Below are 144179 nucleotides of genomic sequence, written 5' to 3'. Positions count from 1 at the left end.
TCAGGAATGGGATGAAGGCGAACAGCATGAGAGCCCCGGGGGGGAGGCTCTCCCCAGCCAGTAGCTTGGAGTCATTAGGTGATGACACACAAGCTGTCATTGACATGAGACAGCGACGTTCAGAGCAACGAAAGGAGCAGTTAAAGAGATATTTTCACCATTGAAGTAGAAACAGCTGGGTTTGGGTGTGGTACTCATCAGCAGGGTTTAAAAGGCAGGCAAGCCCTTTAAGCCATGTGGAGTGTTATCAGCTTGGCGTGGCGTTATCCTGTCTTGTTTCTCGGCGTCTCTGTTCCTGGCTTGTGGCCCAGCAGCTTTGGAAGATCCGTGGGAGGTATAGGTCTGCTATCTACAGCCTTGGCTTGGCAGCAAGAATTCTGTATTGCTGCATGGACTTTTGGCCTTTGTGAATATATCTGAAGTTACAGCATTTTCCTGTTTGTAAGGACATTTTCTGTTACCTGTGTTTTTCTTGAATTCTATAAACTGCCTTTGATTTTTACCAGTGTGTCTGGATTCTCTTTTTGGGTTGCTATTGGCTTCTGGAGTGACCCAGACAGAACACTGCCCAGGTGGAGTAGCATAATTGCGCTGGACTCCGCTAGCACTCAGAGCCACAGAGGTGAGCACACATCACCGTTCCACCTTAGCAGCCCACCTCTGACTGCAAGCAATATGCAGTCTTCCTGTTGCAATTTTCAAAATATGGTAGAAAAAGTTTACCTGTTCAACACTGATCCCTGCATACATGAAGTATATAAAATGGGAACAAACAACATTCCTAAAAGAAGAGTGTAACAGAAAAGGGCAAAGGACCTCTGGCATTATATTACAATACAAGCAGTGCAAAATAAATTAACAGACATGAAAAAATAAATTTTTCACACTCCAGGGCTTCAGGAATCTTCCCTAAAGGCTCCGGAGTATGAAAAACAGCACAACTGGCAAACCAGAAGTCCATTTTTCCAAACTTCTGGTTTGCCTATTTGTTTTTTTCACCCTCCCAGGCTTCAGTGAGGCTTGTGCACATGCGTGGAGATGGGGGGGAATTGTGTGTATGTGCAGGGACAGTCTGGGGGGTGTTCATGCATGGGGGAGGGAATGGGTGTGGGCACATGCTAGCACATGCACACCCTTTTGGCATGTGAACCAATTTTTTTTTGCCATCACTGGAATAGGGGTTTCCTACCTAAGCAGGGGGTTAGTCTAGGAGACCTTCAAGGTTTCTTTTAACTCTGTTATTATATTCTATTACATGCATTGAGTAAGGAAAAGAAAGTCATCTTGCTTTAAGGATTAATTGGTTGTTGCTGAGATCATGAAGAAAGATTGCCAACTCAGATATCTCTTCCAGCATATTGGATCAAGATGCCAATATCTGAATTTCTGTTTAAAAATTGCTTGTCAGCCTGATGATAAAAGCCCATTTTCTCTACATTGACTTTGACTTCCTCTAATGGCAGACACAAATAGGACATTGGTGCAGACTTTCTAGTTTCTTTTTCCATGTCAAATTAAACTTAGAATAACAGAGAAAAAAATGTCAACCATGCCACCAAAAAGACACATTTTAATTTTAATTATCTAATAAAAATGCAGTGGTATCTCTTCTTACGAATGCCTCTATTAACGAATTTTTTGAGATACGAACCCAGTCTTTAAGGGTTTTTTGCCTCTTCTTCCAAAATATTTTCACTTATGAACCTGAGCCACCGCTGCTGGGATGCCCCGCCTCCGAACTTCCGTTGCCAGCCAAATCACTGGGATTCCCCTGAGCCTCCCCTCGCTGGGAAACCCCACCTCCAGACTTCCATTGCCAGCCAAAGTGCCTGTTCTTGCATTGCTGGGATTCCTCTGAGGCTCCCCTTGCTGGGATTCCCTTTATTTTTGCCATCGCTGCTTTGAATCCCCACGAGGGGAGGCTTAGGAAAATCCCAGCAATGCAAGAATGGGCACTTCGGCTGGCAACGGAAGTCCGGAGGTGGGGTTTCCCAGCGAGGGAAGGCCCAGGGGAATCCCAGCAATGCAAGAATGGGCGCTTCAGCTGGTAATGGAAGTCTGGAGGCAGGGATTCTCAGCGGTGCAAGGCAAAAGGGGTGACTTTTGGGATGGGGTTGTACGCATTATTTGCTTTTACATTGATTCCTATGGGGAAAATTGCTTCTTCTTATGAACTTTTCTACTTACAAACCTGGTCATGGAATGAATTAAGTTCGTAAGAAGAGGTACCACTATATAGGGACAATAATTTTAAACATATAATACTAAAGAAGTTCCAGGGCACAAAATGGAGAAATGGATTCCCATAAGCAATGGATCCTCATAACTACTTGTTTGTTGGCCACCTTTGCTATCCAAGAAATGTGCAGGAATCCTTTCTAGAACCAGTCAACTTTCTTCCTGTTTCGCTACACTTTTCACAACCGTAAACAGCTACATGGAATATAATAGAGCAGACTGACCTACATTTTGTTGCCAGCTGATGTCTTTACTTTTCCATATTTGGCTCATGTTCATAATTGCTGTGCAATCCAATATTTTATTTCTGGGCTGCATTCACCTTTTATTTAGGCTAGTTTTGGACAATGGCTTAATACTGTCCAAGACTGCAAATTAGTCCAATTCATAAGTTATAGGCAAACTTGACGGCTTGTAAAGTGGATTTCAGCCGCTTGATTTCACATTTCTGCAACCAGGTGACTTTAAAGATTATGCAGCTTTCGGACCAGACCAGAGGTGGTGGTTTCAGCAGGTTCTAACCAGTTCTGGAGAACCAGTAGCAGAAATTTTGATTACTTTGAAGAACCAGTAGCTGAAATTTTGAGTAGTTTGGAGAACCAGTAAATACCATCACTGACTGGCCCCAACACCATCTTTTCTCTGCCTCCTGAGTCCCAGCTGATCAAAGTGTTGGTCATGACCTATAAAGCCCTTCATGGCACTGGGCCAGGTTATCTCCGGGACCGCCTTCTGCTGCACGAATCCAAGCGACCAATTAGGTCCCACAGAGTTGGCCTTCTCTGGGTCCCATCAACTAAACAATGTCGTTTGGCGGGACACAGGGGAAGAGACTTCTCTGTGGCAGCCCCGGCCCTCTGGAACCAACTCCCCCCAGAGATCAGAGTAGCCCCCACCCTTCTTGCCTTTCGTAAGCTTCTTAAAACCCACCTCTGTCGTCAGGCATGGGGGAACTAAGATATTCTTTCCCCCTAGGCTTCTACAATTTATGTATGGTATGTTTGTATGTATGATTGGTTTTAAAATAAGGGTTTTTAGCTGTCTTAGTATTGGATTGTCGCATGTTGTTTTTACCACTGTTGTTAGCCGCCCCGAGTCTACGGAGAGGGGCGGCATACAAATCCAATAAATAAATAAATCAGGAAGAAATGGGGATCTTGTAGTAACCTTCCCCTGAGGTAGGGAGGGAACTGAGATTTTGCAGTATCCTTCCCTTGGAGTAGGGTGGGAATGGAGATTTTATGTATCCTTCTCCTGTCATGCCCAACAAGCCACACTACGCCACCAAGCCACCTCCACAGAACCGGTAGTAAAAAAAAAAAATGAAACCCAGCACTGGGCCAGATGATACATGGATCATGAGCTTTAGATGGCAGGCTATGCTTTATTTGGGCTTGAGCCTTCTGTAGCAATGTTATCAGATTCTATATTCTGAATTCTCCATAGACATTTGTCAGAGTCTAAATTTGAATTCTGGTACATAACAGTAATGAGTAATTGTGGTCTTAGGTAGCCCAGAGCTGGGAAACTGTCCTTATTAGTTCCAGATGGAATAGCATTTATCCAGAGAAAATTAATGTGTAACATGGGAATTGTCTTGGACTCAACTCCTATTCAAAGACCATATACAGTAATAAATGGGGCAAAGAGTGTCTTTGTATAATTTCACCTTATGCACTAATTGTGCCATTCATGGATCAGGAGATCCTGCTAAATGTCACCTTCTCTTTGGAATATAGCACTGTTTTCTACAGAAGGCTGTTCTTGAAGTTTGCTTTTCAGCATCTAATGCAGCGGTCCCCAAACTACGGCCCGCGGGCCACATGCGACCCACTGAGGCCATTTATCCGGCCTGGCAGTGAGTGACAAGAGCACAGGGAAAATAGTGAGAAAAAGAAAGAAAAGGGAAAGAGAGGGAGGGGAGGAGAAGTGGAGAGGAATGAAGGAGGGAAGGAAGGAAGGGGAAAGGGAGGGAACAAGGAAGAAAAGAAGGAAGGAAGGATGAAATGAATGGAGGGACAGAGGAAGGAAGGACTGTTTTGGGGGGGGGGGTAATTGTTTTAAATTTTTCTCTCAACATACATTCAAACAACACAGTGTACCATCTAATTTTCTATGAATAAAATGCAGTATTTTGCTAGTAACTAATATCAATCATCAAAAAAGTTGCAAGGGTTTTTTTCTAATTTTGTCATATAGTTGCATACATTTTCTTTTAATTTAATTTAATTTAATTTCCTCCTTTTCCTTCAAAAAGTGCAACACCAATTATATTTCTAACTTATTAACCAATATGCCAAAGTGCTTCCTTCTTTCTTTATATATTTTTCATAAGCCAAGAAAAACTTGTATAGCCAATCAGATGTCAACAAAAGAAAATTAAAAACAAAACATAAACATGTATGAATTTCAGACTTTCTCCCCCGTCTAAATAGTACATTCCCATTTTGTTTTTTACTTTAAAACAAGGTATATGCAGTGTGCATAGGAATTTGGTCATAGGGTTTTTTTATAGTCCGGCCCTCCAACAGTCCAATGGACAGTGAACTGACTCCCTGTGTAAAAAGTTTGGGGACCCCTGATCTAATGGCATGGATACCTATGACTTCATCACAATTCATCCATGTACCATCTTTGTTTTATGACCTCTAGTAGCTCCAGTAGACTTTTAGGTGCAATTTGAATTATTGTTTATGATCTATTAAACCAGGACAGTCAAAATCAAGGCTTTGGGACGGATCTGACCTGTGGGGTGCTTAGATCTGGTCCACAGGGCTGCCCCGGAAAGAGCAAAGGACCAGCCCTCAGTGTGTCTGCCAGTGAAAAGGGAGATTGGGATGGCATGGCCTTCCTGGGCTGTGCTTTCAGCTAGGAGAGTCTCCTGCAGCCCCTTGCCAGTGAAAATGGAGCCCAAGAGGGCCGCACGCAATCCTCTTAAGCTTTGCTTTTGCGGGCAGGGGCACTGCAGGCCAGTCCATAACTGTTTCCAATGTGGAGTCCACTTTTGCTGACAGGGGGCAGAGGACAACAGGACGCCATTGCAACCAAAAGTGGAGCCAGAGGGGCACTCATGGCCCTTCCAGGCTTCATTTTCACTGGCAGAAGGCTGCAGGACATTGAGCTGGCCACACCTACCCTGGCCACATCCAATAACTCTCCCAAAGTCTAACGTAACTTTGACCCTCAATGAAATTGAGTTTTACACTCCTGTATTAAACTCTTCATAAAATTGGAGTGAGTTACTTTCAGAACCAATTGCCTCAAATCATTTCTGTCCATCCCACAAACACCCAACACTTCTGTGAAATAATTCAATTTTTATTTTGGTTTATTTTTGGTCATTTTCTATAACCTAATCAGTGAAGGGCTCCAATGGGTACAGTCAGGTATGCAGAACCAGTAGAAAAATTTTGGCCAAGTATCCAGAACTGTTAGAAAAATTTTGAATTTTTTTTCTTTTTTCCCCCTTTTCGGTTCTGGGTATGTTTTTCCTGTTGCAGTAAATAAGGTTGAATGTGTATAATTTTAGAAGAGCTGTGTACATACACATACAGTTTATATAGTAGATAATGTATATAGATACGTATGCATATGGCATATGTGTGTGTGTGTGTGTAATTAAATAGTATATTTTGGATATTCAGTAATAGTAAATAGATAGGGAAATTGTATCTCTTTGAGGCGAAGAGTGAACAGGCAGCCTAACCCAAACCCAAACCCTTGATGTGAGTGACGTCAAGTTGATCACCTTTAAGCCAGTCACATGACCTTTAATCCACCCCCTGGTCATATGGCCTACAAGCTACACACACAAAATAAATCACACTCACTGTGTGGTAGTAAAATGTTTTGCAGCCTAATGTTATCCACCCAGAGTTACAACTGCAGCATATATGGCTGCAGCGGTGGGCTACAAGTAGGAACGCTAAATTGTGCTCGCCACCATGGCTCATAAGTTCTTGTGGGACCAGCACAATTTGCTACTGCACCTGCGGAGGTAGAAAAATTGCACGTGGAGCCGCAGGTATAACCTTGCCAAAACACGGGCGCAATTTTGCTACCTCCACAGGTGCAGCAGCAAAATCACGCTGGTCCCGCAAGAACTTAGGAGCCGTGGCGGCGAGTGCAATTTAGTGTTCCATCTTGTAGCCTATCGCTGTATGGCTGTATAGAGCAAAAAGGGATGGAGGGAGGGAGGGGGAGAGAGAGAGATAGAGAGAGAGCAAGCAGGAATTCATATAATTTATGAACTGAACGTAAGTACTGGCTGCAAATTGCCTATAGTACAAATTGCTCCTGTGACTATTTTAACAATTAAATGTCATGTTCTAGACCAATATTTACTCCTTTGCTGTCTGTGTATATAGACTTAAGAAAATAATGGAAACCCACCCTTTTTAAAGTGCAAGGTCAAACAATTATTTTAATTCACATTCATTTTGTAGTTTCTGAACAACCCAATTTTTCTGATTTCATCTTATTTCTTACTAAGATTTATATGCCCTGTCTCAAGTGATAGTGACATTTCCACTCTCGTATTCTATTAATGTTACTTAATTTTTCTTTATATTGAATTCATTCAGAATGCTGCATGATTTTTCTCCAGCAGTGGGCTATGAGTTCTTGTGGGACCAGAGCAATTTTGCTTCTGCACCTGTAGAGGTAGCAAAATTGAGTATGGAGCCACAGGTAAAAGCTCACCGAAACATGGGTGCAACTTTGATACCTCCACAGGTGCAGCAGCAAAATCACGCTGGTTCCGTGAACCGCTGCGGCGAGAGCCATTTAGTGTTCCGGCTCATTTTTCTCCCAAATCCATGGTTTTATTTTTCATTAATATTCACTAGAATATAAGTTATCAATAGCCTATGGATTTCTACTTTCACACAGACTGCAATTTGGGATTATTGTCTATTTGTGTTCTTTCTCAACCTATATGATGTTTATCCATTCTCAATCTTTTCCGCACAAAGGGAGGTTTTTATGTTCCTGCTGCTATCAAGCTTTTTAAGGCCAAGTTGCTAGCTCAGCTTCTTTACGGGTCCTTCCTTGGACCGCCAGCTTCAGCTTTACACTTTACACCACTAGAATTAGTTCAATCTAAATTTATTAGGGCAATTCTCCAGATGCCATGCTGCGTCTCAATCACACTTCTGCGCCTGGAGACTGGACTGATAAAAGTCGAATCAAGAATCTGTATAGCATCTCTAAATATGTGGTTAAAGCTTAATTTTTTCCCACAAGGTCTTGCTCCATTAATCCTTCACGTTGAATTTTCCTCCTCATGGATTAAGGCCATCAAGTTCAATCTTCACAAATTAGGCTTCTCCCCAGATTTAATACTCGAGATGACCTATGATCTAGCAGGACAGACCTTGTGACAAAGGGTGGAGGACATCGAGAGGCAGGAGGACTTTGGTAGAGCTTCGCTGTTTCTGGACCCAGATGCCACTAGATATGTTGTGGCTCCTGCAAGATACTTGGGACAGCTAGACTCAACAAGCCATTGAAAGGCATTTGCTCTTGTACGGTACCATGCGCTTCCATCCGCCGTTTTGTACGGCAAGTACAAGGGAACTCCAGCCACAGAAATATTTTGCCCTTGTGGCTCAGGAGAGGTGGAGACTGAGGGCCACATGCTCCTGAGATGCTCCTTTTACACTGACATTAGGAGAAAGCATAGTCTACCACTTATTGAGGGATATCCTGGCCACTCAGATGTTGCCCATCTCCTGTGGTTGCTTGGGGATGAGCAGGCCAGGATTACGGCACAGGTGGCCAGATTCTGTGCGTCGCAAATGTGTGCCTTCATAGCGAAATATGTACATCTCTTGTATAGTTACAATGGGTCAATCTTGGTTGCTCAGCCAAAAGTCCTGTTTCCTGTTCTTTTTCCTTTTAATTATTAATATTATATTGATGGTCTTTGACCGTAAATAAAATTTACTTCTACTACTTCAACCTATATGATGTCAACTCTCAAAACAGCCAGTGCAACAGCAATCTGTTTCCAGTCTATAAAATATTGATTTATTTTAACAGAGGACAACAATTCTCAACCCAAGACTTCATTTATCAGTGAATCATATCAGAACCAATATTTTCTCATATCTTACTTCATAATGCTGAAGGAATCCCAGCTACCTATTTATAACTATCATGGTATCACTTTGGCATTCTTTTTATTCCATTTGATATCATTAAAGTTAATCCCTTCTGCCTGAAGTTTTCACTGCCTGACATAAAGCAGACTATAGTAAGAAAAGTATGCTTGGGTTGGAATTGCTTTGGGGTTTTGCAGTTATGGCTTGAGAAAATAATTCAGAGTATTTTTAACCACTATTTCAGGAAAATAGCATCCATCTAGATAATATTATAGTTTCAGCTGAAAAAATCCACAGCATTTTCTATGGTTCATTAAATCTGTTCCACCCCCCTGAATATTTGAGATACACTTTATTGCACAGACTGCGGTAATCAGCAAGCACATTTATTTCAACCAGCAGTATTCAAGAAGACTGTGATCAGTTACTTGGATGTCATTCAAAAAACCTGCCTAAAGTGTAATTTCAGATTTCCCAGTTTGTATGTCTAAATTATCTGCCAATTAATTATCAAAATCATTGCTGGAACATTAAGATCTTAGCTCTTGGCTTCAGTGTTCTAAATCTTCCTAAACAACTTCTGCATGTGTCCCTAGACTTTTATAAAGTTCATGATATTAGCATCAATTGGCGGGAGATAATAGCATATGGTTTTGTTTGCACAATCATGTGCCTGGGTTAATTTTGGTTTCAGAAAACATTATTTCAAGAATTTTAAAACTTTATATATGTTCATGCTAGCTGGTTGCATTGCTCAAAACAACATGATTAACTCTGGTTAATTTTAATTATGGTTTGTTTAAAAATGTCTTAGAGCTTTTCAGTTGACTTATTTTAACAAATGATGTAGTCAAAATTTAGGGTCTGGATAAAATGCCACGCAGCAGTTAACTGAATAATCATTAATTTTTCTCATTTTTACTTTATAAACTGGTAGAGTGGGGAGAAGAGTAGACCTGAGACTGATCAAAGTTAACTTCCACCACAATGAAGAATAATTTATTCTTCTATCTATATGTAGCCAATAAATTAAAATATTGCTGAAGAATGTTTCATAAGAGAGTCAGAATACTGTAATCTCACCTAGTTGACAGATTGCAATCAGAAGTAATTTAGCTTTCAAGTTAATCTTTAGGTTAGACATTTTAGCTTGCAAAAACACTCGGGGTATGCAAGGGTGCTTGAGTTAATAGTAGGCTTTGAGTATGCTTAGGTGTACCAAATTTATCCCTATTGTGTTATTACCATTAGCATGAACTGTTGTATGTGACATGAGTCAGCAGCATTCTAATGTCCTCTATGTTAATAAAATAAATAATGTGAAACCTTGGATAAGCAAAGCTCTCAAGTTATTATTCATGAGGTTTTCTGCTTGGAGTGGGGGGCAGGGATTGGATTAGGAGACCTTTAAAGTCCTTTCCAACTGTGTTAATCTGTTAGTATCAGTTAGTATGCACTTATTATTTATATTTATACTATATTTTGTTTATTTTATTTATTTATTTATTTATGTTAATGATATACATACCATATTTTTTAGAATATAAGACACACCTTAATTTTGGGGGAGGAAAACAGGGAAAATAATCTGTTTACCAGGTATTCATCTGGCTAGCATCCTTAGTCTGGCCAGCTTCAGCACATTATTTTATCCCCTGGTTAAGGGCTTTAAAAAAATTTATTCTGAAAATTTTGGGACTTCCGGTTATGACGTTGCGCTGGTGCGGGGCGATTCTCAGTTCCTCCTCCAAGATTGTTTCAGCTTTTTGAGTGATTTTGGCTGCCTTTATGGGCGATTGCGGACCCATAGAGCTCATGATCTGAAAGAGAAAGCTTCAGCACCTCTGGGGATGGCCGGTGGGCCCCTCAGACAGAGGGGAAGTCCCCTTTGTTGGCACTCAAAGAGATCGGTCTTTTGACAGATCTGGAAGGGTGATGTTCCTGACTCTATCATGGAAGCCACGGCAATTACTTGTTCTTGGGCAGATCATAACCCTCTATTGTTAATACTTAGAGACCCAAATAACAAAAAATTACAAAGATGGTCTATGAACAATTTAAGAATATTATATAACATGACCTATCTATTTTTTTTAAATCAATTGTAATGGTAGTGCATCCCTACAAACTGTTTGGGATACTGCAAAAGCTTACACCCGAGGAATTTATATAGCTTACATGGTTAAAACTAGAAAACAAAACAAGAGAAATTATACAAACTAAATACCATGTTACAAAATGCAGAAAAAAACCTTCAAAGGAAACCCAATAACACTGCACCTCTAGCTGAAATAAATTCCATTAAACATGAAATAAATGTAATAACCCAACAATAAGTCTCCCATAAATTGAAAATGGCAAAACAAACATACTTTGAATCTGCAAATAAGCCTAGAGGATGGTTGGCATTTAAATTATCACATCAAAAATCTGATAAAAACATTGAGGCCCTATATGTCAATTTTTGACTCTTAAAATCAAATACTAAAGACAAGAAACAGATAATTCAACAATTTTATCAGGAACTATATGATACTGAAATAATAAGTGAGGAACTGATCTTAAAATACCTAAATCAAAACGAAACATCACTAATAACTGAGGAAGACAGACATACTTTAAATAATACAATTACCATAACAGAGCTAAAAACCGTAATTGCAAAACAAAAAAATAACAAAACCCCAGGTCCAGATGGAATCCCTGCTGAATTTTATAAATACCACTAGGATTTACTGGAACCCATAATGCTAGACATTTACAATGAAGCTCTCCTGCAAAGTAAACTTCCCAACTCTCTGATAGAAGCCTACATAACACTAATCCCCAAAGAAAATAAAGATAGAAAATACCTCGAAAATTACAGACCTATCTCACTACTCAACACTGACTATAAAATTTTCACCTCAATAATTGCAGAACGCCTAAAAAAACCCTTAAATACTATAATCCATCTGGACCAAAATGGATTTTGACCCTTAAATACTATAACCCATCTGGACCAAAATGGATTTTGACCCTTAAATACTATAATCCATCTGGACCAAAATGGATTTTGACCCTCAAGAAATATTGGCACTAATACAAGAATAATACTTAATACCCTTGAATATTATGACAAAAATAGTGATAAACTGGTGGCCTTAAATATTTATCAACTTACAGAAAGCCTTTGACAGTCTACACTGGCAATATTTTACAAGTCAAATTGTTCACATGAAATTCGGAGACAACTTTGTCAATCTAATCAAAGTGATATATTCCCAACAATCTTCCAAAATACTCTTCAACAATGACATCACCGAGAAAGTAAGAATAACAAAAGGTGTGTGCCAAGGTTGTCTCTTAGCCCCTCTTATTTTCATCCTTGACATAGAAACCTTACTGAGTAACATAAGAAATAACATACACATCCAAGGAGTGAAAATAAAAAAAGGAGCAGTTCAAGGTACAAGCCTTTGGAGATGACATAGTCTTTATCCTACAGGACCCCTGTAGAATCAGAAAGAAATCTATAAATTTGGAGAAATAACAGGACTAAAAATTAACAATGAAAAAACCAAAAAATGACACAAAAACAGAATATGTACCTTACTAGAAGAAACCCTTAATTTAAAAATAGCAAAAAAATTAAATACTTAGGTCTTTGGATCACCTCAAATTATAGCACCATAAAGAAGACAATATTGGTAAATTATTGCACGACATACAAAAAGATTTAACAAGATGATCAAATCTAAACCTTTCCTTAATGGGGAAGATATCTGCGATAAAATCCAGAACCCTCCCACAATTTTATACTTATTTCAAGTGGCCCCACTAAATTAAACTAAAACTTTAAAAAAATAATTTACATAAGAAAATTCGCAAATTTATCTGGACCAAAAGAAGGCAAGAATCAAATTAAAAAACTTGCAAGATTACAGAAGAAAATGAAGCTTTCAATTATACTACCAAGCCTCAATCTTAACTATGATAAAAGACTGGGTAATGTTGAAAAACACAAGAGTATTACCTCTTGAGGGTTTCGATCTGCAATCTGGATGGCACTCCTTTTTAATGTCAGACATTCACAAAATCCCAAACTATTTCAAAAACCACTTTTTAAGGAAAGCTTTAATAACTACATGGCAACACATTAAAAAAAAATATCATTCTACTCCAAAATGGATATCACCAAATGAATTAATTACTTACCCTAATCTTTTTTCTCCTTTGAAAATTTTAACCTATGAACAACTATTAGACGAAAATGACAACATACTAACGAAACAACAACTACAGGAAAAAGGGATAACACTTGATTGGCTAACATATCTATAAATTAACTACAAATATAAAGAACATAAAAACAAATTTGGCTTTCAAAATAAGAACCCAGTAGACTCAATTTGTTTTGGCCCAAACGCAAAAATGATCTCCAAATTTTATAATTGCTTATTAATTCAGGATATCATAGATGAACAAGTCAAAGGATCTATGATTGCTTGAGCGCAGAATTTCGGTTACACAATTAACTTGACTGAATGGGAAAAACATTTGGACAATAAATTATAAAATGACATTAGCAACATCATGCAAAGAAAACCAATTTAAAATGTTTTACAGATAGCACTTACCCCCGTCAGACTGTCTAAAATGTATCCTAACTTGTCCCCTACCTGTTGGAAGTGTAAAAACCACCCTGGAACTTACTACCATTTATGGTGGACTTGTTTAAAAGGTAAAAATTTTGGGCAAGAAATCAAAAACCTTTTGGATCAGGTCATATCAAAGAATATAATGCCCAAACCAGAACTATTCCTCTTAGGTATTTTCAGACAAAAAAATCCCACAAGAAGATAGATATCTTATTATACAAATATTAACAGCAGCCAGAATTACATATGCCCAGTTTTGGAAACAAGAACAAATCCCAACTACATTAAACATCATCATAAAAATTATGAAATGTGCTGAGATGTCTAAAATTACAATGGAACTTCAAAACAAAAAGGATCAGGTTTCTACAAGGTATGGGAGAAATGGTACCATGGTTAACAAAAGAAATATATTTAACAATCCTCTCAAAAAATAAGAAACTATGCTCGCCTTCTCACGCTCCAATTGAAAACAAACAACAATAGAATACGACCAAATACCAATCACAAACAACCTGGATGTAAATACAGATTCTTGCAATATAACTCCTCAAAGTATTTTGAAATACTAAGACATCCACAGCTTGACAGAAATATCAATATCAAAACTTACTACCACAATTCTATATTTGATCTACTACTTTATACCATATACACCCACCACTCCTTTAGACCATAAAGTCTTACACTTCTAAAATGTCTGCCATTTCAAAGACATCCCTCTCCCCCTTCCTTTTCCTATCTTTCCCAATTTCCTTACACTTTTTCCCCCTTTTTTTCCTTTCATCATTTTACTCACTTACTTTATACTTTGTGTTGTGCTTAGCTCTGGCCCTGCTCCTGCCCCAAGGACTGTGGATATGGGGGAGACCTCCACATGCTGCAGGCCTGTTTTGCCCCCGGTGGAATCTGATGATGAAGGCTCCTCTGACCAAGAAGACATGAATGACAGGGAGGAGGAGAGTGGGGCAGACAGCTCAGAAGGAGATCAATTATCTAGCTCCTCCTTGGATTCAGAACAAGAGTTAATGATACAGCCATGCATGCGGAGAGTGATGCATAGGCAACAACAACTGAGAGATTATTATCAAAGAAAATGAGGCCACCTGTGGTTGGGTGGGGCTGTGGTAATTAGTGAGGCTGCTATAAAGAGCAGGCTGTGGGTTTGGCCATTGTGGAGGATTATCTGATCGTTGTGTTTCATGACTGCTTTACTGACTGACTTGTTGTGTGTGCTGATTTTTCCCTGCTTTGAAACTAAACCAGAGCAAAGTGTGTTTCACTTTGTGAAAGAAGGACTTTGAATTGCCTCACAGCTGCAAGCTAAGTATCACAGGACTGATAAGGGACTTGTATAAATTACCAGTTTGTTTGGAGACTATACCAAAAGAGGGCTTAGTTTAAGTGAATTTTCATTATAAAGAACATTGTTTTGAATTTTCAAACGTGTGTGTGTCTGAAATTTGTACCTGTGAATTTTTGGAAGGATTCTACCAGAGAGCCCGACAGAACAACTTTGTATACTTACTTTTTATTTCCTGTAATGTACAAAACATACAGTATAATTGCTGTTATAATGATGTATACCACATAATATAAGATTTCCCCTTATTGCCTATCCTTCCCCCTTTTCCCTTCCTCCCATTTTCCCTTCCTTTTCCTTTTTAACTATTTATATTTAATAAACTATTTTTTAAAAAAATATTCTGAGAGAGTAACAAATAACAAGCAACAAGTTTGCAAGCCAGTAAGAGCTGGGAACATCATTAGCAACTGGAAAGAAACAGTCTGAGCAAGTAGAGCAATGGAAAAAACCTTGCAAAGACTTAGGGATTGTAAAACATTCTTCTTTGCGGAGAGTAACAATGAAAGAGCTTGCAACCTGGTAAGAGCTGGGAACATTGTTAGCACCTGCTTAGGGCTGGAAAGAAACAGTCTGAGCAAGTAGAGCAATGAAAAAACCCTGCAAAGACTTAGGGCTTGGAAAACATTCTTTGCAGAGAGAAACAATGAAAAAGCATGCAAGATAAGAGCTGGGAAGATTCTTGGCAGCTAGTTAGGGTTGGGGGAAAAAAGCTACATTCAGAGTATAAAACACACCCAAATCATCAGCCTCTTTTAGGGAGGAAAAAGGTATGTCTTACACACCAAAAAATATGGTAAGTGAAATGAATCCAGACGCTGGTAATCTTAGAACGGCACTTTATTTCAGCTCAGAGAAAGAGAAGTGACAGCTCAGCAAGGCAAGTGACTTTAGCGAGTACCGATCTGCTTTGCCTGGGAGAAACCGCTTCTTTTATACTTTTGCGGTTCCCGCCAAAGCAAGGAGCAGCCGCGTCTGAGCCAATCAGGAGCGACTTCCTGACTTCGGCTCAGACAGCGCTTTTAACAGGAAGAAACTATTTACAGTTGAAACAAGGTAGCCATTACGGACACAACACCCCTCCCTCCTTAGTTTGGATGCATCCATTAGGAAAGCCATGTGACAAAATCGTCCAATCTGCTTGGTCTTCGCGAGGATCGCTCGGACCTGCGCAGTTCAGTTATGTCCTCAGTCTCGACGGTGGAAGTTGGCTCGCTGCTGCTCTCCCGGTGCGGCTGTGGCCTTGCTTGTGCGTCGGCCTGCTGGTTGCTGATTTCGGAGGAGGACGATGGCTCGGCGTCGCTGGAGGCCTCCCCTAGTCCCGATAAGTCCAATTGTGTGTCAATTAGTTCGGGTAGCGTGTTGTCGTCTGTAGAGTTGGGAGAGGCCGTGTTAGCGGTTTGCTGTAGAGCATTTTCCGCACGTTTACGTATGTGGTCAATGTGCCGCTTCCACATTCGACCATCCTCCATTTTTACAACATATGTCTTTGGAGCAGTTTGCTTAACAATAATTCCTTTTTCCCAGTTTACCCCCCCATCAAAATTCTTAACAAATACATTTTGTCCCAAATACATTTCTCTTTCAGGTTTTACAGACATTTGGTTATTTTCACAGAACCTTGGGTGTAATCTATCTAGTGGTAACCTTAATTTCCTACCCATTAGCAACTCAGCAGGGCTTATGTGCGTGTGCGAGTTTGGGGTGATGTGTTGGGTTAACAGAAATTGGTCCAGATTTTGTTGTACATCCCCAGGGCCTGACCTACGTAAGGCTTCCTTAGCTACCCGAACGTAACGTTCTGCCAATCCATTAGCCCAGGGTGAGTAAACTGAGATGAGTGCATGTCTGACTCCTAGGTTGTCTAAAAACAATTCAAACTGTCTGGCTGTTAGTTGTGGCCCATTGTCAGATACTAGGATATCTGGGCAACCATGGGTAGCAAACAGTCTGCTCAATACCTTGATGGTGGCACACGTGGTTATGTTGCTCATTGCAATGATTTCTACCCATTTAGAAAATGCATCGACTACTATTAAGAAGTATTGTGACCCCACTGGCCCTGCAAAATCGATATGAATTCTGGACCATGGTCCTGCAGGTTGCTCCCACTCTGCTGGGGTTGTCTTGGGGGGGTTAGGCCGTGACTCTTGGCACGGGTCACATTTGGCTACCCAGTTCTCAATGTCTGCATCTAAACCTGGCCACCATAAATGTCCCCTGGCTAGGCCTTTCATCCTGACAATCCCAGGATGGCCTACATGTAACATTTTGAGTACCTTTACCCTTAGGGTTTTAGGGATGATTACTCTATCCCACCACAACAAACAACCCTTTACATATGACAATTCTAAACGTTTAGTCTTAAAATCACACAATTCAGGTTTCAACGAGTCATTTTGTCAACCTTTAAGTACACAATTTACTACTTGTTTTAGGAGGGGGTCTTGCTGTGTGTGTGTAGCCACCTCCTTTGCCGTGACTAGCGGTTTGTCATCTAGTTCTATCATTAATACATCTGCAGATGGGGCAGGGTCTACTACTAATTCTGCCATAGGGCACCTACTGAGACCATCTGCGTGGTTGATGGTTTTACCCCCTTTATGGATGAGTTCGTATTGGTATCCTGAGAGGAAAAGGGCCCATCTTATTAGTCTTGGGGACATAAATGGGGGAGTAGGCTTGTCGGGGGCTAAAAGTCCCAGTAAGGGCTTGTGGTCTGTAACCAATTCAAAACTCCTCCCAAAAAGGTAGTTATGAAATTTCTTCACCCCTGCCACTAAAGCTAGAGCCTCCTTATCTAGCTGGCTATAGTTCCTTTCGGTATCTGTCATTGTTTTGGAGAAGAAAGCAATTGGAGCCTCTGTATTATTTGGCAAGATGTGAGCCAACACTCCTCCCACGCCATATGGGGAGGCGTCGCACGTAAGCCTGATGGGTAATGAGGTGCTATACTGGACTACAACACTCTTAGAAGTCAACAGCTGTTTTATTTGAATAAAGGCTTCGTGTTCAGTTTTCCCCCATGTCCAAAGGGCTTCTTTCTGGAGCAAACGGTGTAGAGGCTCTGCTACTGTTGCCTTCTGTTTTAAGAAAACGGAATAGAAGTTAAGAAGGCCTAGGAAAGCTTGCAATTCTGTCTTATTTTGTGGCTCTGGGGCTTCTCTGATGGCTCTCAGTTTCTCGGTTGTGGGGTGGATACCTTCTCCATCAATTTTATACCCTAAGAATTCAACACTGTTTGTCCCCCACACACATTTGTCTGGTTTAATTCTTAGTCCTTTGTCCTGCAACCTCTTAAGTACTTCCCTTATTCTTTTGTTTAGCTGTTCCTGGTTTTCCCCTGCAATTAAGATATCATCAAAATAGGGAATGGCCCCTTTTATGCCTGCTAATAGGCGTTCCATTATACTTTGAAATATGCCTGTGGCTATGCTCACTCCAAACTGCAGTCTGGTACATTTAAAGGCACCCCTGTGGGTTACAATTGTTTGCGCTTTTGCTGTTTGTTCATCGACTGTTAGCTGCTGGTAAGCCTGGGCGAGGTCAATCTTTGCAAACCTTTTCCCTTCCCCCAGGGAGTGCAGGAGTTGTTGTACAACTGGAATGGGGTAAGGGTGATGTTGGAGAGCCTTATTTAAGGTCGATTTGTAGTCAGCGCAGACTCTTAAGGAGCCATCTTGTTTTAAAGGCGTGACTATGGGTGTCTCCCAGGGACCCTGCTCCACTGGAACCAAAATGCCCTGGCTTATGAGCTTGTCTAGCTGCATATCCAGTTTGGGAAGGAGCGGAAGGGGTACCCTACGGGGTTTGAGTCGAATAGGCGGAATCTTTGGGTCAATAGAGAACGAGATGGGGGGCCCTTTGTAAGTTCCTAGAGTGGGGCTAAACACTTCGGGGAACTCTTGTAGGAAATCAGGCATGCTATTCGAGCTAATAGTACAAACTCCAGAAATTTCAATTCCTAAAGGTTCCATCCATGCTAAACCCAGGAGAGAATGCTTAGCCCCTGTAACCACAATCATAGGGAGGGTACATTTAACATCCTTAAACACAATAGGTACATTCAATTTGCCCAACACAGAGATTACCCCCCCTTGAAAATCTCTAATCACCAATGAGGTTTGCAATAAGTCATCTTTAGATAGATTAGGCATGTATAATTTGAGCTTCTCCCATGGCATGATGGTGTATTTAGACCCCGTGTCCAGTTCCATGGAGCATGGTTTGTTGTTAAGCAGTAATGAAATTACAATTTTGCCCCCATTTTTCGTTGCCGTGTTATTCACGGAAAATCTAGTGTTACCTTTTGAGTAGTCGTGGTTAGCGGCTGAGTAGTTCCTTCGGTTTGAAAAGCAGGGAGGTCGGTTTTCTCGTGGTTGGGGCGCCTGGTGTTGGCCTCGTTGATTGCGCGGTGTGGAGAAGGTTTCTTCTGGCGCCGATGCTCTGCAGGCTTCGGCGATGTGGCCTCGTCGGTTGCAGCGGCGGCAAATGGCATCCCGGAAGGGGCATCGTTGGCGCTGGTGGTTTCCCCGGCAGCCGGCGCAAGGGGCTGTGTGGTGAGGAGCTCTGTGCTGTCTCGGCTGGTCTTGCAGCAGGAGGCAGTTGTCCTCGTTCTGGGCTGACGGGCTGAGGTCGTCTGATCCCTCGACGCGGTGAAAAGCGGAGTCGATCTTGGCAATGACTTCTCGCCGTTCGTTTTCCTTCAGCTCTTTGGCCGCGGCGTCGGCGACCTCTGCGGTTTGAGCTAATTTGATCACGGTTTGTAGCGTTGGTTCGTCTTCGGTGAGGAGTTTGTTCCTCACTGAGGCGTTTTTCATGCCAAAAACTAGGGCATCGGTGAGGCGAGCTTCCGGGTTGTCAAACTTGCATTTGGCAAGCACCGTTCGAAGCTGCGTTGCGAACTGGTTGATCGATTCCGTCTCTGTCTGGGCCATCCTTGAGAATTGGTGCCGGAAAACCATAGCTGGCTTCGTGGGCTTGAAATGGCCCGCAAGCTTGGTTTGTAGGGTGTCCCAAGCGACGGTTCTTGCTGGCTGTGGTTCGGTGAGCGTCTGGGCGAGGTTTCGGATCTCTGGGCCGCAGTAGTTTAGGAAAATGGCCCTTCTTCGGTCGGCGTCGGCGTCCTCTATGCCCGCAGCTTCGAGGAAGATCTCGAAGCTGGCCATGTAGTCGTCCCATGAAGTCTTTTCGGGATCGAAGAATTCGGGAGCCCGGCCGATTTGTATGTTGCTCATGGTGCAAGCGTGGTTTCTTTCTTCCGTCGTCGCCAGTGAAATGAATCCAGACGCTGGTAATCTTAGAACGGCACTTTATTTCAGCTCAGAGAAAGAGAAGTGACAGCTCAGCAAGGCAAGTGACTTTAGCGAGTACCGATCTGCTTTGCCTGGGAGAAACCGCTTCTTTTATACTTTTGCGGTTCCCGCCAAAGCAAGGAGCAGCCGCGTCTGAGCCAATCAGGAGCGACTTCCTGACTTCGGCTCAGACAGCGCTTTAAACAGGAAGAAACTATTTACAGTTGAAACAAGGTAGCCATTACGGACACAACAGTAAGTATAGCATTATTTGAATACATAAGATGGATACATATAAAAGGAACATTTGGACAAGGATGGTAGGTATGCTGGTGCACTTATGCATGCCCCTTACTGACCTCTTAGGAATGGGATGAAGTCAATAGTAGACAGTCTAAGGGTAAAATTTTGGAGATTTGGAGATGAAACCACAGAGTCCGGTAGTGAGTTCCAGGCATTAACCACTCTGTTGCTGAAGTCGTATTTTCTGCAATCGTGTTTGGAGCAGTGCACCTTTGTATCTGTTGTGTGCTCATGTATTGCTGTGGTTGAAGCTGAAGTAGTTGTTTACAGGTAAAACATTGTAACAGATTACAAAAATTACAAAACATTGTAATTTTATGAACTACACTTAAGTCATGCTGAAAGTGACATAAATCCAAGTTTTCTAAGCCCAGAATTTCAAGGAATGGAGGTCTCTTCTCATAAAATATCACTGGACACGCTCTATTGTATTAATGTCCGATATACAGTGTGGATTCCAGACAGATGAGTTGTAATTGAAGGTTGGTCTTGCAAATGTTTTCTATGCTCTGGTTAATAGTGTAATATTACCAGAAAAATGCTACATTATATTAGGTTTACAACTCTTAAAGCACTTTTGGCGATGTTGTTTGGCACTTAGATCATTAGATATGAGAACTCCAAGGTCTTTGACAGATTAGGGTTGTCTGCAAGGTCTTGTCTATTCAGTTAGTATTTAGTGTTCTGATTCTTTTTATCAATGTGTAGGATAGAACATTTGTTAGTTGAGATTTGGAGTTGCCAGTTGCTTGACCATTTTGACAATATATGAAATATATTGACAATATATGAATAATTACAACTTGAAATATATGAGGAATGAATAGAAAGGGGTATGAAATAATAACATGATACAATATAAAAACTAAGAAAAGAAAAGGATGCATTAGATGTGCATTAAGACTATATACCACATGTAATACTGCTGATTAAAAGCCCATGGAAGTGAAAGTCTAGCTTTTATTTTGAATTAGAAGATAATTAAGCCAAATCAAATAATATTATTACAGATCAATTTAGATTAAACTACCAGCAGAATGAATGGATAATGGATATCAAGAAATAGATAGAAGCTGCTTGGAACAAAGTAAAAATAATTTCATTAGAAAGTGCCACAAAAGTGTGATTATGCTAATGCAAAGTATCAAGAATGATGTCTGATGAATAGTGAAATGAAAATGACTATGGAGATGGAAATAAATATGCATAAAACACTGAGCACCCCAACCCAAATAAACAAGTAGTATTGGGTGATATTTATTTGCATTGAGAATGACCTACTTCTTTAAAAGGTATTTACAGTCTTTTAAAATATAATTTGCTATTGGCACTGGCTTAGCTTGTGGTCAATAGGTGGGTTATTTCTTTGGGTGAAATTATGCAACATAATAAGATTATTGGAGTTAAATGGCACAAGATACTTTATAAAGCATGGTAGCATACTGCAGAGTCAATAATATTGCATAGCATTTTACCAAGGCAAAATAATATGGGTAAGAATAAAATAGATTGTTTACATTTTTAAAAAACCTGATTAATTAAAATAAAACTAAAAATAAGTAGTCACATATAGGTTTTCTCTACTCATTATTGCAAAGTCTATGCTTTAATTTTGAATTTTATTTTTAACCATAATCATAATAAAATAATTTGAACTGAACTATGTGCTCCTAGACAAAAGATGCCCACAGAACCCAAGATTAGTAGAGATGAGCAGCAAGTAAACTTAATTAATTAATAAGTAGTTCTTTCAGAGAAAAAATAAAACAATGTATTTTAAAACACTGGTTTAGAAGTGATTTAGAAGTTGTGGACACATTTTGAAACACTGCTTTTGAGTTGACAAGCTCTGGCAACAGGGACTAACAGAATTGCAACACATTTATCAAGTCCTTAGTTTTTCCACTAAGGATGCAGGAAGAAAAAATAAAAACAAATTCTCTCTACAGTATATTAGGGTGGTGGTGGTGGTGGTGGTGGTGGTGGTAATCTCTGGAACTTTCTCCAGAACATTATCTTTTTCAAAAGATGCAGTTGAGAAATCTAAATACTAGATTGATATAATGCATTTCTACCAAGAAAAATATTTTTATTATTATTATTATTATTATTATTATTATTATTATTATTATTATTATTATTTTGAATAATGCATGTGCTATATATCAGAAGCTGATTTCTAGGAGTACAAAACAGATATATGTATATATAAGCATTATGAAACAAGACCTTTCAAATATTTATTAATACTGTTGTTTGGAAAAATGGCCCCTGAGCAGAACTATTAGCAAGATAGCAAATATAGTCAGTTTTTATAAAACAGGTTTCAACTAGAAGATCATGGTTTTTTGCCCCTTAGAAATTCTGCCAGAATAAATGATCAGGTTGTCATAATCCTTTTTCCTACTTTCATTATCTCATTATCTCAATAACATTTTCCAAACACCACATAATATTCATTCCTGGCCTTTTTTTTTATGAGCATTGATGCATTTGCTGAGAAGAATAATTTCATCAAAAATAAGTAGAGGTTCTCTTATCACACCAGTGCATGGCAATTTTATTTTAAATATATTGCTTCATATTTACCCTATTATGATAGCACAAGTCTATGTGACCTCTTCACTTCTCCCTCATTTTTCTGATATGATGGCACTTCTGGAAACAGTTATTTTGATAAAAGTATATAAATGTTTTACCGATAATGAATGTGTGGTTTAGACTGTAATATTATTTAATTTACAATGTCATGATCTCTGAAAATGCCTCCGTTTTTTAATGCTGCACATACCATTCATCTAAACCCAGAGAAAGATAACTGGTATTTAAATGACAAATCCAATCCATAATCTTTCACAAGAAAAGTCTTAATTGGAATACTTTTATGTGATAGGTCAAGATATCTGAATGGCAAAAAAGAAAAAAGAAAAAAAGAAAGCTTTGAAGAAATTTTATCATTGAAAGCACGAGGATGCTTTCCCCCAAAAAAGTTAAAGTAAGTAACCAGTTTTTAATAGAAAGTATATATTTCCCTTTTTTCCTTATAGAAAAAAAAATGCAATTTCCAGTATAACTACGAAATTATTTTGTAAAATTGATGTTGCGATAAAGACTGTGAAAGGACACAATCTTCCAAAATAAAGAAAGTAGGTTTCACAATACTGTACAGTGGAACCCCGACATAAGAGCTGCTCTACTTACGAGCAACTCGAGATAAGAGCTGGGAGGGAAGAGATATTTTTGTTCTACTTACAAGCCCAAATTCGAGATACGAGCGCCAAGGAGCTGTCTCCTGAAGCCGAACGCTAACTTCCGCGTTCGGCTTCAGGAGACAGCTGCGAAGCGGCGTGCGTGTTTTAAAAGGTTGCAGCCGGCCTGGGGGGCTCGGGGGGTGCTTGCAGCCGGCCTGGGGGGCTTGCCAGCACCCCCCCGAGCCCCCCAGGCCGGCTGCAACCTTTTAAAACACGCGCGCGGCTTCGCAGCTGTCTCCTGAAGCTGAACGCGGAAGTTAGCTCTTTTTCTTTCTCTCTTTTACCTTCCCTTCCTCTATTTCTTCTTTTCTTTCTCCTTCCCACCTTCTTCCCTCCCTCCCTCCCTTCACTCATTCCTCTCTTACTCTCCCCTTTCATAAGTTTCCTTGCTTCCTTCCTCTGTTCCTGTCCCTTCCCTCTTTCCTTCCTTCCTTCCCACCCTCCGTCCATTCATTTATTCCATTCCTCTCTTGATCGCTTAAAGCCGGTCCCTGGTGCAAAAAGGGTTGGGGACCTCTGTCCTACAGGATTGGGTGGCAGAGAAGTTGAACATATGTAAATTTAAAAGTTTAAGAAAGTTTACAAGTTAAGTGAAAGAAACTTCATTATTCATTTATATGTACATGTACATTTCTTCATTAAAAACTTGTCTTTCTGCATAATTTAGACTAACTTTGTGAGTTTTTTGAGGGCTGGAACCAATTAAAATTATTTACATTAATTCCTATGGGGAAAAGTCGTTCGAGATAAGAGCTGCTCGACTTAAGAGCCCAGGTCCGGAATGAATTAAACTCGTATCTCGAGGTACCACTGTACTGGTAAAAAGGGATTTAAAACATTTCCAGTGTACTACTGAGGGATATTACCACAGTAGTGCTGGCCTTATGGATTTTACACTCTTGGATGAATAACCAAGAGTGTAAAATAAAAATAAACAATTAGATCTGATAGAGAATATTTTTTTTTTAATTTTATTATTTATTTATTTTGTCAAGCATATATAAGACTGCAGAAAAAGTATGAACATGATTGGGAATATATAAAATGTATAAACATGACTATGAATACATGAGATGAATACAAATACATGGGGGCATTAGGACTGGGTTTGTAGGCACGTTGGTGAGTTTATGCACACCCCATACAGCCCTCTTAGGAATGAGGTGAGGTCAACTGTAGGTAGCCTAAGGTTAAAGTTTTTAGAGTTTGGGGAAGAAAGCACAGTGTCAGTTAGTGCATTCCAGGCATTGTTCACTCCATTGCTGAAGTCATAATTTCTGCAATTGAGTTTGGAGCATTGGTTTACATTGAGTTTGAATCTATTGTGTGCTTATGTATTGTTGCAGTTATAGGTGAAATATTCATTAAGAAGTAGGATATTGTGGTAGATGATTTTATGAACTACATTTAGATCATAATGAATGCGACATAGCTCTAAGCTAACTAAGCCCAACATTTCAGGTCTGGTGGCATAAGGTATTATGTTCTGAACAGAGCAGTGGAGGACTCTTCTCATGAAATATCTCTGGACATTCTCAATTGTATTAATATCAGATATGTTGTGCAGGTTCCAGACAAATGAGCTGTATTTGAAAATTGGTCTAGCAAATGTTTTATATGCTCTAGTTTAAAGTGACCAGATGTCCCACTTTTGGCCGGACAGTCCCTATTTTAAATCATTTGTCCAGTGTCCTGTGTGGTTTTTTAAAAGTCCCAAATTTCATTTTTCTGGACTGCCCAGATAAATGAAGCATTTCCTTTTTCTAGGTGCTGGGAGAGGGAATAAACTTCTTCCAGCGCCCAGAGAAAGGAAACACTTCATTCACTCTGGGCAGTAGAGAGCGAATGAAGCATTTCCTTTCTCTGGGCACTGGGAGAGGAAATAAACTTCTCCCAGCACCCAGAGAAAGGAAATACTTTATTTGCTCTGGATGGCTCAGAGCAAATAAAGCACTGGGTGCTGGGAGGAGGAAGCTTCTCCCACAACTGAGAGAAAGGAAGCACATCCGGTTATGGGCTGGCCTGCCAATCTTGGGATGGAGCATGGCCCTGCTTCTTCCCAGTTAGAAAAGGGGAGGAAGGGTGAAAGCAGTGAGGGCTCCAGGGATGGATGTGGCTCCCAGGGAGACTAGACCAAATTTTTAATCAGGGACCTCTCCTCCCGTCAATGGTGTCTTGGTTTACCAATGTTCAAATCTGGTCACCTTACTCTAGTTAAAAATAAAATATTATCAGATAAGATGCTATTCAAGATTAGGTTAACCCTCTTAATGCCTTTTGGGCGATGTTGTTACAATGGGTTCTGGCACTTAGATTATTAGAGATGAGTGTTCCAAGGTTCTTAAAAAAGTGAGGATTGTCTACAAGGCTGTGATCATCTAGCTTATATTTTATGTTCTGATTTTTTTTTTGCCAATATGTAAAACTGAGCATTTGTTTATTGAGATTTGAAGTTGCCACTTATTTGACCATTCTGACAATCTGATGTGTACTACAGAGATGAAATGTGGGTTTCTTAGTGCTGTCTAGGCTTGGTTGTAGCACTGATAATGTTCCCTAGTTTGGTAATGAAATATATGGGCAAGGATATAACCAAGCTCAAACAGAGGACCCAGGACTCTGCACAAACAAATCCAACTTGTCAACTTGGCACCTGACTCTACTTTTGAAGAGGAAAAGAAACAAACTAAAATGTATCAGGCTGGGAATTTAATGCAGCTACACTGTTTTAAAAGAATTATTGAAAAACGTTCACTTCTGTCACTATGCAAACCAGTGGAGAAGGTAAGTAGAACCCACCACCTGACAGAAGTAGGAAACCTAACATCAGGGGAGAAAATGTTCCACAAAGAGGGCACCATGGTATAGAAGGCAGAGAAGTTATATTTGCTCTAGCTGTTGCAGAAATATATATAAAAATGAAACAAAACAAAATAACCAACTAGGTATTCATTCTTATTTATTATTATTATTATTATTTATTCTTTGTCCAATATACAATACATATGAAAGAGAATAGACATTAAGTAATATATGTAAAGATAGGAAGTAAAAAAGAAGAGAAGGAGATGGGAAGGAGAGAATATATATGATATAAGGGATAAGGAAAGACAATTGGACAGGGGACGATCCACATTATGCATGTCTCATAGTGTAATCCAGACAAATAATGCAGAGTTTGTGAGTTAAGGAAAACTGTTTATACACATCTCAAAAGGATAGTAGGTCCTAAAATAAAGTGACCAGTTTTTTAAAAAATTATTTATTTATTCATTCATTCATTCATTCATTCATTTATTTATTTATTTATTTATTTGCTTGTTTGTTTATATGTTTATTTATTTATTTATTTTATTAGACTTGTATGCCACCCCTCTCCAAGGACCTGGAGCGGGGACCCGCTAAAGCGGGACACCATTGATGGGGGGTGGGGGAAGCCAGCAATCCAGAAACAACAGATCACTTAAGAGAAGACAATCCAGATACAACAGATCACTTAAGAGAAGATGAACTCACCACCGCTGAGTTAGTGCTTATTTGCTGCTGCTTATACAACACACAAACACACAGATGGTGAAAAATACCAACCTAAATTTCTCCACGCTCTTTCCTTCCATCTGGAGCTATTCAGAGCCTGCCCACATGGCTGAGGGCTCTTTCCCAGATGTTTATGGCAAAGCCTGCAGGGTTGAGGGTGTCAGCTGCCTGTTGTTAACCCTTTTCTGCCCTTTTCATGGCACGGTGAGGGGAAAACAAGAGAGACTATCAGCCCCACCCTTAGGGAGCCCCTTCAAAGCCTGCCTTCTTTCTCACCAGTCCTACACTTGGGTTCAACCCAGGAAAAAAAGGGGAAGGGGCGGGGAGAGGCCAGGGAAGGGAGCCATCTTCTTCTCTCTTCCTGTGGTAGTGTTTTATGTGTGGGGCTGCCTCCCAGGCTCCCAAATTACAAAAGTGGGGAATCAAAGCAAGCAGCAGTCAGGACCTTTTGGATGGAGGGGTGGGGAGTTGCACACAGACTTTGCCAAAGCATCTCCAAAAAGGAAGGATGGGCTCCTTCTGAGTTTGCTCTGCGCCGGGATTCACTTGCTCTCACTCTGCCCCCTTGCTTTCCCAGTTACATGGGTTTCATTTCCAGCCACATCATCTCCCTCCTCATGGAGCAGCAATCCCACAATGCCGTTCTCCTTCTGCTCCCTAGCTTGTAAAAATTGGGACATTTTTAAAGCATCGTGGGACACGGGACAAATTACTAAAAATTGGGACTCTCCCACCAAAAGCAGGACGTCTGGTCACCTTACCCTAAAAGTTTTAGATAGAAAGACTACAAAGTGTATCAGAACTATTTGTAATTTTGCTGAGCTGTTACTGTGAAATGTGATTTTGCAAAGTATGTAGTTTTGAGATATATTTGGAATTAGAACGTTGAAACTGTGAGAAACAGGGAACTGAAACTAGACCAAGGCGAAGGTTTGAGATGTATATGGGTATATTTATTATTTGGATTTCTAGGCCACTCTTCTCCTTAGACTCAGGAGAATGTGGATACTGTCTGTCACTAAGATAGAACAAAGAAGTAAGTTGTGAAATATGTGCAGAAAAGTATAAAAATAATGTCTTGGGATAAGTTTAGGGCTTCTGGCCGTAGCTCATCCTTGCTGGATTTAGCTATGATAGCGGACCTCATTGCAATGGATTGTTGAAGTAAATTGTGTTTATTTTTTTATGGCTTTTCTCATGAAAATAAACATCTGAATCCCAAAGTAATATTTATTGTTTGTGGTTTGTCTATGTTGCAATTTTTTTTTGTTGGAACATTTTTATCACAAGTTGTTTTAATTACTTAGCAATACAGTGTAATTGGATAAAATATATTTCTGATTTCTATATTTTTATGTTTCAGATATTGAGATTAAATTTATAATGTTTAAAATCCTATCTTTTCTGAAGCCATGTTATTAAACCAACAAGAGCTATGCATTTATGCTGTGTTACCATTGATAATTACTTACTGATGTCAAAATTAACAGTTTCTAAGGAATAACTTCTGCACCCGTATTATTAGTTCAATAATTGCATACCTAGTTTGGATTTTGTATGGCACTTTATAATATATTCCACCTTCTTTGCAACACCCTTCAGCATAGCTAAGTGCTTGCAAAGCTATAGAGAGGTTTTGTTATTTTTAATGAGGTCAAGGGTATTTAAGAAAGAACTTTAATGTAATGCACAATGTACAATAACTTTGAATTATAAAGCCATAACTAAAAGGTCTATAAATGTGGCCTCTGTTATCAAGCCAATTAATAAAATCTGGTAATATTACACAACAATTCAGCAGTCACAAGCTGTAATCAAAAAAGGAAATAATATAAAAAACATACAAAAGATAATTACCTTTTATTTTTAGAGGATTTCATTTCTGTAAGATAAATGGAAAATATTAAAAATCTCTATTATAGTTGGTTGTGTTAGATTCACGCATAGAATAATGGGTGAATCACAGAAAGAGTTCAGCACCTTTATTGTCAATTAGCTAGAATTAATATGGACTGCTGGCAGGCTGCAGGAAAGTCGCATTTAAGGGCTTCCCTGAAGCCTGTTAGCCACTGACAGCAGTTTATTTGTGCCACCGGTAGATTAGCCAATCAGTGGCAGTTAAGCAAATCACTACTATGTCTGTCCATATGTAACACCCCTCCCCTCTTAGCCCAAACAGAAGTTTTCAATTTTCTCATCCACAATAATCATAATAATCATAATTGTTTTCAAATTTCTCATTCATAACCATTTCAATTTTCTCTTCTTATTTAATCCTTCCATTTTAACATATTTATCTCTTATTTATTTATTTGTTTGTTTGTTTGTTTTCAGTAATAAACCCCAATAAAATTAAATCATTAATAATTCCAATTCATTAGTTACATAGTCATTTCTTTTTATAATTTATAACTTTGTAGGTAAAACTAAATCCTCTACCTCTTCTTTGTAGTGCTGTTGCGTTCTGCTATCTTCTGGATTTTCTTAAAATAACTCAAACCTCTTTTCAAATTGTATTATCCAATGTGTTTTCAGTCAGTTTAGTTAGTTCAGACAGTTCAATCAGTTCAGTCAGTTTCATCTTGAATATTTTCTTCCTTCCACGCCATAGCTGATATTCTCCTTTCTCATAGAAAGCCTGTGTGAAGGCCAAACAGATAAGATATACTTGCAACAATGTCAACATCCTTGCACAAACAAGCTGTTATATTTCCTCTGACCACACGATGGCGCTAGATGACAAATTGTTCAGATCTTCCGGTATTTAGTATTCCTCTTTGTTTAATGCGTATAAATGGAAACAAAACATAGCCTCCATGACAAGAATTTAAGGTTCCCGATTTAAAAGGACTAATTTAAAAACAATTAGGTATCTTAAAAATTCAATCTTGGGCAGTTTGCTACTTTCTGAAGCTTTCGCCATTCACTCCATCACAAAATAGCTGCTTCCAGTTTCTATTTCTAGCTGTTTTAGCTTCATTGAAAATCAAATTTTAAAAAAAATCCAAAATCCCTTTCAGCCACTCTCAACTCACCAGCACCAGATTCAAATCCCTTCTTCTCTCTGTAAGTACTCCAGCTCTTTCCAGATGTTACCGGTAAGCTTTCTGTCCTGGCATTGTGTTGTCCCCACGGCTGTGTCAGCTCAGGCATGGCTGCCTGGCTGGCTTCACACCACTACCGGTGCAAGACTGAGCCAGTTCGTCTGATAGGGCATGCCATCCCCTACCAGACCCCCAATAGCATCCCCTGCATCTTCTTTCCTTCAGGAAGGATCCAGTCTGGTCCAAAAGGACCAGAATCCCTGCACAGTGGGGATTCAGAGCCCTTCCAAAAGAGAGGAAAGGCTCCTTGATGCAGCGACCATCAAACCCCACCCCTCTAGCTGTTGATGTGTAATTGTGGGCATGAGCTGCTTCAAGGTTCTCCAAGCCATTATAGTAAATGCAGACCCAGTTCAGTTCCATGTTGCATGGAAGTCCCTGTATTGTTGAAGTTATATGGAACATTTCCCCTTGATAGGTGACAGTGTGGTATAGTCCCCTAGAGTTGGGGTGATTAAAATTCTCTCTTTACCTGTCCCATTGTCCCCCTGGATGGTTTTGGCTTTGTCTCCCAGGTCCTGTAGATGATCTGTGTGTGAATGGAACAGGCTGGTAGAGGGAGGGTTGAGTAGCTCTGTAAGCCTCAGCAATGTGGCTCCGCTTTTGGCAACTTATATCTTTAATTTTGCAGGCTGTCCTAGTATGGCCTCCTAGGCACCTGGAAAAAATGGGCTGTCTTTGGTCAAAATTTCTGTGGCTCACTCCCCTTTCTTGTTATATGTAGTGCACATGGTCATCATCATCATATTCTTTCTCTTCCTCCAGAACATCGGTCATCCAATAAATCTGTGGATGGGTGTGAGGGATTCCAGTACTGGTTTTACAGATACCGGCTGCAGAGTTTTCCAATGATTCTGTGGTTCTTGCTTCTTCAACTACATCTTTAAAGGTTGCTTCCCTTCTGATTAACAATTTCATCTACAAATTGAGGTCCTCATGCCTAGGATAATCCTATCCTTTATAATATCCTACAGGTTTATGGATTCACAATTTAATGCAATTTCCTGGAATTTAGCCACAAAGTCATTGATAGATTCACCTTCATGTTGACATCAGTGGTAAAACTCATTCCTGCTAACCATTGGAATGTCTCAGAGTTCGTAGTGTTCTGCTAGCTTGGTCTGTATGGGTTGACCAGGAGATGGACTCGATGTCCATTGGTGCCATCAGGGCCTGGGTCATTTTGTATGTTTGTGGCCCACAGTAGGTGAGGAAGAGAGCCCTTTTCCTGTTGTCTGGTAGATCCTAGAAATTGTTGGCCTCCAGAAACATGCAGTGGTAAGACCTGTAAGTTTGCCATTCTTCTATCTTTGGATTGAATAAGACTGGAGCTGGAGATGTTTGTGTAGTCATCCTCTAGGTTGGCTGAAGCAGGTCAATGCTTGCTTTTTAAGATGGCCATGGATGCCATCTTAAGCCGTCCCTTTGTTCTGTAGTCTTCTTCAACCACCTTCATTGCCAGTGTTAGATTCATGCGTATAAGAAAGGGAAAATCACAGGAACAGTTCAGCAGTTCTTTATTGTCTATTAGGTAGAAGTAATACAGACTGCTAGCAGGCTACAGGGAAGCCACTTTTAAGAGCTTCCCTGAAGCCTGCTAACCACTGACAGCAGTTTATTTCTCTTGCCACTAGATTAGCCAATAAACAGTGGTTATGCAAATCGCTAATATGTATGTCCATATATAACAAGTTTAATGTTTGTTGATTAACAAAACTAAATTTAATATTTATTATCAAGGTTGGTTTACAGTCTCAAAATATCACATTTAGGAAAAAAAAAAAAGATCTGTTCTTCCTTTTTCCCCTCTCTACTTTTTGGTATCCTTCTATGATTTCTATCCCAGAATTTATAGATAACCCCCAAATATGTTTTATTAAAGATTATTGCAAAAAAAAAAATCTGCAACTATTTAGCATCATTACTTAAAGTCTAGGTTAGTTTGTATAAAGTAATTTTCTTATTGCTAATGCACATGGATATAGCAAAGTGGAAATCTACAAGGTATTCTGTTGTAAATCACCCAAGAAATATATGTATATAAGATTAAATAATTTATATAAATTTACAGAGTCTACTTCTTGTATTGGACAGAGTGGATACAAATCCTGGAAGCTACTGGCTAAATATGCTTCATATTTTGTTTTTCTACAATATAGTCCACATTTAAATTCTTTATATCGATGTCCTTAAATAAGAATTACAGAATTAAATACCAACCAATTTCTATATTTTTTAATCCTCAACCTAGCAAAAAAGGCTAATTTAAATAGAAATCTCATGTTTCAGTTCTTTATTTATAGAAAACTCATGTAAAAAGGTAAAAGTTAATAGGAAATGTAGAACAATATTTAAAGTTACCATAACAATAACATTGATTGTAAATTACTTATATATCTATAGAAAGGAATATATGCAGCTCAGGGTTAAATTACAGAGGTTTTGGTCCTTTTTGTGTTTGTTTGCAGATCTTTGTTACCAGATTAGGTAGCATCTTTAGTACTAGAAGTGAGTGGATTTCTTCTCTATTTATATACAATAGCTAGCCTTGTCAGTGTTGATGGGAAGGTTGTTTTCTCCTTCATAGTTCCTTGATTAGGCTGCCATTTACTGCCTGATTGTTTCTCTCAATTGGTAGCTCCTTGATTAAGGAATTATTTACTGCTTGGTTGTTTGGCTGGTGTTAATCCTGGTGTTAATCCCTGTTCATCTAGTTTATGATTGCTGATAAGCAAGTGTTCTCATCTTTTTGTTCCCTTTTAGCTTTCATATTTATTTTTTAAAATCATGTACAAATATTGTATATATCTGTGTTTCTGTTGGTGCTTGATTTATCTAAATACCTAACTTCTAGTAACTCCCTCAAGTTTTGGAATTTAGCTTGGTCTGGGATGCTGACAGTTTCCCAGTCAAAACTATGGTTTAATCCAGCAATCTTCAATCTTTTGGGCACCAAGGACCAGTTTTGTAGAGAATGGAGAATTTCATTTACTGTCTTCATCCCACATTTCATACCATTCATTTCATTTACTGCTTTCATCCCACAGATAGGATTTTGCTTGTTTGCACAGACTGGTTTTGTTTGGGGCTGCAGGTTTAATCTGCCCACGTTTGTGATATTAAGAATTTTCATTGTATAGTCTGACCACTGTTAGATATGCTTTGCTAATCTTCTACTTGTTTCCCCTACATAGTGGCTGTTAGGTAAATGCTACTTTATATAAACAAGCATCAAATCTGATTCACTTGTAACACTGAAGATGTTATCTAGTTGGGTATTATAATATCTGCAAGCAAACAGCCAAGATCATAAAGCACCAAGAACTGGAATCTGCTGCCTTTTCCTTATCCCTGCTATTTCTGCGTTAAAAGAGAAAATGTTTCAGAAACTTACTTAAATAAAATCCTTGTTTCTATCTGGCTGAAAACGTGGCTCCTAAGGGAGCCACCTTCTTGATTTTTCAACAGCTTTTGTTTACTTTTATAAACCCATTATAGCCTATGATCTAACCTTGGATTAAGTCACATCTAGAATTTGTTGGGATTATTTGCTTTTTGTTTGTTTGTTTGTTTGTTTTATTTGTTTTGTATGATGGGATTGTTGTTTTTTTGTTTTTGAAACTTGAACCTCCAAATCAAATGGAATTTTACTGCTTGTAATTTAAAATGTCAAATTTTCTCTTGATATTTTCATATCCCTTTAGTGCCACAGAAAGAAACAAGTTTTGGACAAATGTCATACATTTCTAATAAGTGAAATAATCATTCTGTAATTCAGCTAGGTCTTTTAAATGTTCTGCATTCCAAAATCACTATTTATTACTACATTAGTGCAATATTAGGTTTAAAAATGAAGAATCTAAACCTAGTTTTCAAGGTGGTATTATCCCAAGATGTATTCCTGTAGAAGAAACGAATATTATTATCTCTATTTTTTAATAGGTTTAAGGATAAAAATAATGATTTTTGTAGAACTTCATGAATATTCATGGTGAATTTAGGCTTCAAAGCTAGAACATCCTGGGTATTTTGCTCAAATTCTCAACCATTGTGCTTCATCACTGATTCAATAAGAAATGAAAAGGCTGATATGTAAATATGCCTCATTACAGAACCCTAAGCAGTGTTACAATGTTGTTTAATCATGTATAGCTTTGATTAAAATTATCATAGACATATAGATAATCCATTCGTTTCTATTGAGAAGCTGATAACAGAACTCTACTCTAAATTGAGCATTGCATACAATTTACCTAATACTTTATTAGGATTACATTCTTAAACACATTTACTATGATGTTTCATCATGGTGGTAGCGTATAGCAGAAGCTATTATTAGCTAGCAAGGTTTAATTATACTGGGATAAAATACTGTCGAGGAATATCAATATTATAATCAAGATCAAAGTCTTCACAGTGCTTCCTACAACACCATGGATGAATAAATTGACTGGAAGTAAATAATTGTGTGTGTGTGTGTGTGTGTGTGTGTGTTAGAGAGGTGGGTTCCAGTTTTCTTTGCTGCCAATTTTCTTTGCTGCCAGTTTTCTCAAAGGCGTGACACACGGGCGGATTGTGCAAATGCATGTGCATTTCCACTGCTAGAAACACAGGTTCTGCAAACCATCAAAAGCAAAAACCAAGATGATGCCACCTATGCAACACCAAGAGAGTCGGAGGTGTGGCAGGCCTAGGTCACTGCTATTTCTAGCGACCCAGGCCACCAAGTTACTACCTGTTCCATAGAATGAATCCGAACTGGGAGGAACTCACCTCTGGTGTGTGTGTGTATAGTGTATTTATTAATATTTTTAGAAATAATAAATAAATTATATTTATTTGCTGAAAACCTATTTTTCCTAAATGTATAGTCTAGAAATGAAATAAATATTAATATAACTGCATATTAATTTAAATATTATTCTAACTTATGTAGTTCTGCTTATTATTCAGTGGCAACCTTCAAGAATTTAAGAAACATATACTAAAATACTAAATACTAAACCACTCTATTTTGAATTTTGAAACTAATAATCATATAACATTCCATGCCAAAAAGAGTTTATGAGATCATAAGTAGAGAATTCAAAGAACCAGAGAATGAAGGTACATTGCCTCTTTTTAAAAAAAATATTGTTACTGATTTTTAACAATTTTTATATCACACAACATAAAATTGTGCCCACCACCCCGATACACACACATTCCCCACCACCAAATTGGGGGTGTTTCTTGTATAGTTCACTTAACCCAAGAGCAATATATCTGTTTACATATTATAGAGTGATTCCAATTTATTTCTTGTAGCTTGGTCTTGGATTCTGCTCGTCATATATCGTCTTGCCTGAAGGTACATTGCCTCTATATGGAAAAAGTTTATAGAACAACCTTCAGTTTTGGGATTTTAGTTTTCATAAACTGCAGCAGGAAAATTTTTGACTGTACACTTTGGAGCTATGGGAGTCAAAGTTTAACGCATTTAAAAGGAGATCAGGCATAGAGAATATGCTAATAAAATATATGAAGATATAAATATGGACTTTCTCAAAATAACCTGCCATAAATGTTTGTGTGTGTCACATATTTTTGATGAATTTGAAAATTAAGAGAGACTAAGATAGATCTAGTATATATATATTTATACAGATATACAGATATACAGATATACAGATATACAGATAGACAGATAGACAGAAAGACAGATAGACTGATAGACAGATAGACAGATAGACAGATAGACAGATAGACAGATAGACAGATAGATAGATAGATAGATAGCCAAACTTATAAAAGTCATGTTTCATGTGTTTTAGAGAATTTAAATAAATATGACTTATAACAAATTATGACATTAGGCATGCCATTTTTAACCTGTAAAAATAAATAGCATAATCTTATGGTGTTGGGGTTTTAATTCCAAAATGTACCTTAAGCAACAGGAAAGGAAATATTAACCTTTTTGTAGAGGATTCTGAATAATATTGTCTGCCTCTATATTCAAAATGTTGTTTGAGCAACATGATCCATGTAGATGTCATGATGTGCAATTTGGCATTCTAACATCAAATCATGTTTTACAAAATGTTGCTGAATTTGTTTGCCAAGAATTTTGAGCACCATACTTTGTTTTATCACAAATGCATTCTGATATAATTTATTTATGCCTCATGATTTTTTGTTCTGATTCAAAACAAGACTTTTGCCATGTAGACATGGCAAACTACAAAAGCAAAAATTTAAGAGGCACTTTAAAGGAATAGGTACTTTGGTCCTAAATTTAAAACACAGGAAAATGTTTTTTTTCTTATAACCTTTCCCTGGTTATATCTTTGTGAGCTTGGGTGTTATGTAAAATTGTGCCGTGTGAAATATAAACTGGTGTCTGTTTAGTTTAATATTTTTCTGGGATGTCTTGTTGAATTTTCAAGGAGGGCAATATAATATCCAACTCTTGTCTGATTCTCCTACAGCCATTAAATACAAAACTTTGTTTATTGTCATCCCTTGTTTAGCCATCAATCTTTTTCATAATTCTACATCAGTTATTGCTAGTCAACCTATTCTCCAAAGCACCTGAGGATTGGACAAGAAGCAACGGGTGGAAGCTGAACAAGGACAGAAGAAACTTAGAACTAAGGAGAAATTTCCTGACAGTTGGAACAATTAATCAGTGGAACAGCTTGCCTCTAGAAGTTGTGAATGTTCTAACAGTGGAAGTTTTAAAGAAGATGTTGGATAACCATCTGTCTGAAGTAGTGTAGGGTTTCCTGCCCAAGCAGGGGGTTGGACTAGAAGACCTCCAGAGTCCCTTCCAACTCTATTGTTGTTGTTGTTGTTGTTGTTGTTGTTGTTGATTCCAGGTCCCCAGCGGTCAGGGGGATCGCGAGTGCTGAGACCTTACTCCGGCCAATGTTATGAGTAGCTAGATTAGATGAATGTGGATGATTGTGTTAGGATTAATATGGGGGTTTAGAATTTTTTAGGGTTTTTTGTAGTATTTTAATATTAAATGTCTACACACTTGTACTGTATTTATTATGTTGTATACCGCTCTGAGTTGGTTGAGAAGGGTGCCATAGAAGTCAAACAAACAAACAAACAAACAAACAAATATGTTTAACCTTGAGTGGAAATTATTGCCTTGGGGGAGCAACTTTATTTAAGAAATAATACAAATACTACTTATGTTCAAAACAAAGGACATTAACAATTAAGCTTTTTTTCCCTATTGAAGCAGGGTAGAATATAAGTAATTCTTGAGAAGAATGGAATGCTCTGTAAACTGAAAGACTCTCCATCACAAGAGGCATTAAAGGAAAGCTTGATAACTATGTATCAAGATTACTGTAGCAGTAGGCATCCTATATTACCAAAAGGTTAGACTAGAATTTTTGTTACCTTTTCCATACACTAAGATAACCACCCAGTTTATTTGACTATGCAGAATTGCAAGTGATCTAAGTAAATATAATCTAAAAATGGTAAGTTTTCATTTTTCTATTAGACCTTTTGTCATGTACCTTTTGTCAGTTTAAGATTTGTAGATTTCAACTTCAAGAATTGCCCAGTCAGCAGTTGAAGTCCACAAGTCTTAAAGTTGCCAAAATTGGAGACTCGTGTTGATTGATAAGTAGGTTTTGAAGAGAAAATGATATATGACCACATAAATAAAAAGACACGTTTTCCATGAAGTGTCTTATTGCATTAGAAAAATGTTCCATTTTACATAATTACGTTTAGTTCTGTTTCATTGACTACTGTTAACAAACATATTGCATGTGTTATACACATATGAACATCAGACAAATGAACAATTTACAAAGTAAATGTCTTTGTTGGAACAAAATCTGAATTACTTGCCAAGCTGTAGTTTAAAATCCTCATGGAAATATCCTCTAAGGCTTCCAGTTCTACAATCTGGATTCTGAAGCCAACCCAGAGATTTCATTTTCAAGATCCCTTCCTATTAAGACCCAAAGGACAGTTAGATGAAAGATTGCTTGAAATAATGCCTTGAGAGAGAATAATCCATAAGTTGCAAGATACTAGGGAAAGTGTTTGAAACAAACATTCTGTTACCCAGAAGTTCAGCTTTCTTCTGTTTTCCCTTAAAAGAATAAAATGAAGAATCAGTTTGTTTCATATATTTGGCTGCCTGCCTATATACAATATATGACTGAAAAATTGACTAACTAGATATTATGTACTGTTCCAATTCAACAGCTTATTTCAACATTTTTTACATATATGGGACATTGATGCTTATTTGATAGCCTCTTCTCATAGGATGCACTTATAATCCAGAATGGGTTGACCTCATCCAATCAGCTAAGGACTGTGTCTGTTGATTTGAATTTAGGGGCACTGTCTTGCCTGGAATCCCCAGTTATGATGAAACTGAAGAACACAGACTTGACATGGCCAGCATCATAGTTCAAAGGTACAAGCACAATGACAAAACTATGTACAGATGGAGCGCAGTGAACTTGAGTGAACTAAGCTGGATAATATCTCCACCCTATGGGAAAAGGCATATCAGGTAATCAAGAATGCCATTTCTCCATAATTGGTGGAGTTATCAACCAGAATGGGTTCTGGTTGATAACTCCAAACGGTCTGTCTATGAGAGAGAGAAAAACTGGGCTCAAGCATTCCTACCTTCCAGCACCTGTTAGAAAACATGCCACCCAAAAGAAGCATTGGCAGAAGCATATGAATCAGTTTTATAATGATGAACAAACTGGGATAGGGTCACTCAAGTTACACACCTCCTCAAGTGATGATTGAATTGCCCATGCTTCCAAAATTTGCATCGAATGGGCCATAATAAGGGCTGGCTGAGGTATCACCAAGGCGTCATATACTGTAGCAATTGTCTCCCAAATCCACTGGTCTCTAGTCTGTGAGAAGACCTTCTGACCCAGGGATATCAGAAAAAAGGCTATGAAAAGGGATTCTGTTCTGTGAAAACCTGCAGTCCTCATAATGTAAATCTGGAGAGCCCTCCAGACACCCAATTTATACCACCTGTGCTCCAATGAATGGGATAGATCAGGACAAAAGTTCAGCAGAATCAGTTGGGCACAAAGGATAGATAGATAGATAGATAGATAGATAGATAGATAGATAGATAGATGGATGGATGGATGGATGGATGGATGGATGGATGGATGGATGGATAGATAGATAGATAGATAGATAGATAGATAGATAGATAGATAGATATAGATAGATAGATAGATAGATAGATAGATAGATAGATAGATAGATTCAATTCATTAGATTTGTATGCCGCCCCTCTCCGAAGACTATCCATTATTGTTGTTAGCTGCCCCGAGTCTACGGAGAGGGGCGGCATACAAATCTGATAAATAAATAAATAAATAAATAAATAAGTGAGTGAGTGAGTGAGTGAGTGAGTGAATGAATGAATGAATGAATGAATGAAAAAATAAATAAATAAATAAATAGAATTTTCCAGTTGTCTCAGTAAGCAACATTTACATCTTTTACAAAATCGATTACAAAAATGTAACTAATGGAAAGTCCACAGTTTTCAAGTAGAAATTAAATTTGTTGTTGTTGTTGTTATTGTTATTATTATTATTATTATTATTATTTTATTTATTTAAAAAATATAGACAAGGAAAAGGGCTTTTTGAAAATTGTTGATTGTATTTATAATATTTTATAATACTTTATAATAGTTTTTTATTTTAGTAGTTATTTTTTGATTCATTTATGAATTTTGATAAAATTTATAAGTAAATGAAGTAAATAAGTAAATGGAATATATTAAGGTGACTTAAGTAGGTTTAAATGGGGTTTACAGATTTGAAAATCAAAGTATTTGTTTTTATTGGTTAATTTTAATTTATCAAGAGGGGTTTGATGAAATATAATAATGGCATAATAATAAGTAATGAATTTAAATGTTTGTATTTGTTTGTTTTTTAGATTGATAAAGTATAATTATATAATTTTTATATTGATAAAATTAGATATAAGGGTTTTTAGTCTGTTTTTTCGCTAAGAGGGAAGAAGCCACTACAGCTTTTATATTGAGATTATAAGATGTGAAAGATATTGATTTTACCAATAGTTTAAGGAATATTAATGATGGACTTAATTAGACATTAGTGGAGATTTATCTGGATGACAAAATTAGAGAGAAAGGAATAAGGGGTGTGTGATGATAACTGAAATTAAATAGATGGGATTTAAGAATGTATAATTTGATTATATAAGATTTCTTAATCCAAAACTATTTTATTGTAACAAAAGAGAAGATATATTGCTTTTTGTATTTTATGATATGGAGGAAAAAATAAAAAAAATATTCTGAAAAAAACCCAGTTGCTGTATAGGATGTGATTGTATTCACATTAAATATGTACTACTTATAATCTAAACTGGTTCTAACTGTCATTTTGTCCCCTCTTTCTAACTATTTGTGAGCAAAGGTAAATCCATCCTAAAGCCATAATAAAAGAAAGCAAAGACTAAGAGCAGAAAATAAGAATAATTTTAGAAAATGAGCTCTTATGGTGAAAATGAGATCTCAGTTTAATGTACTCACCTGCAACATTGAAATGTCTTTACTTCTTTGTTCATTCCTCATTGTTGCTTATCCATCTTGTCATTTTCAACCTTGTCAAAGAATATTGGCATTTAATTTTAAAAGAAATGTGAGAGACTTCTGTGCAACACACATAACACTGCCTTGTCTAAAGTGTTTTTAAAATGAATCACTAAGGACCTGGAGGTCACTTGCTGCAGTGAAGTGGACATAACTAAGATGTATTTTAGCATCTCTGTCTTTGCAAATGGATTGCCTGTGGGTGACAGTTCACTTTGATACAGATTTTTCACTAAATGTATTATTTTGACAGCTGAAAATAGAATGGGGATTTTCAAATTATTTATACTTAATACTTAACTTATGTACTGATCTAAGTACTTAATATCTAGACATAATGTCATCAATTTTCTTCAAACTATATAGTATAATATTTTATATACTTTTTTATACCATTTCAAAAACATAGTCTGCAGAAGTATATCTTCAAAATATTTGTTTTGATATGTCTTTGTAATTTCAATGATACAATCTGAAATCTCAGTTTATCACAGTTTCAGTAATCTAACCCCATTTATTGTTATCACTGGTTCTCATGTCAGGTTGCAAAGTGGTAAATGGATCGGCATCTTTGAAAGCTTTGAATTGTGAGCCACCCAGAGTTGTTTGTAGATATGGGCGGTTTATAGAAATCAATCAATCAATCAATCAATCAATCAATCAAATAAATAAATAAATGTAGTTAAAAATACTGACACTAATTGTGCCCCAAATGATAGTGAATTTTTAAAAATACTTTGTGATTTCTTAATATCCCCTGTAAGTCTTGAAATCAGACATGTCAAGTCAGTTCCCAGGCAGCAATAAATTATGCATAATCTCTTTTAATTTTTGTCATGAATATGCATAGTGAAGAGTTCAATTAGAGGTCCCTCCACAGTAGGTGATTCAATGACAGTTTCCTATTAGTATAAAACTGCTTAAAGAGTTTATTCTTTTTTACAAATATATAGTAACACAAACATTGTACACATTTTAATATGCTTGAAGTTTTGGATATACAGTACCTCTGAGAAGCATGAATTTGCAATTTTTTCCTGATAGCTAGATTTACTTACTTACTTACTTACTTACTTACTTACTTACTTACTTACTTACTTACTTACTTACTTACTTACTTACTTACTTATGGTACTTACTTACTTACTTACTTACTTACTTACTTACTTACTTACTTACTTACTTACTTACTTACTTACTTACTTTCTTACTTAGTATATTTGTATGCCGCCCACTCCAATAGGACTGATATAGTGATCATGGGCTTATCAGCACTGCAAGGTTGCTCCACCAGTATATCAACAACTGTTTTTGGATATCAAGAATGGACATTGCTCATTGTTAACCTCTCATCTATCATAAAAAAAAAACCCTTAGGCACATTTTCTGGAGATTCTTTCAATGTATTGTTTTTCTGCTACCATTACCTTAAACATTACTGTTTGTTATGCCTAGGACATTATTTCTTTTTCCTTTAATTGGCTACTTTACAGAGATAGAAATTCCTCTCCATAGATTTAAACTCATGTTTTAACCACTACACTAAAATGGCTCAATGTTCTTCTAGACCAGTGATGGCGAACCTATGGCACACGTGCCACAGGTGAAGCACAGAGCCATATCTGGAGTCACACGAGGCATTGCCCTATGAAATCTTCAGCATGCATGCATGCTATGGGCAATTGAATTTCAACCTTCTTTCCGACCATTTTCATTCTCCCCCATGCTTCAGGAAAACATCCTGAAGCCTGGGAACCATAAAAAACAGTCCAATGGCCCAGCTGGAAATTTGCTTGGCCCATTGGGCCATTATTCACTGTCTCCAGGCTTCAAGAGGCTTTCCTGAACCCTGGGGATGGCAAAAAAAATTAGCCCAACCAGGACTCCAGAGGCTTCAGTGAGATCTGTGCGCATGTGGGGGGGGGGCAGTATAGGGGGGTTGTGCATGATTGGCTAAGGAATTCTGGGAATTGAAGTCCACAAGTCATAGAAGAGCCAAATTTCCCTACCCCTGGTCTAGAACAGTGATGGCAAACCTGTTTTTAGCTCAGGTGTGACACACTCAATAGTGCTCATTGAGGGGGGGAAATAGAGGGATTGTGAATGATGGGAGGGCGTTGCATTATGAGCACTATTGAGTGTGTGTGCACCCTTTTCACACCCGAGCTAAAAAAAGGTTTGCCATCACTGTTCTAGACCAGGGGTAGGCAAATTTGGCTATCCTATGACTTGTGGACTTCAATTCCCAGAATTCCTGAGCCAATCATGCTACCTCAGGAATTCTGGGAGTTGATGTCCACATGTCATAGAAGAGCCAACTTTGCCTACCCCTGTTCTAGACCATATTTACATTGGTCCTGTTATAATACTTTCGTAACATATAGAATGATTGTGCCACTACATGAGCAATTAGTATAGGCATCCCTCAGGGCTGTGTGCTCTCTCTTCATTGCATCCCCCCCCCCCATATCAATGATTGCATCTTAAGGGAATCCTCTGTTAAAGTTTTGAAATTTGCAAACAATACAATCTTGGCCTCATTTCAAAACAGTGATGAATCTGTATATATATGGAAGATTTAACAACTAATCCTGTAGTTCACTATAACAATGGAATTCAATATGCTTAAAACTGAGAGGTGATAGTGGATTTTAGGAGGAGCCTTTCTATTTTACCCTTATTGCCATATTCAACAATATGGTGTTAGTAGTAGAGTTTGTCAAGTTTATGGGTTCAATAATTTCCCAGGACTTGATGTGGACCCAACTTCAGAACTTAATGTGTAGGTATATTACTTCATTCATTCTCCTTCAGATATTTTTCAAAAGCCTTTTCCCCCAACCATTTGGTATACTTGTAACATTTCACACCCATCTATTTGCCTTGGTAGGTAGAGTCTATCAATGTCACTGCAAGGATGAGGGGCATGGTTCACTGTTATTATATATCCATTGCTTTTACTTCTGCTTGTGTCCAGATCAGTATCCCAGCTTTAAGTTTGGACTTTAAGATCTTCTTCACTCTTTTATGTATTCATCTCTAATATTTTTCTTGACCAATGTGCTTGATGTTGTCAACTTGAAGGATACCCAGGTATTTGCAGCAATCATCTTCATCCATACTCTTGATGTGATTTTCGTAGGACATCTAGAGTCTTTCAATTTTCATTAATTTTTCCAGTTTGATTGTCAGTGTGGCACATACAGCTTCAGATCATCCATGTAAAGGAGGTGGGATAGTCTGGCAGATATTTTTGATGTTTGATAGCTATGGCCTAAGTTACTCAGTATCAATGACAGAGGAAACAGTACAATGAAAATAGTAGTAGTGGTAGTAAATCTCCTTGACATAATCCTTGCTTGATATTAATATTTCCCAGTCTGTCACCATTGCCCTGCAACTAATTCTTCCATTGTGCCATTGATCTTTGCACAAAGCATCCTATTATTTCAAGGCATTTAATTATCCAGTCATGTGGTGGAGAGTAAAATGACTTTTTAAAGTTAATCCATGCTATATTCAGGTTGGTCCTCCCTCTCTTTTCAAAATAATATTGTCAATTAGGAGTTGAGATTATTTTGTTCCTTTGCTATTTATTTATTTATTTATTTATTACTTAGATTTGTATGCTGCCCCTCTCCGAAGACTCGGGGCGGCTCACAACACGTGGAAACAAATCATAAATAATCTGACAATTTAAAATATTAAAGATTTAAAAAAGACCCCATATACTAACAGACATACACACAAGCATACCATATATTAATTAAACATGCCCAGGGGAAGATGTTTCAGTTCCCCCATGCCTGACGGCAAAGGTGGGTTTTAAGGAGTTTACGGAAGGCAGGAAGAGTAGGGGCAGTTCTAATCTCCAGGGGGAGTTGGTTCCAGAGGGCCGGTGCCGCCACAGAGAAGGCTCTTCCCCTGGGGCCCGCCAACCAACATTGTTTAGTTGACGGGACCCAGAGAAGGCCCACTCTGTGAGACCTAATCGGTCGCTGGGATTCGTGCGGCAGGAGGCGGTCTCAGAGATATTCTGGTCCAATGCCATGAAGGGCTTTAAAGGTCATAACCAACACTTTGAATTGTGACCGGAAACTGATCGGCAGCCAATGCAGACTGCGGAGTGATGGTGAAACATGGGCATACCTAGGTAAGCCCATGACTGCTCTCGCAGCTGCATTCTGCACGATCTGAAGTTTCCGAACACTTTTCAAAGGTAGCCCCTTGTAGAGAGCATTACAGTAGTCGAACCTCGAGGTGATGAGGGCATGAGTGACTGTGAGCAATGAGTCCTGGTCCAGATAGGGCCGCAACTGGTGCACCAGGCGAACCTGGGCAAACGCCCCCCTCGCCACAGCTGAGAGATGTTTTTCTAATGTGAGCTGTGGATCGAGGAGGACGCCCAAGTTGCGGACCCTCTCTGAGGGGGTCAATAATTCCCCCCCCCAGGGTGATGGACGGACAGATGGAGTTGTCCTTGGGAGGCAAAACCCACAGCCACTCAGTCTTATCCGGGTTGAGCTTGAGTCTGTTGACACCCATCCAGGCCCCAACAGCCTCCAGGCACCGGCACATCACTTCCACCGCTTCGTTGACTGGGCATGGGGTGGACATGTAAAGCTGGGTATCATCCGCATATTGATGATACCTCACCCCATGTCCTTGGATGATCTCGCCCAGCGGTTTCATGTAGATGTTGAATAGCAGGGGGGAGAGGACCGACCCCTGAGGCACCCCACAAGGGAGAAACCTAGGAGTCGACCTCTGACCCCCCACTAACACCGACTGCGACCGGCCAGAGAGGTAGGAGGAGAACCACTGAAGGACAGTGCCTCCCACCCCCAACCCCTCCAGCCGGTGCAGAAGGATACCATGGTCGATGGTATCGAAAGCCGCTGAGAGGTCAAGGAGCACCAGGACAGAGGATAAACCCCTGTCCCGGGCCCGCCAGAGATCATCCATCAACGCGACCAAAGCGGTTTCCGTGCTGCAACCGGGCCTGAAACCCGACTGCTGGGGACCTAGATAATCGGCTTCTTCCAAGGACCGCTGGAGTGCCACCACCTTCTCGACAACCTTCCCCATAAAGGGAAGGTTGGAGACTGGACGATAGTTGTTAAGCACAGCTGGGTCCAGGGAGGGCTTCTGTTGGGGCGGTTTCCTTTTTGCTCAGGTGGAAAGAGCTTGTTTTCAACAAGATACTATTGGGCTGCATCAGCTATCACACCAGTCAACAATTGAAAGTTGTTGGTAAGCAAGTAATTGGCTTGTAATTGCTTGGTGCTGCCCATTTTGCTGGATCTTTCATTATCAGGTAGGTTTTGCCCAGTGATGGGCTCCTGCCAGTATGGCTAATTGCACGCAGCTCCACAGCTCTGGTGCGTAAATGCAGGATCCGCAAATGCGGAACGCAATTAAAGCATAAATCCAACAGTACATTGTTTTGTCTCTTCTCCAATTACTTATGTTAAGGATTTTTCAATATGCTTAATAAAAATGGAAAAGCTAGTAACGGAATGTTGCAGCCAATTTGCTTTCAGATTATCATTGCCAATTACTGGTAGACAACAAGTGATCTTAAATTCCTGTTTGTTTGTTTTTTTAACTAGTAAGCAAACAGCAAAAAAATGCTTTTGTAAGTTCTGAGCATCTATGGTAATGTCAATGTGCAAGTTCTTCCCTAAAGATATCACAATGCAGGCATGTAAAGATTGGGCTTGCATAGTGATGTTATTACAAAGTAGGTCTTGCTACAAATTATTCAGTTTCACTGGATAATTACTCGTATTCCTTTTTCTGACTTGTGTAGAAGATATAGCAGATACACTGATGAATGAAACTACTTTTGTCTTTGATCTTAAACCATGCATTTTATTCTGGGCATTTGGAATTCTCTCCAGTAAAATGAATTACAAATCTCTTTTTATTTCTTTGAATTGCTCTTAAGAATGGAAATGCCCCATCCTCTTCATTGCTTTTTTAATACAAACAGAATAATGGCTGAGTATTAAGAATTAAATTATCAAGTGATGGCTGACTTTATAAACATCCTGAATTATAATCTCAGTAAACAGAAGAATCTTGAAAACAAAAGTGCAATTAATTATAAGATTTTCACAATTTAAAATACAACTAAAATTTCTCTAAAATAAACAAACTTGTCAATCAGTGCGTGAAAGGATAATAGTTAAGCAACTCTACAATATGCACATTGTTGAAATACCAAGGAGAATTAAATTCCTAACAGGAGGTTAACAGGAAAATTAATCTAAAGAATAGTGCATCTAGGTTTGGTTTCCACAATGTAAAAAAAGATGCTGAGACTCTAGAAAGAGTACTGAGAAGAGCAACAAAGATGATTAGGGGACTGGAGGCTAAAACATATAAAGATTAGTTGCTGGAATTAGATACATCTACTTGAAAAGAAGGACTAGGAATGAAATGACAGCAGTATTCTAATATCTAATGGGTGGCCACAAAGAAGAGAGGGTCAATCCATTCTGCAAAGGCAGAACAAAAAGCAATGGATGAAAACTAATCAAGGAGAGAAGCATATTTAAATTAAACTAGGAGACATTTCTTGACAATTAAAACAATTTTATCAGTGAAATGATTTGCCTCTAGAAGTTGTGGGTGCTCCAAACACTGGAGGTTTTAATAAGAGATTGGCCCATCATTTATCTGAAATTGTATAGGGTTTCCTGCCTGAATTGAACTAGAAGACTATGTGCATTTTAGTAAAGTAATTGATTGATGATTAGTACATATTTTTATAAATTGGTTTAAATGAAAAATGACTTTTGTGGACTGAAAAAAAATCAGTATAGGCAGACTTCATGAGCAAATATGCAGATTCTGTAATTGTATTGGTAGCCATATAGAAAATGGAAAGATTAACGAAAGTGCACTGCTTAGTAGTGAAAGGGAAGAAGTATATCACATTAGTAGACTGGGAGCTTTTTGACCATAAGTTTAGTTTTAGTAATACTTTTTGAAGTAAAAAAAAATATGATTTGAGAAATCTTTGTCATAATACAATGGAGCAAAACAACCTTTGAATATTTTATTTTATTTTTCTTTTGAGAATACTTATATAACAGTGCTTTTCAGTACTCAGTTCAGTAAGAGGGCTATGCCTAATATTAAATCTGTCCTTTTTACAGGAGTTGTTTTCACCAGGGCTAAATCAATAGCTGGAGAATGTTCCGAAAATTCTAGTTAGAAAAGAAAACTTCTACACTGTCATGAGAAATAATACATCTTTTTACTGATCTCATAAGACTAAATTACTAATTTGTTTTTAATACTGAACTTACTTATTTTAATTTTTATTAATAGGCCATCTGAGTTAAGATGATGTTAAACTACAGTATATAAATAAGTAATATAAGGTTTCAGCTACTTGATCTGAGCTTTAAAACTGGTAGCAAAGAGATAAGAAGCAATTCTCTTCCATCAGATGATGGACCCAACACTTATAGCCTGGTTTGGTAGCTCTGTTAAGGTGGAAAGTGCTTCCATTTACCCAAATTGTTTTCTTCTCAAATGTCACTGGCATCAGGGAATGGATAGGGTGAAGAAAGTGGTGATTGGATGAAAATCTTGAAAATATTCTATAATAGCTTATATTTACTCAGCTAACGCTTGAAATACATCATCATCAGACATTCTTTGAAAGTGTAAGAACTATTGCGCTCATATCATTAAGAAAAAGAACTTTATAGATTTTTATATGCACTGTGAATCATCTACAGGTAAATAGCTAAAAACAGAGCTCTTTAAGTGAAGAAGTAGAATTGGATTTGGGCTTGAAAGTTTTGTAGCAGATGTCTAATGGAATTTGAACCGAAGGAGATATTGATCTCCTGTAAAAGCTAGACTTAGTATTTCAGCTTCTGCTAAGTTGGGGGGAAGAAGTCTTTTCCAAGAGTTACTAAAATGTATGTCTATTCATTTGACACAACTCTTGGGTTGTTGTTTTTTTCCCACTTCATAGAAGGGTCAGGTTACTAGTCACTGATAGAATAAAGCAAAGTTCAAGTGTGCTTATTGGTAAGATGAGCCATGTTGGTTTTCACGTGTTACTTATTTATATTGTTATTATACTGCTACCTAGATTAAATTTTATACACTGGAGATTACAGTAAAATAATTTATAGTGTAAATTAACAGAATTCAAAGGAGAAAATAATTTTTATTTCTTTTCTCTATTTTCAAAACTTTAAGCTATCTAATGACTTCTAATCATGTCACAAACGCTCATTCTATTAAAATAGCACAATATTTATTTTATTTATTTATTCAATTTTTATGCCGTCCTTCTCCTTAGACTCAGGGCGGCTTACAACAAGTTAGCAATAGCACTTTTTAACAGAGTCACCATATTTTCCCCACAATCCAGGTCCTCATTTTACCCACCTCGGAAGGACGGAAGGCTGAGTCAACCTTGAGCCGGTGATGAGATAATAAAAAGAACTTAAAAATTAGAATTAGAACCATTAAAATAGATAAAAATCCAAATGGACAGCCCCGACTATTCAGGTTTACAGACTACTACAAAACATAAACAACTGAAACAACACAATTAACCTCAGGTCTAGGATAAAAGACTAGTGGTTAGAATGAAGCAATGCACGCTAATTGTGCTCAATGCCAGGAGTTCAATCCTGACTGGCTCAAGGTTGACTCAGACTTCCATCCCTCTGAAGTCATTACAATGAGGAATCAGATAGTTGGGGGAAATATGCTGATGCTGTAAACCACTTAGAAATTACTGTAAAGCACAACAAAGTCCTATGAAGTGTGATTGCTATTTCTAAAGCCCTCAGGCATACTGTTCAGAGAGTGGGGATTGCAACAGAAAAGGCAAACTTCAAAACAACAAGATGACAATGTTTAAAGAAGGGACCTTTTCCTGATGAAAAATATTGTGCCGGCAGAAAATATTGGAGACAAGTCATTCCCCAAACATCTAGACCCTATGCCACACAGCATTTTATAAACAGAACTTTGAATTTAATTGGAAGACAAGCATCAGCCAATACAGCTTGTGTAGCAGTAGTGACAGACAGACACGTTAGTCTGCTTGTGTTGCTGCATTTTGAGATGGTCTTTAAGGGCAGCAATTCAATTGTGAGGCATTAGTAACTATCAGAAAGACCTCCTGATCAAGGAAAAAGCACAACTGGGACAGATGATGAAGCTGACCATAGTTGGCACCTCCTTTGACCCAAAACTGAAAGTTCAGATGGACCACTAAAGTTGTGCATGAGACTTCAATGGGGAAGTGTAGCAGCATTCAAGAACAGCAATGATGATATCCCTTAGCCCTGGAGAATTCAAACAGCTACAACCAGTCATGTTAGGATTGCGCTGATCCATCCATCCAGAACAGACATTGGGTCAATACCTCAATAGTTTCAGCTATATAGCTCAGGAATTAGGATATGAGTATATATAGATATCTACATTTGTGTAGGCCAGGTGTGCAAAGCTGGATATCATCAGCATACTGTTGATACAGAATTTTGCGCTCATCCACCATCAAAGCCCGAGGCACCAGATGTGATATCTTCCCATCAACTCCATTGAAATTGAGGAAAGAGGAGAGCCACTGGGGAATAGTGCCACCACCCTATCCTGGCTTTGACAAAGGCCACCAGTAAGTGATACCAGTGCTATCTCTGCATTTATTTATTTTATTTATTTATTAGATTTGTATGCCGCCCTTCTCCGTATCCTAGTCTGAAACAGATACAGATAATTAGAGTTAGGATCCAAGTTAATACCTTATAATATTTTTCACCATCATCTAATGGTGGGAATCCTTCTCATTTTTAAATAAAAACATTAATTGCTTTATTCTACAGTAGATGTAATAGAAATATTTAGAGCATTTTCAGTTTATTAAAATCTGAAGTACGCAATTTGTATCTTATCCACTAGATGTCAGTAAAAGGTTAAAATAGTTTTGAAACGAGGTTTTTTTTAAAAATTAAGTAGTAGTAATTATCAATTAATTTTGTTCTTTAGAGAACTAACACTTCCACTCAAGAAAAAAATAATAATTGTATGTCTCTGGAATGAGCTTTAATTTATATGAATGTATTGTGCATCATCATTTAGACCAGTGTTTCCTAACCTTTTTTGAGCCACGGCACATTTTTTACTTTTACAAAATCCTGGGGCACACCACCAACCCAAATGACACAAAATGACACCCCAAGACATTCTCCTCTCTTTTTCCATCCCTGTCTCCTCCCCACCCTTGTGTGTGTGTGTGTGTGTGTGTGTGTGTGTGTGTATACACTCTTGAATCATTTCCAAAAACAGGTGAGGGCTTATTCTCTTATTCTTTGGCTTTTTATCATATGCTTTAAATCAAGAGTCACTTCTCTCTCTCTCTTTTGTTTCTCTCTCTTTCTTCTCATTCTTTGTCTCAATCATTTTCTCATTTCTCTTTTTTCCTACCCTTTTTGTTCATTTCTCTCTCTCTCTCTCTCTCTCCCTTCTCCTTTTCTCTCTCTCTCTCTCTTGCTTTCTTTCTCTCTCACTCTTGCTTTTTTTCTCTTTCGCTTTTCTTTCTCTCTTGCTTTTTCTCACACACACACTCTCTTTCTTTCTCTCTCTCTTGCTTTCTTTCTCTCTCTTTCTCTCTCTCTTGCTTTCTCTCTCTCTCTCTCACTCTCTCTCTCAGCAAAACCTGAGCTTCCTTCTTCGCGGCACACCTGACCATGTCTCGCAGCACACTAGTGTGCCACGGCACACTGGTTGAAAAGCACTGATTTAGACCAAAGGAGATCAGCTTTGTTTTTGTTGTTTTATTCAGTACTCAGCATTAAAGTCAAAGACTTATATAAAATAATGAAAGGCAATTCCTTAGTCTTGGATATAAATATTGTACATACAATTCCAAATTTGTATTGATGGGGGCTCAAACATAAAATTCCCAATTATCTAAACTTTAACACCAAAAAGGAAAGATAGGAATAGAACAGGTGCAATGCCAGTAAGAACATTCTAACAATTTTCATAACATAACTGAACATTGCAGGCAAGGATTCATCTTGAATCAGATGAGATTTTCAAAGATCTCCTCTGCCTAGATTAAAGCAAAACATTGGATATGTTTCTGCAATAACTAAAGTAGAAGAAATGTATTAAACAAGCAGACTTCGAACAGAAGTCAGTTTTGAAGTCTAGACAGATATTGGTGGTTATATATCCTTGAACTTTTCTAATCACAGCCACTTCCTGAGGTTTTAAGGCAGTTATAGAAATTTACTGTGTCTTTAGATAAAGAGTATGTCCACCTAAGCTGATTTTATCTACTGTGACTGTCAGGAAGTCTCAAAGGCTTTGTGATCAGTTGCTTCCAAAAAATTTTGAGGAACCCAAGTTAGAAATTGAAGCTTTCTGCATTCAAAGCATGTGCTCTGCAGACTGACAAATAATATTTCCTTCTTCTGGTCAACAACTTCCTTACTCTCTAGAAAAAAAAAATATTCCACTATTCCCAAACAATCTGATGAAAAAAAATCTGCTGTATAAAATAATTATTTATATAGCCTAATATGGGCACTTTTGTTCATTCCTGTGAATGGTCATTTATAGAATTCTTCCTCAAATGATGCGTATGGTCGCCATGGTTCCATTAAATACCAAGGGATGATGTGAGAAAAGAATAGTATATTTTTATTCCCTGCAAAATTTAAGAGATTTACCCACTTTCATTATTTTGATCCAAAAATGTGATAGAAATTTTTGATATGCTATTTGTTAGATAGGGTGAATGGAAGAGGCAGACAGACAGAAGTGGCTTCAAAACAATAGCTCTTTATCTGGCAACTATTTACAACCCAGAAAGGCTCTGTCTGACAGCCATTTCTTTTATAGGGAGCTGCCAGACAGATTAGCCAATCAGTAGTCAGTATTTTTCCCTCCAAAATGGAGAACCTGACTGAAGTCTATGTGCTTCAGTCTGAGAATGTAACACTATTTGTATTGGGGAAAATTTGTCTCTAACAATCTCTTGCAGCATGTTTTTCTCTGTCTCCAAAAGACTCAAGGCATCCATAAAGTAATATCATTTGAGCCGGATGTGGAATAAGGACACAGACACAGAGAACTGGAAGTAACGGGTCACTTTATTAATTAACATATTTAATTAACTGGTTATTAATGAATAATCGGGACCTGGAGAGGCCAATCATAAAAACAGGGCAGAAATTCCTGACAGTAAACATTCCTGGGCAACTATGGGTGTAGCTGTTTGCCTATCAAAGTGAGGGGTCAAACTCATCACCGTGGTTTAGGTCACACACACAAAACATGTAGGAGGGGCTCACCGTCCAATCCCCATCTGAGAATAGGGTTAGGTGAGTCTTCTCCAATTGCTCAGGCGGGTCATTCCTGGTGAGGGGCCACCCATCACCTCCCAAAAGATGCCCTAAGGAAAATGGGCAGTTGCTATTGCTACCCATTTCTGTCCCTTACCTGTCAAACCCCAGTGACCAAAGGGATAAGCCAATTGTAACCAGATTGAAACTAATGGGTGCCGCACCCCCTAACCTGTTCACCCTCACTCTCCAATGTCAAGTAGGCGACAAAACAGCTGCAATAAAGGTTAAAACCATAAAAAATTCCTACTTGGGCCCTAAGAGGCAACTCTAGAAGCACACTGCAAAATAGAGGAGGGTGGGCAGGTGTTCACTCTTGCTGTGCCAGTCACGGTGAAAAGGAGGAGCTCTCACTGTGCAGCCCTATTTATAGGGCCCGCAGCGCACACCTCCAGCTGTCAAAACAGCCCCAGCCTGTTGCCGAGGCAACAGAGAGCCGGGCAAAAAATGAGGCCTTGCTGTGCAGCCCTGGTTACAGGGTGCATAGCCATGCCCGCAGCAATGGGGGAGATCATGCATTATCTCATGCAATCTCCCTCCATGCTGGTGACAGCGCCAGGAGCCTCCATTCCTGCCAGCTCCTTTGCAATTTCAGCTTGCCATTTATTTGGCCAGCCATTCATTTGTTGCAAAATAATTAAAAAATAAACCACAAGAGTAAGACTTAACATAAGATATATTCCACCCCTCACCCCCCGCACACACACAAACACACACATTCTCAATTTCAAATGTCAATAATTGAAGTCTTGGCAGTGCCCTTTTGCTAAATTAATAAACATCAGGATACTGTATAAAATACAATATAAGGAGCTCCATTTGACGTAGTAAGATGTGATTTTAAATAAATATGCAGAGTCGCGTTGCACATATTTACTTGTTTTGAAAAGGGATTCACTTTCTTGCATTCCATAACGTCTGGGTCTATAGTTGCTAAAATCAGATGCAAAGGAGATGGATACTGTATTATAATTGTTCAGTTGTCAAGGGCACTGTCAGACACTAAAATTGCTGCAGCTTTTACTACTCAATAATGTACATAAGCAAGAAATGTGCCAAGAAGTTTGATGAATGTCCTGCTGATTCATGATTAGTACATTTACAGCTATGGCCTATAATTTTAATGTTTTGATGATTATGGGAATGTTTTCTTGACAAGCCCGAGCTCACAACCCCAAACAGGTTTTTTAATCTGTGTAATAATCTTCTAAGGGATAAAAAATATTCAATATGAATGGAATTGCTCTGGCTGTTTTAGCCACAGCACATGGGATTCTGATCACAAAAGAAACATTTTAGATGTCAAATATGCACAGTTGTCCAATCGGTTGGTGGCTGAAATGTCGTGTGTATGCTTGGTTGTTCCAGTGAGTGAGAAGATGATCTGATCAAGGATTAGGGGATTTTATAACAGGAAGGAGATTTAATAACAGGAAATACATGATAGCAACACAGAGATTATCATCTGAATACTTTTTAACTATTTCCAAAATAAGTTTGAAAATTTAACTTTTTTATTGGCAATTGTTCTGCTTATCACAATGCTTTTGAAGATTTTGTAAAAATAACAAAATGATGACATAGTACTTTGAATACTTAGTAAATAATAATATAAGTAAATTATTTATTATTTCCTTGAACTGATTCTCTCACTTTTGTGAATAAAGATCTATGAATTGCAAGGTAAATAGATAAATTTCTAAGGAACACTTAAAAAGTATTTTAACAAACATAGTAACTTCAAGAAAGAGCTATCTAGATAACGAAGAGATTGCAAATCAAGTCCTGTAAAGAATAAAGTGATTGGGTAAGTTTTCCCTGCAGAAGATAAGATTAGCAGAAGGGGACATGTGAGAACACCATTAATAAACTAAAGGAATATCTTATCTAGGAAGCAATGGATTTCTTTATTGTCCTAAAATCACAAGCTTCAAACTTATAGAGAAAGAAATAAAAGTTAGATGTCAGAAAAAATTAGTTTTATTCTACTGCACTGGTGGATTTTTTTTTAAAAAAAAAAATCACTGCTAGTTCGGTGGATGTGGTTTGGCGGACATGGCTTGGCTTAGTGGGAGTGTCTTGGTGGGAATAGCAGGGAAAGGATACTGCAAAATCCCTATTCCCTCCCTACTCCAGGGGAAGGTTACTGCAAAATCCCCACTTCCTCCAGATCAGCTGGGACTCAGGAGGCAGAAAGTAGATGGAGGTAGGGCCAGTCAAAGGTGGTATTTACTGGTTCTCCGAACTACTCAAAATTTCAACTACTGGTTCTCCAACCTATTCAAAATTTTCACTATCAGTTCTCCAGAACTGGTCAGAACCTGCTGAAACCCACCTGACCTAATCACTCCTGGATGGACTCCTTAGCAAGGGACCATCCTTAAAGACAGACTCCAGAAGGATGAACAAACAAACAAAAATTAATCAGATTATTCAGATGATGCAAAATGCAGTAGCTATGTGTATGGTCCAAGAACTGAACATGTTAATACTATGCTTTCTGAACTACATTGGCTATCAATTTGTATCTGTGTCCAATTCCATGATTATGAATTCTAATGTTCCATATGACATGTGGCCAAGTTACTTGAAGGACTGCCTTTCTCCATTTATACCCATCCCATGAAGTCTGGCAGGAGACACATGCTAAGGGTCCCATCAGCTAGGTTATTTAATTGGGTGGGACCTCATAGGAAAGGCTTTTTTGTCATGCCATATGGAATAACATTTTCCCTGAAGTGCAGCTGGTCCCAACCTTGTTTGTCCTCCAAAAGGTCTGCAAAACAAGATTTTACAAACAAGCATAGAAATTAATTGTTAAATGGATTGACTCCTGTTCCTTAAGATATGCCTTATGTAGAACAGGTAATACAAAGTTATGTATAACATCATTATATTTGAAAACTATAGTGGGCAATAATTACACACTTTAAATTTATTTGTGAATGCAATGCTTGTTCATTGCCCAGTATATGATACAGTTATTTTTAAAAGACTTGTTTTGTTTTGTTTCACTGAAGTGTCAATTGATGATTTGAGATTTCTCACCATTAGTCTCTGGCAAAATGTGTAGAAGATAATTAAAAAGCAGTTAGATATTTGCTGAGCCATGCAGTCTTCTAACACGCTTTAAGGAAAATATAATATTATAGATGCATGAGTAATTCTTTCAGCTGATAACAGCAATTTAAAGTGGCCTTGTAATTATGCTAATAATACTCGCCACAATTCATATGATCTTTGCATAGATGATGCTGAATATTTTCAGTTGGAACATACTCTTTTCAAATTCTATAGTGCAATATATTTAGAGGATTTTAGAAAAAAACAGAAAACTTTTGTCTTTTTTCAATTAAGTAAAATTTGGAATTAATTAAATTTTGGAAATTCTACTGCAGTGCAAGTTTTCTGAGATCTCTGGAAAGCAAATATATAATGGATAAAGTAATATGGAGACAATATAATGTTGCCAAAATACATTATGAACATATCAGTATTCAGATTCCTGTTTCAAGACATAGTAACTTGTTTTCTGTTTTCCAGAAATATTGATTTGGATAAAAATGCATAAAATAAATGGCCTCGATATTAGAAATGACTAGTATACAACCAGTGTAAGTCTTTTCTGTCTTTATTGTTTTCTATTTTCTTATGTTTCCTAGATGGATGGGTATGTTTCCATATAAATCATTGGGCTGCAGCAAATCATCATTTTTACTGCTCGGGATGAACTTGGAAATCCTTTTGGAGTATAGCTACATACTAACAAATAATGGTTAGACTAAAATCTGGAATCTTTCTTTGCAGCATGCCAGTTTATAGAGTTCAATTTTAAAAATCAAAATTCATTTTTAAAAATGAGACAGAGAGCTGGTGTACATCAAGGAGACCATCTGTGGATACTCTGACCAATATCCTAATAGTAATGTTTCATAGATTTAGAAAGAATGACTATATTCAGACCCTTCAGTTATATGTTGTTGTTGGTTGCAAAGTCATATCCGACCCATTGTGATCCCCCGGACAAGCTTTTTCTGGACTTTCTGTCCTCTACCATCCTCTGGAGTCCATTTAAGCTCACATTTACTGCTTCAGTGACTCCATCCAGCCACCTCCTTCTCTGTCACCTTCTTCTTTTGCCCTCAATCTTTTCCAGCACTAGGATTTTCTCCACTGAATCCTTCCTTCTCATTTGGTGGCCAAAGTATTTGAGTTTCATTTTCAGGATCTGTGAAAGGGTTTCAGCATAAGCACTTTTCCTGAATAACTTTTACAAAGTAATATCCACTTTTCTTTGGATTTTCTAGACAATTTATCTCTAGTTCAGCTTCCAAAAGTTATATTAGAACTCACACATTGCTGGAAATAGACTTTAATATTTGTGGAAAAGTTCACCTGTCTCTCAAAGTCTTGAGAAAATAAAACACTGTCAAATGTTTTTGTTTTGAACATTCTTTGGTTTGATCCGACAACTGTCAACTTTTCTAAATGTTTAATCAATTGGCTCATATGCTTATGTATATACAGTGATCCCTCTATTATCGCGAGGGTTCCGTTCCAAGACCCCTCGCGATAATCGATTTTTCGCGATGTAGGGTTGCGGAAGTAAAAACACCATCTGTGCATGCGCACCCTTTTTTCTATGGCTGCACATGCGTAGATGGTGGAGTTTGCGTTCCCCGCCGCCCACGCAAAGGGGAAACCCCGATTCGGCTCCTCGCTGCTGCTGCGCTACCGAGCAGATCAGCTGCTGGGCGGCCGAAGGAACCTTCCCTGGGTCTTCCCCCTCTTGCTGGTGGGCGGGGCGAGCGGCGGGCATCAGCGAGGAGCCGGGGTTTCCCCTTTGCGTGGGCGGCCGGGAAGACCCAGGTTGGGGGTTCGGGGGGGTGCTGGGAAGCCCCCCAGGCCGGCTGCGACCTTTTAAAACAGCTGCGCCACTTCCCAGCTGACTCCCGAAGCCAAACCCGGAAGTGGTTTTTTTAAAATTAATATTTTTTAAAAAATCGCGATATAGCGTTTCAAGAAGATCGAGATCGTGAAACTCGAGGGATCACTGTATTTTTAAATTTGGTACATATATTTGACTGTTAAAAGGCTGAGCTCCATAATTGTAATAGGTGATGATTTTTAGGCCTCCTAACCTAGGTATCTAGGAAGAGAGGGGGAGAACAAACTATTTTTCAGTAGTTTCAAAAAAATACAAAATTGTATTCTAACCCAAAGAATGATGAATTATTTTCATTGTATAATCAATGTGAGTCATTAATGATATTAGACTCTAGGGAGGAACATGATAGAATCTGCCCTCCAAATATGAACTACATCTTACCTAATAGTCCAGAGTTCATTAATTTATGTAAAAAAGATAATAGGCCTAACAGTTATTGTCTATATTTATGAATTAGCAAAATATTGAATAAGTTATCTGTTCACATGCGATTAAAATGGAGATTTGTCTAAGTCACAAGTTAAGAAGAAATTCTTATTTCAATTTCTTCCAGATGTAGAAGTTCTTCCAATAAATTCCATTATCTCCCTCTCTGAAGATCATCAAAAAAAGTTCTCTTTTCACTCAAGATATCCAAAGATCCCAAATAACGCTTTCAATTATAAATAATAAAATAAACAAGCATAAGTATATAGTTTTCACAGTTATTGTTCTTTTACTCAGCCAACTGTTTTGTTATATTCACATGTCAAAAATTGACATGAATGTGACTGGTGGCATTCAAAGAACTTTGATTGACATAGTATTTAAAATACAACTAATAGTTTAACTATCCCATCAAATTGAAATTTTTTTTTTTAATTGAACCTTTGCAAAAGAAATACAAGTTGACTATTCAAGGACTTACTATTGAATCTTTATTATCTGAAAGAAAAGTTGGGCACAAAGCCAAAGAAGTTAATTTGAAGCAAACCATAAACATTGATAAGATGGTCTTGAACAAAGAAAACAAGGCTGCCTATAATGAACCAACAATCTCATATCTATCATATATGATGGAGGAACTATCAACAAGAAATTAATTTAGTCAGTACCAAACACACATTCCCCAAAGACTGAATTATTTAAAACAAGATCTTTTGGGACTATATGTTAATCTGCCTTGCTTAACTCTATAACAGCAATTGTTCTCAGATACATAACTTTCCCAGATTCATATAGATAATTTTGTAAATATAGATGCTTACCCAGTACAAGTCAAAAGAATATAGTCTATCAGTAGCCTTAATTCTTGATATCATGTATGAAAAGCAATTTTCAGCATCTCCATATTGAGAAATGGAGTGGATGTCTAAATGAAACCAAATAATACATTGCTAATAATATAATAAATTCTAATCATCAACCACAAATACATAGACTTATAAAACAGAGAGGCCATCCTTAAACTTATATTCTACTATCAATTTTAAGATGGATTTGAACATTAGCCTTTTTCTTCCAATAATCAGTTTGAAGAGATAACGTAATCAGTTTTCATAATCAGTTCATGAGTCTCAAAAAGAGATGTTCTTAAATCTTATGAATTATAGCAATGTCACTCAAAAATAAATGACCTCTTCACAAATATTAATTTTGTTACAGACTGTCATACGGAGCATGAATTTGCATGGCTGCCACTGATTGTCTAATTTAGCATGGGAGGAATGAACTACTGTCAGTGGCCAGCAGGCTACATGGAAACCCTTAAGATTGGATTCCCTGCAGCCTGCCAGCAGTTCTTATTACATTCAGCTTAGGGGAAATAAAAGTGCTGAACTGTTCCTGTGTCCTGTTCCTTCATTCCCAAGTGAATCTAACAAATTTCTTACAGGAAAGATGGAAAAGTGACAGAATAGAAGTGGAGATATATACTGTATATCCTTTCACTGTTGGCTACCTATTGTAGCAGGCTACCTATTGAAGCAGAGTTCATGTTTACAGTATATCAGTAATTTAAGCTCTGCCAAAATATGATCCATTGCTACTATCTGTAATTGTTAATTATTTGACTATTGCTATTATCTTGCACATAAAGAATCAGAGGTTTTTAATTAAACTGTGTCTTCCTATGCCCATGTAAATTGCTGGCCCAAACAAATGACAAATAAAGCCAATTTGAGGACTGTGTATTAGAACTGCTACTTAAATTTTGCAATACAAAATTCATCTTGACACGAGGTTTCAATGTATGGATATGTCCTAACAGCAAATTACTTAGTGCATAAAGTATATCAGTAATACTGGTTTGGGATTTAACAAATAAGGTCACAGAATGCTGATTAAAAGGACGGTATTAACAATACTGAACAGAACTTAGCTCAATTAGTTTTTAAATTTGATCAATTCATTTTCAGTGTTTTGATACCCCTGAATTCTGAAGGTTATGTTCATGTTTGGAGACATAGCAGCTAGTACAATCTTTTGCATGATTACCCTTTTTATGTTACAAATATTAAGGTCATTTTAGCTTTCTTTCCCAAGCAGATATTGATAGCAATATCTATCTAAGTGGTTTACAGATTCAGCATTTTGCCCCCAACACTCCTTCTAATAGACAAGAAAATACGAATGAAATGGCCACTGATAATAATTGCCACAGAACAGCACATGTCCATAGCACAATCCATAGAATGGCCTCCATAGATGAATCTGCAAGGGGTTTGCATTAAGTCAAAATGGTTGTGACTGGATAATGTTCTGCCGGGCTCTCTGATAGGCGCCTCCCGAAAATTCAAGTGTACAAACTTCAGACACACACACGTTTGAAAATTCAAAACTATGTTCTTTATCACAAAATTCAAAATAAACTAAGCACTCTTTTTGTATTGCAAAGAGCACTCTTCCCAAAACAACCAGGTAGTCTGTACAATTTCCCTTAAGCAGTCATTAAACTTCACACCCCTTCTTCTTCCAACGAAGTGAGACACCCACCCACAAATTGCTCTGCTTTGTTTTCCAAGGCGTGAAAAAGCAACAAAGTCCAGAAAACACAGGATTCCTGATGAACTCCGATCAGATATTCTTCCATAATGGCCAAACCCACATGCTGCTATTTATAACAGCAGCCCTAATTACTGGAGCCCCACCCAAAAACAGGTGGCCTCACTTATTTCCTGTAATATGTTCTTACTTGGTCTCTTCTACGCATAATTCTGTGCTTGCGTGGGTACAAAATGTCATCATCTGAATCAAGGGAAGATAAGGAAGATTGACGGCCTAGGCTGTGTGCCAAGTCCTCCTCTGCTGAGTCACTCCCACCTTCTTCTTCGTCCGAGGAAACTAAACTCTGAACTGATTCTGTCGGCAATAACACAGGCCTGTGACATGTTGAATTTTCCCCTGCATCCACCTTCCAATTCCCTGGGGTAGGAGCTGGGCCAGAGCCAACCACAACAGATAATCAAATCAATTTTAATGTGTATTGAACGTATCACATGAATGTAAAAAGGGTGGAGTTTTGATTATGTGATCATGCATACCATTTTGGCATCTTTGATGCACCTTGTGGAGACTTCTGGTTTTCAGTATCATATCATTCATTCTTTCATTCATTCATGCATTCATGCTCTCACACATCTCCATAGACAGACATGCGTACAATTTATATAACCTAAGTAAAATAAATTAGTTGCATTTCTCATATTTTCATTGGCTTGTCTAAAATTAAAAGTGTCCCAAATGAAATATTAAACATATCAGAGAGGTAGGAGTCAAAAGTTGAAGTTTGCATATGGGACTGGTAATAATTTTTTCTCTATAGAGCAGTATTGGCAAACCTTTTTGGCACCGAATGGCGAAACAGGAACACACTTATGTGCATGGGGAGCACCAGAAACCAGAAGAGCAGACGCACTGGAAATCGGAAGAGTAGTGTATGCATGTATGCACACACCGGGAAGCTGAGCTTCCGGTTTACAGCATGCACATGTGCACTGGTAACCTAGGCTTCTGGTTTCTGGCGTACATGCACACATGGAGACCAGCAGGCCAATGTGAATGTGTGGGCCATAAACTAGAAGTTAAGCTTCTTGGTTCGAGCATGCATGTCAGAGAATTGGGCTTCTGGTTTCTGGTGCTCCCATGCACACAAAGACCAATGGCTGGTATGCATGTGCAGTCCGGAACCCGGAAAAGCAATGGGTGATGGATGGCATGACCGGAGAGATGGCTAGGCATGCCACCTCTAGCATGTGTGCCATAGGTTCGTCATCAAGGCTAAAGAATATAGTATTTATCTTTGATCTGGATCATATGGAATCAACAAGACTTCCAAAACTATAATCCCTGTTAATGTTTGTAGCCCTGACATTCTCCTTTTAAAATCTGCTAAAGTGAAAGCATTGCTGCTTTATTTGACTAATGAAGCAATTAAACCATGTAACTACTGTTCTTAATTCATCTTCATAATTCCCTGTGTTCTGTTTCTTTCATGTTTCAGTTCAACTCCATTGGGAATATATTTATAAATTTGGTTGACATGTGAATAATGTTTTTGACCTTTGATAGTAGGAAGTGGTTTTGATTTTATGACATAAACCCAAGCTTTTGTGGTATAAAACAGAGCGTTTTTTTGTCTCTAATATTTTCTGATCTATTCTTTCTCTCTTTTTAAAAAAAAATTAAAAAAAATAGAAAATAATGTGCTCCCATTTCAAAACACCTTTTTGTTAATCTCCAGAACATGAATAATTTAAATTCAAATGGAAGAGGGTTAACCGGGTTTCCACAAAGGGTTTAGTTCAAAATAAAAAGTTTTGAGACTATAGAAAACTTATAATGGATGAAAGTGAAATTTTTGAGTGTAATAATTATTTAAATAATGGGTTATTAGATATTTTTAAAATATTAGATTTGTTGTTTGTACATTGTTTTATTATTGTTGTGAGCTGCCCCAAGTCTGCGGAGAGGGGCGGCATACAATCTAATAAATAATAATAATAATAATAATAATAATAATAATAATAATAATAATAATAATAAATAATAATAATAATAAAGTTAAGGAAAAGAAATTTGAAAGGGATTGAAAAAAACTGATAAAATAGATTTTAAGAAGTATTATAGACAGAATACTGAAATACCAGAAACTACAATTGTTAATGTATCTTATCTTAAAACATTTGCTAACGTTCTTGCAAGGTGAAAATATGCAAATAAACCAAATAAAATGGCAAATAATAAATTTAGATTAGATATATATTAGTATTAAAGCTCCCTACTTTTTAGATTTGTAGAATCAAACACCTTCCTGAGAGGACATATCATAGCAATCCTATGATAGTAGGGTCAATTGTAGCTTAACTAGATAAATGGGTGGTCATAACAGAACAGTTTAAAATAATTGGGCTAATAGAAGTGTCTCTGTAGGATAAAATGCCTGCAACGTTACAACCAGATAACACTTCTTTTTAAGTACATCATTTCAAGCCTTTGTGGTGGTGAAAATTATCCCAGTGATAAGATTGCTCACATTCAATGAATTTCTCAGCATGTAGTTTAGAACACCTGCTACATGTCAGCTGCTCATACCTACTAGTTCTGTGAAAAAGTTGTTAATGAAAAATGCTGTGTCCTATTATCTTTGTTCTTTTTTTCTTTGGGACAGGTACTCCTTAATTCTTGATAATATATGAAATGTATATACTGATATGTTTGTGGTGTGCATTCAAATGAAGTTTATTTTAAACAATATTTATTTATTTATTACTTACTTACTTACTTACTTACTTCATTCATTCATTATTTATTTATTATTTATTTATTTATTTATTTATTTATTTATTTATTTATTCGATTTGTATGCTGCCCTTCTTCTTAGACTCAGGGAGGCTTACAACATGTTAGCAATAGCACTTTTTTAACAGAGCTAGGCTATTGGTCCCACAATCCGGGTCCTCGTTTTACCCACCTCAGAAGGATGGAAGGCTGAGTCAACCTTGAGCCGGTGATGAGATTTGAACTGCTGACCTGCAGATCTACAGTCAGCTTCAGTGGCCTGCAGTACAGCACTCTACCTGCTGCGCCACCCCAGCTCATTACTTACTTATTAGATTTCTATGCCATCCTTCTCCAAAAAATATAATAATTCTGTCTTATTTAATGTATTTATTATTGTCATTGATTAAATATTTCAACAGGTTAACACAGCTTTTTATCACAATTGGTGCCCTTCAATTTATGGTTGATCATAACTTGTATTACACTTTCTAAAAATTGCCATGCACGATAAGGTAATGGGAATTATAGTCTCATTGTTTTTCCTCCCTGTCCCCCATCTCTTACTTGATTGGCACCTATTTTTTTATGAGTGGTGTGAAATAGTACTTTTAAGTAAGACCTCCAGGTGTGATTATTTTTGTGAGAATGTTCCTAATAGAAATATTTTATATTGATTTTACTGTGCTTCAGTCTTTTATTTATCTGTCTGTTTGTCTGTTTGTGGAAATTGCCAGACATTGTACTAGAAAATATACAACTAAAATAAAATCAATAGTCCAATGTTTCATTAATGTAACTGTTTAATTGCGAAATAGTATTTTAGTGTTTTCAGATGTGTCACTCCAATGGTTTCTCATAGCTGAAAAATAGTCATCAAGCAATTTCTGAATGTGAGAACATAGAGCACAGACTATATTGAAACAGACGTTGGAGGTCAGCAGAAGATAAATGGCTGTCCATCTCTTCTTGAAAGCCTCCAGTGAAGGGCATCCATAACTTCTGACTGCAAGCCATTTCACTGGTTGATTGTTCTCTCCTTGGTTCTAAATTACTTCTTTCCTGGATTAGTTTCCATCCATTGTTTCTTGTCTTGCCTTCTGGTGCTCTGAAAAATAGATTGAGCCCGTCATCAATCTAGCAGCTCCTCAAATATTGGAATACTGCTTTCATGTCTCCCCTAATCCTTCTTTTCACTACACTACAAATATACAGCTCCTGCAACTATTCTTGTTTTAGCCTCCCCATCCCCCAAATCATCCTTATTGCTCTTCTCATCTAAAAATTGCCATGCAAGATAAGGTAATGGGAATTATAGTCTCATTGTTTTTCCTTCCTATCCCCCATCTCTTACTTGATTGGCAACATCTCAACATCTTTTTTATGTTGTGGTGACCAAAATCGGATGCAGTACTTCAAGTGTGGTCTTCCCAAATATTTGTAAAGCAATACTAATAGTTCATTTATTTATTTATTTTTATTTATTTATTAGATTTGTATGCTGCCCCTCTCCGTAAACTCGGGGCGGCTCACAACACAATAAAAACAGTTCCTGACAAATCTAATAATTTACAATTTAAAATTTAAAATAGTTTTAAAAAACCCATTTTTTAAGCAGACATACCTACTAACATACCATACATAAATTATATAGGCCCGGGGGAGATATCTCAGTTCCCCCATGCCTGATGACAAAGGTGGGTTTTAAGGAGTTTGCGAAAGGCAAGGAGGGTAGGGGCAGTTCTAATCTCTGGGGGGAGCTGGTTCCAGAGAGTTGGGGCCGCCACAGAGAAGGCTCTTCCCCTGGGGCTCGTCAACCGACATTGTTTAGTTGTCAGGACCCGGAGAAGGCCCACTCTGTGGGACCTAATCGGTCGCTGGGATTCGTGCAGCAGAAGGCGGTCTCGGAGATATTCTGGTCCGATGCCATGAAGGGCTTTATAGGTCATAACCAACACTTTGAATTGTGGCCGGAAATTGATTGGCAACCAATGCAGACTGTGGAGTGTTGGTGTAACATGGGCATACCTGGGGAAGCCCATGACTGCTCTCGCAGCTGCATTCTGCACGATATGAAGTTTCCGAACACTTTTCAAAGGTAGCCCCATGAAGAGAGCGTTACAGTAGTCGAACCTCGAGGTGATGAAGGCATGAGTGACTGTGAGCAGTGGGTCCCGGTCCAAATAGGGCCGCAACTGGTGCACCAGGCAAACCTGGGCAAACGCCCCCCTCGCCTCAGCTGAAAGATGGTTCTCTAATGTGAGCTGTGGATCGAGGAGGACGCCCAAGTTGTGGACCCTCTCTGAGGGGGTCAATAATTCCCCCCCCCAGGGTGATGGACAGACAAATGGAATTGTCCTTGGGAGGCAAAACCCACAGCCACTCCGTCTTATCTGGGTTCATATAATCTTCATTCTATCCCTCTATTAATACAGCCTAGGATTTCACTGGGGGGGGGGGGTTGGCAGTGGCTGCACACTGTTGGCTCTTTTAAGTGATTCTCCACTTGGTTTTCTATATTCTAGTCCATCATTTCTTCTTCCAGAAACCTATTGTTCTAAGCATCTCATGAAAACTCGGAAATATAGTTATCCTGTGTAACAGATATAGATAGTAGTGCTCTATAGATGCTTTATAGAACTTGTGTGTGTGTGTGTTGTGTGTGCAGGTAGGTAGGTCTTGGCATATTCGGGTTTCTTCCCGTGTAAGTTTCAGAGTTTCCTGGTGATGTTTCGATGAGGTCCCACTCATCATCTTCAGGCTGATGCTTTCAGCTTTGCGCTCAGGCGAACAAAGCATGATCTGAGCTGCCATCCCTCTTTAAATACTGGTGGGTGGGTATGGAGTGCTGGCTCAGCTGCTGCACTCTGCTGCATTCCACACCCACCCACCAGTATTTATAGAGGGATGGCAGCTCAGATCATACTTTGTTTGCCTGAGCACAAAGCTGAAAGCACCAGCCTGAAGATGACAAGTGGGACCTCGTCAAAACGTTGCCAGGATCTCTGAAACTTGTGTGTGTGTAGAGAGAGAGAGGCAGTATCTATCATGATCCTTGGAGCATTTAAAATGTATTGTAAAACTACTAAAAAGTTATTAAGTTTTCGTCAATTCATATTAACTTCGCCAGAGTGTAAAATCCACATTTTAGGAGATACTTGTTTTTATGTTTGTCATTGCATGCATAATAGGTCCACAGTCTTTCTTCTCTCTTGTAATTAACAACAACTCATTTAACATACATATTAGTATACCACCAGCATACTAGGCTTTAAGACATCAGGAAGGACTCAAGAGCGACAGATCATTAGGGTTGAAAGGGCAAATTCTCCACCTTAGGCATAAAGATTGGCCCAATGAAGGTGTGATAAACCCCAACCAAATGCAAGAGAGCACACTAGAAGAACAGCAAAATGAGAGAGACAGGGTAGGTGAAGAACAACACAGACCCATCACAAGATCATGGGCAAAACAGTTGTTACAGGAGAGGTATAATAATGAGGGGAGAGTGTAGAGAGAGGTACCTTCAAAGCAATGCCTCATAACCCTGTTTTATTTATTTATTTATTTAGATTTGTATGCCGCCCCTCTCTGCAGACTCGGGGCGGCTCACAACAAAGTGAAAAACAATTTATAACAAATCTAAATTTCTACTAAAAACATTTTAACATTTCTAAACAAATAAAGAACTTTTCTATCACCAGTTGAAAAAAATCTGCAACCTGATACCATACATTCCTTTTGGTGCTATCTATTTCGGTTGATCACTGTAGTGTACTTTTCATGGCACAAAAATGACAAATATGTTGGAGTGAGGATTGCTTGTGAAAATTTGCTGCCATTTGCTGTCATGGCATCGGACCAGAATATCTCCGGGACCGCCTTCTGCCGCACGAATCCCAGCGACCGGTTAGGTCCCACAGAGTTGGCCTTCTCCGGGTCCCATCAACTAAACAATGTCGTTTGGTGGGTCCCAGGGGAAGAGCCTTCTCTGTGGCGGCCCCGACCCTCTGGAACCAGCTCCCCCCTGAGATTAGAATTGCCCCTACCCTCCTTGCCTTTCGCAAACTCCTTAAAACCCACCTCTGCCATCAGGCATGGGGAAACTGAAATATCTTCCCCAGGCCTATACTGTTTATGTATGGTATATTGTGTGCATGTTTTTTAAATTATGTTTTTTAGCTTTCTAATTATTGAATTTGTATTATATATTGTTTTCTGTTGCTGTTGTGAGCCGCCCCGAGTCTGTGGAGAGGGGCGGCATACAAATTTAATAGATAGATAGATAGATAGATAGATAGATAGATAGATAGATAGATAGATAGATAGATAAATTTATTTGCATGCAGATTACTAGTTGCCTATAGCACAGAAAATTAACTCTCCAACACTTAGAAAAGCAGAACTCTACATATATAAACCCACACCAATCTTTGTATTAAAAAAATATCTATTTGGACTCCTTTATCAAAAGGTTATGATGTGCGTACCGGGTAATGCCTTGTTTTCAAAGTGTAAAATTTATTTATTTATTTATTTATTTAGATTTGTATGCCGCCCCTCTCCGCAGACTCGGGGCGGCTCACAACAAAGTGAAAAACAATTTATAACAAATCTAAATTTCTACTAAAAACATTTTAAAAACCCCATTTTCTAAACACACATACATACACACATACCATTCATAAATTGTATATGCCCGGGGGAGATGTCTCAGTTCCCCCATGCCTGATGACACAGGTGGGTCTTAAGGAGCTTACGAAAGGCAAGGAGAGTAGGGGCAGTTCTAATCTCCGGGGGGAGTTGGTTCCAGAGGGTCGGGGCCGCCACAGAGAAGGCTCTTCCCCTGGGGCCCGCCAACCGACATTGTTTAGTTGACGGGACCCGGAGAAGGCCCACTCTATCCCCCAGGGAGAGAAAGAGGCAATACACAAGGGGAAAAAAAGCTACTGAAATCCCATTGTCGCTGTCAGCGTGACTAAGACAGAAACAACAAAGTTAATTACAGGAGGAAAGAAAGGGTGTGGGCCTATTACACATGCAATGATTAAATTGACAAAAATAGGGATTGACAAAAGGTTTACTAAGCCTAAAACTAAGAATTAAAACTACTTTTTAGTAGTTTTAAAATAAATTTTAAACAGTCCGGATATCGTGATGGCTACTGCCTCTTTATTTATTTATACCTGGAACTATACCTGGAACTCTCATTTATAGGACAATTCTCTTTCTACACACACACACATTCCATACACACACACCACACACACACTTACTATACACACACACATATAAAGCTTTTTATTTTCTGAATTTTTCTTTGTAGTTTTAAATTTTCTTACCCTTATAATTTTTTCATTCCTTTCTTTTAATGTGTGTGTGTGTGTTGTACATGACAATCACTGTTTGTGCATGTGTGTCTTGTACATTTTGAAGTATTTGAAGCAATATAATGAAAAACAGGCCATATTGATTTTCTTAGATATAGAGAAAGCCTTTGACAATTTGAACTGTATGTTCTTGATCAAAGTTTTGGAAGATATGAACTTTGGAGAGACAGAGCTTTATAAAATGGGAAAGATTGATTTATATCTCATAAAAACACAAATAATTGTAACTGGAAATCTAGCAAAGATTTATGAGATACAGAAAGGAACAGTAACGGATGCCCACTATCTTCTTTGTTATTTATTTTGGCTCCTGAAATATTAAATAGAAAAATAAGACAAGGTGAGAGGATTGGGGCAGGGGTGGGCTACCACCCGGATTGGGGGGAAAGCAGTGGGGTAGCAAAAATGGATCTCCACCCCAGAGAACCTAATTTACACTGAAAGATATTGAAAGAAAATGCAAGGCACTCTGCATAAGCCACGCCCACAGTGTGGTAGTAAAACTTTTGGTAGTCCTTCACTGATTGGGGAATATGGTTTTAAAAATAAATTTACAAATTAAGGACTTTTGCAGATGGTATAATGTTAGATTTAGAATGACTTTTAAAGGGAATTGAAATATTAATAGGACCTGGAACATATACTATCAGAGAAATTGTCTAGAATATATAAAGACATTTCAAATTTATGCTGGAAATATGAAAAGCAATAAGGGATATTTTATAAATCTTGACAGACATGTAAAAAACCCCTAAAAATGTTTTTTAGATTCAAATACACATACTGATTCAGATAATTTTAAATATAAATTTAATAGCTGGAAAAAAAGTTATAGAACTTTTTTTTGTTTTTGTATACGATAACTGCAGCAAGAGTGTTGTATGTTCAAAGATTTGCAACTACCACATTAGAGGAAAGGTTAGTGAAGGTGATTGAACTTGCCGAATTGGTGATATTGCTTTCTTTCATAAAAGACAATTTCTATACACAGTATATTTATCTAGAATAGAAACCACTTTCAAAAAACAGAAAAAGGTGAGCTTGTGATTTATGATTTTGATTAAACATAAGATGTAATAGAAAGAAGAGAGTCAAGTTGCGAACTTAGAGTAAAAGGCAAGTGTATCATTGTATTTACAATTGTTGAAAAGAAGAAAACTACTTGTCGGGTTAAAATGAACTTTTGCCTGGATGGGAATTGGGGGGGGGGAGTTTCAGTATTGGAATGACTTCTTCGAAACCAAAATGGACACATTAGTAAATCCGAACCTTGTGTGGAACAGGAATAGAACATGATTTATTTCTCAGATGTTATTTGATTTGCTGACACTACTACTTTTCCATTCTTTTCAATTTTTCTTTTTCTTTCTTTATTTATAAATTTGTTAATTAGATTTCTAAGCCACCCAACTCCTACCAGACTCTGGGTGGCGTGCAACAAATTTAAAAACAATAAAAAAACAATAAAACCCCTTAAATATAAAACTATCCATTCTTCTTGGCCAGAGCTGGATGATGCAGCTCAAAGACCCCAGGTCGGTCAGGTCTTCACTGTTTTCTTGAAGGCTAGGAGGGTGGGGGCAGTGCAGACCTCCAGGGGGAGTTGGTTCCAGAGAGCTGGAGCCAGTTCCATTCTTTCACTTTTAGCTTTCTTTCTGATTTATTTATTTCTTTTCTTTTTATTTTCTATCAGTTTGTATTAATTTTATATTCCTTTTTAATTTTTTAAATAAAACTACATTACTATATAAAACAAAACTACTTACTTACTGTTGTGGTTAGCTCTGGCCCAGCTCCTGCCCAAAGGACTGTGGATGTGGAAGAGACATCCACATGCTGCAGGCTTGTTTCCCCCCCGGTGGAATCTGATGGTAAAGGCTCCTCTGACCAAGAAGACATGAGTGACAGAGGAGGAGGAGAGTGTGGCGGACAGCTCAGAGGGAGATCGATTGTCTAGCTCCTCCTTGGATTCAGAACAAGAGTTAATGATACAGCCACGCATGCGGAGAGCGATGCATAGGCAACAACAACTGAGAGATTATTATCAAAGAAAATGAGGCCACTTGTGGTTGGGTGGGGCTGTGGTAAGTAGTGAGGCTGCTATAAATAGCAGCCTGTGGGTTTGGCCATTGTGGAGGATTATCTGATCGTTTGTTGTGTTTCATGACTGCTTTACTGACTTTGACTTTTTGTGTGCTGATTTTCCCCCGCTTTGAAACTAAACCAGAGCAAAGCGTGTTTCACTTTGTGAAAGAAGGACTTTGAATTGCCTCACAGCTGCAAGCTAAGTATCACAGGACTGATAAGGGACTTGTATAAATTACCAGTTTGTTTGGAGACGAGTGCTCTTTGCTATACCAAAAGAGGGCTTGGGTTAAGTGAATTTTCATTATAAAGAACATTGTTTTGAATTTTCAAACGTGTGTGTGTCTGAAACTTGTACGTGTGAAATTTTGGGAGGATTCTACCAGAGAACCCAACAGAACAGTTACATGAAAAGACACTGGCAAGAAAGAATATATGCACCATGAAATCATTATGAAATTTAAATATTTCCCACTACAAGTATCATATTTGAAAATTATTGTATTATTTTTTAAAATAACATAATGCATAGTTCCACTATACTTTTCTGTTCTTTGTAAAATGCTATCCAGCATAGCAACAAAGTGCTTCGTATATAAATGAATACTTAAATGAAGTATTTATCTTTTCTTTGTTTCTCATTTTGCTGTAAGTCTGTTTTTTTAAAAAAATCAGCTATTTTAGAGTGTAACTTATTATGCTTGGGACTTATTAAGTTCCAGCGATAGGCTTTGATTCCAAGCTAATTATAGTAATTAAGCCATTGCCTACATGATTTCAGCAGTGCAGATTGCAGTACTTATTCCTGACATTGCTCAGGATATATGGTCTCGGAGGCCTTTTCCATCAATTCCACTTTCAATCACCTTCTGAGCTCTAAACTTTGGGAATTTCATTTATAAATTTACTCCTACGGAGTTGCATATGGCTTGTACTATATCCACCACCAGAGGAATGGGGTGTGGGAATAATTAAGGTAATTTGTTAACATCTAGCCCTTGGAGAGCTTGTAGGAAGAGAAAGGGGAAGATAGGGAGATGAGATAAACGACAGGGCTGCTCCTCCCATGCCAGATGTCTGAAGAACATCTCCTCACACTAAACCTAGTAAACATGGTGCAATATGAAAAACCCATCCAAACTAAAAATAATAAAAATGGGGTTTTTTTTCCCTATCTATAATAGAAAGACATGTTTAGAACAAGGCCATCAATACAATGTTATCTTATTAACAGTGATTACTTTGGACACCTACTAATGAAAACTTTATTCGTGTATAGCAAAATGTTCATTATTTACTCTATTTTTCGGAGTATAAGACACACCTTTTTCCTCCCTAAAAGAGGTTGACAATTTGGGTGCATCTTATACTCTGAATGTACACAAATTTTGAACTACAAAGAAACTGAATGAATAAATTCATAAATCACTGATAAATGATGGCACTAGCAACTACATCAAATACATATGGATAAAACTTCAGGAAAATCTATACCACCTATATGCTTAAACCACTGGCCGCAAAACATAGAAGCCCCAGCTCTAACGCTGACCCCCCCCCCCACTCTTCTTACTACTCTTTTCTTGCTCTATTTTTCTATTCCTCCTCCTCTTGTATTTCTTTCCCTTCTTTCTAAATCCCTTTCCCTTTCTTTTTCTCTCCTTCCCCAATCACGCATGCTATGTAAGTAAACTATAATTGCTAGAATGTACATTATATATATTCCCTTTATTTTTCTGTACCCTGTTTTTAATGTATATAACCAATAAACATATTTATAAAAATAAAAAATAAAAAATAAAAGACACACCTTTTTCCTCCCTAAAAGAGGTTGACAATTTGGGTGCATCTTATACTCTGAATGTAGCTTTTTCAAAGCTTCCCCCACCCCAGCTCTAACTAGGTGCTTATGATCATCCCAGCTTCCTACTCCCTCTGAAGAAGGTTTTTTTCCCCAGTCCTAAGCATAGTTCCATCTAAGCTGAGCAGTGAGCAATCGCTCACTTAAAAATCATCATCAACTCAGAGTTTTCCAAACCTGCCCAGAAGCCGAGAGGGAAAGAGTGAGAGGGAAGGAGAGAGAGAGGAAGAGAGAGAAACAGATAGAAAAAAGAGAGGAAGGAAAATAGAAAGAAAAAGAATGGGAGTAAGGAAGAGAGAAAGAAAATCAAAATCTAGTTTGAAACTAGCTCAACTATTTAAGTGGCATTTTGATATTGATAGAGTTGCCCTATTATGAGCTCACTGTTATAGACACACAGTACAGTATTTTATTGTGAAATTCTCTGAGGCAAAACAGGGTTGTTTGTTTGTTTGTTTATTTGTTTATTTGTTTATTTGTTTATTTATTTATTTATTCATTTATTCATTTATTCATTTATTCATTTATTCATTTATTCATTTATTCATTTATTCATTTATTCATTTATTCATTTATTCATTTATTCATTTATTCATTTATTCATTTATTCATTTATTCATTTATTCGTTTATTCGTTTGTTTATTTATTTATTATTTCTGTGCCGCCCAGTCCCGAAGGGACTGCTGCTCAGACACTATACTTTTCCGCCCACCCCAAAAAAAAAATTAGAGGGAACACTGGTCCTAAGTCTTTGCAGGCTTGTTTTCATTCCTACTCTCTCTGAAAAAGGCATTTTTCAGCCCTAACGCAGTGCTAATGATCTTCCTGGCTTGCAGCACTTATTTTTATTCCTCCAAAGCAGTTTCTTCCTGTCCTAAGTCTTTGCAACTTGTTTTCATTCATACTCCTTCTGAAAAATGCTTTTTAACCAGAGACTTTTTAACCATTAACCAGAGATTAAAATAATGTGCTGAGCCTGAACAAAGGGCGCTAGCCACATGAATACCTGGTATGTAGATCCCCCCCTCTCATTTTCCTGTCCCCCAAGTAAGGTGTGTTTTATAGTCCAGTGCATCTTATACTCCAAAAAATGCAGTACTTCTATTTTTAACTATTTTATAATTCTATCTACTTACAAATTTATCAACTGCTTTGGTCAAGCATATGCCAGATAGTGTGAAAACTATATCCAGAGCCAATGCAGTAATAATATATATGTATAATGTAATGTTGTATATTATAATAATATGCAATAGTGTATAATCAGAAATAAAATATAAGATTGTTGTAAAAATTGATTAATACAATATTCCTGGCACTACCCTAGTTTTACCCTAGTAAAAACCATACATATCTCTCTCAATATCTCTCATGGCTGGATCTAGATGGCTTGCTGGAAAAGCCAGATCTTTACAGCTTAGTGTAAAGGGTGGGGAGCTATGGATCTCTCTCTACCAGAGAGCCAGAGCTGCCACAGAGAAGGCCCTTCCCCGTGGCCCCACCAGTTGGCATTGTTTGGTTGATGGAACCCTGAGAAGGCCAGCCCCGTGGGCCCTTATTGGTTGCTGGGAGGTATACGGTAGGTGGCAGTAGGGCTTTATAGGTGATGACTAACAACTTGAAATGTGTCCGGAGATTGACTGGGAGCCAGTGCAGCTCACAGAGAATTGGTGTGATATGGGTGTACCTAGGGGCACCCACAAATAGCTCATGTGGCTGTGTTTTGGGCTAGTTGAAGTCTCTGAATGCTTTTCAGAGATAGCCCCATATAGAGCACATTGCAGTAGTCGAGCCCTGAGATGATAAGGGCATGAAAGATCGTGCAAAGAGCCTCCTGGTCTAGGTAGGGTCGCAATTGGTGCACCAGGCGAACCTGTGCAAAGATACCCCTAACTACAGATGAGGGATGTTGATCCAATCTCAGCCGAGAATCTAGGAGGACTCCCAAATTACATATCTCATCCATACCAAGCCAGGGGTTGTAGTCATGTCCCCATTCGTTTCTGTCTACAAATTGGGGGTTCCAACCTTTGCCCCGGCTTACTCATTTTTCAATTCATGCAATCTAATTATTCATTTGACCACTCAAACACTCCCTCCCCACAATAAAACATCAATATAAAAGAAATAAACCATAATAATTAATACAAAGCATCTAAAAAACATTTGCATTAGGTGAAGAAGTTCCTCCTGAACCAATTAAGCCCCCCCCACACACAAAAAATCTGTCAATACAGTGGTAGTTTGAGCAATAGTGTTTCTTAGTTTAATATAAAAATCAGAGGAGTCTATTACTGGAACAGAACTGCAGGCAGAGTAAAATGCAAGCTAGGATGGATTGGAACTAATCAATATAACAAAGGGAGCTGCAGAGCTAATGGGCTTATTGATGCCTGAGCTCAAACCTTGGTAAAGATAGCAAAGACAGGTGTGCTTGATGTTAATCCTGCAGTAGAAATTATAACTGTTCCTGTATTAATCTTTTTCCAAACGAAGCCTATAGCAGATTCTGAGCCAAGAAGTCTGGTGCTCAGGCTTCCAGAGGGGGGAGCTACAGTAATCATAGTTCCCTCTAAGCTGAGCAGTGAGCAATCGCTCACTTAAAAATCATCATCAACTCAGAGTTTTCCAAACCTGCCCAGAAGCCGAGAGGGAAAGAGTGAGAGGGAAGGAGAGAGAGAGGAAGAGAGAGGAACAGATAGAAAAAAGAGAGGAAGGAAAAGAAAAAGAAAAAGAATGGGAGTAAGGAAGAGAGAAAGAAAATCAAAATCTAGTTTGAAACTAGCTCATCTATTTAAGTGGCATTTTGATATTGATAGTGTTGCCCTATTATGAGCTCACTGTTATAGACACACAGTACAGTATTTTATTTTGAAATTCTCTGAGGCAAAACAGGGTGGGTTTTTTATTTGTTTGTTTGTTTGTTTGTTTGTTTGTTTATTATTTCTGTGCTGCCCAGTCCCAAAGGGACTGCCGCTCAGACACTATACTTTTCCGCCCACCCCCCCAAAAAATTAGAGGGAACACTGACAGTAATAGTAAATATCAGATTAAACGGTCCACAGTTGAGGTCTCTAATTAACATCCCAAAGCTGAGGTTCTTAATCTGAGTTTCAGAGGATGGTTGTTACTTTCTATTCAAAATGGCAGTAGATGGTCAACTTTGTTTTTACTCCTTGCTTTCTTCAGTCTCCTGGGCTATGCCAATGGATCTGGGCTGCGAAGGACGGTTGTTTAACAACTGGCACAAGATCGATCAACATGGCACATGCTGATCCACCAAGGCTGCCAGATATCTGAGGACAGAAGAACAACTATGGCATAAGAGAAATGAGCACTCTGCAAAGCCAGAGCTGCAAATGCTGTGACAATGGTGGCCACACATTTCTGCCCAACATGTGGCAGAACATTTTACGGCTGTATAGGCTTTACCAGCCACCTATGGAAACATCATGGACAGCCTTGTTAGATGTCAAGATTCTCTTTTAATACGATGGACGAACATCATTAGATTTTAATCAAATCTACCTCCACCTGTGCATTAGCTATCTAAATTGCTACTTTAGTTCTTCCTTCTGTAGCAGATGGAGAGAGTAATTAGGGGCAATTGTTTTAATCATTCTCTATTCCAGGTTAGAATGTTGCCAAGGCTTTTTACAATCCAACAAGTTCCAATCGATGAGCTAGTCAATTGGTATTTCCAATGTTTTTGTGTTATAATTCTTTTTTTTTTAAAGTAAAATGCCACAATTTACTCAGGGGCAGAGAAAAAATGGATGCTTTCCTGCTTGCTCAAACCTTTCAATTCCAGAATAAATTCAGGGATATAAAGAAAGTTTCCTTTAAACTTTAACCAAATCAGAAATTATCTACTTCCATTCTAGATTTGTAGAAAACAGAGATGTTTTCCTATTGTTATAGGAAAATATATGGACTATAGAGTCTATAACTCTCCTTATACAGTTCACAGTTAAACTACAGAATTCTCTATACCCTGATGTGTAATGACCACATTTTAGAAGGTTTTAAATATGTCATTCATAAATTAATGGATGACAGAGTTGTTAAAGGCCATAGTTGACTAGTTACAGCTGGTATACTTTAAATATCAGCTTCTGGAGAGCAATATGGAAAAGAGCTATCATCCTCCTATCCTGGTTGTGAGTTTCTCAGATGCATATAATTGGGTGCTCTATAACAGTCTGCTGACAGACTTTTGTCTAGCCTACTAAAACTCATAGTTTTTATGAAGCCTTTTTCTTTTTATTAACAACATTACTGTCTTAAAAGATTTTAAGGGTCTGCTATAACATGCGGAAAACTGCTTTGACATTGCTTTTCTGATGATCTGAGTTTTGCGTCAGTATTTTTTTTCTGAATTATATCTACTTTAGTATCTTTCAGCAGTCTAGAAGAACTTTGAAGTTTTCAGCTAAAGAAGTCTGTTTGATTTCATCAAGCATTCTTAAACTATGTTAACTTTATATCTATCCAGTTATCATTGTATTGCACTTAATTCTTTTTCTTCAATGACTATGTTTTCCCAATTGTCAAAATGTAATAAATCACTAGCCCTGTTGAGTAGATGCTGTCTCCTCTTATCCGTTAACAATCTGTCACATTTTTGTAATCTTTTTGTAACACATTTTTGTAATCTTTGTAAAAGTCAACCTAACTTTTTTCCCCTTATATAGATTACTAAATTCCATTCTGTCTTAAAAATATAATTGTACTTACAAGATTGTTCATAAAATGCTATCTATATATATTTTAAAAAGTAGGTCAAAATAAATCCTAAAAGTGCAAGAATTCGCTTTGAAAATGAATAGTCCATGTTATTGCAGGAAATGTAAAATTTGTATAATCCCTCTGCTGGTTTGAAAACAGCTCAATATGATATTTTCCCATCATGTCAATGTCAAAACTATTTTATTTTCAGTGCAGTTAAAATCACAATAAAATTAGGATATTTTACTATTATTATTATTTTAGAACAGGAATAGATGTTATGGCTTGATTTATCCATTGGAGGGAACTCTTCTCTTACTTTGCCTTTCTGTTCCTGGCTTCAGAGCCTACTAGCTATCCTTACTTAATAGTGGAGATAAAATGAGCAGGCAAGTAATTTTCAACAGTTTTGCCAGGTTGCCATTCTCATCAGGATTGACTATATATCCTATATCTACCTACTACTTACCTACCTATCTCCCTTCCTTTCCTTTCTCCTTCCCTTCCTTGTTACTGCATGATCTGTAGGAACTTCAAGGGAAAATAGTCCTTTTTGTTTCTAGTTCTCAACACTTCAAATAAGAAGTAAAAATAATCACTACAATCTGAAATTTGGAAAAGCAGATTCAGCATAAAAGTACCTAAAAATTGTGTATAGAAGATACTACCTGTTATATACACAGTGTGAATCACATGAATATATTGTAGAAGTACATGGGGAATCTCTTGAATATGTATGCATATGAGGATCTGCAACAACATAGCCGAGAAGGCTTCAAGAGTTGTAAACCTAATCCTACGTAGCTTCTGCTCTGGCAATCTCACACTACTTACCAGAGCTTACAAACTTTCACCAGACCCATCCTTGAATACAGCTCATACATTTGGAATCCATATCGCATCTCAGACATTAATACCCTTGAAAAAGTCCAAAGATACTTCACCAGAAGAGCCCTTCACTCCTCCACTCGGAACAGAATACTCTACGAGACTAGACTTTCAATCCTGGACTTAGAAAGCCTAGAACTAAGACGCCTTAAACGAGATCTAAGTATTGCCCACAAGATCATATGCCGCAACGTCCTGCCTGTCAAAGACTACTTCAGCTTCAACCACAACAACACAAGAGCACACAACAGATTTAAACTTAATATTAACCGCTCCAAACTTGACTGTAAAAAATAGGACTTCAGTAACCGAGTTGTCGAAGCGTGGAACTCATTACCGAACTCCATAGTGTCATCCCCAAACCCACAAACCCTTAGATTATCCACGGTTGACCTATCCAGATTCCTAAGAGGTCAGTAAGGGGCGAGTACAAGTGCACTAGAGTGCCTTCTGTCCCCTGTCCTATTGCTCTCCTATATCTCCTATACTTTTCTTCTATTCCTATATCTCTTCTTCTATTCTTTCATTGATATGTTCTATTCCTATAACTTCTCTTCTTTCTTAGATATATTTTACTATGAGTATATCTTCTATAACCTTCATCATGTGTTTTACTATGTGTATATCCACTAAAACCCTCATTGTGTATTGGAGAAAATCGATCAATCAATCAATCAATCAATCAATATGTCCATATGTATGCATATCTGGAGCAAACTGGTGCACCCAGTGAGGATTCTTTAGCATATAAAAAAATGTTTCACTTATGTGATATGCCAGAGCTGAAGTTTAGTCTCTACCATGGATCATATCTCATGTAAACTTGGGGTTTCCTCTAGGTTTAAAATGCTAGGTTTAAAAGACTAAAGATGATAAACAAAAGTTTATGCAATATCCTGGAGCTCCAGTGACATCCAGAACAGAAAATACTGGGCCAGCAAGTCAGATGAATATTCACCACATACAAAGAAAGGTCCTTTCTATTTATATATTTCCCAGGTCTGATAAGGTACCATTAAATGAAAAGTCCAGCAAAAGGCATTACCATATGAGAATCTACCACTTATTTAAAATAATTACAGACCCTTCTACTCACCATAGTCAATAAGCTGAGCTAAGCTTTTGTGGTTTTACTTTTATTACAGTGAAGCTCTTGAAAAGTTATAAGAAACCTAAATTTTCATAGGAAGAATTTTCTTACTTAATTACCTAATATTTTTATTCCTGGAAGCTAAACCAATACTTACCTCTTCCATGTACAGATGAGAACGACGAACATTTTAATTTTTATCATTCTTCCCATTTAATGTGAATAGTAATAAAAATGCAAATTTGATAAGTTCCCCTTCTATCCCTTTTTCTACATCATTTTATGGAGATATTTAAGAGCATTTGGCCCAAGATAGAACTTTGGAGTATCCTGCTGCAAGTTTATCTCCAAATAGATGTAGTTCTATTGAGGACGACATGCTGGGTGTATTTGGTCAGTCAATGAAGCAGTGGAAGTGATGTGCCGGTGCCTGGAGACTGTTGGGGTCTGGATGGGTGTCAACAGACTCAAACTCAACCCGGATAAGACGGAGTGGCTGTGGCTTCTGCCTCCCAAGGACAATTCCATCTGTCCGTCCATAACCCTGGGGAGGGGAATTATTGACCCCCTCAGAGAGGGTCCACAACTTGGGCGTCCTCCTCGATCCACAGCTCACATTAGAAGAAACATCTTTTAGCTGTGGCGAGGGGGACATTTGCCTAGGTTCGCCTGTTGCACCAGTTGTGGCTCTATCTGGACCGGGACTCACTGCTCACAGTCACTCATGCCCTCATCACCTCGAGGTTCGACTACTGTAATGCTCTCTACGTGGGGCTAACTTTGAAAAATGTTCGGAAACTTCAGATCGTGCCGAATGCAGCTGTGAGAATAATCATGGGCTTCCCAAGGTATGCCCATGTTACACCAACACTCCGCAGTCTGTATTGGTTGCCGATCAATTTCCGGTCACAATTCAAAGTGTTGGTTATGACCTATAAAGCCCTTCATGTCATCAGTTCAGATTATCTCCGGGTCCGCCTTCTGCCACATGAATCCCAGCGACTGGTTAGGTCCCACAGAGTTGGCCTTCTCCAAGTCCCATCGACTAAGCAATGTCGTTTGGCAGGACCCAGGAGAAGAGCCTTCTCTGTGGCGGCCCTGACCCTCTGGAACCAGCTTCCCCCGGATATCAGAATTGCCCCCACCCTCCTTGTCTTTTGCAAGCTCCTTAAAACCCACCTCTGTAATCAGGCATGGGGGAATTGAAATTCCCTTCCCCCTAGGCTTATAGAATTTATACATGGTATGCTTGTATGTATGAGTGGTTCTTTAAATTGGGGTTTTTTAGATTATTTTTAATATTAGACAATTTACATTCTCTTTTTATATTGTTGTTAGCCGCCCCGAGTCTTCAGAGAGGGGCGGCATACAAATCTAATAAATACAAATACAAATACAAATACAATTGTAAGTCCATTTGGTGATAGTACTGTCTATCCCATATTTCCTACTTTATCAAGAGTAGGCTGGCATCTACTTTGTCAAATGCATTAGTAAAGTCCAAATATATTATGTCCAGAATATTTCCCTGATCCACTAATATAATCATATTATCCAAAGCAATAAGATGTTGGGTTTTTTTTAAAAAAATGAGGGCTTCGAGTAGTTGCTTTGTTTGTTTTTAGGTGTTCACAGGTTAGTTGATTGATTATCCTTTCGAAGATTTTTACAGATATTGATGTCAGATATTGTTATTTTTCATACTGAAAAAATTGTTGTTGTTGTTGTTTGTATCAGTTGCCAATCCTAAGCCATTCTGGACCCTAACCTTCTTGACTTTCAGATTCAGGCTATTTGCTATACAATGTATGGCACTGTAAAGACTAATGCTGCTGCTAATTGCTCCTGAAACTGATTTTAAGAATTATGTCATAACCAGATGTGGTTATGCTAAGGTGGAAAGGTGAAGTGCGCTTACCCCCGTGGCTCTGAGTGCTAGCGGAGTCCAGTGCAATTCTGCTACTGCACCTGTGCATGTGCATCTGTGTTTCGTCATGGTTTTTTTTGCTTCCACATGCAAAAATTACTGCACAGGTGCAGTAGCAGAATTATGCTGGACTCCACTAGCACTCAGATCCAGGGGGGTGAGCACACATCGCCGTTCCACCTTAGCAGCCCACCTCTGGTCAAAGCCTATCCTGTCAAAGCCTATAATTCTACCAAACTCATCTGTCCTCCCATCTCCCACAGCATACAATACAGCTGATAAAGCTTCCAGGCTAGGAAGTGAAATGTCTTGTTTTTCTTTTTTCTTTTAATCAGTCCAGTTGCTTTTTCAAAATAAAACCCTCTTTTGATATTGTTGTGGTTCAGCCTGAGGCTGCTCAGGGACCAGCTATGTCTCTGCTGGCTCCATGCCCGGAGGAGAATGACAGCGAAGAGGAGGGAGCTGAGCAGTCGGACGGGAGAGGGGACCGCCAGGAATGGGATGAGGAGGAACAGCATGAGAGCCCCGAGGGGGGGCTCTCCCCAGCCAGTAGCTTGGAATCATTAGGGGATGACGCACAAGCCGTCATTGACATGCGACAGAGACGGTCAGATCAAAGAAAGGAGCAATTAAAGAAGTATTATCGCCATTGAATTAGAAACAGCTGGGTTTGGGTGTGGTCCTCCTTAGCAGGGTTTAAAAGGCAGGCAAGCTCTTGAAGCCATGTGGAGTGTTATCAGTTTGGAGTGGCGTTATCCTGTCTTGTTTCTCGGCGTCTCTGTTCCTGGCTTGTGGCCCAGCAGCTTTCGAAGACCCGTGGGAGGTGTAGGTCTGCTATCTACAGCCTTGGCTTGGCAGCAAGAATTCTGTATTGCTGCATGGACTTTTGCCTTCGTGGATATATCTGAAGATACAGCATTTTCCTGTTTGTAAGGACATTTTCTGTTACCTGTGTTTTTCTTGAATTTTATAAAACTGCCTTTGCCTTTTACCAGTGTGTCTGGCTTCTCTTTTTGGGTTGGTATTGGCTTCTGGAGTGACCCAGACAGAACAGATATGGCTAAGAATTGCAGTGAGTTGGCAAGAAGGTAGATGTGCTGGGTTTGAACTATGACCAGAACATGGTCCAGCAGGTCATCCTTTTTTATCTTTGCTTGCTTACTGGCCTGTACTAATAGGTTCTTTTAGGGATTGTACCCTCCTCACTAATCTTCATCTTTTCATTTGCTTTTGCAGATGTTTGCTTGCATAGATACTTTCACATCCAATTTTCATATTCTTTATTTTGGCTTTGATATAGATTGTTCCCTTTCTCTTCTTTTTCTGACATCATCTGGCTTTGCATTCAAGAAGCTACGGGTGGCTGGAATTGGTGAAGAAGCAAATAAAAAAAAAGTAAACTTGCCCTTAGAGAGAATGGAAAAGAATTAAATTACAAGACAAGGGGGAATAATAAAAAGTCATGGCTGGCTAGAATTGATGAGTTCCTCAGAAAGAAAGATGTGAGCAGATTAAAGAACAACATGTAATGTATGGTTGCAGTTGCATTAAATTAGAAGAGAAGACTTCATGAGATATCCACTACAGCCTATTTGCTTCAGGACATTTTATGACCTTGAGTTGAATTTGTTTGACTGGATAAAATTTAGGCAGATAATTACATAACTACTATTCATTCAGAAACCTACAAAATAAGAAGTTATAATTCCAGCCACAAAAATTGGCCTCTTTCCTTATATTTCAAATGCAAATTAAGAGCTTCAGGAGTTAAATTAAGGAATGAATGTTTTTATCTTCTTTCATGTTTGCATTTTCTTGTTTTCTATTTATATAATACATCCTCTATCTTCTTCTGGTTCCATTCTCCAACTTTAATTTCTTATTATTATACACAGAATCCCTTATATTAATTTCCATTAGGTTCCAATGAAAAGAAGGCTATTTGTTGAGCTGAGATATTGGCATGGCGCAGGTGTGTTCTTGGGAGTGAAGCTGAAGGCTGAATGATGCAATTGGAAAACTTGTATTATTATAAATCTCATTACTGTGAGTGCTAAAGAAGCAATCTTTTCTCCTATTCAAGTTAAACCAGAAAATTGAGGTTTAAAAAAAATCATAAACTTGCATAGTAGCAGAATAGATGAGATGAGCATTTGAAGAGTTTATTAAAACAACTGAAAGATTAATCTGCTTACAAAATGTCATTTTTAGCTAGTGCTGAGCCAACTGCCCCTCCAATTTTTCTATTTCCTTTCAATCGGAGGAAAAATAAATGCTGTTTTCAGTTAAGTTCTCATGGGTGAATATAAGTTAGCTTAGATTTACAATGCCCTTGGATTTGCATGTGAATGTCATGCCTCCTACTGCACAAACCAATTTTCAGTGGTTCAATGTCCCTCTCTCTGTGTCTTTATCCCACCCATTGCGTGTGTTTGTTTGTGTGTTCGCACACGCACCTGCATGGACAAGAAACAGCCAACATAGTTGCACATCTTTTAAAAATGTACCCATCCCCCCATGCACTAAAAATATACTCACATTCTTGGTCACTATATGGCAGAAATGGGGCGGAAAGGGTATCAGTAGCAACAGTGTGTTCTTCTTTGGGCATCTCTTGTAAGATGATTGGCAGCCCCATTGCACAACTCATGCTTCCTCTACGGACGAAGAGGTGTGAAGGGGGTGCCCTTGGGGCTCACCTATGTCATTTCTGGTTCCAGGTCATGCAGGGTGAGCCCTCCCACACGCTGGGCGTGGCTTTATCGGCTGGGTGTAGGCGGGGCATTCCTCACCCTGACCAGGCATGGAGTATGCCCATTTTGTTGCCCAAGCATGTTCGTGTTCAGGAAACTCTGCCCCATTTAGTGACCCCTGCAGGTCTTTCTGTTAATATTTAATAAAGTGACACATTTTACCCAGCTTGGTGTCCAAATGTTCATTTCCCGTCTAAGGCAAATATACTCACATTCACAATAATTAAGTAAAGTATGATAAATAATACGTTCAAAGAACATTTGAAATACTGAAATAAAGCCAAAGAGACCTGGGAGATAGATAAACTAGACTATTTCAGAGGGGCAGTGAACATTGATTTCAGTATATATTTACTTTTGGCAGTGGCTTCAGTCAACTACTTTGCTGCTGAAGGCAAAGAAGCAAATGACAGAGCTCTTACTCAAGAAAGGACAACGGTTTGCTGATGGACACTGAATATCCTTTTTACTTACTTTTTGGCATCCTAGGATCTAGAAAGGATGGAGATATAATTAAGGTTCAGAGTGGGCAGGCATTCAGGTTGGTTTTTTTTTTTAAGATGATAATGGCTTGAGAGGGATGTGGAATAAGGCTTGTATGATTTTTTGCTTCCCACAATATGTTTGTGTCTATCCAATTACTGAGGGGAGAGCAATAGAGTGAAGATTTTTCAATTTTCTCACTGAATGTTGCCAGAAAGATACTATCTAGAGCAGTGGTTCACAATCTTTTTTTGCCCCACTCTCTCCCCCCCACCCCCCGGTGGCATATAATTCTTATTATTCAAAAAATGAACTCCTACTCACACAGCGGAAACCTAAAAAGCCATTAACCTGGTTTAAACAAGGTTTCAAAAAACATGGCGCCCATGAAAGAGAAAAATAAAAGAATGAAAGACAGTAGAAGTACTGACGAACTTAAAAATAATAGTATGAAGGGATATGAAAGAAAAGCAAATAAAGTTTCAAAACATACAGTATAATACAGAACTGAAATGCATAAATATAAAATAACTTAATGAAGACTTTTTCTGTAATACTTTGATAATATTAATTACTATATATATTAAAATAAAGGTACCTAACAAATTCAAAATACAATTTGCGCTCATCTCTGTCGTGAGTGCTCCTTGTCCACCTCAGGTCATGTCAGATTCTGAAGATGATGAACCAGGCCCCTCTGGATACCCTGGGCCAGGGGAGTTGCCAGCTGATGCAGAGAGTGAGAGTGAGGGAAAAAGTGAACCCAAAGCATCACTAGATGGGGCTGATATGACAATGGAGGAGTGGTCATAGTTGGAGGATGACGAAGACATTAGAGGACATAGTCAGTGGATTGACCCTCGCTATAGGAGATTGCTGAGAAGGTGAGAGGAGTTGCATAGTAAAAGGTATTAGCTTACAACCAGAGCCTCTTAAGAGTGTGATGTCACTTCCAGGCAGTATAAAAGCAAAGGATTTTGGGTAATTGGGTATGGGGTTTCAACGCTGTTCATGGAAGAGGTTGTAGAGTGGAGGGGGTGTGCTTGAACAAGGCTTCAAAACCATGATTTCTGCCTCAATAAAAGACATTCTCTGCCGGAGGATTTTTGCTTGGGATCCCTGTGAGCTGATTCATATGCTTAAATTATAAAAGGACGTATTATCAAAAGAATTTCAATTAGGCCAAGTTTGGCACCTTTTCCTGACTATGTTGATGCTTAGCTCCGGAGAGAGAAATAACTCTCCCTTCCTTGCCATTTTCAAATCTGCTTGTTGCTGTGTGTGCTTTCATCAATAAAGAGTTTGATTTTACCATGAAGTAAGAGTTTTTTGAGTCGGTGGGTTCACTCTGAGGGCCGTGCACAGAACAACCTCAGGATCGTATTTATAATACAACCCTATCCATGTCTACTTAAAAGTATCATTGTCTCCAATGAGGCTTACCTCCAGAAAAATGTTGGAGGGTTGCAGCTTTACTTAAGTTAGTGACATCCTTGTGCTTGTTGCCTGCTGCAGAGAGATTTTATATTAGGCTCCAATTTAGTCAGGTTCATTATCAAGTCTCCTTGTTCAGTGATATCCAGTTGATTCCTTTTCTTCAGTAGCAAATCATTTGCAGCACTAAAGCTACAACCAGATAAATATGAAGATGGGAACGATAATGGCAGTTTTCTTGCAAAATAGTTTGAATTTGGGGATTTGGTTTCTGTCTCATCACAAAGCCATGCCATCACTCCTTTTATATTGAATAAAGTTTTAAGTGATTCATCATTTTGCATTTCTGAGAGCTCACCTTGGTACTGCATTGAAACAAGGGTAGATCCACCAGCATTGGCTGCACTACCCATGTTGGAAAATCAATTTGTTTTAAATAAGAAATTTTTCTTTCAAATCAGAGGCTAATGTTTTTGACAAAGCTATAAATATAATTAAGCCAAATATCTTCACCTTTGCATCAACAAGAGTTTTATTTGTTCCTTAAAGTTCAACATATTCAGTTTATCAAAGATATATGCTAAATAACTCACAAATGCTTTATCATCAACAGTTTAGCAGTTGCTTCATTTCAGGCTTGTAACTTAAAAAGTCACTAAGAACATAAAATAGTTCCATGAATCTTTTCAAACAATTTCCCTTTGAGAGTCACCTGACCTCAGTGTGAAGTACTAGTCTCACATGGTCTGTATTTTTATCTTCACAAAATTGCTTGAGACACTCACATTTGGCCTTAGATTTGAGGCATTGATACATTTTATAATTGATTTTAGTATCTCATCAAGAACAAGAGAAATACTTTTGGATCATGTTCTCTCTGTGAATAACACAGTGCACAAGAAGCATTTCTGGATTCTTGATTTCAGCTTTTCAGCAAGTTGTGTTTCAATAACTTCACTATTTTCATCTATTCTTCTGCTAACAGTATTGTTACTGAGTGGCATGGCTTTCACATATTTGTCATCTTTTTCCAGAACTGTTTTAAGAAATGCTGATTATTATTATTATTATTATTATTATTATTATTATTATTATTATTATTTAGATTTATATGCCGCCCCTCTCCGAAGACTCGGGGTGGCTCACAACAACAATAAAACAATGTATAACAAATCTAATAATTTAAAAGTCACTAAAAACCCCTTATTAAAAAGCAAAAATATACACACAAACATACCATGCATAAACTACCCTGTTTCCCCGATAGTAAGACACCCCCGATTGTAAGACGTATCGGGGGTTTCAGGGGGGTCGGCTAATATAAGCCGTACCCCGAAAGTAAGACATATGTCTTACTTTAGGGGAAACACGGGGGGTATTGCCGCCTCCCTCTCATCTAGCTGCGCACCGCCTCCTGCCCACGTCCGCACCGTCCCCCTCTCCATACGTCGCCGCGCCGTCCCCTGCACTTGTCACTGCCGCCTCTGCAAATTTACTCGGGCACGTCCCTACTCCAAAGAAACCTCCCCCCCCGCCCGTCACAGAAGGTAAAATGCATATACACTAAAAAAACACATTTTACACAGGTTTTTTTAGCTGTCAGGGCCCCTTTAACAATATAAGACATACCCCGAAAGTAAGACATAGTGGGGCTTTTGGGGATAAAAAGAAAGTAAGACACTGTCTTACTTTCGGGGAAACACGGTATATATGTCTCAATTCCCCCATGCCTGACAGCAGAGGTGGGTTTTAAGGAGTTTACGAAAGGCAAGGAGCATGGCGGCAATTCTAATCTCCGGGGGGAACTGGTTACAGAGGGTTGGGGCTGCCACAGAGAAGGCTCTTCCCCTGGGTCCCGCCAAACAACATTGTTTAGTTGATGGGACTCGGAGAAGGCCAACTCTGTAGGACCTAACCAGTCGCTGGGAGTTAAAAAGCCTCCCCAATAATTTAATTAAAAATAGATTAAATTAGCAATGATTAAAACACTAATAAAATACGTAACAAATATATAAAATATAAAAATATAAAATTCATAATAAGTTAATATTGATGAATATAAAATCAGATCTTAGTTACTGGTTTAATTAAATCCTCCTCTAGGGTATTATTTTTTCCCAGATTTAACAATGAAAAAACAAATTTCATAACTAGCCTCAATATTACGATGACAGTTGCAGTTTGAACAGTGAACCAAGACTTTATTGTTGCGCTTTCTTCAAACTTCTCCTTTAAAGACTTGAAGTAATTTAAATCTGAATTTATGTATACACTATGTTTCGCCTTCAAATGCACCTCAAGACAACCTTGTGTCATTGATTCATTAATCAAGCGTTGTTGGCATAAGAGGCAGAAAGGTGACCATTTATCATGGATAGTGAAGCCAAGATTTAAATATTATTGTGAATACAGACAAACTTTTTTCTTGCTTGCACTATTCATTTTATGCACATGGTTTGTGACTAAAAGAAATAAATGTGAGAAAAATTTACGAAGTGATGCAAATTATTAAAAGAAATAACCCTGCACAGATGAACTCTGTAGCCAAGACCCTGATCTCCAGGACCAAACGCCTAGCCAACAAAGACCATTTGGAAACTGAATTAAACAGTCTCACAAACGTATTAATGTCCAACAGATTCCAAAGAAATCACTACCCTAATCCGAAAGGAGACACCTTCCAAGAGCCGAGACACAGAACAGGACAATGGCATTGCCCTCCCCCCCTTACATCAAAGGCACTACAGATAAAAACAGCAAAATTCTCCACAAACATAATATCAAGGTATCTTTTGGCATTGACCAAAATATAACCAACATCTTAAGGAGACAAGATCCAGCTAGAACAGTGTTTCCCAACCTTTTTTGAGCCGCGGCACATTATTCACATTTTCAAAATCCTGGGGAACACTGAACGGGGGGGGGGGGGCTAAAAAAAGTTTTGACAAAAAAAAATCTTCCTCCATTTCGCTCTATTTCTCCCTCACTTTCTCTCTCTTCTTTCCTTCCCTTCTTTCTCTTTCTCCATCCCTCTTTCTTTCTTCCTCTCTCTTTTGCTCTCTTTCTTTCTCCCTCCTTCCCTCCCTATATGTCTTTCTCTCTCCCTTGCTCTCTCTGCCTCTCTTGCTATCTCTCTTTCATTCTCTCTTTTTCTCTCTTTCTCTCTCTCTTGCTATCTCTTTCTCTCTCTCTGTCTCTCTTTCTCTGTCTCTCTTTCTCTCTCTCTTGCTAGCTCTCTTTCTCTCTCTTTCTCTTTCTCTGTCTTTCTCTCTCTCTTCCTCTCTTGCTATGTCTCTCTTGCTCTCTCTCTCTTTCTCTCTCTTCCTTTCTTCTCTGCGGAGGCCAGCGAAGGTTTTTCTTATTTTAAATGTTCCGGGTGGCGGGCGGATGCAGAGCCCGCATGCACACACCCCCGACATTCCAAATCCTGCCTCAGCTGTGAGAAGAAAGAAGCGCTCGGTGAAGGGACTGCATGCAAGAGGGGCCGGGCGGGCATTAGCAGCCCGATGAGGAGGACGAGAAGCCGCTGCAGCCACCCCCAATCCCCCCCTTCCCTGGGTACCTTCCAAAGGCCCCTGGAAAAAGGCAGGAGGTAGCAACGAGGCGCGAGGACAAGCAGGAAGCTTGGCGGAGGGGAAGCGCTGACGGGCTCTCCTCCTTCCCCACCCCCGCGCTTCTCTCCCGCCCTGGCTTTTGCTTTGCCTGCAGATTTTCCCGCAGTTCAAAAGGAGGCAAGAGGTGGCCTGGATGAAATTGCGGGGAAATCATGGGGCGAAGCAAAAGCCAGGGCGGGAGAGAAGCGCAGGGGTGGGGAAGGAGGAGAGCCCGTCAGCGCTTCCCCTCTGCCAAGAGGTTATTGCTGCCACCTCTGCCTCCACTCAGGGAGCCATCGTGGTTGAGCTGAGCGAGAGGAAAAGGCGCGGTGACCACGGTGGCTCCCTGAGTGGAGGCAGAAGCGGTGGCAATAACCTCTGTGCTTTCTACGGCAGCGTGGCTGAGCTGGACAGAGGGAAGCGGCAGCTCCCACTCGAGGAACCCACGGCAACGGGCGACGGCTTGGTGGGAGGCGACGGCGGGAGACACAGGCGGTGGGAGGAGAGGGAACCAGGAAGTGACTGTGAAGCCCAAGACCATCCACAGGACGACACTCAGGCAGGGGCGCCAGCAGCGCCCCGCCCAGCTGGAACTTCTCGCGGCACACCTGGCCATGTCTCGCGGCACACTACTGTGCCGCGGCACACCGGTTGGGAAACGCTGAGCTAGAAAACCAAGGAGTCTATGAAATGCCAGACAAAACCTGCCCAGCCACATATATTGGCCAACTAATAGGAGAATAAACACACACATTGCAGAACACAAGAACACAGTCAGAAAAGAAAAAAAAACTTCCTCCCTTTTCCAACACCTCAAAACAAAAGGACATGAAATTGATTTTGAAAGAACTAAATTAATTTCCAAAATGGAACACTCCAACAAAAGAATAATCATGGAAGCCATTAAAATAGAGAAACATTTCCCAACATGAATAAATATGATGATACTTCCCGCCTACCAGACAACTGGAAACCAGCCCTAATTAACAAACGAATCCCAGCCAAGAAAACTGACACCAGACCCAGAACAGCACAGGAAGCCACCATCAATCACTCTCACCAGGCCCAAACCCATACCCACCCCACAGACAAAATAAAACCACCACCCAGAAGCCAAGCCATGGCGATGTCTCCAACTGCTTCACCTCCCCTCTGACACACACACAAAGCAAACTGACACACACCATAAATACTTTGCAGTCTGCACTGGCTGCCAATCAGTTTCCGGTTACAATTAAAAGTGTTGGTTAGGACCTATAAAGCCCTACATGGCATCAGACCAGAATATCTTCAGGACCGCCTTCTGCTGCACGAATCCCAGCAACCAATCAGGTCCCACAGAGTTGGCCTTCTCCAGGTCCCGTCGACAAAAAATGTCATCTGGCGGGCCCCAGAAGAAGAGCCTTCTCTGTGGTGGCCCCAGCCCTTTGGAATCAACTCCCCCCAGAGATTAGGACTGCCCCCACCCTCCTTGCCTTTCACAAATTACTGAAAACTCACCTCTGCCACCAGGCTTGGGGGATATAACTGAACTTTAGCTGTTTCATTTTATGTATGGTTTAATTGGATGGCATGACTGTTTTTATAAGTGGGTTTTTATAATTGTTTTTAATATTAGATTTGTGCTTTGTATTTTGTTATGAGCCACTCTGGACAGGGGCGGCATACAAGTCTAATTAATTATTATTAAATTATTAAATTATTATTATTATTATTTAACACATAGCCAGACTACAAACTCGGAGCCAAACAAAAACCCAGGATATTATACCTCAGACATACATTACAAAACATCTAACTAGTCTGCAGGAATCAACTGCCACAACTACTCAGGATATCACCCCTAATCTGTAAACATCAACCAATCTGCATACATCAACTACATCAATTATTCAAGGTGTTACTCCACCAATTAATCAAGATGTTTCAATACAGCCAATCAACCCTCTTGCAGCAACTGAGCCAGCACTCCACAACCATCTAGCAGTATTTATAGATGGGCAGCAGCTCTGACCATGCTTTGTTTGCCCAAGCACAAAGTCAAAGACTTTGGGAGCTCATTGAAACGTCGCCAGGAGTCTATCAACCTTACAGAGTAAAAGACTGGAATATGCCTAGACCTACATACCTATACCTGTGAGAACCTACAAAAAAGATAGATAGACAGACAGACAGACACACACACACACGCACGCACGCGCGCGCGCACACACACACACATACATACATACATACATACATACATACATACATACATACATTCAGTTCTGGAGACCTCACCTACAAAAAGAAATTGACAAAATTGAACGGGTCCAAAGACGGGCTACAAGAATGGTGGAAGGTCTTAAGCATAAAACATATCACGAAAGACTTAATGAACTCAATCTGTGTAGTCAGGAGGACAGAAGGAAAAGGGGGAACATGATCGAAACATTTAAATATGTCAAAGGGTTAAATAAGGTCCAGGAGGGAAGTGTTTTTAATAGGAAAGTGAACACAAGAACAAGGGGACACAATCTGAAGTTAGTTGGGGGAAAGATCAAAAGCAACATGAGAAAATATTATTTTACTGAAAGAGCAGTAGATCCTTGGAACAAACTTCCAGCAGACATGATAGATAAATCCACAGTAACTGAATTTAATTAAATATGCCTGGAATAAACATATATCTATCCTAAGATAAAATACAGAAAATAGTATAAGGGCAGACTAGATGGATCATGAGCTCTTTTTCTGCCATCTGTCTTCTATGTTTTTTTATGTTTCTACATACATAGATACATAGATACATAGATACATAGATACATAGATACATAGATACATAGATACATAGATACATAGATACATAGATACATAGATACATAGATACATAGATACATAGATACATAGATACATAGATACATAGATACATAGATACATAGATACATAGATACATAGATACATAGATACATAGATACATAGATACATAGATACATAGATACATAGATACATAGATACATAGAAAAGAGGAAGGGGGGGTAGAGAGAGAGAGGAAGAGAGAAAATAAATATGTGTGTCCATTTTGTTGCCTGTTTTAAGCTGTATGCATAAAAATGTATGTATGTATGTATGTATGTATGTATGTATGTATGTATGTATGTATGTATGTATGTATATAGTGTGTAGTGTTGACTCCCCTGGAAACTTCTCCAGATGTCAGTTTGGAGGAGAATGAACTAGTTCCAGACATGACTGGAGGGGTGTTGGTCAATGGCTCCAAGCAGCAGTCTGAGAAGCAAGGATTTGGCTGAAGTACAGCTGCAGCAGGATAACCCCGAGGCTTCAGGTGGGAATAACATACAACTGCAGCCAGTCAGTGATGTGGAAGATGAACTGCTTTCTGCACTTGATCCAAGAACACAGAGGACAAAGAAAAGGTAGGGGCAGCGAGCAAGGATGCAACCTTACCCTTCTCAATGGACTGCACCTCCTATCTAGCACAGCAGACAAATGGAGGCAATATTGGGGACAATGTATCTGCTTCCTACCTGTGTGTTTCCTGCTTGTTGTGATTCGTCTCTTGCTTTGTATTGAAACTGTGCCTTGTCTTGGTCAAGCCTTGTGAACTCCAGACTTTTGTTGCCTGATGAACCCTCTTGTAGTGTGTATATAATTTTACTTGATGGGTTTATCTGGTTTTGTTCAAGTGCCTTATGGACTCATTGACCATTGCTCTGTGGACAAGCATCAGTCTGCTTTCGGCTGGATTTAATTAGTACAATTCTGGGGTTTTGGTAAAGGGATTGATGAGGAATATTAATAAACCCATTAAACCACTGTTATATGTGTGTATGAGTGAATGAGGCAGTGGATATGTTCAAATATAAATTGAAATTATTTTGCTTGTGGAAGAGCTTTGATATTAAGAGCAGATGACACCAAACTAGGGTGAATTGCTAACATTTTGGAAGATAGATTCAAGATTCATAAGGATCTTGATAAGCTTGAGTGTTGGGCTCTATCCAAAAAGCTGTAGTTCAATGATGAGAAAAATAAGCTCCTGAATATAGGCAGGAAAACCCAAACGCATAGATGTATGATAGATGGTACCTGGTTTAACACTAGTAACTGTGACAGGAATCTAGGTATCCTAGTGGACCATCACTTAATGATCATGCAGTATGTTGAAGATGCCAAAAAAGCCAATTCAATCCTAGGCTAAACAGAGGGATAGAAACTAGATCAAGAGAACTAATAATGCTGCTTTATGTCATGAAACTAAAAATTTGCTAAGATCCTAGAAAGTGTGCAAAGAATAATAACAAAAAATAGCTGGGACTAAATCGTATAATGAATTGTATGTCCAGCATATCAAAGAGAAGGATTGAGGGTGAAAAGATAGCTGTCTTTCAGCATTTGAGAAGCTGTCACAGAGGAGAATGGATCGATTTATTCTCTAAAGTACTTGACAGCAGGACAAGAAGTAATGGGTATAATATTGTTAGAGATCCAACTTAGAAATAAGGAGAAATTTGACGATGACAATGAGAATAATTAACCAATGAAATAGTTTGCCTGCTGGATTGTGAGTGCACCATTCTTGGATATTTTCAAGTATAGATGGCCATTTGACTGGGATCAAATAAGGTTTCCTGCCTTGAGCGAAAGGTGAATTAAAGGACATTCAATATTAGTTACAGCTCTGTAAGTAAATGTTCTATATTCCATGTAATTATATATTACAGGGTTTCCTGCCTGAGCAGGCACTTGGCCTAGAAGATCTCAAAGGTCTCTTCCTTTATCTGTTATTCTTGTATATTCTGGCCAAAACATACATCTGAACTGCTTATTTCTTTAAATAGAGTAGAGTAGAGTAGAGTAGAGTAGAGTAGAACAGAACAGAATAGAGTAGAGTAGAATTGTTATTGGTCAATGTGATTGGACACACAAGGAATTTGGCTTTGGTGCATATTCTCTCTGTGTACAAAGATACATTTGTCAAGAATCATGAGGTACAACACTTAATGATTGCCATAGGGTACAAATAAGCAATCAGGAAACAATATTAATATAAATCATAAGGATACAAGCAACAAGTTATAGTCATACAGTCTTAAGTGGGAGGAGATGGGTGATAGGAACAATGAGAAGACTAGTAGTGAATAGTTTGACAGTGGTGGGGGAATTATTTGTTTAGCAGAGTGATGGCATTTGGGAAAAAACTGTTCTTGTATCTAGTTGTCTTGGTGGGCATTGTTTATATCATTTTTTTGACGGTAGGAGTTGAAACAATTTATGTCCAGGATGCAAAGGGTCAGTAAATATTTTCACAGCCCTCTTTTTTACTTGTGCAGTATACAGGTTCTCAATGGAAGACAGGTTGGAAGTAATTGTATTTTTCTGCAGTTCTGTGTCTATGTCGGTCTTGTTGGTTAGTTAGAAGACATATATAGTATGTCTTAATCTAATAACTCCATATGGCCAAAAAATTAAAAAAAACACAGAGAAAAATAACTTATATAATTAAGACACCTTATGAACCAAGTTAAAACACATTTATTAAGTTCCATCTGGCCAAAAGGACAGGGAGAAAATCTTTGCCACCATCTGGAAGTTGCTTCATAAGCAAGGGCTGTGACAGAGAAGGGATGTTTCCTGGGTCCACTTAGATGATACTATTTTACGCAAGGGACTCAGACCATATTTTTCTTGAAAGATCTTATGATATGGGAGGTGGTCCTGCAAGTAATATATTTGCAAGAGGGGAAAAAAACAGAACCTAAATAAATAATTTCATCTACAACTAGTTATAACCACCAGGTGGCATCTGGAGACTACTGAATTTTTTCTAGTCCTAAATAAAAAGGAAGATAAAAAAATACTTGGAGATTACTTCATTCATGCAATAGTCTTTTAATAATTTTAACAGAAAATAAATCAGTGAAGAGGAGTAATCATGTCAATGTTATAGAGCAAAAACAGGAAATCTTGTTTTTGTTAAAGAGTAACAAACATACTGTGATCAAATAAATCATCAGTGGGTTACATATCATTTCATTGTGAAAATGGTTCCTGTTGCATATGTGTCTATTTAAATACAGCGTACGCTTTGGATAGAATGTGTGCTTTCTACATTAGCACTGAAATCATGAAATGCTTTTATATAATAATTTATACATTGTTAGACATTGTGTTTATTCTGTAATGCACATTCTCTATATTGGTTCAATTAAGATTTAAACAATTTAAACTAAGAGAAAACTTTTCTTTTATAACAACCTCATTTATAAAATCAGATATTGAATTCTACAAAAGAGCAGCACATTCCTAGGATTTTTAATGCATTTTACTTTTCTGGAATAACAATAAATTTGTAACATTCTGAGCATTTTGAGCCCATGATGGTAGCAGATTGCATCTGATTCCCCTTGGATGGTCCCATTGATAATTTGGGTCTTCTTTTTTAATGCTTCTTTCAGTGCTACACATTTATCACAACATTTGTCATTGACATAGGGCGGTTAATAATTAATTAATTAAAGTCATAAAGTGGCGTCAATTCATATGTTATTTGAATTTATCAGAAGTATTTATAAATCAGTGAACTGTTACCAAGGCTTATAAAACAAATCACAAACAGGAAGCACATTAAACAGGAAGGGAGAAAGAGAAGAGTGACAGTCTTACTACTCTGGGAAAGGAATTAATAGGTGTGATAAATTCTTTTGGCAGTAGGGCATAAATGGGAATAATGAACTAGTTAGATTATAGATCTATGTACTGCCTCATGTTTTATTGCAGAAATGTGTTTTGGAGTTGTTTCCAAAATGTGTTTGGCATCACTCTTCATGTCTATATTTGAAGCAGCACCTGTTTCACCTACAGTATTTAAAAGGCCAACATTTCTTTTTCTTGATATCATGTGGAAGTTACAGAGGGTAGAGATGTGATCCTGGGATGGAGGGGAGGCTAAGATTTTTGAAGCACCTTTTCTAAATTCTTTCCAAAGCACTACATATCGCTAAACATTATACTGTACATGGAGAATATATATAGCGCCGGAAGCGGAGTGAAAACGCAGACACAGAGCTGGATTTTAATTGGGTCACTTTATTAAATAAATATAATTTTATTTAATTAAATCATGAAAATGGGACCTGCAGAAGTCAACTAAGAATTTTGGGGCGGAAATGATGTCATAAAATTCCTGGGCAACTATGCGCGTAGCTCCTTGCTGATCCAGGTGCAGGGGACCATGCCCTCACCTGTATCCAAGCCATGCAACACATGTGGGGGATCTCACTGTCCAATCCCAAACAGGTAATTGGGTGAGGCGAGACCTAGAGGCAACCTCTCCCCAATCACTCAGGCTGGCTTATGACACCATGAGCTCTTGTAGATAGTCTGCCAATCATCCCCAAAGATGCCCAAAGAGAACGCGAATTGCTAACCAACTCCCAATTTCCCCCCCTAACCTGCCTACCCAGTGACCAAAGGTAAGCCGAATTAAACGAATCAAACTGAATGCGAAAACACTCCCTAACCATCCTTCCCTCATGTCAGTGTGGAATAGGTGAAAAAACGGTCACAAATAAAGCGTTGTGACTGCCAAAAATTCCTATTCTGCTCCCTAATGGCGACCCACTAAGCACACTGCAAGATAGAGAGGGCGGGCGGGTGTTCGCCCTTTGAAAGCCGGGATGAAAAGGAAAGCACTGGGCCACTGCAGCCCCTTATAAAGGGCTGGCCTGCCCCACCCTGGCAGCATCATCAGAATGAGACGCTGCCAGGTCCGGCTGAGATCTCACGAAATATCACGAGATCTCAGCCTCAAAATGGTGATGTCATCACAGAGCCGTGTTTCCCGGCCCCGGTGCAAATCCGGCCAGCGGGTAAGTCTGCCGGCTTGGCATTTAGTGGCTAATATGAGCAAACAGTAGTAAAACAGATCTGTAAAATAATGGAGATATCAACATAACTTGAAGAAAATTAAGATTGCCAAAAGCAAGAAAAAATATTTCAGGCAATTCTGACCTGCAAACACACAGAAAAACACACACACACACACACACTCGTATGCACCAAGATTTAATGAAGACTATACATACATAGCAGTTATGGCATTGTTTACTGGAGAGCAAGAAATGTAAGACACAATTGGAGTAAGGGAAGTATAATTGCATACATGGAGAGCCAGTTTGATGTATGGTTAAGTCAAGTGAAGGCGACTGTGAGTTCTAGTTGTACCTTAGTCACAAATCCTTGGGCCGGTCGCTCTTTTTCAATCCTAGGTAGAAGGCAATGGAAATCTTGCCAAGAAAACTCAAAACACCTATCAAGTCAACAGCCAAGAATCAACATGGACTCAAAGTACAGCCCTCTTCCCCTTTCCCCCCCAAAAATTGTTAGCTGAAACATTAAATAAAAATATTTCATTTGGCAGCAATTTTTGCAGATTTCATTGATGTAATAATTAGCCAGAACAGTTCTCCTCAGACTGCTATCAGAATCTTCATCAAGAGTTTTATGAAAAGCATGTTTTTTCTGCAATAAATCACCAGTCTTATATATTCCTGGTCTAAAACAGACAAAAGTAGTCAAAACTATATATTATTTGTGCAACAAATTTAGTCCTGTTGTGAAACAGGACTAAAGAAAGATTTAAATCACTACACGATCACAGAGCTCCTCCATTGACTTGATCATTCCAGAAGGATAAAAGATGATGGTTTCTAAACAAACCGCGGTCTGCATTGGTTGCCAATTGGTTTCCGGACCCAATTCAAAGTGTTGGTTATAATAATAATAATAATAATAATAATAATAATAATAATAATAATAATAATAATAATAATAATAATTAATAATAATAATAATAATAATAATAATATAATAATAATAATAATAATAATAATAATTTATTAGATTTGTATGCTGCCCCTCTCCGAAGACTCGGGGCAGCTCACAACACAATACACAATGTACAAATCCAATATTAGAATAGAATAGAATAGAATAGAATTTTTATTGGCCAAGTGTGATTGGACACACAAGGAATTTGTCTTGGTGCATATGCTCTCAACGTACATAAAATAAAATATACATTTGTCAAGAATCATGTGGTACAACACTTAATGATTGTCATAGGGGTCAAATAAGCAATGAAGAAGCAATATTAATAAAAATCTTAGGATATACGCAATAAGTTACAGTCATACAGTCAACATGGGAGGAAATGGGTGATAGGAATGATGAGAAAAACTAGTAGAATAGAAGTACAGATTTAGTAGAAAGTCTGACAGTGTTGAGGGAATTATTTGTTTAGTACAGTGATGGCGTTCGGGAAAAAACTGTTCTTGTGTCTAGTTGTCTTGGTGTGCAGTGCTCTGTAGCGACGTTTTGAGGGTAGGAGTTGAAACAATTTGTGTCCAGGATGTGAAGGGTCAGTAAATATTTTACCCGCCCTCTTTTTGACTCGTGCAGTATACAGGTCCTCAATGGAAGGCAGATTGGCAGCAATTGTTTTTTCTGCAATTCTGATTATCCTCTGAAGTCTGTGTCGGTCCTGTTGGGTTGCAGCACCAAACCAGACAGTTATAGAGGTGCAGATGACAGACTCAATGATTCCTCTGTAGAACTGAATCAGCAGCTCCTTGGGCAGTTTGAGCTTCCTGAGCTGGCGCAGAAAGAACATTCTTTGTTGTGCTTTTTTGATGATGTTTTTGATGTTAGGTGACCATTTTAGGTCTTGAGATATGATAGAACCTAGAAATTTGAAGGTCTCTACTGTTGATACTGTGTTGTCTAGTATTGTGAGAGGTGGAAGGGTGGAAGGGTTTCTCTTAAAGTCTACCACCATTTCTACGGTTTTGAGTGTGTTCAGTTCTAGATTGTTCTGGTCACACCACAAGGATAGTTGTTCAACTTCCCGTCTGTATGCGGATTCATCATTGTCTCGAATGAGTCCAATCACTGTTGTATCATCTGCAAACTTCAGTAGTTTAACAGATGGAACAGATGGATAAAAATTAATCACACGACCCAAGCAAACCATACATAAATCATAGTAGCTAAGGAGAATATCAATAGGTTATGACCTATAAAGCCCTACATGGCATGGGACCAGAATATCTCCAAAACCGCCTTCTGCTGCATAAATCCCAGTGCCCGGTGAGGTCCTACAGAGTTGGCTTGCTCCAGGTTCCATCAACCAGACAATGTTGTTTGGCAGGGCCCAGGGGGATGCATTTTGTAGGCTAAACTATCTATAAATTGGAAAAAAATTCACAAAAAGGGGGCGCGGGCTTTTATGAGCAAAATAAACCAATAAGCATTATTTTTTTAATTTCAATTTTCATTTCATTGTGTGCAGAAATGTTCAACTTAGTTTCCAAGGGAAAGAAGTTTTCAAATTGACCAAATATAAGCACTTAAAATAAAGAATTTTCTGTTTGAGTCACATAGATTTGAAAACAGTACAAGTGTGACTTTTTTTTGCCCAGCAAAAACTAAGCCCCCCAACCCCCAAAAAAAATTCTCATAGAGAGAACCCCTGTAATGATGAAAAGTCATGAAATTTCAAGTTTCAGAAATGCAGGGAATTTTTTTTACAGGGTCTCAAATTTCGATTTCGAGTCTCACAGGCTTAAAACATAACAGCAGGGTTAAAGTTAAAATTATGACAATGGAACCAATCAATGAGTGAGTTGAAAAAATGTTTTCTAAACACTGAGTGAGGTTTTTTACAAGGAAATTGACTAATATTTTATCATCAGAAGTGGGCATTTTTGTTATAAATAGAGTGAATCAGGATATGAGAGATCATAGAAACAATCATTTCTGGGTTTTGTTTTCTTCTGGGGTTGTTTTTTCCAGATTTTTAAAAGCAGCCAAGCAACACATCATTGCTTAAGCTTACATAATCATCCCATGTTGGTCATTGTGAAATATTTTGCAGCTAATTTGTATTATTTAAAACATGTACAATCTGTTTTGAGAGTGTTGACAAGAAATGAGAGTTTATACAGCCTGGGCACCAATGGTTTGTCATACATTTCAATGTGTGCAAACTATTTCCAGGCTACAATTTTAGGAATAGACAATTGAGTGCAAAGCCTTCTGTTACAGTCTAAATTTTCTGTAAGACTCAGTGATGCAGGTAGATCTGGACACCTTCCCTATTCTTATATCTTAAATGAAGAATGGTACATTGTTAACAACAAACATATAATGTTCCTCATTGTCTTGATTTCCAGAAGAGGATCTGTGCCCATCTATTTCAGCAAAAACAGATGGCAATAGAGTAATGGCTCTGGATGGAATGGAATGATAAAATGGAATGAAAACAAAAGCTTAAACAATTATAAATGTAGGCTACACAAGCCATTACCATAGTGTAGGATTTCACTCTATTTGTGTTTGTTATTCTTCCTTAGTCTCTTTGCACAATAAACAAATGTCTAATGTTGATTTAACTATTCTCAAAAGCTTTCAAAATTCTCCACAGTCAACTCTAAGCTGCCTTCATCAGAAAATTTCATTAGGTATCTTTATATTGTCCATATATTTTCATTAGAATCTGGTGTCACCTTCTGTATCTACAATAACTGTGGAAAACTGAAATGTTGGCATTTTTTATCTTACACTTGAACCTGCTGAAAAAGAATGAAAATAATTTGGAACTATCTTTTAGTAACCAAAATCTATGGAATACCAATGCTCAACCATTTCTGTATTTTAGAGCATAGAACTGCGTAGATGAGAAATAATATAGTTAGTAGTTGTGCATATGACCACAAATATCTATGCTTTTATAAAATATATAAAAGACATAACCATTCCTTCACAGCCGTGAGAGGTAGTTGCTGACATAAGACAGTGTGGGAGCTAGTTCCTATTTCACCATCTTAATTTCTAGCACCATTATGCTGAAGACAATTATACTATGTGCATTTTAAAAGACATAGAGCCTCAGGGAAGGAAATACCATAGACCTGTCATTGACTGATTGATTGATTTTCACACTTAAGCCAGATTTATTTAACAAATATGTTCCATATTTAACTGCCATGATACACTTATAAATATGGCAAGAAAGGTTGTAAATTGGAGCAAAAATCACTTAACAAATGTCTCACTTAGCAACAGAAATTTTGGATTCAATTTTGGTCATAAGTTAAAGCCAACCTACATGAACCTAAATAGAATTTGTGAAGCTAAGTTTAATTTTTGAAATTGTATTTTCACATCATGCTAAGCCATGCTTTGTTTAATCATGTTTTGGGAATGCTTATATGCTTATATGCTGAGTAAGCTAGTTGGCAGGTTTTCACAATACACCAAAACATAAAACAAAGTTGACCAAATAGACAAACACAACATACAAAATCACCTACTGCAAAAAATTATCCCTACTAATGTAACAGTTTGCATATATATTAGTTTCCTGTATTAGTTCCTTTATTCAAGTCTTTGGGACAAAAAAAACAAATGAATTGTTTTGTTTTCTGTCTTTGAATACATACAAAAGATTCAGGTATCCCCTGAGTTGCATAGAATAAATGGCCTTGCTGAACTATTATCATGGCATATCAACAGCAATTTCAAAATGTGCTGAGTCTTTCTTGGCTTTTCAGACTAGTCAATGAGAAGCACATTTGTAGGGTTGCTCAGGCATTCCTGGAGTAGCTGAGACATTCATAGTGCAAACCGCTGTTATTCAGACTGTTATAATTCCATTGCAGCTAAGTCATTACTAGTGGTCAGAGTTGGCTTACACTATAATGCCTTATTTGGGAATGTCATGTGAGAGACGCTCTGAGCAGTATGAAAAACAAGAATGGCTAATTTGTCTGGCCCTGCAGGGATTTATAACTTGTACACTGACAAGGATCTTTAAGGAGACAGTTTACATTCTTGTACGGTTGGTCACATAAACACCCAAACAGGTGTACTACACTTGTGTATTTTTCTTCCTTCAGGTAAAGAGGAACAAATGAAGTGTTCTTTGGTCACTGTGAAAAAAAATCAGAATTCTATTCACATGACATCTAATAGAAATACTATATTTTGAGAAAACCTGAGTCCAAGAGTTTTTGAACTGCAACTATATTTAAAACAGTTTTTGTGAGAACCATAAAAATATAAGATTTAAAGGAGCAAGTTCAAAATACACATTCAAGCAGAATTTGCTATCTGCATTTTTGTCCTAATTTATATTCATAACACACACACACAGAGAGAAGCAATTTAGTGTATAGAAATGCATTTGATAGACTGCATTATTATTATTGCTATTATTTTTGTTATATCTGTACTATATAATCAGGAAACTAAAATCCACCCTGACAGTTTTCTTCCTATAAATGTTTTTATGGAGGTATATTGAGTAGCAGTTGTGTGGAATAGAATCAGACCCCATCTCCTACCAAATAATTAATTTAGGTGATAAATGACTGTTTTTTAAAGGTATTATTCATTTATACTATGTCATACTGGTGCTTAGGAATATTTAGGTCTAATTTGGGAAATAAGTAACTAATTTGAATTGTGCAAGAACATAAAAATGGGCTTAACACTGGGTTGAATTTGTCAGTACAGAAGTTAGTTTTATCCTTCATTTCCTGTTAATCATAGTGATAACGCTTAATTTTCAAAATGATCGTATCATATTGGTTCTCTCAGATAACTGCTGCCAAGATAAATTGGGAATAGAATTCAAAGATTTTTAAGTCAACATGGAGTCCAGATGGACACATTTACACTCCCAGAATTCACATATATTATAGTCAGATCCAATATATCTACAGGACATCAAATTGGGCCAGGCTATTTCAGCAGTCAGAACAGATATGATAAATTGTGCTGTGAGTTGAAAGCCCTCTTTTTTTCTTTCCCAAATAAATAACAAAAATTAAAAGACAATGTAGCATGATATTGCTTTACACTAGACTGCAGTCAGAGAAGAAATTAGAATTTCAAAGAGTCTGGTTATTTCAGTAATCTAAAACTTGCCTCCAAATCTACCATGCAGTGCTTATCTGAAAGAATAAGGATTTTGGAATAGCATTCATAAACCCCAGGTCTGAATATTGCTGATTATCTGAGGGAAGCTCTTAAACAAGCATTGCACAAAAAGACGTTGTGGCCCATTCATGTCCTGCATAATTAGCAACGGATCCAGAGGACCCAGAGGCAGTGGTGGCATGGTACAAATGACCTATGTTCCTGGTACCTAAGTGTGAGAGAGAAGGGGGTGAGATGTCAGAGGCTGAAGAGCAACCAGGGCCTTCTGCATCTCCTGAGATGAGTGGCTCGAGAGAAGAGGATAAGCCTCTTCATGATGCTAGGACTCACAGAGCCTATAGGAAGCAAGAGTGGTTACTCAGGAGGAGGCTTACTCATGAATAGCACTGCTGGCTACTGGGCCACGCCTTCAGGCTATTTAAGGAGGAGTCATGCAACACTTTGGTGCAGGGGACAATGCCGTTTCATTCCAGATTCTTGCTGCATCTATTGTCTCTGGCTTGTGATTATAAAAGAACCATATTCTTGTCTTCACTAATTAGCTCCAGGCTTCCAGCCAACTTCTGTAAGTCTATGACAAGGAACTCTGCTATAACCTAGAAATTACTGTTGTGTTTACCTATATTTGGAACTCTGGCCAGCTGCTAAGACATCATTAGCGTCGTAGTGAAGACTTTATAAATTTTACTTTCTTTTAAAAGACATTCAAAACTGCTAAGACTTTTATTAGTACTAAATCTGGTGGTGTGCATCTTATTTTGGGGGTCTAAACTCTGGGACAGATCAGACATATAAGAATATTTCTGAACTAGAAGACTTCTTGCAAATAAAGTATCTATGTAAGAATAGAATAGCTATGTAAGAATAGAAAAGTTTCTTCACTGGCTACTGGACATATTTAGCAGCTGAAGTTCTGCCAAAAGAGTTATTAAAAAGTATTAACCAGAAAGGGATCCAAACATCTGTACTTCCATTTTTACTCTTTTCTTATTTTAAATGTGTGAACAACTGCTGACAAATTATAAGTATATAATTATAAAGTCTGTTTTCAAATTTGCAGAAATTCATCAAGTTTAACTTAATACCTTATAAAGGATATGTTAGCTTCTGTTCTCTTGGAGATTCACACAATTTCACTGGAGTGAGATTATACTATATTATTTTGATATATTTGTACATTAAGTAACATCCTAATGTTGGACTAGGCTAGTCATGGAGCAATCAGCTTAAGATTCTTATGAGGCCTCTTCTCTCCTCTCTTCTTCAGAAAATCACTGTGATATGTTGAAATAAAACCCTAAATTGAAGAGCAGAGTTGAACACTATGGTTTTATTAGATAATATTTGCTGCCTTACCCTAATGGCAGTTAAATACAATTTGGCTACTTTGGGGGCAATATAATAGTATGATCTGCTAGGAGATAATCTATCAGTGTCTCTCTGACATTCCATTATAAGAAGCTAAATTCAATAGTAGATTTCTAGAGAAAAACTGCATATAATATTAAAATTCTGCAAGGATTTTTAAATGGTAATTCTATGTGATTTACTCCCCCCTCCAAAAAAAAATAGAATAAAGTATCTTTCATTATCCCTAACTTTCAGAGTTGCATTTAGAAGCTGCCTATCTAGAAGTAGAAAGGATATTGGGAACTGGAGAGGTTTCGGAATGAAGACACTAGAGCAGGAATATTTCAGAAGACTTTTACTTCTTCTTAGTATCAAAACTATACTCTCTATTCTATATTACAGAACACCAAGCTAGCTTACTAGACGACTCTACCACTACTAACCATAAACTATAACAAACCACCACTGACCACAAGCTACACATATGTAAAGGTGCATTACAGTATATACAGATCTTGACCAATCAGGTTTCAGATCCATCCTGACTCAGCATTCCTTTTACTTTACACTAATTATAATCTTTCTCATGATAACTGGAATATTACCTCAGTTACTAATCCTGAGGTAATATTCAAAGGTATCTTCAAAGATATCTGAATTGATGGAGGAGGAAGCATATGTTTAGAAAACTTTATAATTCTAACTCACTAGAGAAAGAGACTATCCCATTAGGAATCACACAAAGATCTTCTTACTTTTCCTTGCTTTATTTTTTAAATAGGGTCTTATTTAATTATTTGTTTGTATTTTATTCGACTTCTATAATGCCCAATCCCAAAGGACTCAGGGAGGCTTACAAACAATCTAAAAAAGTACAGTTAACAATAAAAAGAAGTCCAGTACAAATTAAAACAATAATCCCAATTCACCAATCCAATCAAACCATACATATAATTCAATATGATTTGGCAATTAAAGTTGCACAATTCATAGCCCCCAGGCCTGTTGGCAAAGCCAGGTCTTCATAGCCTTTTGGAAGGCCAGTTGGGAGTAGTATGGACATTGGTGGGGAGTTGGTTCCATAGAGCTGGGCCGGCCACAGAGAAGGCCCTCCCCCATGGCCCTGCCAACTTGCATTGCATTATCAACAGGACACAGAGAAGGCCAGCCCTGTGCGATCTTATTGGTCTCCGGGAGGCATACGGCAGGAGACAGCCACTTAAATAGTCTGGCCCTAAGCCACGTAGGGCTTTATAGATAATAACCAACACCTTGAATTGTGACTGGAGCCTATCGGTAGCCAGTGCAGTTCGCGGAGCATAGGTGTACCCCTATGGGTGTCCACCCATGACAGTTCGCACGGCAGCATTCTGGACTATTGATTTGATTTGATTTGATTTGATTTGATTTGATTTGATTTGATTTGATTTGATTTGATTTGATTTGATTTGATTTGATTTGATTTGATTTGATTTGATTTGATTTGATTTGATTTGATTTGATTTGATTTGATTTGATTTGATTTGATTTGATTTGATTTGATTTGATTTGATTTGATTTGATTTGATTTGATTTGATTTGATTTGATTTGATTTGATTTGATTTGATTTGTATGCCACCCCTCTCCGAGGACTCAGAGCAGTCTCTGAACACTCTTCAAGGGTAGTCCCATATAGAGCATGTTGTAATAGTCAAGACTGGACGTGATGAGGGCTTGAGTGACTATGCATAAAGCCTGCTGACCCAGAAAGGGTCACAACTGGTATACGAGGCGAACCTGGGCAAAGGTACCCCTGGCCACAGCCAATTGATGGTGATCAAGGCTCAACTGTGGATACAGTATCCAACTGTTTTTATTGTAATGTGCTATTATTGTAATACTGTTTTCATTGTAATATGAAGGTATTTTGAAAAAAGTTTGTATGGAGGAAAAAATAAAAAAAATTACACAACCCCACCCCCAAAAAGAAAATAAACAAGTTCAGAGAGCATCAAGGACCCCACATTTCAACCCTGAGCTACACATATACTCGTTTATTGGTATTCTTTGCTATATTTGTTTCCTAACTTATAGAAAGGCATACTATTATGATTGCTACTGTTGCTTTATTTATTGCTATTATTGCTGTTGCGATTATTTCATCTTAATTATGTGCTCATGTATGTTGACTATTTTTAACATTTTTATATTGGGTTTCTTGAATAGAATAGCAGGTATGAGGTGATTTAGAAGTATCATATATAATGACAAAGTACTTGTACTTCGATTTTAAGGGGTGCGGTGACCATAGTTCCCTCTAAGCTGAGCAGTGAGCAATCGCTCACTTAAAAATCATCATCAACTCAGAGTTTTTCAAACCTGCCCAGAAGCCGAGAGGGAAAAAGTGAGAGGGAAAGAGTGCCACCCAGTCCCGAAGGGACTGCCGCTCAGACACTATACTTTTCCGCCCACACCAGAAAAAAATTAGAGGGGACATTGGCGGTGACTCAGCGGTTAAAGACACTGAGCTTGTCATCTGGAAAACTGACAGTCCAGATCTGAGCACTGTATTTTGGGGTGAGCTTCTGTTACTTTCCCCAGCTCCTTCCCACCTAGCAGATCAAAAGTTTGCAAATGCAAGTAGATAAATAGGTACCACTTTGATGAAAAGGTAACAGCGTTTTGTGCATCTCGGTCAGGAGTGGGCTGCTGCCCAGATGGGGGCGAACGTAGTGGGGTAGCAAAAATGGAGCTCCACCCAGAGCACCCAATTTGCACTGAAAGATGTTGAAAGAAAATGCAGGGCGTGCTGCATAAGCCACGCCCACAGTGTGGTAGTAAAAGTTTTAGTTGACCTTCACTGATATCAGTATACAATCACAACCATGGAAATATCTTTAGACAATGCTGGCTCCCTCAGCTAAGAAAGCCTTCCTAGGCTCAGAAATGATTGAACAGGAGAAATCTTTACATTTACCTTATACTTAGATATTACTCTCTCTTTTTTTCAACAAATAAGTTATAATTATCCTAGAACCATGATGGCGGATGTGGTGGCATGTGGAGCCATATCTGAGGGCATGCGAGCTACTGCCCTATGTCAGCTCCAGCATGCATGTATTGGCCAGCTGATTTTTGCCCTTCTGAAGGGCGGAAAAGGCCATTTTTGCTCTTCCCTGGGGAGGGCGAAAAATGGCCCAATGACCCTACCGGAAGTTCATTTCTGAACTTCTGGTAGGCCCGCTGGGCCTGTTTTTCTTCACCTCCTGAGTCAGTAAAACCTGCAGGGGGTATTCTGCATGCATGCACGGCAGAGGACATTACATTATGGGTGAGGGCTAGTGTGGGCTTGCTATTGCACACACATGCGCACTTTTGGCACCCAAGCAATAAAAGATTCAACATCACTGCCTCAGAAGGAAATAAGACTGATTCAGCATTGAAAATGTATCTATCTATCTATCTATCTATCTATCTATCTATCTATCTATCTATCTATCTATCTATCTGTTAGATTTATTTATTTATTTATTAGATTTGTATGCCACCCCTCTCCATAGACTCGGGGCGGCTCACAATAACAATAAAACAATTCATGACAAATCTAATAATTTAAAAACATTAAAACCCCATTATTAAAGCAGACATACACACAAACATACCATACACAAATTGTATAGGCCTGGGGGAGATGTGTCAATTCCCCCATTCCTGATGGCAGAGGTGGGTTTTAAGGAGTTTACGAAAGGCAAGGAAGGTGGGGGCAGTTCTAATCTCCAGGGGGAGCTGGTTCCAGAGAGTTGGGGCAACCATAGAGAAGGCTCTTCCCTTGGAACCCTCCAAACGACATTGTTTAGTCGACGGGACCCAGAGAAGGCCAACTCTGTGGGACCTAATCGGTCGCTGGGATTCATGCGGCAGAAGGCAGTCCCGGAGATATTCTGGTCCAATGCCATGAAGGGCTTTGTAGGTCATAACCAACACTTTGAATTGTGATCGGAAATTGATCGGCAACCAATGCAGACTGCGGATTGTTGGTGTAACGTGGGCATACCTTGGGAAGCCCATGATTGCTCTTGCAGCTGCATTCTGCATGATCTGAAGTTTCTGAACACTTTTCAAAAGTAGCCCCATGTAGAGAGCATTACAGTAGTCAAATCTCGAGGTGATGAGGGCATGAGTGACTGTGAGCAGTGAGTCCTGGTTCAGATAGGGCCGCAACTGGTGCACCAGGCGAACCTGGGCAAACATCCCCCTCGCCACAGCTGAAAGATGGTTCTCTAATGTGAGCTGTGGATCAAGGAGGACACCCAAGTTGTGGACCCTCTCCCAGTGGGTCAATAGTTCCCCCCCCCAGGGTTATGGACGGACAGATGGAATTGTCCTTGGGAGGCAGAACCCACAGCCACTCCATCTTATCTGGGTTGAGTTTGAGTCTGTTGAAGATTCAGATATTATTTTGACTAATTGTTTTATATACACTTTATTGGATATTATTTTTAAAATACAGTACAGTATTTGTTAAGGACAAGGCCTTGCATTGGGCAAAAGAGATAAATATATCAAAGGGTAGAAAGCAGCAAGTCTGCAAAGAGGTGTGCAAGTAGTTGTAAGCATGTAAATAATGTTTTCATATACAGTAGATGGCCCTATAAGATTTATTATGTAAGATGTGTCACACTTTTAAAAAGGTGTAATTTGGTCACATGAATATGCCCACTGTCTCTTTTGTTGAATCCCTCACTAAGCAAATTACTTAGACAATGTGTTGTACTGGCCTGCATTGAAATAGTTGTAATTATTGTTTTTCATCATCATCATCATCATCATTACCATCACCACCACCAGCAGCAATAACAACAATATGGTATCAATATCATTTTGCAAAGAATTATTTCTAAATAAAAATGTGGCTTTACATTCCAAAATATTTATGATTTTATCAAACAATATTGAATAGAAATAACTTCCTTTGCTTATGTAGCCATAGTATCTATAATTGTGTTTCCACTGCCCAGTAAATGTCAATATTTTGGGGTTAAATGTTTTCTGGATCGCTTACCTTATGATCACAGTTATCCTGGAAGACTTTGCTTTCAATTGCATAGTTGGATTGAGAGATGAAAGAAAGGCATTTGAATCAAATGCTTGTGTATAAAAATATCACATAAGGGATTTTTGAAGAATTATTGCTTTCTGCACAGTATTCTGCCAGTGAATTATTTCTTATTTGCTCAGGATCCATTTGAATTGCTGCTTCCATTTGAACATATAATCAAAGCTCTTTATGATACTTAAACATCTTTTTATCTTAAAAAAGAAGCCAAGAGTACTTATTCAGTAATATTTCCTGCCTTGAAATCTAAAACCAAAGATCATCACTTATTCGGATGGTAACAAAGAAGAATTACTTGTTCCTTCCAAATCTCTGCTTTGTTTCTCTTTGTGTTTTTGAAATCGTTTTGCTAAAGTTTTGAAGAAATGGCTTGCCAGGATTATGATTTTTAAGCGTTATTTTTTATTTATTTTTATTTATTACTAGAGTTGAAAGGGACCTTGTAGGTCATCAAGTCCAAGCCCCTGCTCAAGCAGGAAACCCTACACCTCTCCAGCCAGATGGCGCTCCAATTTCCTTTTGAATATGTCGAGTGATGGGGCATTCACAACCTCCGCTGTAAGGCCGTTCCACTGGTTGATCACTCTCATCGTCAGAAAATTCTTCCTTATTTCCAGGTTGAATCTCTCCTTAGTCAGTTTCCATCCATTGCTCCTGGCCTGGTGCTCTGGTACTCTGGAAAATACTGTGACCCCCTCCTTTATGTGGCAACCCCTCAAATATCTGTATACTGCTATCATGTCCCCTCTGTCCCCTTTTTGCTAGACAATACATGCACAGTTCCAACAACCTCTCTTTCTATGTCTTATCATACAAAGTCCCCTTATCATTCTGATTACTCTTTTCAGTACTTTCTCTAGAGTTTCAATGTCCTTTTTTGTAGTGGGATGACCAAAATTGAATGCATTGCTCAATGTGTGGTCTGGCTAAGGTATTATAGAGTGATATTAGTACCTCCTTAGTTTTGAGTATATCCCCCTGTTGATGCAGCTTAAGATTGTGTTGGCTTTTCTAGCTGCCGCTGCACATTACTGGCTCACATTTAGTTGCTTATCCACCAAGACTCTAATATCTCTCTCACAGTCACTGCTGTTGAATGTAGTTAAAATTCATTTTGTTAGTTTGAGCCCACGGTACTAATCTATTTAGATCTTTCTGTATTTTGAGCCTATCCTCTGGGGTATTGGCTACCCCGCCAGCTTGGTATCATCCCCAACACTTTACCCTTAGACTATCCACAATTGACTTCACCAAATTCCTAAGAGGTCAGTAAGGGGTGACATAAGTGCACCAGAGTGCCTACCATCCCCTGTCCTATTGTCTCTCTTATATCTGATATATCTTCTCTTCTATCCCTATATCTTTTTCTGCTATTCTCTCATAGTTATATTTTACTCCTTTATTTTCTCCTCTATTCTCCCTTTAATACATTCTACCTGATTATATCATCTATAACTCTCATTGTGTATTATTGTGTGTTGGAGAAACAAACAAACAAATAAATAAAATAAATAAATATCTGCAAATTTTATTAGTTCCTTCTCTATTCCCTCATCTAAGTCATTGATGAATATGTTGAAGAGCACTGGGCCCAAGACTGAACCCTGAGGTACCCCATTGCCTATCTCCTTCCATGTGGATTTGGATCTGTTGAGGACTACTCATTGGATGTGATTGGTCAGCCAACTGTTAATCCATTTGCATGTGTTGTAGTCTATCCCACTTTTTTCTAATTTGAAGAGTAGTAGGTTGTGGTCTACCTCATCAAATGCTTTACTAAAGTCCATGTATATTAGGTCTATTGCATTATGCTGGTCTACTGATTTGGTTATGATGTTGAAAAATGATATGAGATTGGTTTGGCATGATTTATTCCTGATAAATCCATGTTGGCTGTTGGTTATTATCTTGTTTGTTTCTAGGTAGTGGCAAAGATGTTTATACAGTACACAATATCTCTTTAGTGCAAATTAACAAAAAAAAAGAACTTTCTGTTTTACACAGAACTAATATCTGTTTTCGATGATTATATGATTTCATTTTTTTCTATTAGGCCTTTAATTTGGGAATCTGCAACACCAGCCATCTCCAGATAGACATACAATAACATAGATGACTGCTTTCCTGAAAATTAAAATAAAAGTGCCTCAGACCTAAAAGAGTATCAAACTTTGTAAGATTTAGTCCATATAAACTTCATATTCCACATAGTCTCCTAGAATAATAATCATAAATTCATGTGATTCTGACATTGTTGCTCTGAACAAAATAACTATTCTAGCCATCTTGTATAATTACCAGAACTATTGGGAATACAAAATAATGTAATTTATAAGAAAAAAAGAGATTTGAATATAGACTTTCAGCCACAAATGATTCAATATATTCTGGTAATGTATAGCTTGATAATCATACTTGTTTTGCAATTTTATTCAAGAATGTACTCCATACTTGGAATTTTATTATACTATGGTGTATTATGTTCTTTATTACCTTACAGTAGGCAGGTAAGAAATAATTTAGGAGGTATCTCTTCTAATGTATCTATGGAAATAGAAGTACCCATTGGAATACATAGCAGATGTTTAAAGTCTTTAATGAGTGAATGAGATTATGCATAGCTTCGTTACATGTATTATCAAAATGATGGAAGACATGTTAGTTTCAAAAGTTTATCATAACAATTCTGGAAAACTAGTGTAATGACAAGTTCATTCTACAGCATTTAGTATATTCTTTCTCCCTGTTAAGCTTGTAAATCACAAATATACTTTATAAATAGGAATGTGTCTTGATTAACCTGATTCTATGAATGTTTTATGATATTCTGAATGTGAAGAGCACTTCAAAATAGAAACTATAAACATTAGTAAAATACAAATTACCAGTAAGTGTTCCCAAAATTAAAATTCTATTAATTCCACTGGAAGCAACATAGATAAAAATCATAATGTTGCTAGCAGTAAGGCTTGAAAATTATTATTAAAAATACAATTGTTTAAAAATTGTACGTATTATGATTATTTTAAAAATAAAATCTATTTTCTTTTAGAACACCATTGTCATAACTTGAAAATATTACTTCACCCTATTAAAAATCTAACTTGAATCCATAAAACTTCAATTCCTTAGAACCAATTTTTAAATGACTTGTAGAACATGCATACATTGCTGGAGAGACGGAGTAACGACACGGACACAAGAGCTGGATTTAAATTGGGTCATTTTTATTAACATAAATTTGCATAATTTATTCAATATTTTGCATAAATTAGCATAATCAACTATGACCCGGAAATGGACCTGCAGGGTCAAACAACTACTTCCGGGGCGGAAATGACGTTATGCCAAAAAACATTCCTGGGCAACTCATGGGCGTATCTCGATGCAAGTCCAGGTGAGGGCCAGGCCGTCACCTGCGACCCTGCCATGCTGTGCATGAGGGGGGTCCCACCGGCTAACCCGAATCCGGGAATTAAAGGTGCAGGACCCAAAGACAGGTTCCCCCCAGCTGCTCAGGCAGAAACTCCCTCCATGAGCTTGCGGAGAACCTGTCAATCATCCCCAAAGATGCCCAAGGGAGAACGCGCGGTTGCTAAACCACCCCAGTTTTCCGCCCCTAACCTGCCTACCTAAATGACCAAAGGTAAGCCAATTAACCTAATAAATGCAAGCACCCCCTAACCGCACATCCATCACCTCAGTGTGGAATGGGCGAAAAAACAGCTCTGCTAAGAGGCAGAACTGCAAAAAATTCCCATTCGGCCCCCTAAGGGCGACCCCTAAGCACACTGCGAAATAGTGGAGGGCGGGCGGGTGTCTGCTCAGGTCTGCAGTCCGGGCGAGAAGGGAGAGCCCCGGGCCTGCTCGCCCTTATATAGGGCAAGCAGGCCCCGCCCGGACCAATCAGGAGCCTGGCCAATCAGGCCCTGATCTCCCGAGCGAAGTCTCGCATTGCGAGACTTCGCCCGGGATCCAAAATGGCGGCCGCCATGAGGGACCGTGTCTCCCGGTCCCTCCAGCAAAGCCTGCCTGCCGGGTAAGTCCGGCGCTGCCATTGCTGGAGAGACGGAGTAACGACACGGACACAAGAGCTGGATTTAAATTGGGTCATTTTTATTAACATAAATTTGCATAATTTATTCAATATTTTGCATAAATTAGCATAATCAACTATGACCCGGAAATGGACCTGCAGGGTCAAACAACTACTTCCGGGGCAGAAATGACGTTATGCCAAAAAACATTCCTGGGCAACTCATGGGCGTATCTCGATGCAAGTCCAGGTGAGGGCCGGGCCGTCACCTGCGACCCTGCCATGCTGTGCATGAGGGGGGTCCCACCGGCTAACCCGAATCCGGGAATTAAAGGTGCAGGACCCAAAGACAGGTTCCCCCCAGCTGCTCAGGCAGAAACTCCCTCCATGAGCTTGCGGAGAACCTGTCAATCATCCCCAAAGATGCCCAAGGGAGAACGCGCGGTTGCTAAACCACCCCAGTTTTCCGCCCCTAACCTGCCACAGGAGTGGGGGTCAGATCTCTATCTTGGCCCCCCGACTCCCCCCTCTAGCTGCGCCAGCTCACACAGAGACCGCTGCAGGTCCTGTAAGAAAATGGCGTTCTCCCGTACTGACAGGTGAACGCCATTGGCCCGGTAAAGCCACGGCCGATCTACAGTGATGAGGGGATGGGCCACTACAACCCCACCTAAATTCCCTGACTACCCTTCCCAGGGCCTTATTGCCTCAACAACTGACCCGGTGAATGGCCCTAAGGGAAATGGCGACCCACAAAGATCCCCAGGGGATCGAAGACCGCACCACATACGTGGCGGGCCACACAACGTGAAGCCACCGCAGACTTCCGCAAGCCTGGCGGGTCCCCAACCGACCCCCAAGCCGTACCGGTCCTTGCCCCAAGAGCAAGACCAGCGACCGGGGCGCAGCAATGGGATGCCGCTCTCCCCGAACAACTGGGCGTAGCCATGGGATGCCACCCACCCAGCACCGCCTGGGCGCAGCAATGGTGTGCCGCCCTCCCAGGACCAACTGGGCGCAGCAATGGGATGCCGCCCTCCCAGGACCAACTGGGCGCAGCAATGGGATGCCGCCCTCCCAGGACCAACTGGGCGCAGCAATGGGATGCCGCCCTCCCAGGACCAATCTGGGCGCAGCAATGGGATGCCGCCCACCCAGCATAGCGGTAGAAACCCCGTCCTGCCGCACACCCCGTCTCCCCCGCCAGACAACAAGGACCCAGCCGCCACGACGGCAGGGTCCCCACCCCCGATGGCACCGTGTTGCTGAGTGGTCTCGGAGCGCTCATGACCCAAAGCAACACCGTCGGTTCATCCTGGCGGGGTTGAATAGAAGGGGACCAAAGGGAGCCCTGGCCTAAGATCTTACCCCGGACCCTCAACTGGCCGTTCCTAGCCTAAAACAGGCCGTCGACCACCAGCGGTCGGCATCCCCGAATCCTCAGTATCGAGAATGCCGTCACCGCACTGGAGGCGGCGCCACTGCGGAACGAGCGTTCCCACAAGCGGCGGGATCCACGCTTGGCCTAGCCAAACCCTGTACTCCAAAACCCGCCCGACTAAGGCAATGAGATGGAAGGCCAAAAGGACCTAGCAACCAGCGATAAGGCCCTGGCCAGCCGTCCCGCATCTTCACTATGCGGAACTCACCATAAATTCACAAACCAGCCCCCGCCTTAGACAAAGGCGAGGCCAGCCACCTGGACCTCAAAGTCCTAACTGAAAGGCCACACTGCGGAAACTGGACACAAATATGGCCAGGTACACAACTGGGACAGGCCAGCTATAGGGGTAACCCGTATCCTGCCTGAACTCCCCAAACTCTGCACCTGTCTGCTGCGAAACCCCTAGAGTGCCAGGCACCATAGAGAGGGCCACAGCCCAGCAGACCTTTACTCTCCTACGCCCGGGAGCCCCCCCAGACTCCAAAGGTGGCCGGGGAACGCCTCTGGCGACTCCCAGGCCCACGGGGTCAGGGTCCGAAACCTGGACAACTGACCACGGGACAAGGCATCAGCGACCCCGTTATCCACCCCGGGGACATGCCTCGCCAAAAACAATGCGTTTAGGGACAAGGACCTGTGCACAAAATGACGGACAAGCCGCATGACCCTGTCGCTCTTAGAGGACAGGGCATTCACCACATGGACAACCGCTAGGTTGTCACACCAAAAGGGCACGGACTTGTCCCTAAACTGCTCCCCCCAAAGCTCTAAGGCCACTATTAAGGGGAAGAGCTCTAAGAACGTAAGGTCCTTAACCAACGAAGAGGCACTCCATTCCGGAGGCCATGCCGACCAGCACCGCTGGTCACCTAACACTACCCCGAAACCACAAGTCCCCGCGGCATCAGAGCAGAGCTGCAACTCAGCTTTCAAAAGAAGCTCGTGCCTCCAGAAAGACAAACCATTAAACCTAACCAAGAAATCCCGCCACACGCCGAGGTCAACCCTGACCCCAGCTCAAAGGCGGGTACGATGATGGGGCAGACGGAGCCCCTCCATCGTATCTTACAACCTCCTGGAAAAAAGCCCTACCAGGAACAACCACCCGACAGGCAAAATAAAGAATGCCTGCCAATTCCTGAAGCTGCCGTAGGGTAACCTTCCGGCAGCCCAGCACCTCATCGAGCGTTCTTCTGATCCTAAGCAACTTCCCTAGGGGCAATCTGGAAGATTGCACCTCCGAGTCCAATTCAATACCGAGAAAGGTAATCCTGGGGGCGGGGCCCTCGGTCCCCTCAGAGGCTAAAGGCCCCCTCAACAGAGCGCAAAGGGCTTTGAAGACCAGCATTAGAGCAAAGCATTGCTCTAAACGCGCAGGCCCCGCCAACAAGAACCCATCAAGGTAGTGAACGACCGATCCCAGACCGTCGCGCCTCCTGAGCGCCCACTCCAAGAAGGTGCTAAAACTCTCAAAAAGAGAGCATGAGACAGAGCAGCCCATTGGCAGTGCCCTGTCCACAAAAACCCCACCTTCGAAATGGAAGCCCAGAAGCCCGAATCCGTCTGGGTGTATGGGGAGGAGCCGGAATGCCGACTCACTGTCGCATTTTCCCATAAGGGCTCCAACCCCACACTTCCTAACCATGGTCACGGCCGCATCAACGGATGCGTACCGCACCGAACAAAGTTCGTCAGGAATGAAATCATTCACTGACTCCCCTTTAGGAAAAGACAAGCGGTGAATCAACCTAGATTCACCACTCGCCTTTCCGGGGACCACCCTGAAAGGGGACCCCAGGATACGGGGAGGGCGGCTCCGGGAAGGGCCCAAGGGGCCCTCCCCCCGGCCACCTCCTCCGCCATTCTGGACCAAACAATGCCTTCAAGTCCCACAACCGACCTGAGGCTGTCGGACCTGAAGGCTTGCCCAAATCCCCATGCAAGGGATCCTGAATCCCCATGAGAAACCTAGCCAGAGAGCAGCCGCTCTCGAGCGAGGGTGGTAGTCCCTCAACCAACCCTCGAGCGTGCTTACAACCCCGTTGCAGCAAAGCCCCGACATGCAGCGAACGGGTCCCACACTGTGGTGGCCCCCATGCCCAACACCCCTGGCCCCGGCGGGTAAGCCGTCAAAAGGGGCGGAGGCACTACGGCCTGCGTTGGCGGGTCCGAACCCCCCGCCCCTGACACACCCGGCCATATCAAAAAACTGCCCCAGGGGCCCGTGCCCCCGCAGTAGGAGCCGGCGGGGGGGCAAACCCGGTTACAGGTGCCCCCCCCCGAAAAACCCCCAAGAAAACCAGGACCGGGTGGCCACCAACCGTAATCCCCCCCAGCAGGACCCCACCGGGGGGGGGGCTTCCTAGCTACCCTGGCCAAGGGCCTCATCACCTTCCTAGGCTACCAAACATTTAAACAATTAATGTTTGACCATAACAGTTGTACTGAAGTTGGACTACGACTTTACTGAAAGAGTAGTATATCCTTGGAACAAACTTCAGCAGACTTGGTATATAAATCCCCAGGAACAGAATTTAAACATGTTTGGCTAAACATATATCCATCCTGAGATAAAATACAGTCAATATTATAAGGGCAGACTAGAGGGACCAATAGGTCTTTTCCTGCCCTCTGTGTGTCTATATAAATATATTAAATAATAGTAACCACAATTATCAATATCATTGTGTATGTTTTGTTTTACACCAGTTCTATTTTTGAACAGAAATGAAACCGGGGCCGCCCAGGCCCCAAAAGAGGGCAGCAAATGGCCGCAGCCCACATGGGCAGCGCAGCAGCAGGAAGCTGCCGCCAAGGGCCTAACTGCCCTCCAACCGGGGCCCCGAATGGGGGGGGACGCACACGTGAGCCCTCCGCCCGATCCCCACCGTTCCCGAGCTCCAATAGAGGGGCCAACAGCCGAAGACGGCACAGGCCCAGCCTCACCGCTGGACCCGAAGCCCCAACCGCTCCACGAGCCTCCGATGAGGCTCTCAAGATGGCGGCCGCAACACGCGGCCGCCTTTCCGAGCCCGAGGAGAGACCGCAGGCCTCGGAAGGGCTGCTCCAGCTGCTCACACGAGCTGCAGCCTCTTCAAGCCTCCGACGAGGCTTCCAAAAGCGGCGGCCGCCCACGCGGCTGCCGAAAGGACTCCACGAGCAGACAACCATGTGTCTGCTCAGGTCTGCAGTCCGGGCGAGAAGGGAGAGCCCCGGGCCTGCTCGCCCTTATATAGGGCAAGCAGGCCCCGCCCGGACCAATCAGGAGCCTGGCCAATCAGGCCCTGATCTCCCGAGCGAAGTCTCGCATCGCGAGACTTCGCCCGGGATCCAAAATGGCGGCCGCCATGAGGGACCGTGTCTCCCGGTCCCTCCAGCAAAGCCTGCCTGCCGGGTAAGTCCGGCGCTGCCATTATTAGAGTAGGAATTAAATATAAGGTGTATAGTTTCTGTATGTACATACATTATAAAATATGTTTGCTTCTGTTATTTTAGTGCCTCCAATCTGCACACTTCATGACTATGAATTGAGTTGTTAAAAATTATGGTCACTAATTTTGCTCTTGTGATCATACTTTTGGTGATTTGCAGCACAAAGCTCCCTCTGATACTCCATTAGCATTCCATCGGTAAACCAAACTCTAAGACTGCTGCTACAAATCACCCTTTAATTTACTGAATATTTCTCAAAATGAAGAGAGTTTATTGCTTTATTGCTTTATTTGAGATCATGAGATCAGTGACATTATAGAGAAGACAGGGCAAGTCATGTATGTGGTCCTTCACTGGTGCTATGATTCAAGGATGGCATTAGATTGGATGCATTTCTGTAAAACTAATATAGTTGTGTAAAGGTGAAAGATGGAAGCATGATTGCTTATGCTACTTGCTATTGTTCATTAACCCCAAAGACATACATGGGAAGGTTCGACTACTGTAACGCTCTCTACATGGGGCTACCTTTGAAAAGTGTTTGGAAACTTCAGATCGTGCAGAATGCAGCTGTGAGAGCAATCATGGGCTTCCCTAAATATGCCCATGTCACACCAACACTCCGCAGTCTGCATTGGTTGCCGATCAGTTTCTGGTCACAATTCAAAGTGTTGGTTATGACCTATAAAGCCCTTCATGGCACCGGACCAGATTACCTCAGGGACTGCCTTCTGCCGCACGAATCCCAGCGACCAGTTAGGTCCCACAGAGTGGGTCTTCTCCGGGTCCGTCAACTAAACAATGCCGCTTGGCGGGACCCAGGGGAAGAGCCTTTTCTGTGGTGGCCCCGGCCCTCGGGAACCAACTCCCCCCAGAGATTAGAATTGCCCCCCCACCCTCCTTGCCTTTCGTAAGCTACTTAAAACCCACCTCTGCCACCAGGCATGGAGGAACTAAGATTCCTTCTCCCGCTAGGCCTTTACAATTGTATGCATGGTATGTTTGTATGTATATTTGGTTTTTTATATTAAGGGGTTTTTAATTCGCTTTTAGTATTGGATTATTATTGTATACTGTTTATTATTGCTGTTAGCCGCCCCAAGTTTTCAGAGAGGGGCGACATATAAATCCAATAAATAATAATAATAATAATAATAATAATAATAATAATAATAATAATAATAATAATAATGTCCAAAAGCAGAAGAGGGTGACAGCTATTTGGCAAGTGTTTGGAGAAACTGGTCTTCTGCCCCTTTCAGTGAGGAAGCACATAAAATCAACTCTGTGAACATGAAAGTGCTATTCCTGTTCAAATTCCTGTATTGGAATAAAAGGCATAATAGTCTACACATATTCTTAATGATAGGAAATGAGTTCATTGTGTCGCTTTTATAAAATAAAGCATTAAACAAAAGGTCATTCAACAAAGATATAAGTCACCAATCTCTTATTTTTCAGCATCAGTATTTGAAAACTTGGATGACTCTCATATTAAAAGCCATGAAGCCTAATTGATACTATTCAGTCTTTAACAGCATTGTAGCCAAGTACTGTTCTTGTTATATAGAAACAATACTATTCCTTTTTTATTTTTCATGTTTTGAGTAGTAAAATGTGGGATTTTATTATTGAAAATTTCCAATCCTGGTCTATCTCAATTCACTAATGTGTAAAATGTCAATTTATAGTCATTTTAATCCATTTTTTCTGTGTTCATGCTACTTACACGCCATGTTTCCATTGTAATTCTGTCTTAGAGATTCTAATTTTCTTTTCTTACGTGGAAAAATCATCAGCATGGTGACGATGATGGTTTTAATGTAGTTCATCATAAACACCATTTATATACTGAAATATTATGAATGCTTTCCCATAAGTTAAGTGCCAACCTACCTGAGCAGCTCATCCATCTTCTGTTCTCAAGATATTATCTATGAGTTATTCTTTAACATATGTGCAATAACTTCTTTCAAATGTTATAAACTTTTGTTCTCTTTATACTCTAAACAAATATAAGATAAAATAATTGTCCCAGTTTGTGCAGCAATCAAGTGAATCTAGAAGACTTGGAAATTTTTTTTAAATAAAAAGGTTTCACAAATCCACTTTAATGCTATGCAAATTTCAAACACCTTCAATTTTGCTTTGACCCAGTGTTCCTCACTCTGACAGTAAACTTATTGACCACAGATCCCACAAACATTTTAAAAAGCATTATTATGGTTGACCACACAGTCACAGATATTTGGATTGGGTTTGGCATTTTTATCCACTTGTCAAGTCCTTTCCCAGGACCAGGGATAGGCAGATGTTGCTATTTTGAACTATCAGCACAAAAAAGAGTTCTTGTTTTACTGATATAGCAATATTAAAAAATGAAGGAAAAGGATGGGAAAGAGAGGAGGTTGGTTCTCCATCAGGGCCTTGGAGAGAATGTCAGTTATGCAGGCAATTGACAAGTATATGTTCTACCACTTGCTGGTTTCAACAAAGGATCTGTCTTTAAAATTGTCAGAGCCTCTTCTGGCAATGCAGAAAATAGAGAAGACCTGTCAATAATGTTTTCATATGGACATTTCACTCTCTGTGCTTTCTGAAGGGGATCTATACTGTAACAAGGTCCTTTCTCATCCATTCATGTACTATAGATGCCTGATGTCTTCCACTTAGACAGGCACCATATCTTAACCAAGTAACTCCACAAGAAGTCGTCATTCTAGTATGCTGACAGCTCTTCAAGAATATCTGAAAAAGAAGTCCCAAGGCAGCTGTGGTACACAAGGCTACAATGGAAGTGATGGACTGTTGACATCTCCTAGGGTTCTGTCAATCAAGTCATTCTTAGATGAAGCCAGACAAGTGACAACACTATAATTCCATGGCATTTATTTTTTCAAAAAGAAATAATAGACTTTGTCTTTGCATTTTGAATAACCTCTGACTTTTCCAAACTAGATAATAATATAGAATTTGTTAGTATGAATGTAATCAGAGTTGTTACAAATTAAATTTTAATTGGACGGAGGTTGGTGGTCTTGTTCTGAAATTGGAAGATGTATCTGAACTGAAATTGGCAGAAGTATGTGAAGTAAACTCATCAGAGAAAATATTTTCAGCTGTAACCAAATATTTCTTTTGAAAATAGCCACACAAGATTTAGGAGTACAACAATTTCTATTATGTTTCAAAATCATGTGACTTCCTATGAAGAATTACATTCTTGGTTGTGTTCATATTTGTAGGTTATATCCTTAAAGGACAGGGAAGTCTGTGTAATTAAACATTGTTTCACAGACTCCAGTGATTGACCACCATGAGAAAGAATAACATCAAGAATTATCTTGATGTTATATGTTTATAATCCTATTTTCCTTGTCATTCTTGGTACAGCCAAAAATCCTACTGTTTTTCCAAACCATTGAGATACTGTAGTAGAATATATCATCTGATCTTTTAAGATCATTGTATAATTAATGTAATCATTGTGATTTTTTATAAACATTGTTTCTTATGATTTGAGTTTAATATAATGAAGCTAAATAAATTGTTTTGTTGTAATGAGCCTTACTTATCAATTAACACAAAAAGGAATATGACAGTTAAAGCCCAATCAGTATTTTTCTTGAATTTAAATTGTTTTTTATTATTTCATGTTGATAAATAATAAAAATACTTGCAAATTCTGTACTGATTTTTACAATATTCATATTGTTTGACTATTATTGTTCTCTGTGCCATGTCATTAATTTCATTTTTTAAAATTTATTAATACTTTTATCTGATGCAGTTGATCTCAGTAGTTTACAGTAGTAACATATATGAAAACACTTCCATGTTATAGTTAAATTATATATTTATAAAATTATAAAACTAAGAGCCATAGTACTTTAATGAGTCCCAGGAACTATGCATTACCAGACCTTTAATAATTATTAATAATAGTTAACAATCTTCCTTTTTTCACCTCATTGTACATAATGCCTCCATTGTTATATACTGATGGCAAGTGAATCAAGGTTTTGGATCTCAAAAAAGTTATCTATATTGGGGTAGACATGTTCCCAATGTTAGCATCCAAGCTGCTACTTTTGCTCTTTAGTTTTTTTAGTTGTAGCTTTGGCTTTATCTTGCTATAACCTTTTTACATCAAGTACTGTTTTTATTACTTTATTTTACAATTTTACTGTTTTACTATTGTTTTGTTGTATTTTATGGTACATTATATGCTGGTTAGAACAATAAACCCATTATTTACATATATACTTACATTGTCCTAAATACTAATACAGGGATCCCCCGATCATTGCGAGGGTTCCGTTCCAGGACCCCTAGCAATGATCGGGTTTTCGCGAAGTAGCGCTGCGGAAGTAAAAACACCATCTGCGCATGCGCAGATGGTGTTTTTACTTGAGGAGCGCTAGCGAGTGGGGTTCCTGGGAAGGGGACTCAGCTGGGAAGCGGCGCTGGGGTTTCCCCACCGCCCACGCAAACTCCTCGCTGCCGCTCGCCCGCCCTTCGCCCACCCACGCCGCTCGCTCGCACCGCTTCCCAGCTGAGTCCTGAAGCGAATTCGCTTCAGGACTCAGCTGGGAAGCGGCGAGAATGAACGGCGTGGGCGGGCGAAGGGCGGGCGGGCGGCGGACAAGCCGTTCGCTCGCGCTCGCTCGTGCCGCTTCCCAGCTGAGTCCTGAAGCGAATTTGCTTCAGGACCCAGCTGGGAAGCGGCGAGAATGAACGGCGTGGGCGGGCGAAGGGCGGGCGGGCGGCGGACAAGCCATTCGCTCACGCTCGCTCGCGCCGCTTCCCAGCTGGGTCCTGAAGCCAATTCGCTTCAGGACTCAGCTGGGAAGCGGCGAGAATGAACGGCGTGGGCGGGCGAAGGGCGGGCGGGCGGCAGCGAGGAGTTTGCGTGGGCGGTGGGGAAACTCCTCGCTGATGCCCGCCGCTCGCCCTCCCGCCAGCAAGAGGGGGAAGACCTAGGGAAGCCGCCCAGCAGCTGATCTGCCCGGCGCCATCTACGCATGCGTGCCCATAGAAAAAAGGGCGCGCATGCGCAGATGGTGTTTTTACTTCCGGGTTGCAAAATCGCCATATAGCCATTTCGCAATGATAGGGGTCGCAATACCCGGGGGATCACTGTACCATGAAATCTAATCTGAACCAGTTAATTCGGTTCAACTATGTTAGTGGGGCACTGATAGATATGCTGCCCAGTTACCAGGGTAAAAGTCAAAAGTTCGGATTTGTTTATTGCCTGTTGATTGGTTAGCCCCTTTTGGCGCTAAAATTGTAGCAAAGCTGCTGGGGCTAGTTTGTATAAATACTGAAACTGTAATTGTATTGCGCTCTCAATACACACTTGCTAATTGACTGTGTGCATCTAACACTGAAGGAAAGACAAAGATAAGGAATACCTTAAAAACTAACTTGGACAGCACAAAGAGTGAGAAAAGCATTATGGAAATACATAAAAATTAATTTTGGGATAATCTGTTCAGCTTTATCAAATCCACTTTGAAATGGATGTAATCACAAAAGTATATCATAGACCTGATTATACTATTTGCATAGGAATCCCTCTGCATAATGAGTAAAAGTAATCCAAACATAAAATATTCATCCATTTGTTTTATATAATCATCACAAATGAATATTTCTATTTCAAACAATATATTTGTCCTTTGACATCTATGAATATTTTTATTCAGAAATTACCAGAAAAAGCATGAACACCAATCAATGGTACAAATAATAAATCTTTTAGAGTTAACCTATAAGATTGTTTTGAACAGTATGCTGGGATCAGTCCACAAAATTTATCCACACAAAAATAAACTAGGTGTGCAATTTTATGGAATATTTCATCCTCCCAAATTCTTATATCTGTATTGCATTACACGGTGCAGAATGCTTCATGATACCAAATCATGGTTCACTGTTAATGTATCACAACATAGATATGAATTACTCAGAGCAGTGTTTCCCAACTTGAAGATGTCTGGACTTCAACTCCCAGAATTCCCCAGCCAGCGTTTGCTGGCTGAGGAATTATGGGAGTTGAAGTCCAAATATCTCCAAGTTGCCAAGGTTGGGAAACACTGATTCAGATATTTCAATTTCAAGATACATGTAGTCCTTGACTTGCAACAGTTCATTTAGTGACCGTTCAAAGTTACAATGGCACTGAAAAAAAATCACTTCTGCCCATTTTTCACATTAAAGACCTTTGTAGCATCCCCATGATCATGTGATCAAAATGTAGATTATGGCAACTGACTCATATCTGTGACTTTTTCTGGGTACCAAGGTCATGCAAAATCAACTTTTGCAACCCTTTTATAAGGAAAACCAATGGGAAAGCCAGATTCACTTAACAGCCATGTTACTAACTTATTAACTGTGGTGATTCACTTAACAACTGTGGCAAGAAAGGTCATATAGAAAAACTCACTTAACAAATGCCTCACTTAACAACAGAAATGTTGGGATCAATTGTGGCTGGAAATTGAAGAATACCTGTATTAGGAGATAACTACAGAAAACGGGACAAGAATTCTAATACTATACATAATTATTTCAGCTTTAAAAATGTGCAGAATATTCATACTACAATGTGAATAAACTTTACACTGGGATTTGATTGAAAGTAGTTGTGAATGTTGGAAGCATACAGATAATTCATCCTCTTAAAAAAATTACATCAGGCTAGCACAATCAATGTGGCTTAGCAACCCCAGTAATTTACCAAAAATTAAGTAATTTCATAAACAATAAAAACAGCTTGATAATAATCAAAAACCAAATGACATATCTCAGTTATGGTGAACCTATGGCACGGGTACAACAGGTGGCACGCGGAACCATCTCTGTCGGCACATGAGCCATTGCCTTAGCTCAGCTCCAGCACGTATGTGAGCACCGGCCAGCTGATTTTCGGCTCGCATGAAGGCTCTGGGAGGGCATTTTCAGCTTCATGAGGACCTACGGGAGAATGGGGGAAGGTGTTTTTGCCTTCCCCAGGCTCCAGAGAAATGTCTGGAGCCTGGGGAAGGTAAAAACAGGCCTACCGGGCCCACCAAAAGTTGGGAAATAGGCTGTTTCTGGCTTCCAGAGGGGCAGGGGAGGTAATTTTCATCCCCCCCAGGCATTTAATCATGGGTATGGGCACTTGAGTTGGCACGATAGTATGTGTGCACATGCTTTTGGCACCCAAGGGGAAAAAAGATTCACCATCACTGACATATCTCTTTAACTGCCTCTTTGCCTAGTAGACTGAAAGCAATGATAGTGACATTTTGATCAGTGTGGGATATGCAATATTTTCTCTCTCTTTGGAGAGCAGTAGCATACTAATCTAAATAATAATAATAATAATGGTCATGGCTTACAAGTGGAACACTCAAAAAGGAGACAGAAGGACTAATGCTGGCGGCACAAGAACAGGCCATTAGAACAAATGCTGTCAAAACCAGAATTGAAAAATCAACAGATGATCCAAAGTGTAGACTCTGTAAAGAAACAGATGAAACAATCGATCACATACTCAGCTGCTGCAAAAAGATCGCACAGACTGACTACAAGCATAGACATGCTGCTGTGGCACAGATGATCCACTGGAACTTGTGCCTGAACTACCATTTACCAGTGGCAAAGAACTGGTGGGATCATAAGCCTGAAAAAGTGGTTGAAAATGAGCAAGCAAAACTACTGTGGGACTTCCAACTTCAGACTGACCGAATTCTGAAGCATAACACACCAGACATTGTGATCGTGGAGAAAAAGAAAGTATGGATCATTGACATCGCAATCCCAGGAGACAGCAGAATTGAGGAGAAGCAGCTAGAGAAATTAGTGAAATACAAAGATCTAAAAATCGAGCTGCAATGACTGGAATAAGCCTGTGAAAGTGGTCCCAGTGATACTTGGCACGCTGGGCGCAGTGCCAAAGGATTTCAGTGGACATTTGAAAACCATTGGAATTGACAAAATCTCCATCTGTCAATTGCAAAAGGCCGCTTTACTGGGATCGGAAAACATAATTCGCCGCTACATCACGCAGTCCTAGGTGCTTGGGAAGCGCCTGACTGGTGATGAAATACGAAATCCAGCATAGTGACCTCGTTTGCTGTGTTGTACTGACATAATAATAATAATAATAATAATAATAATAATAATAATAATAATAATAATAATAGTAATAATAATAATAATAATAATAATAATAATTTATCTCTCTCACACACACACCAGATATAACTCAAAATTCTATGTGAAGAACTATTGAAATTTTTAGAGTTGAGTTTACTGAAATTCAGAAAGTGTCCTTTAACTACTATGATCATTTTTTATTACTTCTACCATTTGATAAGGTGAGATTCTGGGAAAAACTGCAACAACATTATGATTCATCTAGTGTTAATGCTGTCATGACATTTTACATTTGGCCATCTGGAGCTTCTGAGCCCAGGGAACTTTAAAAAAAAATCAATTCATAAAAAATTCAAATGATACTATACATATGTTCTAGAGCACACCCTTGACTTGCTTGTACTCATTATATCAATTATACTTTGCAATTATTCATACAAATTTTATATTATTATGCAAGTATTATACCTGAAGCCATCCAGAAATCAAATTCTTGTGATAACGGTTTAGGCTTAGGTTTATTGGATTTATATGCCGCCCCTCTCCGCAAACTCGGGACAGCTCACAATAATAATTAAAAAACAGTACAGTACATAATACCAAATCCAATGCCCACCCATCTGGTTGCAATTTAAATTAATAATCTCATAAAAACAGTATATATAAAAAACAGGCACACAGTCAATCAATCAACAAAACAACATGGGCAAGGGGGAGGTGTTTTAGTTCCCCCATGCCTGACGGCAAAGGTGGGTCTTAAGGAGTTTACGAAAGGCAGGGAGGGTGGGGGCAATCCTAATCTCAGGGGGGAGCTGGTTCCAGAGGGTCGGGGCCCCCACAGAGAAGGCTCTTCCCCTGGGTCCCGCCAGACAACATTGTTTAGTCGACAGGACCCGGAGAAGGCCAACTCTGTGGGACCTAACCGGTCGCTGGGATTCGTGCGGCAGGAGGCGGTCCCGAAGATATTCTGGTCCGGTGCCATGAAGGGCTTTATAGGTCATAACCAACACTTTGAATTGTGACCGGAAACTGATCGGCAGCCAATGCAGACTGCGGAGTGTTGGAGTGATATGGGCATACTTGGAGAAGCCCATACTTGCTCTCGCAGCTGCATTCTGCACGATCTGAAGTTTCCGAACACTTTTCAAAGGTAGCCCCATGTAGAGAGCATTACAGTAGTCAAGCCTCGAGGTGATGAGGGCATGAGTGACTGTGAGCAATGACTCCCGGTCCAAATGCATGTAAATCATGGAGCTAAATTTTCCATTGTAATCCTTCCCATTCCATATGAATTAATTTTAGCTGTGTTGTTACAACTATAGGTTTACTAACTGCAACATATTTGTGACTAACAAATTATTATAGCAATAGCACTTAGACATACTTCACAATGTTTTACTGCCCTCTTTAAGCAGTTTACAGAATCAGCATATTGCCCCAACAATCTGGGTCCTCATTTTACCGACCTCAGAAGGATGGAAGGCTGATTCAACCTTGAGCCTGGTGAAATTTGAACTCCTGAACTACTGGCAATCAGTGACCATCAGAACTATCCTGCAGTACTGAATTCCAACAGATTCAAACTTAATTCGAACCGTTCCAAACTTGACTGTAAAAAATATGATTTCAACAATCGAGTTATCGAAGCGTGGAACTCATTGCCGGACTCAATTGTGTCAACTCCTAACCCCCAACATTTCTCCCTTAGACTCTCCACGATTGACCTCTCCAGGTTCCTAAGAGGCCAGTAAGGGGCGTACATAAGTGCACTGGTGTGCCTTTCGTCCCCTGTCCAATTGTCTTTCCTTTCTCTCACTTATCATATATAGTTTCTTTCTTTCATATATCCTCTCCTCTAAGATCACTTTACCCTTATATATATTACTACATGTCTATTTTTCTTCCTATATATTTGTGTATTGGACAAATGAATAAATAAATAATAAATAAATAAATACTGTGCCACCACAACTTGTGCTGGTATTTATTATCTAAAATATATGGAAGAGAAATATTCAAATATGTAAGGTTGAATAATAATCCAAAATACAAATTTCTTTATAGATGTAAATAAACAATTGTCTGTTTCCATAGTAGAAGCTATGTAAGTTTGGAACAGTAAACCAACAAACCCAACAAACAGAAAAGAGGAGATAATTGAATTAAATGCACCTGTAATTTTCATGAACCAGGTCCCTCTTTTTCAAATACACAAATCTGATATATACTCACTAGGACTAATTTTACATAGCATTTTTCCAATTACATGCTGTTGGAAGATGTATAGCAGATTGGTGCTGCTATACAACTGGACAATCTGGAAAGATATATTATTTTCATAAATTTATGTTTACTTCTGATAATCAATGCCTTTCTTCAAACATTAATATTGTTTCATGGTTAGAAGTCAGTCTGACTTTTTTTTCCTTTTTAGAAGTTTACATTTACCACATTCAAGTTATCTTTCAGCCAGGTTGACCCAATATTTCTCAAAAATAAGAGATAGAATTTCACAGATCATTAGGAAATGCTTTCAATAGTCTATAAAGCAATTCATCTGTCCCTGGAGATATGAAGTTTGAAAATAAATGTTTCTTATGGTTTCTATCAGCATGAAGGTGCATGTTGTTCTTTCATAATTACCTGATGGAACTGGGTGAAGAAAAATATCTGAATGATTCTACCCATATTTTGTTTTTTATTATTTATTTATTTATTCATTCATTCATTCATTCATTTATTTATTTATTTATTTATTTATTTGATTTGTATGCCGCCCCTCTCCGCAGACTTGGGGCGGCTAACAACAGCAATAAAACAGCATATAATAATAATCCAATACTAAAACAGTTAAAAACCCTTATTATAAAACCAAACATACGTACAGACATACCATGCATAAAATTGTAAAGGCCTAGGGGGAAAGAGTATCTCAATTCCCCCATGCCTGGCGGCAGAGGTGGGTTTTAAGCAGCTTATGAAAGGCAAGGACGGTGGGGGCAATTCTAATCTCTGGGGGGAGTTGGTTCCAGAGAGCCGGGGCCGCCACAGAGAAGGCTCTTCCCCTGGGTCCCGCCAAGTGACATTGTTTAGTTGACGGGACCCGGACAAGACCCACTCTGTGGGACTTAACTGGTCGCTGGGATTCGTGCAGCAGAAGGCGGTCCCTGAGATAATCTGGTCCGATGCCATGAAGGGCTTTATAGGTCATAACCAACACTTTGAATTGTGACCGGAAACTGATCGGCAACCAATGCAGACTGCGGAGTGTTGGTGTAACATGGGCATATTTGGAAAAGCCCATGATTGCTCTCGCAGCTGCATTCTGCACGATCTGAAGTTTCTGAACACTTTTCAAAGGTAGCCCCATGTAGAAAGCGCTACAGTAGTCGAGCCTCGAGGTGATGAGGGCATGAGTGACTGTGAGCAGTGACTCCAGGTCCAAATAGGGCCGCAACTGGTGCACCAGGCGAACCTGGGCAAATGCCCCCCTCGCCACAGCTGAAAGATGTTTCTCTAATGTGAGCTGTGGATCGAGGAGGATGCCCAAGTTGTGGACCCTCTCTGAGGGGGTCAGTGATTCTCCCCCCAGGGTAATGGATGGACAGATGGAATTGTCCTTGGGAGGCAAGACCCACAGCCACTCCATCTTGTCTGGGTTGAGTTTGAGTTTATTTTATATTTTTATATTTCAGTAGGCTCCTTGGGCCTTTTTGTTCCATCTCAGCTGCTGGCTGACAATGAGTGAGTCTCATCACCTGCTTTTTCATCCAAGAGAAGAACAAGGGAGCTAGTCCTGTGCCTCCTTTTTTCTTCGGGCTGGGGGTTTTGGTCAACAAGGAAAATAGTGTGCTGAAGCATGTGTCGAGCGTGCCTCTCTACCTTTTGCTGTGAAGGTTCTGTAGTTACACTTCATTAAGCATAAAATCGACCAGGTGCCCCAAAGCCTTATCATCTTGGTTTTACTCAAACAGCCCTTTCTGGGTTTTTATTATTATTTTATTTTGTACATCATCTTGACTTAAGAGGCAAGGGCTCCAAAATTTGCTTGGGGTGAAGGAAATGCTCATCACTCGAGGAGTCCCATGCAAATTCTGGAGCCTCTGAAGCTTCCCCCTTCAGTGATTTGCGCTTTAGGCCTAATCACTCTCCAGCCAACCCATTGAATACCTAATTGAGCATGCTTGTCAGTGACCTAGAGGCCAATAGGGAAGTGCTGCTGAAGTGAAAGCTCACTGTTTCCCTCGTTTTTTCATTGGAGCTCTCAGCAACTGCTAGAAATTTGAGCTCACAGTTTGCCTTTGCCTTCTGGGAAATCAGGGGTAAGAGGAGAGCCTTTTCAGCTGTCAAAGGATCAGCTTCACTAACCGCCTACCCCCATCCCCCACAAAAGCTAGCAGTACACATACCTAAATCTCCTTCAGTCATTGGGCAGGCTCTTGTTTGTTTTTCTTTGGCCACATGAATCGCTAGTTGCAAGAGCCTTAATTGCCCTTGATCACCAGGCAGATGATTTAACTCGTGGCCCCTATTAACTGGCCTTTGTTATCTAGTGTATAGTGTGTGCTACACAGCATGTCTATAAATTCCTTCTTCTTTTGTTTGTATTAACATAAACCAGGGATCGGCAAATTTAAATGGCGGCAAATGTGCAGGGCCAGAAACTCTGCTTCTGCAGAAGAGCTACACTCAAGGGGCCAAAGAGCCACAAGTGTCTTGCAAGCTATTGTTTGTTGACCCGTGGTCTAGGCAAAAGTGCAAAATACAAAATATACAAGTATATAACATCTAAGTGCAGAAGTTCACAGAACTATTGAAGGCACATTAGGGATTGTTTGAGACTTGACAGATGGTTGATGACAGAGCTCATGGAGGGAGGACATGGCCAGCATACCATTTGGAATAGAGAAACAACAAAGAATTAGAGGTTTACCCTGCTTTTTTCAGGAATTATTGCTTGATTTTCCGAATTTTGTATAATTTCTTCTTTGTCAGGCTTAAAAAGGCTCCTTTTTGTAGTTTAAGAACAGATCATGCCAAAGCTATGATACATTACAGAAAGTATTTTATTTTTTAATGAGCAGAAATATTTCTCTACTGAATCTTTTGCTTCAAGCACGCTGACATCAGGGCCTGCGTTAGTTAGAAATTGTGTGCTTAAAGCACTGTCAATAAGTCCATTGTGTCTCAAGATTGACATTTTATTTACCTGTGTGTCTGCATTGCAGTGAATTATGCACTCAGTTTGCTCTATTATCCTATCCTCATCAAGTCCAAAGGATCATAAATGCAATCCCAGGGACATATTTACCTGGAACTAAATCTCATTGAATCACTGCTGATTCATTTTGGGAAGAGATAAATCAATGTAAGTTGTCATTATCAAAAAACATACAGCATCACAACTGCTTTTTACAGGACCCAGCAACTGACTCATAAACAGGAGCCACAGTACCCAGTTCTATGTTAATTTCAGCAGATTTTGCATCACCAAATCATTTTGTGGATTTGGTTGGAAATGAGTTTTTTTGAAGACAACGTTATTTATGTATCTGACATTTAATAGATGAATGTAATAGGCAAAATGCTATCCAACTGGCACCAAAATGAAACTTCTCACCCAGGAAAATGCAAGTTAAAGAAAACTTTATGAAAACAACCTCCAAATGCCTTTTTTTTTCTAAAGATTTGGAACCCAATGGTAGTGAAGGTGAAAGAAATGTATCCTTTTCATGTAGTCATTAAAGCTTCTTTAAAAAGGAAGTAAAGAAAGAATATGTCTTACTGACAGGGTCACTTACAGTTTTTTGTAGGCTGAAAAGTGGGTTGCAGGCCGATGATGGTTCAGCAGACTTTTTTTTCGGCTTCCCTCCCCCCAACCCCTGGCAAGCACATGGCTTGACAAAATGCCATCTGAACATGCTTTAAAACAGTGAGCTCATTGTGAAGCTCAAGCCGAGTTGGATGATTGAGGAGCACAACATGCTCAACAGATGTAAAAGAAAGGGGGAGATAGAAAGGAGGAACGGCAGATATAATTCATGATTTTCTCAAATGAGGAATAGCTTCCACAGCCAGGTTCTTATTGACAGCAAAAAGTATATGTATGTGTATGTGAGCTTGATATATAATGATGGTTTATAGGAGCATAGCAGCCATTGCAAATCTTTACTCTAACCATTAGAGTTAATTTCTTTTTCTTTATTTATTGACTTGTGATTTTTTAAATAGTTTATTTAACTTACAATTCTGTAATAAGAGCATGTGGACTACATTTACTATTTCAAAGCCAATTCATATGAAGATTTTTAAATTGAGTCCTTCACTTGTTTGTAGGTAATGAATATCAGACTTAAGCTCTGAACAAGCTATGAATGCATAGATTTTTGCAAATTTAGTTGGTGTCCCTTCTACAGATATTCTTACTGAGAATCCTGCTGTCTTTTTGTCATTTTCTTGTTTAAAACAATTTTAAAACACACACTTTTTATACTTTGTGAAATTAATAAAAATAATCTATAGTTCTTTTTGAAGAATTGTTTTCTCATCTTCTTTCAACTTCAAGGATTCAAGTGTCCTTACATAAAAGGACAGTCCTACTTCTGTCTGGCTTTCTGGATTTTTCCAGCCTAAATCTAGAAATAATCTGGAAAGTGTAGGTCATAAACTCTTCTGAGAATAAAAACACAATAATTTCTTCAAATAGTCCGAATCTAAACCATCTGAAATCTAGAACTTCAACAGAAAATAATTTAATTCATCTTTTATATGAACATAATTAGTCTTTGCTATAATAAAAACCTAACATTATATAGTTATACTTTTGTGATTATTTGTTGCATTTAGCAATTAATTTTATGTATATAAGAAAACATGGAGGCAAAAATAATATTCAAACAAAAAATTGTATTAATGCAATATATTACAGCACACTTTGCAAAAATAAGGCAAAAGTGCTTACCAAAGGAGAAATCGTTTTTCATGTTTTTAAAAAGGCAATGATGCAGAAACAGGACAAAATGAATTTAAAGTTAGAAAAAATGAGAACCTGGGTAAAATTGACATTGACAGATTTGTTCATCCCAAGAACTCAGTTGCAGATCCTTTGGGAGAATGTAAAATTTCAAGAATCATTAAGCTAATTAAAAATCTGATAGCTCAGAGACTAACAGTATTATGATCTCCTTAATCTGGGGAGGAAAATGTAATTGCTGCTGATTCTTGCAAAAATAGTCTTTCAAAACTCGACTATAGAAGCCTTGAATAAACATCTTCCCCTTGTTTTTTATAAACCATCAGAGGTACAAAGCTGCCAAAATTGATGATAACCAAAATGGTACTTTCTGCCATTGATCAGCATAGAAAAAAGAAAGCAATGTGAGCAATGCATACATGTGAAAAAAAAATTGGTGTGGAATAGCTGACTCCTACATATTATGTAGGAGTTAAGAAGAAAACAGAATATGTGCCCTATATTAGTATTTCACAATTTCAGTGAATATAAAATTGCCATAATTTTATTGCAGCAACCTCTAGCATGAATTTATAGCTATGTTCTTCAATAAACTAGGCCAGATTTTGTACTGATTTCCTGTTTCAATGCAGAGCCAACAACACAGAAACAGAGGCTCTCGTAATGACCTCTTTCTTCATCTCAAATCATTTCCTGAAGAGATATTCATTTGACTCTCTCCATACTAATCAATGACCTCTTGAGAGGTTAGTGGATTCCTGTTTACTAGGCACACCCCGCTGTCAAATGCCTGTTGATGAATTCTTCAGTGACCATAAATATTAGCCAAAAACCACATTCTTATTAAGGCTTATTGCACAGCTGCTAAACAAGACATGGCCAGCAGATAAAGTCCTATTTTTCTAAATGTATTGCTGTGAAAGAAATCAAGCAGATCCTTTTGGACTCCAATCTATTTTGGCTACCAATATAAACAATTTCTTTTATAAACAATGAAATAAACTTAAAGCTTGTCATATATGCCAGAGTTCTCTTAAGCTAATCTTATGGAAAACTACTTTCATTTCCAAGTCACCATTGCAAGTTATTGGTGATCTTATACTTATTATCTTATTTCATTTTTTTAAAAAGCAAACATTATTGCACCATCATATATCAACTTTAATACAAATACAACTTTATTACAAAAAAACACTAAGTTATGTTTACTTAATGTGGATTTGCCTGCATTTCACAAGGTTTTAAATGTTGTTTAAATTGGTCTCTGATAGGTTTATTACCGATTGGACTCCAAACACAATTCAAAGTGTTGGTTATGACCTATAAAGTCCTACATGGCATGGGACCAGATTACTTACGGGACTGTCTTCTACCTCATACATCCCAGTAGCCGGTCAGGTCTCACAAAGGCGACCTTCTCCAGGTCCCATCAGCCAGACAATGCCGCCTGGCGGGGCTTAGGGGAAGAGCCTTCTCTGTGGTTGCCCTGGCCCTTTGGAATGAGCTCCCCCCTCCCGAGATTCGTACTGCCCCCATTCTCCCTGTCTTCGGAGCAAAGCTCCGAAGATCCATCTCTGCTGGCAGGCTTGGGGGCCATTGAAACTTTGACATCTTGTTCCACCCAATTAATGAATGTAGGATGTATAATGTATGAATCTGTTTATTTAGTTTTTAACTGTGGGTTTTTAGAATGAAATTTTATGTAGATTTGTAATATGTTGTAAGCCTCCCTGAGTCTCAGGAGAAGGGCGGCATATCAATCAATCAATCAATCAATCAATCAAATAAATAAATAAATAAATAAATAAATATTTATTTAGAAGGGGACCAGATTATCTCAGGGACCGCCTTCTGCTGCATGAATCCCAGCGACCAGTTAGGTCAAAAGAGTGGGTCTTCTCCGGGTCCCGTCAACTAAACAATGCTGCTTGGCGGGACCCAGGGGAAGAGCCTTCTCTGTGGCGGCCCCAGCCCTCTGGAACCAACTCCCCCCAGAGATTAGAATTGCCCCCACCCTCCTTGCCTTTCCTAAGCTACTTAAAACCCACCTCTGCCACCAGGCATGGAGGAATTGAGATACTCTTTCCCCCTAGGCCTTTACAATTTTATGCATGGTATGTCTGTATGTATGTTTGGTTTTTATATTAATGGGTTTTTAATTGTTTTTAGTATTGGATTATTATTGTACACTGTCTTATTATTGCTGTTAGCCGCCCTGAGTCTCCGGAGAGGGGCAGCATACAAATCCAATAAATAATAATAAAATAATAATAATAAAAATAAATGTTGTTCATCCACTTTGGCCATATGTTTATCAAAAGACAAGTAATTGTGAAACTACCCCACCCCCAAGGCCAGGGTTTCTCAAATTGTGAGGGACACCAAAGTTCAGGGAGATGATGGAGGATTTTTTTTTATTACATTGTTAGAATTAATCTACATTTCCCAAAGTTTCATTGTATTGTTTTTATTGGTCACTTGTGTTAATTTTGGTGTTGGGGAAGGTGTTTTTTCCTTCAGATTACAGTAAAGGAAAATATGGGGGCAAAAGATTTGGAAATAATTTATTGTCTTCCAGATTTGTTGCATTATTTTATTTTAATAATAATGTTGGGTAGAATTATCAAAGCATCTGATGAAAAAAATACTATAAAACGCAGATTAGGATTGCATGTCAAAATAATCAAGAAAATTGTAAGATAATACATATCCACTTTAAACAAGTTTCAATCATCAGGACTACATGGAGACCCAAGGTTCTCAAGGAATTGGCAGACATGATCTCAGAATCACTGAATCAAATCTTTCAAAGATCCTGGAGCACTAGGTAACTAATAAATGACTGGACAAGGGATAATGTAATTCCCATTTTCAAAAAAGGAAAAAAAATGGATCCAGAAACTACAAATAGATTAGCTTGAAATCATTACTTGAGAAGATTCCGGAAAGATAATTAAGCAATGAATCTGAACATTAAGAGGCAAAGTCATAACCAAAACCCAACATGGTTCCAATATGGAGCTGGGGTGGCGCAGCAGGTAGAGTGAGCTACTGCAGCCACTGAAGCTGACTGTAGATCTGTTTGTCAGCGGTTCAAATCTCATCACTGGCTCAAGGTTGACTCAGCCTTCCATCCTTCCGAGGTGGGTAAAATGAGGACGCAGATTGTGGGGGCAATATGCTGGCTGTGTTAAAAAGTGCTATTGCTAACATGTTGTAATCTGCCCTGAGTCTAAGAAAAAGGGCGGCATAAAAATCGAATAAATAAATGGTTCTGTCAAAAACAGATCATGCCAGACAAATCTTATTGTATTCTTTGACAAAGTGACAAATTGGTGGATCAAATTTAATTGGACTTTAGTAAATCACTTAATAAAATAGATCATAACCTACTACTTGATAAGATTAAAAAAAACTAGACCACATCTCAGACAGCAATCAGATGGATTTGTTATTGACTGACCAACTGTACTCAACACATAGTCTTTAATAGAAGTGGATCTACATAAAGGGCAGTAGGCAGTAGGCTCTCACTTAGGCTCAGTGCAATTCAATATCTTCATCAATAATTAAGTCAAGACAATAGAAGGGGAACTCATCAAATTTGCAGATGACATCAAGCTGGGAAGAATAGCCAAAATGTATTTATTTGATTTATTTATTTGTCATACAAATATAGTATTGTATTGTAGTATGTTTAACATAATATAAGTATAAAATAGAGATAGAAATGATAAAAACACATTAGGACAGGAACGGTGGGCACAAAGGTGCACTTATGCACGCCCCTTACAGACCTCTTAGAAAAGGGGAGAGGTCTATTGTAGATAATGTAAGGTTGAAGATTTTGAGATTGGGGGAAGAAACAACGGAGTCCGGTAGTGAATTCCACGCGTTGAGCACTCTATTGCTGAAATCGTATTTTCTGCAGTCTAGTTTGGAGCGATTTACATTTAGTTTGTATCTATTGCATGTTCTTGTGATGTTGTTAAAGATGAAGTAGTCGCCAACAGGGAGTACATTGTGATGTTAAATCAGTTCGGAGGCAGCGTAGCTGTAAATTTTCTAAACATAGCAATTAAGTCTGGAAGAGTAAGGTAATTTGTTGCGTGAGGAGGAGTGGAGGACTCTTCTTGTGAAGTATTTCTGGACTCCTTCAATTGTATTAATGTCTGTTATGCAGTGAGGATTCCATACAGGTGAGCTGTATTCAAGAATTGGTCTGACAAATGTTTTGTATGCTCTGGTTAGTAGATCGGTGCTCCTAGAGAAGAAGCTGCATAGAATTAAGTTTGTGACTCTTAGTGCTTTTTTGGCACTGCTGTTGCAGTGGGCTCTGGCACTTAGGTCATTGGAAATGAGTACTCCAAGGTCTTTGAATGAGTGAGGGTCTTTTCTGAGTTCAGTTTGTCCAAATGTGTATTTAGTATTCGGATTCTTTTTACCAATGTGTAGGACAGATCATTTGATGGATGAGATTTGCAGTTGCCAGTTGTTACACCATTCAGCTACATGGTCAAGGTCCTTTTGAAGGGTAGAAGTATTATCGGAGGTATTAAATAGCTTAACATCATCAGCAAAGAGAACACAATTGCTTGTAATATTATCACAGAGATCGTTTATGTAGAGTATAAAGAGAGTAGGTCCTAGGACACTGCCTTGGGGAACACCCCTGTTAACTGGAGCAGGATTAGATATGACATTACCTATTTTGACCACCTGTTGTCTGTTTGACAGGAACACTGATATCCAATTGTGCAGTGGTCCTGAGATGCCATAAGATTTTCGTTTCATAAGAAGTTTGTCGTGAAATACTGAATCAAAGGCTTTGCAAAAGTCTATGTAGATTGCATCAATTGATTTACCCTGGTCAATTTGGGTAGTCCATATGTTTTTGCACTGTAACAGTTGCAGGTTGCAGGATAATTTTTTTCTGAAACTGAATTGTTTGTTGGACAGTAGGTTATTTGTTTCAAGGTGGAGTGTAATGGATTGGTTAATGATGGGTTCCATGACTCCGCAAGTGACGCAGGTCAAGGAGATTGGTCTATAATTTTCAACATTGCTAGATCACCCTTTTTGAAAATAGGGATGACCATGGCTAGAGACCAGAGTTTAGGAAGGAAGCTAGTTGTAGAAGATATTTTGAAAATTATGCTTAGGGGTTCAGCCAGATTTGAGGATAGTTTTTTAAGAAGTACGCACATAGTCCGTCAGGTCCAATAGATAGAGATGGTTTTAGGTTGTGCAGTGATTTCTTAACGTTTTCTTTGGTAAAGTCGATTTGTATTAGATCATTGAAGTTAGTTGGGGTGCGACTAGGAAATGCTGTGCATGAGCCATTACTATTCACAAAGTCAGAGCTGAAGAAGTTGTTAAAGAGTTTGGCTTTAATTGTTTCATCAATATATCATTATGGAAGTAGGCTTAAGAAACAGAAGGATCTTAACAAACCTGAACCCTGGGCCCTATGTAACAAAATGAAATTTAGTGAAATTTAGAAAAGTAAGGATGTACATTTAGGCAAGAAATATAATTGATAATAGCTGTCTCAATAATAGTTACTGCAAGAGATATCTTATTGCAAGCTGGTTGTTACTGGCAGCAAAACAGAAAAGCACTGGGGGGGGATGACTCTCTGGACCAACTAGAGATTTGTCACCTTGCTATAAACCAACAATCAACACTTATGCAACCAGTTCAAGAATGCAGTATTTTAAATGCAGTATTGTAGAAAGGTTGATTTGGAAACACACACGTAATTATATACTGTCCTTTACTTCAATCAGAATAGATCTGGAAAGGACCTTGGAGGTTTTCTAGTCCAACCACTTGCTCAAGAAGGAGACCCTATATCATTTCAGATACAGTGGTACCTCGAGATACGAGTTTAATTCGTTCCGGACCTGGGCTCTTAAGTCGAGCAGCTCTTATCTCGAACGACTTTTCCCCATAGGAATTAATGTAAATAATTTTAATTGGTTCCAGCCCTCAAAAAACTCACAAAGTTAGTCTAAATTATGCAGAAAGACATGTTTTTAATGAAGAAATGTACATGTACATATAAATGAATAATGAAGTTTCTTTCACTTAACTTGTAAACTTTCTTAAACTTTTAAATTTACATATGTTCAACTTCTCTGCCACCCAATCCTGTAGGACAGAGGTCCCCAACCCTTTTTGCACCAGGGACCGGCTTTAAGCGATCAAGAGAGGAATGGGTGAATGAATGGACGGAGGGTGGGAAGGAAGGAAGGAAAGAGGGAAGGGACAGGAACAGAGGAAGGAAGCAAGGAAACTTATGAAAGGGGAGAGTAAGAGAGGAATGAGTGAAGGGAGGGAGGGAAGAAGGTGGGAAGGAGAAAGAAAAGAAGAAATAGAGGAAGGGAAGGTAAAAGAGAGAAAGAAAAAGAGCAAGAAAGAAAGCAAGAAAGAAAGAAAGAAAGGGGGAAGGGACAGGAACAGAGGAAGGAAGCAAGGAAACTTATGAAAGGGGAGAGTAAGAGAGGAATGAGTGAAGGGAGGGAGGGAAGAAGGGAAGAAGGTGGGAAGGAGAAAGAAAAGGAGAAATAGAGGAAGGGAAGGTAAAAGAGAGAAAGAAAAAGAGCAAGAAAGAAAGCTGCAAGCACCCCCCCGAGCCCCCCAGGCCGGCTGCAACCTTTTAAAACACGCGCGCCGCTTCGCAGCTGTCTCCTGAAGCCGAACGCAGAAGTTAGCGTTTGGCTTCAGGAGACAGCTCCTTGGCGCTTGTATCTCGAATTTGGGCTTGTAAGTAGAACAAAAATATCTCTCCCCTCCCAGCTCTTATCTCGAGTTGCTCTTAAGTAGAGCAGCTCTTATGTCGGGGTTCCACTGTAGTTCTAAAGCCCACCTAAGTGCTAACGCCCACTGCAACAATATTGCTAAAAAGGCTTCTAGAGTGGTTAACCTGATCCTACGTAGCTTCTGCTCTGGCAATCTCACACTATTCACAAGAGACTACAAAACCTTTGCCAGACCCATCCTTGAATACAGCTCATCTGTCTGGAACCCATACCACATCTCGGACATCAACACCCTTGAAAACGTCCAAAGATATTTCACCAGAAGAGCTCTTCACTCCTCTACTCGAAACAGAATATCCTACGAAAATAGACTAACAATCCTGGGTCTAGAAAGCTTAGAACTGCGACGCCTAAAACACGATTTAAGTATTGCCCACAAGATCATATGCTGCATCATCCTACCTGTCAATGACTACTTCAGCTTCAACCGCAACAACACAAGAGCACGCAACAGATTCAAACTTAATATTAACCGCTACAAACTTGACTGTAAAAAATATGACTTTAACAATCGAGTTGTCGAAGCGTGGAACTCATTAGCAGACTCAATAGTGTCAACCCTTAACCCCCAACATTTCTCCCTTAGACTATCCACGATTGACCTCTCCAGGTTCCTAAGGGGCGTACATAAGTGCACTAGTGTGCCTTTCATCCCCTGTCCAATTGTCTTTCCTTTATCTCATATATCATATATATTTTCTTCCTTTCATATATCTTTTCTTCTATTTTTATATTTTTCTTTATATATATTACCTCATGTCTATTCTCTACTATATGTCTTGTGTATTGGACAAATAAATAAATAAATAAATAAAAATAATAAGGTGTCTGACCAGTCTTTTTTTAAAACCTCCAATTATGGAGCACTTACAACTTCTGAAGGCAAACTCTGCCACAGATTGACTTTTCTCATGGTTAGGAAGTTTCTCCTAAATTTCAGGTTGCTTCTATCTTTGATTAGTTTCCATTCATTGTTTCTTGACTTGCCTTATGGTGCTTTGAAAGATAAATTATCCAAATACTGAAATGTTGTTATCGTGTCAGCCCTAGTCCTTATTTTCTCTAGAATGGCCATACCCAATTTCTCCAACTATACTTCATATGTTTTTTTCTCCAGGCCCTTAATCATTTTAATTACTCTTGTTTACACTTTTTCCAAAGTCTCAACATATTTTCTGTAATGTGGTGACCAAAACTGGATGAAGTATTTGTAGTGTGGTTTTTCAAAAGATTTATAAAGTATTAGTAATACTTCGTATGAATATGATGCTATGCCTCTGTTTGTATGACCAAGGATTCTATTAGCTTTTTCGGCTGCAGCCAGACATCACTGGGTCATGTTTAAGTGATTGTCCACTGTTTTACTTATTATTCAATAAGATGTCACAATGTTGTATACATTCTTGCTGTTTGCTCTATTGCGTTATATGTGTGTTTCAAAGCAATTGTTCTACAATAATTTTCGTTATTGAAAGAAAGAAGAATGGAAAGACATTTATAACTTGATGCTTGCTAAATGTAGGGGGAAATGGAGATATGAATGTAGAGCGTCATTTGGTACTGAAGCAAATTTGATGCATGTTGGTAAAATAGATTATATCACAGTGAATATCTAATGGTCATTTCTGAATTTCTCAAGTTTTTCTTGGAAATACAGAAGACCTTTTTCATTTTATCTCTTATTGATAATAATATTAGGTTCATTGATGGTTTTTCTCTTATTTTGGAGGAAATCTTCAGACACTGCATTTTTGAGCTGGTTCTAGAAGGGTGGGTTGTTGATTTATTGCAAGGTGACAAATATCTAATTGCTCCAGGAAGCGTTATTCATCATAGTTTGTTGCCAATGATAATCAGCTTGCAACATCTCTCCTCTCTCTTTCTCTCTCTCTTTCCCGCGCTCTCCCTCAGTCCCTCCTTCCCCCTCTCTCCAGATATTTTTGAATGATGGAAGCATATTTTCATTATGTGTTTTCAATTATTAAAACATTTAGGTAGGGTAGAATAGACTAAAGTAGTAGAGGTCACCACTTCATGGAGAAATGGTATATACTTGACCCAGAACACTGATTTCAAAAATTTCAGAAAATTATGGATATAGATATATGTGCACCTTTATGTGTCAGAGAAGGGGCAAATAAATCAATTAAAAAATTCAGGGTTTTCTTCATATTGTTGCTTCTTTACAACTACTTGATTGGTCAATTTCTTGCAGTTGAGTGGAGTAGAGGAAGTGAGGGCTTGAGAGACTGACTGGGAAACAATCATGGATTTTTGGTGCCCTTAATGCACCATTTCACCCAGATAAAACAAGAGTTTTAATAGTTTATAGATAGATGACATTGAAAGCAAAAGGAGAAGTGGACAGCAAAGAATGAGATGATTAGATAGTGTTGTCAATACAGTGAACATTAATTTAGGAAAACTCCAGGCGACAATGAAGGACAGGGGTCATAGTATGCTATGGTCCATGGGGTTGTGAAAAGTTGGACATAAACTACTAGAACTGAATATAATGAAGGCAACTGAGAGTCTAAATTGTTATTTGTTTCTTAGCTTCTGCTTGTGGGCCTTTAATTTCCATAAATGATAATGTGATTTTTCCCCCCGCTCCTTAGAGTCATTATTTAGAATGACTATTTGCATGAAACTTTTCTGAGAATCATTGGCTTCAAAGCTAAGTAATACCTTAGTTTAATTGAAATTAATGAGATGTGACATAATCATGGCCAGCTTGATCAATTTATTTCAAGAGAGCAATAGAATGAGTAAATGCAGTTCAGTTCTTTGGGATTTGGGCTATCTATCTATCTACTGTATATAATTATATGCATATTTCATTAAAATGATTACTGATAAAAATTCAGTTCTGGTATCTTTTTATACACAGCTTCATTTTGTTGTTTTAGTACTTTGTACAATGAATATAATTAGTGGTAGTTTCAAGAATTGAATTTCAAGAAATCAATTATTTTAAAGCTATTACTACCTTAACCTCCCAAAATATAAAATTTGAAATACCTATTAATATCAATCAAAGTTATTTAATCCAATTAA

Source organism: Erythrolamprus reginae, chromosome 4 (genome assembly GCF_031021105.1).
Source record: "Erythrolamprus reginae isolate rEryReg1 chromosome 4, rEryReg1.hap1, whole genome shotgun sequence".
Lineage (NCBI taxonomy): Eukaryota > Metazoa > Chordata > Lepidosauria > Squamata > Dipsadidae > Erythrolamprus > Erythrolamprus reginae.
The sequence above is the reverse complement of the archived record's forward strand: the minus strand, read 5'-3'. Positions refer to the sequence as shown.